The following is a 144,179-nucleotide window of genomic DNA, read 5'->3' on the forward strand; positions in this document are numbered from 1 at the left end:
GGGATTCTGGAGATGATTTTGGTTTAGGTGGATGAAAGATAAGAGAGTTGTGTCAGGGTTCCAAGTAACAGCCCATGGGAAATCAAAACTCCAAGTCAAGGTTCCTCAAAGTATAGATTTATTAGGCATGCCATATTGGCACAGCTGGTGAAAACCCGAATCTAAGTCCCTCAGGTTTTCCCCACCCAGTTCCAAATCCCAAGTTTTTCCTCTCATTACACACAACCATCACATGCCCCAATCAGGTCTCTCTCCCCAGCCTGGATGCCTCCCATCCATGGCCCTCCAGGTGCTGGTGAGAGGATTCCCACCAGAAATAATGTTTTTTTGCCTACATATTCCCCTCAGCTATCTCTACTCCCTTTCCCACAGCTTCAGCCAGCCTGACTTCAGGGTGGTAACCCTGAAGATGCTCAAAGGTGGCTTCAGGGTTGACAGGATGCTTGTTCAGATGAAAGAGTACTGCACTCCTCTACTCACAATAGAATTTCTTATGCCGAGGGGGTGTAGTGGTTAGAATGCAGTACTGCAGGCTATTTCAGCTGACTACTAGCTGCAGCTCAGCAGTTCAAATTTCACTGGCTCAAGGTTGACTCAGCCTTCCATCCTTCCAACCCAAGGTGGGTAAAATGAGGACCCAGATTATTGGGGGGGGGGACAATATGGTGACTCTGTAAACTGCTTAGAGAGGGCTGTAAAAGCACTATGAAGCAGTATATGTCTAAGTCAATGGGTCTCAACCTTCCTAATGCCATGACCCTTTAATACAGTTCCTCATGTTGTGGTGACCACCAACCATAAAATTGTTTTATGTGTTCAGTATTTTTTCAAAAATATATGTTTTCTGATGGTCTTAGGCGACCCCTGTGAAAGGGTTGTTCGACCCCCAAAGGGGTTCCGACCCACAAGTTGAGAACCACTGGTCTAAGTGCTATTGCTTGCTATTGCTATGCCACCAGGCTTGAAATTTTTGGGTTTGGTCTATCTGGAGCTGTGCCACTTGCGGTTCGATCTAAGCATAGTACACAGAATTGTCTGCTATAACATCTTGCCTGTCAACGATTTCTTCAGCTTTAACCACAATAACACACGGGCAAACAATCAGTACAAACTCAAGGTAAACTGCTTCAAGCTGGATTGCAGAAAATTCGACTTTAGCAGCAGAGTGGTCAATGCCTGGAATGGCCTTTCCAGCAAAAAGAAGAGAAGAGACCCAATCTCTTTCATATAGGCTGTTTCTCCTTGAAAAGTGGCTGCTGCCAACTGCCACTGATCGTAATCTTTACTGTTGCTAGGCAATCAACATAACAGAACCTCCCTTCTGATCTCCTTTCTATTGGGCCATGACAAGCCAACATTTCAAGAGTTAAGATAAACAATAATGGGGATAAAGGACAACCTTGTCTTGTCCTCTTCTAGATATCACATGGTTTAGTCAGATCACCATTAATCATAATTGGACCTTTCTGACTTTAAATTTCTTGAATAAAATTCTCAGCAAAATTCATATCTTCCAGAATGTTAAGCAAAAAAGGCCAATGCAAATTATCAAAGGTTTTGTTTTAAATATACTGTGATATCCAATACAGTTCTCACATTGTCATCTTTTGCCATTTAAGTTAAAACCCACATTGATCTTTCTGAATAAACTTGTCCCCAAAACTAGGCTCTTGCTTGGTGTCGAAGCCAATAAGTCACCGGACACAAGGTGTGATATAGAATTATACTTTTATTTTGGTACCAAGATATAAGGACCCTGGTTTGAAAAGCTAACCAAGGGCCCAGACTAAAATCTTGCCCCTGCGTGGCCCATGGGAGTTTGACAACCAATCAGAATACAGCCTCAAATTCAAAGCCCAACAGAGTGTATAAATCAATCTCTCTCTTTCTCTCCCTCTCCCTCCCTCTCCCTCTCTCCTTCCCCACTCTCTCCCCCTCCTTTTTGCCCAGGATTTCAAACCATGTTGTCCTGCCCACCACCATTAAACCTTTTTTCCAAGCAACTTTCATGAATTCAGTGTCTTTTTCCCCATTTGGAACTGAACCCAGATGGATATTTCTTCCATCACTATCTCTCCCACATAGCCTCCCATATGCCTGAAATCTGCATTTCTTAAAAATTCCCTAGGATTGGGTACGGCAAAGACAGTTTGTCTCTGGGTAGCTTCCAGAGAAGGTGGATTCTTCCTGTCATTTTCTACCTTTAGAAAATGGGACTATTTTCCCATTTACATAGCTGAATGCTGAAAGCTTCCGGCACTGTTTTGAAACAGGGTCACTACTTTTTGGACATGTCCAGAAAGGATGTTAGGATAGAGTCAACACAGAGTCACGGAATTCTGAGGTCCCATAACATCCGTAATTCACCTAACACCTACAGAAATAACTGATGTAGACATCCAGAGTGTTGGATGAGGAGTCATCTGCATAATCTTGATACCCACCTCCACTGTTCACACCTACTTTCAAGAGAAAGTCATATACAGTAGAGCGAAAGTGACCATGTTCAGGCAGATTTAGAGTTCAAGACACCTCAGGCAAAAGACTCTTTCCCTCTCACTTTGGGGAGTCTTGTTCCTTCTATTCAGCTGTCTTTACTTAATATAACTAATTTTTTTTTAGCTTGTTCATCTCTGGCTGCATGGCAATTTTAATTATTAATTGTTTATTTTATTGTTTGATGATAATGTTGGAATTTTATTTCATTAGTCTTACATTATTTATATATTTATTTCATTAAATAAGACATCTTGCAACAAGGGGGCAATTAAGTTTTAAATAACCTTAATTGTCACATTAATACAAAGGAAGAATACAAAATCCCAATAAGTGCAATGAAAAAATAAAATGTCACAAGCCTAAGAAACAATTTCACAGTCATTTCCCTACTTTTATCATGAGATGTTCCTTAGTGTTTAGATCTGGCCTCAGGATTATAATGTAACATTTGGGGAAGAAGATGCAACTCAACAGTCCTGAACTGGAGGCCAAGATGGAGAAGACCTGAACAATCACCATGGACTTTCCTTTGGTACTCAGGTAGGTGGGCAGGAAGGAGACCCAGACACTGCAGAAGACCAGCATACTGAAGGTGATCAGCTTGGCTTCATTGAAGGCCCCAGGCAGATTCCTGGCCAGGAAAGCTACAGTGAAACAAATGGCAGCTAGAAAACACATATAGCCAAGGACAACATAAAACATGGTGACAGAGCCTTCATTGCATTGCAGGATGATCTCTCCAGGCTGGGAGTGCAGGTCAGAGTCAGGGAACGGGGGTGACATTCCAAGCCATGAGGCACAGATTAAAATTTGTCCAGCAGAACCAGAAAGGATTATAGAGTTGGCCAAGCTCTTCCCCAACCATCTTCTCACTTTGTTCCCTGGTTTTGAGGCTAAGAATGCCAGCACCACTGTGATTGTTTTGGCCAACACAGATGACACAGCTATTGAGAAGACAATGCTGAACACTGTTTGCCGGAGAAGACAGGTGACTTTACTTGGTCGTCCAATGAAGAAAAAGGAGGACAAGAAACAAAGCAAGAGGCAGGCCAAGAGGATGAAGGAGAGGTCCCTGTTGTTGGCTTTTACAATGGGAGTCTCTAGGTATTTAAGGAATATAATTAAAATAAATCCTGTGGATAGGAATAAGAGCAGGGCAATTGATACCAGGATGATGCCCAGATGTTCTTCATAGGAGAAGAAGGTTATTCTTTTTGGGATACATTGGACTCTGCTCTCAATTGGATATTGATCATCTGGGCACTTGGTGCATTTTTCAATATCTGAGAAAGGAGAAAGTAATAGTTCTTTTATATCTCTTTTCATCTTTCAAGAAAGATCTTCTATGGATATCATAGCAGGTGCCAACCATAAGAGGTGCCAATACTGGGGTGGGGGGAGGGAGCTAATTGATGATACTGTGAATGTTGGAATAATAGTAACTGTGAATGTGGGAATATCCCACAAACATTATCTAATATTGTGATGGAATGCCCCCTCAGAAGACTCCCCGGATCCTTGCAAGAACTACATAAATCTCAAGGGCACTTTTTGTGATTTTTTTTGTGTGAATTTTATCTTAATGCTGAATTCTGTTACACCATAAAAAATGAATAATAACTGATACTGAGAGACAAGGAAGCCATAGTAAATAGTTAATATGACCGTGCATACATATCTCTCTGTCTAATCAACTTAAAGCAAACTTTGGACTGCTTACAGCCCAGAAAAAAAACCTTTAATATACACAAATTAGTGTATATATTACACTATCTCACTATTAGTGAGAATTAAGTCCAGTATGGCTGACTCTCTATTCCCTTATCTGCCTTTTGGGAGACAACATTATCTGCTAGGTTTTTCAAGAATCTGACTGATCTTCTACTAAGTGCAGATATCCTCAAGTCGAGGAAGTCCTGTAGATACCCTGATTTTATAACATGTAGGACTTTAATAGTGAATTGGAAAGCAGTTAGAGAGACATTGGTAGCCTGTGCAGCTCAAACCCTATGCATGAATATAGGTAAACCCAACACTGTGCATGTTATTGCATTCTGGACAATTTATATATCCCAAGTGCTGTTCCAACCAAGGAAACTATGATAATAGCAATGTTGAATCTGGGAAAGTTGAAATGGGCTATAAACAAAATTTGTGTTTTACCTTTTCATCCATAATACAAGGAAAATTAAAGCACTAAAATAAAAAGGCAAATTATAAAAAGGCATTATTACCCCTAATAATAATAAATTTAATTTACATTCCTGCTTTCACACAGAACTGCTCCATGTCTTTTATGATGAGTTTTTGTGTATATTTCTCTTGGCTCTTGAACCCAAACTCTCTCCCTCCATGGTCCCCTGGATTACATCTTTCTGCTTATGTGGTTCCATGATCTAAATAAAGACTGACTGATAAATTTATTGATTGATTTACATACAATATATTTTTGGCTGTAATATAAACTGGGTTTGGCAAGCAAAAGCCATTGACCTTAACACATCCCTCAATTTCAAAGAATGTTCCTAAGAAAGGTAAAAATGGGAGGACAGTTCCAAACCGGCAAGAAAATCTCACATAATCCACCATGTTCTTATTTCTCTTCCTACCTCATCTTTCAAGATCTTTTTCTTATTCCTCCTATTATGGAGGAAATTGGGCACCTTGAAAATGAAGAAGAACCAAAAAGTTGTCAATCTTAGATGTGTTTCTTTTAAAATGAATGTTGATCAAAATGCTTTGGTTTAATCCAATACCCTTTTCTGTGGGGTTACCCACCTTCCTGAGTGGAGATGGTCCCCTCTGGACAAGGAACACAGTCATAACAGCAAACTGGCTCTCCTTTTCGAGCCCTCTTGAAAAATCCAGGCTGACAATTTTCCCCACATTTGGACTGAGGCAGAGACTAAGAAGAAAAACAAGGAATGACAAGCATTTATGAACTCATCATTAATGAAAAATGGAGATAAACATGACCATTAGTCAAGTAGTTGCTGGACTTCCCTTAGGTAAATAAGAAATATTTAACTGCCAATAGTTGCAAGAGGTTTAGTTCCTCCCTTTTGCTTTTGTGTTATCACATTGCAAGAAAGGACATTTCTACTTAATAAATTCTGGAGAGAAGCAATGGAGAAAAGATTTAAGCATGAATAACTAGTGGTGCCTCCACATGGTATATATTAGCATACATTCCTCCTTTCTACATGTACCCATGAATTTAAATTAAAATGCTTTAGTTATATTAAAGTTTAGAATGAAATTCATTGTGAAAAGTGTATGAAATGTTTACTTCACTAAATTTATCTAAACAGAATAAAACTGTGATGAAGAAGAAACTTCTGAACAGTTGGATTTGAAAAAGTTTCTTCTGGACTACATGTATCATTGCAACACCAGTCCCATTTGAAAGTTAAAGTATACAGGAAAGTTTTCCAATTAAGATACAAAGGAAAATTTCATTACAGATTAGGGCTGTTAACCTTAATGCATCTGTTCTTTGTTTATTTATATGCTTATTTGCTAATTTTATATGGCCACCATGCTGGTGAACTAGGACTAAAACTGATTGCCTGGAATTGGAGTAAGATAAGATGGAGGTGAGTTGTGAGAATGTGTTCCTCAAAAATGAGAAGTCAGGCATTTTTTTTTGCTGTGTCACTTGGGATGTGAATATGAGCCCTAGGACAGCAAGAGTTGTTTCTAAAATCAATCCAAAAAAAGGTCCTTTCTGTTGAAAAACCACAATTAGGTGACACCAGTTGGCATGCTATTTATTATTGGTTAAATTTGGATCTTTTTCCCACAGACATTTATGGTAACTAACAATGAAAAAAAACCAAATTGCATTCAAGAATGTTCTATATGAAGTGATAAAACTAAAAACCTTTTTTTATTCAAATTGTCCCTCATTTGTTCCAATATGAGGAAGAGTTTTTCTTCGGATCAAACCTTGTTTCAGTGCTTTAGTGTTCTCACTCAGGGCACATCACAACAGTCATTATGATTTCATGTGAATGGAAAGCCTTGGACCTTCTCCCCAGGAGCAGAAGACCTATTCTTCTATCCCCTTGGCATGACAGACAGCTATGGATAACTCTGACTATGTATGTTCTATTTAAGAACATCACAGACTATAAACCTTCCCAACCATGGCAAGAAAATCCTGAATTCAAAGCAAATTTCCCAATGGTAACAACAAGAAGTATGTCCAGCCTTGATTAGACTTATTCTTGCCTCTTTCACCCACCGGGAATGTGGGCATTGATCAAAAGACTTATATTCTATTTTGCTAATCTTAGGCAAGGAAACAAGACAAGTTGATGTTATCAGCGCCAAATCCCCAAGACTTGATTTACCCTTTCACCAGTTTTATACAGATACCACATTGCATAGGGGAGACAAAATAGTCATGATCTGAGTCCTAAAGAATTGTCACTCAGCATCCCATGCTGGACATAGCTGAATCAATTTGAAACAGTGTTCCATATTACAGCATCTAAAGGACACCTTGCCAATCGTACTGAAGCCTCTCAAGCTATTTATGAAAACTATAAGTTCTACTCCTCAAATACAATTCTCATTGAAGATCATTATATTTGGTGAATAGGCTTAGCCAGTTGAAATATGTCCCAAGGCTTTGGAAAACAGAGAAATGATGCCAATATTTCACCCACCTTGTTGAGTAACTTTAGCTGTGAAAGAGCATCTTGATTGATAATAATTCTCTGTCTTTCCAAACGGCCTAGTTGTTTACTAATTGGATATTCCCCGGAAAAAACTAACATGCTTATGATGTTCAGATCTGCTGCTACATCACCATTTTGGTCCAAGTAAACTTTAAGCAGGGAAAGATTGCAAAATTCATTCTTCTTCAGAAAGGGATGAAGCTGGAATGAAACATCCAAGAATCTTAAAAGCAGAAATTTTGGCTTCTTATCCCACATGTTCTTTTCACAATTGAATCTTTCTGCTAAAGCTGTGTAACTTGCAAATATCCTGAGCTGAGAGAACAAGTGTTATCACTATCCTCAAAAGGGAAAAAGAAAGGTTTAGCAAATTTTGACAATGATATATTGGCAAACAATATATTGATAAAATAAATAATGGATAAAATTGATAAAGAATCACAAGGGTCACAAATAAATTGAACAAACAAACAAATGCAGATATTGTTCATAAAGCCATTGAAAACAACAGGGTAATTACGAGAAAGCATGGATTTGTCAGGAAAAAAGCTGTGAGGCTGATGTTGTTCCTGGTAGACCAGCCACGAAAGATGACCAGATAAGCTAATTCTACTATATTGTAATGCTACCTTAACATAATTCTGAAAGTACAAAGTGTTCCAGTATCTCAGGGATTGCCACAAAGAACAGTGAGTCAAGCTATTCTCCAAAGCACCTGAGGGTAGAACAAGAAGCAGTTGGTGGAAACTAACCAAGGAGAGAAGCAACCTAGAACTAAGGAGAAATTTCCTGACAATGAGATCAATTAATCAGTGGAACAACTTGCCTCCAAAATTTGTGAATACTTCAACACTTAAAGTTTTTACGAAGAGATTGGACAACCATTTTTCTGAAATGGTTTAGGGTTTCCTGCTTAAGCAGGGGTTTGGACTAGAAGATTTCCAAGATCCCTTCCAACTATTCTATTCTATTCTATTCTATTCTATTCTATTCTATTCTATTCTATTCTATTCTATTCTCATATTAACTTTTTTCAGCCTAAAGATTTAGGAGAATCCTTTCTCACTTTCTTTCTGTCATATTATACAGGTGTGGTTCATTGAAAACAACAGGGTAATTTCCAGAAAGCATAGATTTGTCTAGAAGAAAGTTACCAAGCTAATGTTCTACCAGGTAGAGCAAACATAAAATGCAACCATATGAGCTAATTCCACTGTATTGTAAAGTTATATTAACAGAATCGTGCAAGTCTGAAAGTCTAGATTATAACATTAATACTGCTTAGTATCAATATATCAATATCAATATCAATATCTGTCCATCTATCTATAGCTATCTAATCTATCATATCTATCTATCTATCTATCTATCTATCTATCTATCTATCTATCTATCTATCTATCATCTATCTATCTATCGAAAGACAGAAGCTCTGACCATACTTTACTCACACAAACCTAAAAACACCAGCCTGAAGAGGGTGAGTGAGACCTTGCTGAAGGAAAATTATCCAAAAGTGATTGGATTGGTCAAACTTATTGGCCTTTTGAGACACAAAAAGGTGAATTTTGTCTCCTTTGTATTCCTTATCCAAAGAAAGTAACTTTGATGGATCATTGTCAGGACCCCATACCTGCCATGGCTGCAGCCTTTGAGTCCCCAGCCTCTCTTCTCCCTCTTTCCTTCTCCTCTTGGATATGGAAGAATACGCAGCATTCAAAGCATGGGCCAGAGTATTAAACAAAGTGTAAACATGGTGGTTATATCGGTTCCAGATCTTATTTCTTTCCACTTTGGTCTTCAGTGGAGATTTCTGAGTGCATCTTCTCCGGCCTTTGACAGAAATGAAGTCTTTTGAAAAAGAACAGTGAAGTGACTGATCTCCAAACTGCAGTTGCACAATGAGATCTGGATTGAAGGAATTGTCATTTGGTCTTTTTTCCCACTGAAAACTGTAGGTCCAAACACTATGGACATATTTTAAAAATGCTTGTCTTCTTATTTGCAATTCTCCAAAGCCTGAAATTATCCAGACTTTCTCTTCAATAGGTTCTGGCAAACTGTTAAGTGTTGAATGGAAAAGTCGAATTCTGTCCCAAAGGGAAAAATAATCTATGAAGTGAACAAAGACATTTACTTGCCTCCACTTAGAGACGGGATCCCTAAGCATTGCTGTAGTTGTAGTGGTTGACAATAGTTGTGATATAAGAATACAAATTCCATGCCTGACAAGCATAGGAGTAAAGATCCTCATGAAATTCTCTCCAAACTCTGTGTCTGATGCAAAGAGACCAATCAAGGTCCATCTGAAATGGAGGAGGAGTTGGACAATTCCTGGGTAGAGAATCCCTAATTTGGGGAGCATCTGGTAGAAAAAAGGAAATTGACTTTTATCACTCAGAGCTTCTGAAGCAATTGAACAGATCTGAAAAACAGTGAAGTATGCTGTATTTAGGGTCAGTTATTAACTTTTGATACATTCAACTTGTTTTGTCATGCACATAGTAGAATACTGCTTTGTTGATTACCTGGTAGACCATATCAAAATACAGAATATTAAACACAGAACATTAGCAAGACCAGGAAAAATACAACACAAGAAACAAATTAAATAAGAATCAGAATAAAGAATGCAAATCATATTTCTACATCACCTCTACATTTTTTAACAATCAGACCCATATTTACAGATTTCAGCTGAACCGTTTTGTTCAAGTAAAGAGTTAATTTGTATGTAAGTTTTAAATTCTGTCCACAGAGGAAATATGTTGTTGTCTTGATATAAGCATTGCAATAGGACTTTCATTTAACCCATAACCACAGACCTGCAGTCATAGTGACTGCAACAGTTTTCCAAAATGTTCGGAACACCCCTATTTTTAGAAATGGACCATTTCAGTTGTGAATAGCTTTTATTTTCCCACCAGTAAGAGTGTATGTAGCATCACATTTGCACCAGTTATTTGGTGTTTTCTGTAGCGGCATTTGAATTTGAATTTCAGTCATTTTGGCCGCAGATCTTGTTAACATTTTTTAAAATAATGTCAGGTCCAGGTTTTCTGCCAAAAGTGTCGGATTTGGTGATCCAAACTTTGAAGAAACTGTTCTAAAATGGTATGGAGAGGCCGAGAGTGATCTGAGTGAAGTGGAATCAGATTGTGATGAAAATTTTGTAATGGATGATGAAGAACCCTCTGCTGCCGCTGATTCTGACATCAGCAATGAGGAAGCTCCCAATGAAATTGATGACCAGGTACAATCTACGTTGTGCAATAATTTATATGGCAAGAACAAATTCAAATGGTCTTCTGCACCTTTTAGAAACAATAGATCCAGAACCGCTAGTCACAATATTGTTGTGCAACTACCTGGACTACGGCCAGCAGCTAGAAATCTCAGAAATTCACCTACTTCTGCTCAATATCAGAGCACTGGCAAATCTTGGCTTTATATAATACAGTAAATGGGGCTAAATAAATAGGATAGCTACATTTTTTTTTAAAAAAAATATCTAATTGGTAATTTCCCTTATGCCCTGGATCTAAATGAGCTCCTTTGATGAGGAGGGAGCCAAGTTCCAGTCTCATAAAAAAATACAACTAGATAAGGAATGGGGTTACTTGCTCTATTGTCTTATACCATCAAATAGCCATGACTGGCTATCATGTTATTTTCCAAAGACCAGTTTGATTTATTAATAACTATTAATAAGGGATTTTATAGGGATAGTAAAACTTGGGTTTCCCCTGACTGATATATTGTGTCATTAGATGGTACATGACAAAGCAATTGTAAATAATGTATTGTCTGAGTTTAGAACCTTCTTATTCTTTGTACTTCTTTATAGATATACTCTGTATCTTTCCACTCTGAATTCTACTCAAGAGGAACAGGATATTGTTTTAGCCATATTAATCATTTGACTAATCAGGCTGAATTTTATCATCTTTCTCATTAATTTTTATGTATGCAAACTATGATGGCAGAGAGGGATATTTCTTGAATAGATCAGCCAGTAAAAAAATAATTTCCACAAGACTTTTATTATGAATTTGATCATAAACCTATTAGCAAAAGTAATAGTGACTTGACTAGACCAGACTAGACTAGACTAGACTAGACTAGACTAGACTACTTTATTGACCAAGTGTGATTGAACACACAAGGAATTTGTCTCTGGTACAGAAACTCTCAATTTATGTATAAACAACAAGATTTTCAATTTTTCAATTTAATAAAATTTGTATGCCGCCCACTCCCTTGGGACTCTGGGTGGCTTACAGACAGATAAAAAAGCATTTAAAAATTTAAAGTAAAAAATACAATTGTTAAAATTACACAACATCCATTCAGTATAAGTGGGGCTGGACATTGATCAACAGCCCCAGGCCTGCCGGAACAGCCAGGTCTTAGTGGCTTTAAGGAAGGCCGGGAGAGTGGTAAGGGTCCGGATCTCTACGGATAGATCATTCCACAGGGCCGGCACAGCTACAGAGAAGGTCCTTCTCTGGGGGGCCGCCAGCCGGCATTGTCCAGTCGACAGCACCCGGAGGAGGCCCAACCTGTGAGATCTTGTTGGTCATTGGGAGGTATGTGGCAGGAGGCAGTCTCTCAGGTAGCCAGGTCCTAAACCATGTAGCGCTTTAAAAGTAATGACTAGCACCTTGAAGCGCGTTTGGAGACCAATAGGGAGCCAGTGCAACTCACGGAGGATGGGTGTAACATGGGTGTATCTAGGTACACCCAGTATCGCTCGCGCGGATGCATTCTGGACCAACTGCAGTCTTTGAACACTCTTCAGGGGCAGCCCCATGTAGAGTGCATTACAGTAATCCAGACTTGAGGTGACGAGGGCATGAATGACCATTCGAAGTGCCTCCAGGTCCAGATAGGGCTGCAACTGGTGCACCAGGCGAACCTGGGCAAAAGCCCCCCTGGTCACAGCTGACAGATGGTGTTCTAATGTCAGCTGCGGGTCCAGGAGGACACCCAAATTGCGGGCCTTCTCTGAGGGGTGTATAATTTCACCCCCCAGGCTAAGAGGTGGAATGTCTGGACTATCCTTGGGAGGCAACATCAATAGCTACTCGGTCTTGTCTGGATTGAGTGCAAGCTTGTTTGCTTCCATCCAGACTCTGACAGCCTCCAGGCACTGGCACATCACTTCCACTGCTTCGCTGAGTTGGCACGGGGCGGACAGATACAATTGAGTATTGCCCACATACTGATGATATTTGATCACGTGCCAGTGTATGATCTCACCCAGCGGCTTCATGTAGATATTAAATAGGAGGGGGGACAGGACTGAACTCTGCGGCACTCCATATTTGAGGGCCTAGGGGTCGATCTCTGTCCTCCAACCAACACCGACTGCGACCGAGAGGTAGGAGGAGAACCACTGTAAGACGGTGCCGCCCACTCCCACTTCCCGTAACCGCCGCAGAAGGATACCATGATTGATGGTATCGAAGGCCGCTGAGAGGTCAAGAAGCACTAGGATAGAGGAATGTTCTCTATCCCTGGCCCGCCAGAGATCATCGATCAGCGCGACCAAAGCAGTTTTGGTGCTGTAACCAGGCCTGAAACCCGACTGAAAGGGATCCAGATAATCTGCTTCATAATAATATAATTCAAGATAATATAATCAATTTACATACAAATTACATGTACATACAAATAAGTGTACATACAAACATAAGATAATCATAAGATAGCAAAAGGAGAAGTTGGTAAGAAAGATGATGATGATGATGATGATGATGATAATAATAATAATAATAATAATAATAATAATAATAATAATAATAATAATAATAATAATAATAATAAACATCTTGCCAGTAGAGCAAAAAGGCAACAAAAGAAGGAGCAGGGGCACAAAAGATCAGCTTCTAATTGATAAAATAATATTAGAAAATTGTAAGAACAGAAAAACGAACTTGAATATGGTCTGGATTGATTACAAAAAGGCATTTGACTCACTGCCACATAGTTGGATCATAAAATGCTTAGAAACAACTGGCATTAGCAAAAATATTACATCCTTTACTGAAAAGGCGATGAAACAATGGAGAACTGACTTGGCAGTAGGGAATGAGATCTACGGAATGGTTAATATCAAGCGAGGAATTTTCCAGGGTGACTCACTTTCACCTCTTCTCTTCATCATCGCAATGATCCCACTATCAGTAATCTTAAAAAAAATGAAATTAGGCTACCAAACAGCCAAAGAAGCTGAAAAAATTTCACATTTACTATATATGGATGATTTGAAACTCTATGGAAAGTCAGAAATAGAAATCCAATCATTGACAAACACAGTCCGAGTATTCAGCACCGATATTTCAATGCAGTTTGGCATGGAAAAATGTGCCACTGTATCCATAAAAAGGGGCAAAATCACTGCATGTGAGGGAATTGAAATGCCCAATGGCCAATTAATTAAATGCAATGAAAATGAAGCCTACAAATACTTAGGCATTCTGCAATTGGATAACATCAAGCATGGAGGAGTAAAAACTATTGTCAGGCGAGAGTACACCAACAGAGTTAGGAAAATTTTTAAATCTAAATTGAATGGTGGAAATACAATCAAGGCCATAAATACCTGGGCAATACCAGTTATAAGATACACAGCTGGTATAGTTAACTGGACACAAGCTGATTTGGACCTTTTGGACCGAAAAACCAGGAAACTAATGACAATGCACTACAGTTTACATCCACGTGGTGATACTGATAGACTGTACCTGCCCCGAAAATCAGGTGGCAGAGGATTATTACAAGTGAAGCAAACAGTTGAAGAAGAAAAACATGGATTGGCTGATTATTTAAAAGAAAGTCAAGAACTTCTATTAATCGAAGTAAAGAACAAAAATCTACTGAAGGCCCAACAGACGAAACAAGAATACAGAAAAGATGTGATAAAATCAAGAATGGAGAGTTGGCAGAACAAAGCACTGCATGGCCAATTTCTGGAAAAAATAAAAGATAAAGTGGACAGTGAACAAACTTGGTTATGGTTAACAACAGGTACATTAAAGAAAGAAACAGAGTCACTAATCCTGGCTGCGCAAGAACAAGCTATCCGCACAAATGCCATTAAGGCCAAAATAGAAAAATCCTCTGATGATGCCAAATGCAGACTTTGCAAAGAAGCTGATGAAACTGTTGATCACATACTCAGCTGCTGTAAAAAAATTGCGCAGACTGATTATAAATTGCGGCACAATTCAGTAGCACAAATGATCCATTGGAATTTGTGCAAAAATTATAATATTAAAAGAGCAACAAACTGGTGGGAACATCAGCCTGAAAAAGTCACCGAAAATCAGATGGTCAAGATCTTGTGGGATTTCCGTATACAAACCGACAAAATACTCGTGCATAATACACCAGACATCACACTGGTTGAGAAAAATAAGGTCACAATCATAGACATCGCAATACCAGGTGATAGCAGGGTCGCCGAGAAGGAACATGAAAAAATAGCAAAATACCAGGACTTAAAAATCGAAATTCAACGACTATGGCACAAACCAGCAGTGATAATTCCAGTGGTAATTGGCACATTGGGTGCTATTCCAAAAGCACTGGAATTACATTTAAAACAGTTAAAAATTGACAAAATCACCATCAGTCAAATGCAAAAAGCCGCACTGCTTGGATCTGCACGCATATTACGAAAATACGTTACGACGTCCTAGGCCCCTGGGTGGGGCCCGACTAGTAACCAATGCCAAATCCGGCGAAACAACTGGCCGCTGTGATACAATTGTATAATAATAATGTCATACAACATGAGTAAATATTCTTAGACATAAGACAGTGCTGTGTTAATTAGGTATTCAAATAGAGTGATGGCATGAGGGGGGGAAACTGTATTGGCATTCAATGCCCTATAGCAGCATTCTGAGGGGAGGAATTTATGTCCAGGATATGAGGGGTCTGTAGATATTTTCTCAGCCCTTTTTCTCACTCATTGGAATCTGACTCAATCCTCAATGAAAGGCAGGGTGGTTGAAATTGTTTTTTCTGCAGTCATAACTATCCATTGGAATCTGTCCTGCCCTGTTTAGTTGCTGTACTGAACAGTTATAGATGTACAAATGACAGGCTTGATAAATCCTGTGTAAAATTATATCAGCAGCTCCTTAAACAATCTGAATTTCTGAGTTGATGCAGATTATAGAACCTGGAAACTAGAAGAACTCTGATGTTGATACTGTGTTGGCTAATATTGTAAGAGGTGGTAGAATAGGAGTGCTACTCCTAAAATAACTTTCATCTCTACAGTTTTAAGTGTGTTCAGCTCCAGATTGTTCCACCTGCACTACAGAGTGTATACCACCTCATAATGCTTTCCAGTACTCTCTGGATGGTTTATACAGTCAACCTATTGCCTCCAAAATCTGTGCTCTCATTTCACCAACCTTGAAAGGATGGAAGGTTGAATCAACATTGAGCTCTGTCAGGATCAAACTCTAGATTGTAGGCAGTTTGTCTTATATGTATTATATGTCTCACAAACTAAGGCATTGGGATTCTTTTCATGAATATGGTATTTGTATATCATTGAAAATATTATATGGCTAAGAAGATGTACAAACAAGAGCTTTCCATTAGTGCTTCTTTTGTACAGAATATTCTTTGATTGGACACAGTGCCTCTCCTTAGGTTCTCAAGTGTGCAGCAGAAGCTCCCAAAGCAATGGGGATTGTGTCATGAGATGATGTGATTGCTTTTATGTGTCCCCCTTCCCAATGTCAAACCCATCACTAGACAACATAACTAGAGTGATCATGGAGAAAACAACTCTTGAACTCCATTGAATAGATATGGTTGGATTTATTGCTTACATGTCTTACCAATCCACTCACTTTCCTAAATGGAGGGACACACATACAGACCTGTGGGACCTTGTAGGGGTCTACTATTCTTGACATCTGGATGGAGATGTCCCTGTTAGCTTCATCAATAAAAGCCAAAAGGTTGTCCTCCTTTCCACAGCTGTAGTTGGGAACATTGGCTTTGCCAGTAGAGAGCATGTCCATCAAGGCATCTGAAGTGCCAATGGAGTTCATATAGTTGTCATGGATGTTGTAGCCAAGTGTGAAATTGCGCAGGAGTTGGGAATTCTTATTGACCACTTGAATAGCAAAAATCAAGCGTACGAGTTTAGACTGATTAGAAGATATTTTACTGTAAAAAAATGTTCATTTTATCATCACCATCCTCATCAATAGCAAAATATATTTATACCATTTTATAATTTTTATTGATTAATGAAAATAAAGCATATCACTTTTGAATGTGCAGTAGATAAACTCCTATAAAATGATGTTGTAATTATCACCATCAACAAAATGAACTACATACTTTTTTTCAGTCTTATACACTTTGTCTCTTTTTTTAAAAAAAACATATTTTTATTTCCATTTTCATAACATACTCTGGTTTCTCTTCAGATCGTATAAATCTTTCGCCTTTTATACACTTTGTCTCTTGAAGCCTTCAAAGTCTTATGCCAATACTAAGAAATGATATTCACCCATCTCCATTTAATTTTAATGAGAGTTGATACAGTTCCTCAACTGGATTAAGAATCACAAATACACCATTCTTTGTGGCAGTGCTAATTTTCACCTGCCAATAACTAGAGTTTAAAATAATTGAATAATTAAAGTAGAACTGCCATAAAAGGGAGAGGATCTTTCCCAAAAGTCACTCAAAAAACAATTTTAAAAATAAAATGTATTTATATTAGGATCAGGAAGTAAATATCAATGAGTAGTTACATTTGAAATGAACTGGGCAGGGGAAAACTATAATAATGACTAATTTAAACAAAAGTCAATATTCAAGTCATGAATTCCAATTGAACAGGGAAAGGAAAATAATATGGAGTTCTCTCAGATTTTTTTTCTGTCCCATATTTGGATTTGAATCTATTCCCCAAAATAAGACAAAACAAGCATGGAAATAAAAATCAGGAAATTAGACAGGACAGATGTTGTGGTATAAAGAGACAATTTAATAAGGAGAACAAAATGAGAATGTTAGAATTATAACTGGAGGGAATGCAACTGCATTATCCTGAATGACTTACTAGTGAGACTGATTAGAAGGAGCTGTATTGAAAGGGAACATTATATGAGATATTTTTGTTGCAGTGATGACTACACTAATGAGATGGTCTCCTGGGCTGTAATAGCTCCATGATTTTTCTCCATCCTGGCATTCCAGAGTCAGTGGACATTTCATTCTAAGCTTCCCAGAAATTGGCTGGGACAGCAGGAGCAGCAGGAGCAGAAGCAGGAGATCCATAATTAATGGGATTTAATCAAATCCCTTTCTGTTTCAAAACAAGAGTTGAAAAATTAAAAACCTTCTCACAGTCGTTTTGCTGATTGAAACAGAGACAAACCAAGCTTCACCTGGAAAGAAAAGAGAGGTGCATTTAACAGCACAGCCCCTGCCTGTCCTAAACTTCATACATCACAGAGAGTGATCTGAAGTATTTATACTTTTCTGATGCAAGATCCCCTCCATGGAGCTTCAGTCTGATGTTTACAAGGCAGGAGAAATAGAAGGAGACATGTTAAAGAGCAGGATGTTGATAATTACAGTGAGGAGTAACTTTTTCTCTGGGGATCCTGAACTTCTTCCTTGGCTCCATTGGCAGAAAGAAAGCTGACATACAGCATGTTAGTGAAAAACTACAGATACACCCATGCAGACAATATTCTGTAGTGATTATGATCTATTCTGTCAGAAAATGATGCTGGAGGAAGACTTGTTGACTTCTGCTGTCCTTCAATATGGTATCTTTTCTCCAAAGACTGAGTAAAATCACCTAGAGCTATAAGTTTGATGCCACTCTAGACTGAGGACACTGAATATTTTTGGGTTCTATCATTGCATAAATATAGAAAAAGATATAGGACCAATAGATTTTATTTTTTTCTTTGACACAATTCCTTGAAACACCCACAAAAAACTGGTTTGAAGGGATGTCCCTTCTTCTGGTTGTGTGGATGCCCACCATGGTTGTGAGGCTCTTTGGCCTTCACATCTCTGAGATTGTGTATGATTCCCTTCCCAAGACTGCCAAGATCTTGAAAGGGGTGGTCTTTTAATTTAACCTCTGCTCAAGCAGGAGACCCTATATCAGTCTGGACAAATGGCTGTCCGATCAGGTGATGGAGCACCTACAACTTCTGAAGTTGTTCCATTGGTTAATTTTTCTCATTGTCAAAATATTTCTCCTTATTTCTAGGCTGCTTCTCTCCTTGATTACTTTCCATCCATTGCTTCTTATCCTGCCATCTGGTGCTTTGGAAAATGGGTTTTCTTTGTGGCACCCCTCAAATTTTGTAACACTGCTATGCTATACCTTAGCATGAAAATGAGAACTGGGGGATTGAGCTAGAGGGAATAGCTGGACCACCCTGATGATGATGCGCAGAGGATGAGCCATTCTTTTTGGAGCTTTTGAATCTATTCCTATTTTATGGATCTCGGTTTCTACTCTCAGTACCTGACTACAAGATCTTTTGTGGCTCTGAATTCTGGCTGTTGCTTTTGAATGCCAGGATGATGCATAAAAAGCCAAGCTCATCCATGATTTTTTTTTTCTTTTTTCCAATTGTTCTTTAGGTTTATATACATATACATATACATATACATATACATATACATATACATATACATATACATATACATATACATATACATATACATATACATATACATATACATATACATATACATATACATATACATATACATATACATATACATATACATATACATATACATATACATATACATATACACATACACATACACATACACATACACATACACATACACATACACATACACATACAAATACACATACACATACACATACACATACACATACACATACACATACACATACACATACACATACACATACACATACACATATGAAATAATTTTTATTCAACATTTTTTAAACATTAAAATCACACTTACAAATTGACTATTACATTCCCAGCTATTTTATTGGGTATCGGAGTCTGGGAAGAGACCTAAAGGTTGGCCACACAAGTGCTAGAAATACTCTGTAAAAGAAACCCAATACCACATGACATCCAGCCAAGGTATCAATCATCCCATTCATTCCCCTTGTGAAGAAAGACTCCTGGGCCATTGTTTTGCCAAGAATATACTTTGCTGGAGCTTAAATGATAAAAGAAGAAGAGCAAAGCTGGTTCTGGCATTTTCACACACACCATGTTTTTATGACATTCTTTCCCCACCATTGGCTGTGACAAAGACAGTTCTCCTCTAGGCAGCTTTTGAAGAAGGTGGGCTCTCCCTGTAGCTTCCTAGTTAAGTCTGGATAAGTGACATTTCAAGAATGTTTTCCCATCATAGATTATTTTACCATTCACATGGCGCAATACTGAAAGATTTCCATTTTGGGAATCAGAGTATCACGTGGTCTCTTTAGATAAGAGACCAATCTGATTTGAGGATAATCTCCTTTTTCTTCCCTGGATCAAGTTGCAGAGGTTGTTGAACCTTCCAAGTGCATTTTTGCAGTTGGATCATTCTTTTTATCTTATGTTCAGAAAAGGTGTTAGGAAAACAAAGTCCTGAAATTCTGAGGTCCCACAATTGTCACATGACACCTGCAGAAGTCACTGGTGTAGGCCATCCAGAGGGTTGCAACTGGAGTTCAAGTTCTTGACATACAGCTCTACTGCCTTCATCTACATTCAACAATAAGTCAGAATAAGTCAGAAAGACAGCCTATTCAAAGAGATTTAAATTTTGATACATATCTAACTTTCTTGCTTTCTTTTGGGAATCTTTTCTCCTCTGCATTTCTCTCATGTTGATATACTGGTGTTTTTTTCTTAGCATGTCCACTCTAGTTGTAGGGCAATTTTAATTATTAATTAATATATTCACTTTTGATAAGTATGTTGGATTATAATTTGATTGGTCTTAAACTCTTTGTATTTCTATTCCTTTTCTAAATAACTCTAATTGTCAAACTGATGCAAAGGAAGCATAGAAGTACAATAATAACGGCATGAAAAATGAAATGTTATGAGTCTAAAAATAGTTTCACTATTATTTCCCTACTTTTATCATTAAATGGTCCTTGGTATTTAGATTTGGCCTCAGGATGATAATATAGCATTTGGGGAGGAAGATGCAGCTCAAAAGCCCAGCAGTGGAGGCCAAGATGGAGAAGATCTGCACAACTACCATGGACTTTCCTTTGGTGCTTAGGTAGGTGGGCAGGAAGGAGACCCAAACACTACAGAAGACCAGCATGCTGAAGGTGATCATCTTGGCTTCATTAAAGGCTCCAGGCAGGTTCCTGGCTAGGAAAGCTACAGTGAAGCAAATGGCAGCTAAGAAACACATATAACCAAGAACAATATAAAACATGATAACAGAGCCTTCATTGCATTGAAGGATGATCTCTCCAGGCTGGGAGTGCATGTCAGAGTCAGGGAATGGGGGAGAAATTCCCAGCCAGAGGGCACAGATGAAAATTTGAACACCAGAGCCAGAAAGGATAATTGAGTTGGCCAAGCTCTTCCCCAGCCACCTTCTCATCTTGTTCCCTGGTTTTGAGGCCAGGAATGCCAATACCACTGTAATAGTTTTGGCCAATACAGAAGACACAGCTACTGAGAAGACAATGCTGAACACTGCTTGTCGGAGAAGGCAGGTGACTTTCCTTGGTTGACCAATGAAGAGTAAAGGAGACAAAAAACAAAGTTGGAGGGAGATCAGGAGGATGTAAGAGAGGTCCCGGTTGTTGGCTTTGACAATGGGAGTTTCTCGGTATTTAAGGAATATGGCTAAAACAAAGCCTGTGGTTAGGAACAAGAGTAGAGCAAAGGAGACAAGGATAATGTTCAGATGTTCTTTATAGGACAGGAAGGTTATTCTTTTGGGGAAACACTGGACTTTATTCTCACTTGGATATTGATCATCTGGACATTTGATGCACTTTTCAGTGTCTGAAAAAATAGAAAGTGATATTTCTTTTATAATCTCTCCTTTCACATTGCAAAAAAAGACCTTCCTGGATTAATAGCTTTTAACAAGAGATAGTAAAGCCTTAATAAATAGTATATACCCATATATGAGCTCCACAAAGCTATAAAAGGAGTCCCACAAAGATATAAAATGGATATTATGCAAGTATGTGTCAGGTATGCCTCCTTCAATATCCAAGAAAGAAAAACCTCAACTCCATTACTAGATATGAAGTGAAAGCAGCAAAAAGGAAAGCAAGGTCTGAGCCAGAAAGGCAGGAACATGTACATATCAAACGTTTACAGAGCCCCCCCAATCTCCCAACCCAGTGTCCAATCTGCAACTCCCTAAGGTGTCATGTGGGGTGCATATTCACACAGCCTCATCAAGTTGGTACACGAGACAGTTGGCCTTGACCAAGTCCAAACATCAGCCACCAGCATGCACAGAAGATGGTGAGAACAAGACTCCTCCAGTACAATATAATTCCCTTCCCCAATATCATGCCCCCACCCTCCCTGTTTCTATGGGAGCCGATAGTAAGTAAGCGTAGCAGAGGCTGACATCTGGCCCTCCTTCTGAAAGGACAATATCCTTGGGAAAAATAACAATAAAACAAAACAACAATAATAACCAATAACATATATCAACTTTAGGGCTTATCAGGATACTTGGTATAGAATTTCAGTAGAGGTCTGGGAGCTCTAACATCAGATTTGTTCACCCACTCAGCCTGGAAAGGGGGGAAATGTTTCCAAACATTGGATGCAACCTCTATGTTTCCTGGAATCCAAGATTTCTTTAACTTCAAAATGTTGCTCTTCTTCAATCAGGAGGGGAACAGGGGGTGAGGGTTGGGGTGGACACATAGCAGAAGTCTGTTCCAGTTTAAGTAAGTTTACATGAAACTCAGGATAAATCCTTCTAAGGCCCTTTGGGAGTTCCAATTTTACTGTTACAAGATTTATAATTTTGACAATGGGAAATGGATCCACATATTTCAGACCCAATTTCTTCGATTTCTGGGTGGTTTGCAGAAGTTTAGTGGACAAAAATACACTACCCCCAACCTGGTACTCTTTTGGTTTCGCTCTTTTTTGTCAGCTTTTTTTTGTGTGTTGGTGAGTGCATATAAGGCCTTGTGGGTCATCGGCCAAAACCATTGAAGTTGATCACTCCACTCGGACAAGGACAAAATTTGTAGTTTCTCTTGAGGCAATTCAGGAATGGGCAAAAAGCCTTGTCCAAACACAATTTTAAAAGGGGTCATTCTGTTACTGCTATGTACTGAATTATATGCCACCTCTGCATGTGGCAAAAGGTCAGCTCAATTATCCTGTTGATAATTGACATAACACCTAAGGTATTGCTCCAGAACAGAGTTAGTCCTCTCACAAGCCCCATTAGTCTGCGGATGGTGGGCAGAGCTTAGTCCCTGGGTGGAGCCTATAAATTTCAGGAACTCTTTCCAAAAGAGGGAGGTGAATTGAACCCCTCTGTCTGAAATAATGCGTTCAGGAACTCCATGTAACCTATACACATGTAAAATAAACAATTTAGCTAGCGACTTTGCTGATAGGATCTTGGAACAAGATACAAAGTGGACCTGTTTGGAGAACAGATCGATGATCACCCAAATCACGGTATTTCCAAAATTTTCTGGTAGCTCAACAATAAAATCTATTGATATGGGAAGGCAGGACTGATGTCGCTACAACACGAAATGCAATCTTGGGGCTCCAGGATTGCTGTTGATATCTCTGTTGCTGGACAGTCCTTTTGGACCTAAACCACCCCTAAGAGATGGTGATATAGAAGGGCACGTCCTGCTGATCTCAGGGACATCGCAAAGCCCCTGATCGATCCAGGAGAAGCTCTTTCCTCCGGGTGCAAGAGAAGCAGCCATTGAGGCTGCACAAGATTGGGACAGACCCCTGAAATGGAAGCATAGCAGGAGAGAGAGTGTGTCAAAATTGGTGAGATAAATTTTACTATTGGAGAAGAGAACACTCAAAAAGATTTAGAGAAAAAATTAAAATTGAAGACAGAAGAGAGTAAGTGGTGGATTAAGCCTGTATTAAAATTAGAGTGTTATCTTTTTTTCCTTAACTTCATTTTTCTTTTTTGGATGGAATTCTTACAAATGCCTCTTACTTTTTAAATTGGTCTCTTTCTTCCTTCTTCTTCTATTTTTCCTCACTTTTTGTATTTGTGGAGCAAGAATCTCTTTTTGGTAATATACGGATGGATTTTCCCTTTAAAAAATATTTCTCTGAAGCTTGGAACAAAGAAAAGGCTAAAAGCAGGACTAAAAGATGTAACACTGCCACCTAGAGGCTGGAGGCTTGGAAACACTAATTCCTAGGAACATTTGATTTATATTTTATATCTCAAAGTCCTTGAATTTGTTTACTGAAAGGAACAGTGGGAAGAGCATGATTTGTTTATACAGGTGCTGTTTTGGAGTATTATCAGTAGCTGGACTGGAGTAAAGAGAAAGCCTGGACTTGAAAGATTATAGTGAATTTGTTTGAAATTTAACAATAAGCCTTGGATGGTTAAGTGGCAGTGCTTACAACCTGGAAAAATTGCACAACATGAAGAAAAGGAATTAACTTTGCAAATAATTATGTTAGAAATTCAAAAAGTTCTAACAAGCACAGAGAAAATTGATAAGAGATTTGAGATTATAGAACAAGAAATAGAAAGAATGGAGTTAAGAGTTGAGAATATTTACAAAACAATGATGAAATTTGAGGACAGAGTTCAAAAAACTGCAGAAAAATATGAACATGTGATAAGAAAATTGTTGACATTGACAGCAAACTGAGAGTGGAGGGAAATGATATGTGAGAATTACTGAAAAGAGAGATCGATGAACTTGAACTCTATCCCAGACTTCAAAATATAGATAAACAAAGAAGAGAAAATTTGGCAGAAACAATGAGAGTAATTTTGGCAGAAGCACCAGTGATAACCAAAGGCAAGATGATAGAAGGAACAGATGGAGGGTTTCAAATCTCTAATTGAATCCTAACCCTAACTTCATCCTCCAAGATCTTTTTCCTACTTATCCCATAAAGAAATTTGACAAGTTAAAAATAATCAACAAAATAATCAAGCTTATATGTGCTTCCTGTAACAGGCACATTGATCAAAATGCTACATATGAATCTAGTACTCTTTTCTGTGGTGTCACTTACCTTCTTGATTGGAGATGGTCCCGTCCGGACAAGGAACACAGTCGTAACAGCAAACTGGCTCTCCTTCCCAAGTCTGTTTGAAAAAGCCAGGATGACAGTTTTCTACACATTTGGACCGAGGCAGAGACTAAGGAGAAAAACAACAAACACTGAAGAAAATTGTCAGAGTATATTTATAGATTGAAATAGGCATCAAGGTCAGCCAATGGGGACTGTTTGAAAACTAAAATATAATTTTCTGGAGATAACTAGGAGTCTGGGTGTGGTTTAGTACTATGAGTCTGTGCTAAGCTCAAAACTAGTCTGAGCTTTGAACTGAAACTGAAAACTGTTCTCTCCTCTGCCTCTGTTTACTCTCTACCACCTTGGAAGAACCTGCTGTTGGTATTGTATATATGACTTATGTGTTATTATGTATGTAAAGAGAAGTTAATCCTGCTGAATCAGTTACCTGTGTGTGCTTTCTGGATTTGATTGCTGCAACAAACTCTGACAAAAATATGTTAGCATCTATGAAAAATGGTCCTCAAAAGTAACATTAGCTAAGTAGGCTACTGGATTTCCTTTGCAATCTCTAACAAGTTCCAAATGGTTTCAGGATATATAACTACCAACAGATTTCTCATTTTTTTCTGCCCTTTTACTTCTGGCATATTTCATTGCAAGAAAGGAGTTTTCTACTTAATAAATTCTAAAAAGATGGAATTGAGAAAAGATTTAAGCATTAAGTGAAAACCAGTGGGCTTCTCCCTGTGGCTGTATTAACTCATTCATTCATTTATTCTTCATTCATCCACCGATTTGCCTGAAGTGGTGTAGAGATTCCTGCCTAGGCAGGGGGTTGGACTAGAAGACCTACAAGGTCCCTTCCAACTTTGTTATTCTATTCTATTCTATTTAAACTTTGATAATGATTGATCTATCCATTAGCTATATTCAATATATTCAATTTTAGAATATTTTTGTCTAAGATATATATTATATTTTTGTTCTATTAGATTTATTAAACTAGAATAAACCATGATGAAGAAAAAAACTTCTGATCAGTAGCATATGGAAATGTTGCTTCATGAATACATAAAACATTGGAAAACCACTCCCTTTTGAAAGTAGTCCAAAACTGTCTTAACATTTAAGATCCAATGACAGTGTCCTTACAACTAAGCACTGTCAATCTTGGGTCCTGGTGAACAGAATTGCCTTCTTCTTTGCTATTTGAAAAGAAGAAAGCCCACTAAATCCAAGGCTATCAGCACGACTGGACAGCCTCTCTTACCAATTTTATGGAGATACTTCGATGCAGAGGAGACAAAAAAGACCATGAGTTGTGTCCTAAAGAATAATCACCCATAATCTCATTTTAAATGTAGCTGAATCGGCTTAAAACAGTGTCCAAATGATAATATCTGAAAGACACCCTTGTGATCTCTAGGCTGGAATACTGCAATGTGCAATGTGCTCTACATGGGGCTGCCCTTGAAGAGCATCCGGCGACTTCAGCTAGTTCAGAACGCGGCCGCGCGAGTGATCATGGGCGCACCACGGTTCGCCCATATAACACCAATCCTCCGTGAGCTGCGCTGGCTACCTGTTGATCGTCGGGTGCACTTCAAGGTCTTACTTACCACCTATAAAGCGCTCCATGGTAGTGGATCTGACTATTTGAGAGACCGCCTTCTGCCAATTACCTCCCTGCGTCCCATCAGATCGCACAGAGTAGGCCTCCTCCGTATTCCATCCGCCAGTCAGTGCCGACTGGCGACTACGCGGAGGAGAGCCTTCTCAGTTGCAGCTCCGACATTATGGAACAACCTCCCCGTGGAGATCCGTACCCTCGCCACAGTCCAGGCCTTCCGCACAGCCCTCAAGATCTGGCTATCCCGTCAGGCCTGGGGATAGGATTACTCTCACCCCGCCCGAATGTTGAGTGAATGTTGTGTTTTATGGATAATTTTCTTTTATTCACGATTCTTTTTCTTTTTAAGTCTTGTCTTGCACTCCCTTCCCCTGATTGTTGTGAGCCGCCCTGAGTCCCCTCAGGGAAAAGGGCGGCATACAAATACTCAATAAATACAAATACAAATACAAATACACCTTGGACAATAGTACTCCAAGTCTCCCAAATAGTCTAAGAAAACTGTTAAGGGTTTTACTTCCCACATTCAAATCTCAGTGAAATTATCCTTCTTGATGACTAGGTTAAGCCTACTTGAAATGGGTCCTAACGCTTTGGAAAACATAGAAAAGACACCAATATTTTGCCCACCTTATTGTGTAATTTTAATTGTGAAAGAACACCTTGGTTGATAAAAAGTCTCGCTTTTTCAAAACTCCCCAGTTTGTAATTCTTCTTCAGGAGCAACATCAAGCTCCAAATGTTCACATCTGCTATTAGCTCTCCATTTCGGTCCAAATACATTTTCATCTCAGAAAGATTGCAAAATTTATTCTTCTGCAAAAAGGGATGAAGCTAGAATGGAAAAATCCAGGAAGATTAAATGCAGAAACCTTGCTTTTTTGTCCTGTATGGTTTTTTCACATTTGAATCTGCCTAATACAGTCATGTAACATTTTTTGTTGGGGAACAAGTGTTATCACTATAGTCCAAAAGGAAATAGAAAGGCTCAAAAATTTGTCAATTATTTAGTCAAAAATTTGAATAAATGTAGTGTGTATTGGAAAATATAATATAATTATATGGACCATTCTACCGCAGTACACAAATAATTTCAATAAACAACAACAACAAAAACACTTCTTAAATTCTTTGAAAATAACTGTCCCTAATTAAATCATGAGCCTTGAGCTAAGCTTCAAAAGAAATCGAGTCATTTATTAGGAGTTTCATGTTAGCATGTTCCCAAGTAAAGTCAGCTCTGACAGCATGTAATTTACAGTCCCAATCATGACCCTGTTTTCCCCCTCCCCCCAGGTTTGTCATCAATCACATTCATCAATGGGGCAATTTCATGGGTTATAGAGATCACTCCCCTCCAGCCACTGTAAGTAACCCTGGGATACAGCCTTGAGAGATAAGTATGGAATGTGCATCTGTCTTTTGCTGCCATGCCATTTCATCGGTTTCACATCTCTCCTTTCTTATGGCAACTTGAGAGCAGGTCAGGGATGCTTTGCAAGTTGACAATAACTATGTGAGTACCAGAAAGCAAAGAAAACAAACATTCAGCAAAATTTGTCAAGTTTGATAGATCCTTATTGGGACCCCACCTGCCATGGCTGAAGCCTTGGAGTCCCCAAACTCTCTTCACTCTCCTTCCTTCTCCTCCTGGATATGGAGGAGTATGCCTCATTCAAGACATAGGCCATAGTCTTAATCACACTGTAAGCACGAGGGTCAATTCCAAATCTGTGACTGTTCCCTTTGTCTTTAGTCTCCAGTGGTGCTTTCTGAATGCATCTTTTTCGGCCTTTGATGGAAAAGACATGCTTTGAAAAAGAACAGTGAAAACACTTATGTAGAGGTTTCACAAAGATTGATGATTGAAAAGTATTGTCATACGCTCTTCCCTGAACATCAAAGTTCCAAATACTATGGACATATTGGTAAACTCTGTGACTTCTCACTGGTAATGCTCCAAAGAGTGTGATGAGCCAGACTTTCCCTTCAATGGGTCCTGGCAAAACTTCAAGTGCAAAATGGACAGCTTGAAATCCATCCAACATGGTACTATAGTCTGTAAAGAAAACAAAGACATTGACTTGTCTCCACTTAGAGATGGCATCCTTGAAGGGTGCTGTAGGTGTAGTCATTGAGAATTGTTGTGATATAGCAACACAAATTCCATTCCTCACAAGCATAGGAGTAAAAGTCCTCATGAAATCTTCTCCCTTCTCTGTATCTGAAGCAAAGAGACCAATAAAGGTCCATTTGAAATGGAGGAGCAGTTGGAGAATTGCTGAGTATGGGATCCCATTTTTGGGGGCCATTCGGTAGAAATAGGGAAGCTGTCTTTTATCACTCAAAGCCTCTGAAAGAAATTTACAAGTGATCTGAAAAAGCAGTAAAGAATGATGTGTTATAACTGGGGTCAGGTTAAGTCCAAAATATTTGTTTATAAATTCAAATTTTTGGATAAACATAATAGAATAATTTGTGATTAGTCATGAGACAATATCAAGATACAAAATATAAAATACAGAACATTAATAGTATGTAAAAATGGAGTACAAGAATCATTAAGTAAAAAAAAAGAATAATAAAAATGAAATATTTCTGTATCACTCCTACAATTTATCACAATCAGACCCTTATGTGCAGATCTCAAAGGACATATTCTGTTGCAATAGAGTTCATGTTATACAAATATGTATATTAATTATGACTGCACAGGAAATGTGTTGTTTTAATATAAAGATCCTAAAAGGTTGATCGTTTAATGTGCAGTCCAAGATATTGATCTCTCTCTTTCTTATACAATGGACTTTCACATAATATATGTGCTACATATTCTATCTCTGGAGCTCTATCAAGTACACACATCTTCATTCTAAGGGACGTGGTTAAATTTTTCACATTTAATCACTGTTGGAAGAAATGTCTATCTGGGTTCAGTTCCAAGTGGGGAGAAAGACACTGGAAACATGGAAGTTGCTTAGAAAGATGTTTAATGGTGGACAGGACCACATGGTTTGAGATCCTGGGCGAAGAAAAAGCACATGGATGTTTGTGTGTGAGAGAGATTTTATACCCTTTCTTGGGCCCTGCCTTGGAGCTTTCTGTTCCTGTGTAAGAATTGTATTCTGATTGGTTGTCAGACTCCCGTGGGGCCATGCAGGGGTAACTTTGTAGTGTCTTGAGTCCCAAGCTTGGCTGAATCTTGCTGGGTGATCTAATGCCATGTGCCATGTTGTGAGTTCTGTTGCTAGAGGGGTAGAGGGGTAATCCTACCTTTGTTAGATATTGGGTGAGGGCATTTGCTTATGAATAGACCTAGCTATCTCTTTATCTCTTAAGTGCTGATATCTGCTGTGGGCTATTGAGAAGGGTGGGGGCTATTAAGAGTGAGTCTGTTTCCTGCCTAAAAAAAACATGGTTCTCCATTTCTCATCCAGAGAAATATAATATTCTGCCTTTTTAATATTTCCTAGAATAGTTCATTCTTCTAGGAGAGGGGTGGCTGCTAACTTCATACACCACTACATCCAGCTGCTCAAATCCTTCTCCAGTAAATACTGTCCTATGATTTTTAGTCATTTTTACATTGAAATACTCAGAATTTTGGAGGTATGTAGCAGCTCATCCATTTCAATGTGTCAAACTTAATTCCCCCATATCCCAGATGTTTTGTGAATAATCCTTTAATCTTGTTCTTCAATTGTACAAAAGGAGAGACAACACTCCTAAGATACTTTGTCAATGGTGCAATTCAAGAAGTCTTTAACTGAAATCCACAGTAAGTAAGTAAAGGGGTTATTTCGCTTCATTGGCTAACCATCTAAAAGCCATCTATGCAGTGGTGGGTTCAGAATCCGGTGGCAACTGGTATGCTGTGATGGGGCTGGGCATCCACCACAGGCATGAGCGCTGCACACGCATGCACACCCACTACCCTGTGATGCTCCCGCTGCTTGGGAGGTAAGGAACGAGGGTGGGTGAGCCCTCCAAAGCACCATTCCAGTAGTGTGGCCACTGCTCCCAGCAGCCAGTACCGGGGTGTACCGGCCAGAACCCACCACTGCATCTATGGCTATGAAGTCATTTTCAAAATAATTTTTGTATTCCTTATTTTGAATATAGGAACCACTATTGCCATTTTCCAACCAAATGGGAAATGCAGGTATTATTTATTTGTGTAAACGAGGTTGTCTGTACAGAGCCTCACATGTCAGGATATTTTTGAATAGTTCAACCTGTACATAGTACTATCCAGGGTCTTATTTCTCTTCAAGTCTTGATGAGTTTGCTCATGAACAGATTATAGTAAAAATAGTCAACATGTTGACTACTATTCCATTATTTTTTATGATAGTGGTTAATTAATGCTAGTAAGCCTTGTTTTACCAAATACAGGTAAAATAATCCATGTGTATTCTATTCACAAATCTGGGATATTTTCACCATTGAAAACATTACTTTAACTACGATCATATAGAAAATGTTAGAATCCCATCTCTACTGCAACTTCCTTTTCTACAAAGACCCTTTGATTAGATATAGAGTATTTCCTTGCCTTCGCAACTGGGCAGCGGAACAAGGGAGAGGTTGTCATGAAAGGATACGGCTGCTTCAATCCTTGCCCCTTCACCACTGTGGATCCCTAGCCATGACTCCTACAATGGCCTTGATGAAAAGCAGCTCTTGAATTCCATAGAGAAGATAACGGTTGGATCTACTTGTCACCCACCACTATCCCACTCATTTTACTTATGGAGGAAAGAAAAACCACACACACATACAAACCTGGGGGACTTTGTAGGTGCCTAATAAAGTTGACATCTGGATGGTGAAGTCTCTCTTGATTCCATCAAGAAGACCGAATAGATTATCCTTCCTTCCACAGCTGTAGTTGGGAACATTGGCTTCTCCAACAGAGAGCATGTCCAGCAAGGCATCTGAAGTATGAAGGGTGCTCAAATAGTTGTCATGGATGCTGTAGCCAAGTGTGAAATTGTACAGGAACCGGGAATTCTTGTTGACAATTTCAATGACAAAAATGTAGGGTAGTATTCCTAGCAGATTAGTATATCTAGTACTGTGCAAATATGTTTATGTTAGCCTTATCAACAACAGAAACAACAAAACAAGCCAATATTGATCAAAAAGATAAGATAAGCTTTATTGAATTTTTTTTACTGTGATCATTCTGGTACACATTAAAAATGAAATTATGTTGCCTGCTCAAAAAAAAAAGAATATATGTACCCATAAACATACATAACCCATATATGTGCATGATAGATTAGATGATAGATAGATAGATAGATAGATAGATAGATAGATAGATAGATAGAGAGAGAGAGAGAGAGAGAAAACACACACACACACACACACACACACACACACACACACACACACACACACACACACACATATATATATATAACTCCCTGCCTGGGAGGCAATAGAGCACAGGTTCGAATCCCAGTAAGGATATGGCTAGCTGATGAGAGCTAAATAGCTTGAAATAGATCTATACTAGTCTTCCTTTATTTATTTATCAGCACAAATAAAAACACAAATATAACAAAGGCAACAGTAAAAATATTGGGTTTCTGTCTGGATGGACTCTTGTGACGAGCCTAATGACAGAGAGTGGAAGTGTGACCTTCCTCCCACACTTGGGCATACCAGGGGTTGTGACTTTAAGTATATATATATATATATATATATATATATATATATATATATATATATATATATATATATATATATATATATATATATATATATATATATATATATATATATATATATATATATATATATATATATATATATATATATATATATATAGCATTGTCCATTTTAAATACATAGCAAAAAAGAGGAAACTTGAGAACAAGTTTAACAAAGTTAAACAAAGTTAACAAACTTAACAAAGTTGATGCTATGTTGAACACCATAAGTAAATGATAGTCACCCCATCACCATTTAATTTCAAAGATTGTTGAGAAGATGGGATGGATATAATCTTCAATCAGGTTTAGTCACAAATACATCATTATTTGTGCTAATGCTGATTTTCCTATGTCCAATTACAAAGACTCATAGTCATTAACTCAAGTAGAGCTATCCTAAAAGCAAGAACATGGATGAATGAGTGATCCAGCAAAGCAATTTTAGACAGAAGTCATCCTTATTTCTATAAAAAGTATGCAAATGGTCAGGCAGAGGCAACTACAATAATGAAATGAAAATCAATAGTTAAGGGATGAACTCAATACTGGAAGAGGATGAGAATATCTTCTGAATTCTGTGTCTCTTTCATAGGCTCTTTTTGATTTCCTTCTGCCCCATCCCTGCATCCGAATCTTGTACAAAATTATGCAAAAGAGGAGAGCCCTATACATCAAAATGATCCAAAAATGTACACATATTCTACAATTTAGAAATAAGTGGAAGGCAAAGAAGGGAAGAAGAGTATTGTAAATGTAAATGGAAGGAATGCAACTCCAACACACTGAGTGACTTACGGAGAAGAAATATAACGAGCCCCATTAAACTGTAACAGCTCGAGAGGAGGTTTTGTTGCTGTTTCAAACACAGTGATGATATGGTCTCCTGGCCCATAATAGTTCCATGGATTTCCTCTGTCCTGCTTCTTCAAAATTAGGGGGCATTTGGTTCTGAGAGTCCCAGACTTTTTCCAGTTCAGCATAAGCATCAGAAACATAAGCAGGAGGCCCATTTCTCCTTGGGCTGAATCAACCACTTCTCAGTTTCTAAATAACAAAGAAGACTTAGAAGAATTCAAAGCATACTCAAAACATGGAAAAGCAAGTGACTTTGCTGTATTCAGACAGAGACAAACTAAGTTTCACATGGAAAGGAGAGAAAGGCACATTCAGCTGTATGGTCTTTGCCAGTCCTATATCTTCTACACAACATTCAGTATGATGAGAGGATGATGTAGGATCTCTTCCATATTGCTTCAGTATGTGTTTTTTTTCATGAAAGGCAATGACTGGAGAAGTAGCAGAAGAGGTCCCAGACTGGGATGGTGATAATTATAGTGAGAAGCAACATCTATTTTGGGGATCCTAAAGTTCTTCCTTATGTTCTGTAAAGGAGCTGCGACAGGTGCCCTACTTCTTCCCTATAATTATGGAAGCACCGGAGATTCATTCTTCCCCTTTTTCTCTCCAGGGAGTTGCCCAGATAGTCACCCTGGAAATCACTTTCCTTGACTAGCAAATACAAGAAATAATGCAAAGTTACATCCTGGAGGGAGCCAGAACACACTAAATGTAGAGAATTCTTGCCTTGGCCCAAGATTTAAGCATTGTGTATCTGTGCGTAATGCCACACTCTGGCCTTTCTGGCTCTCATGCCCCTTCACTATTAGATATGTTTATTTCAGAATGAGATGAGTCAGTCCTTCGGGATTTATTTCAGCCCATTTCCAGATATACATTGTAAAAAAACAAACCTTATTTTTATCCATCCTAACTCAGGCAGCTTCATGGATATAGCCCAAATCTAAGGTTTCTGCTTCGGTCTCTCTAAGTTCTTAGATACATTTTTATCTTCTAAGTCTCTTTTCAGCAAAATACTTAATACACAAATGGGGTGAATACAAAACCCAGAGCAGAACTTCGTGACCAAATTAAATAATTCATGGTCTATGGCTGAGAAATGGTTGATGAACCCTCCTTGGGTCCACTTTCTCAATCAGGTTCATTACTACTGCAGCATATTACCTGCCACCACACCCTTGCTAATGAGAATATTGGTGTTTCTCTATGAAATGTTTATTACATGTAGAGTGTGTACCTATCTCAAGAAAGTTACCCAATTAAATTGGAACATCTACTGTTGGAAAAAAAATCTTGAGTTTGTTCCCAGCTGGGAAGCAGTCACCAAGAAGAAATGACACAACTCAGATGAGAAATATAAAATGGACTGGAGAAGATGGATCGATTATATTCAAAATAAATATGGGACTAAGAAATTCCAGATAGTTTATGACTAAAAAAGTGAGGAATGAGATAATCTGTTTAGAGTTAGCCTAACAAAAGAGGAGTTAAAGCACAAATGAAAGATGATAGTAACTTTCTTTTAGTTTATTGTAGAATATGGTTGTTAAAGATTTATACCCTGTATTTGCTCTGGGAAGGGGGGTTTGCGGGGTTTGGGTGGGGAGGGTGGGGGTGGGGAGGTAAATATTTGTAAAAGCTTTTTTTAACATTTTCAATTTTTAAAAAAAGAAATGACACAGAAGTGAGCTGCCAGAAAGCAGGATCCTTTAATTCAGGAAGGCAAGAACGTTAGCGACACAGCTGGAGTGTTCCTGGCTTGCAATCAGATTGGCATGATAAATTTATGGATTTTTATACCCATTTTCCCTTGAGGTTTATGTGGTTTAATGAGACTTTGTGTGTGCCTTTAGTTAAGGTGATTACTGTAAATTCTGTCTTCCTGCTTCAGTGGGTTAATTCTGTTCCTGGAGCTTTGTCTTTTCTATCCTGGGGGTTAATTCTGCCAGGAAAGAGGAAAAAGAGAGTTCCAGGTGAGTTATTTTTAGTTGGTTTGAGTACTTTCAGGATCTGCCTCATAGTCCAGTTTTTTTTATTCCTAGTACTAGCCTTTGACAGTAGCCCAGACTTTTAGTTTACTTTATGTAAACTAACCAGCATTAATGGCTTTTGGCAGCAGATCCAGACTTTCAATCAGCTCGGGCTGGGATTTTTGCTTTAGGCTTTCTTAAATGGGAAAGGCTGACTTAAATCTCTTGGCACTGTTTTCTGAGGTTTCTGGCACTGTCCTTTTTGGGGGGGAACTTTCCACACTACATTTCAGATAGCTGAACTAACAATGAGCTCTTCCCTTCTGGAATTATCTGGCATGACAACAGTTCTCCAGGTTTCCCAAATATTAAAAAAAAACCAGTCCATTTCATTCAAGATTCTGGAACTAAATTACCTCTCCATGGCCCTGTGATTTGAATGCATTGAAAGTAAAAATGGATCTCCTGAACCACATAGAGGATTTTCTTAATCTCAAGCAACAAGCCTGTCCTTTCTATGATTGCTAGTGGGACACAAATTCTTTCTTTCTTTCTTTCTTTCTTTCTTTCTTTCTTTCTTTCTTTCTTTCTTTCTTTCTTTCTTTCGTAGCTGAGGAATGCCTCTGAACCTCTTGATTTTAGCCTTTCAAAACACTTGCTCTCTTTAAAGTCTGGCTATTAATTCAGCCCATCTCACAATTGGATAAACCAGTTGATTGTTTGGTTGGTTTTAGGATCCTAAAGGAAATGGACTGGCTGATCTTTTATCTTTCAGAAATCAGGAGAACTGGTAACTGGCAGACTATTCAAGAAGGGCAAAGCTCATTGTGAAATTAGACCTTTGGAACTGTTACTAAGAAAGCATTACTTTAGATATTCTAACTGGACAACTTTATTAGGATGGGTATGGATGCTGTATATGTAATAAACATTTAATGGAAGAAAAGAGCCTTCTAATCTTTCAGAGCTCCAGCCTTGGAAGTTGATCAAGGAGGGGAAAATATCTTGCTGAAAGAAAACAAGATTGAGATCTGTGATCTTATTAAGTAGTGTCCATGTTTGCTACAATCCTGAAAGAGCTCCTGCAGATTTTGTATCTAAATGAAGTCATAAACTTTCAATCTGAGGCTGGGCTTCCTCTATACTTTTGTGGCTCTAGGGCAGACTTGACCTTTGGTATCAGGATCAAGGTATCGGTCAAGCCCAAAAATAAGTTAGTGTTGCTCTTTTCAATTTCAGCCATAATCCGACTAGAGAGGAAACTGGGCTCCAATCCTTTACACAGAAATAAAGAAGGATGCTTGGAATTCACATCCAAACCAAGCACATCTACTGATATTCAACAATCTGTTTCTATAATATAAAATAACAGATACCTGTCAGAATTTCCTTACATTTCATCAGATGTTCCTAATTTATTGAAGATTATGTGCAGTTTCAGCTAACATATCTTAATAAGGGTTGGGGATGCACTTGATTTGAGTTTTCTTGAAGCAAGATGGTTGGCAAACAAATGTAATAAACAAACAAACAAACAAACAAACAAACAAAATATCTATCTCTGAGTGTTTTTTTAAACATGCTAATGAACATTTTACCTCCAGACTTTGACCCAGATATTCTTGAGTGCAGCTAAGCTAAATGCCATGTTAACATCAGTCTCCATCAAGCTCTTCTCTCCTCCCTTCACTTTCTACCAGGGTGAGGACCCCACCCCCTAGGCTGCCCCACAAGATGCCTGATCCCACCAGGGCTGCCCCAAACCCCTTCTCCAGCTCTCTGCCCCCAGAGGAAAAGATGCAAGGAAAGACTAAAACAAAACACTTGGTTAGAAAGAACCAGAACCTTTCTCCATGGTGGATGGGCAGCACTGAGGTCCTGGGCCCATCAGACAGTGCCGTAGACAGCCCTCACTTGGCCGGGTCCTGAATTAACTGTCTTAATTTGACTACTGTAGTAAAGTCACCCACTGAATCTTGATTTAATATGTAAATATGTACAACTACAAACCTCATCCATATAGTACTCTAAGTCATAAAGGGATTTTTTTCGCTTGGCAACAAATTTGACTATTTTGAGCAAATCAATTATACAAACTATGACATGTTGCATGAACATGACATTAAACATATTCATTGATGCAAGTTCTAGATTGGGATCATACAACATACTAAGGCACAATAGGATTTGTGATGGGTTGTGTTTCTTCAGACAAGTTTAATGAAGCTGTTAACACAACTTGCCTAAGAGGGTCTTCTATGTGCTCAGCATGTTGCAGAAACTAAGCGTTTTGGTCATTGCCAAGTCAGAATATCAACAAAGAATATTAGGATCATAATTTACTCTGAAAAAAAGGAGGATGGATGAATTACTTCAGTTATCATCAATGACTCTGTGTAATTTGTAGAGTTAAAAGCAATTGTTGAATGTTGTTTTAATATACTACAAAACAAGCTAGAAATGAAGATACAAAAAATTCCCTCACACTCCACAAAGAAACCCAAGATATATTCTAAAGGTTCTAGCTCTCACAATTAAGACTCCTTTTGCCAAAAGGACTAATAAACACATTAGTTTTAATTGCTCTAGATTATCCCAAGTGCTGCAGGCCAGATAAATTGCTTCAGCCTGGGCGGCCTTAGTCTGAGGCCAGGGGTTCTAGGCAAGCGTGGGCAGCAAGTGTAGATTTCCTGGGGGGGGGGAATGCGTGCAACGGCCCCGGGGGTGGCTCACACCATGTAAAACAGCAACTTACTTAACTGAAACTAGGGAGAGGCAAAGGCTTGGGAGTGAGGAAACTGTAGAGCAGCTGTGCCATGTGGTCTAGGGTCTAGGTGAGCTGCGATGGCTGGGGACCCAAGAAAGTGGGCAAGAGAACTGGGGAGCAGCTTAGCTGCCAATATGAATCTAATCTACTGGGTACTGGTGAAGGTTGGCCAGCAAGGCAAGCAAATGACCAGAGCAGACAAGGTGAGAAAAAGAGTGGCTGTAAGAGGCATGGTGGATGTGGTGATGACAGACATGGTGGGCAGGGCAGGGCAGAGTGGGCAGGGCATGGGCAGCCAGTGGTGGTATTAGCTAGTTCGCTGAATTGTGCAGACTCTTAACAACCAGTTTGCCTGAACCAGTCCCAACTGGCTGAATCCCACTTCTGGATGAATTGCAAGTGAGCTTCATTAATGCTTGGGAGCCTCCCCTTCCCATAAACTAATGCAGGAGGTGCATTTGTCATTTCCTTGGCCCTGAGGTTTGCCATCCAGGCAATGATTAACAGAAATGCTATATCCCAGGATGTTGGTCTCCAATACTGGGAGGTTCAGAAGGGTAGTTCTTGTCCAGATTACTGTAGAAGGCTGATTCTTGGTTGTCTTTTATCCAAAAAATGATATTTCTACAACAGATGGGAAAAGAAATTTTACTTCTGACAAGAATTATAAACTAAGCTCCAATTTAGGATTATTATATGGAGATCTCATTGAAAAGAGCAGTAAAAAAAGATTAGGAAGCGTTCAAGGATACTGATTGCCTACTTTGCACTAGAAGATAGGAAGAAATAGAGTTGTGTCATCAATGTAGAGTTTACTCAAACTCAATAACTCTAGGTGACTTTCCACAGCAATCTCTGGAGATGAGACACTAAAATGGACAGCAGAAATCAGTTACCTGGATGTTGAACTACCGTATTTTTCGGAGTATAAGACACTCCGGAGTATAAGACGCACCTTAGTTTTTGGGGAAGAAAATAAGAAGAAAAATTCTGCCTCTGCCTACCAGCATCCATGGTATTCAGCTGACATATGGTAACAAGGTCAGCCAACGAATAGGCATAGCAACTAAGTCAGTCAATGAGGGCTATTTGGACTCTGAAATTTGCTGTGTGAGCAACAAGGAGACAAAAAGAGCCTTCCTTAGCCGAGAACTGAAAGTGAAACTCCTTTTGTTTTGCTTGCATTTACTGCTACCTTGGAAAACCTGCTTTTGATAATGTATTGTATATAATTATTATTTTGAATCCTGCAGAATCAGTTATTGTGCTTTCTGAATGTGATTACTGCTGTAAACTCTGACCAGCCAGGTCAGCTTCAGCACTTATTGCACTTTGATTCAGTACAGCTGATTGGTGGGTGGATCGGACTGCTGGAATACCCCCAATCAGCTGTTCCAGGCTGCAGGGATTGCCACAGACCATTGCTGCCTCCATGCCTCATGTTTTTGGCCTCTGGAGCAGTGGTGGGTTACGGCCAGTACGCCCTGGTATGGGCATACTGGTGCCTGCTGGAAGCAGCAGGCACCGTTCTGGTACGATGCTTTGGAGGGCCCACCCGCCTGCCGGTCCTCCTTACATGTATTTGACCCAACCAGGCCATTTGCACCTGTGCATGCAGCATACAGCACCTGCGGGATGCTCAACTGAGCAGCTGGAGAATTGCAAGGTGGTGCAGCACATGTGTGTGCAGCACATGTGCACATGGTGAATGCCCGGCCCCGTCGCAGCATACCTGTTCCGATGGGATCCAGAACCCACCACTGCTCTGGTGGAGGTGGGTGGGGCTACATTTGGTGTATAAAATGTTCACTCTCTTTTTTTGGGGGGGTATATCTTATAAAAATACAGTATTTTTCTCCAGCATCACTTTCTGGACATATCCTGACATCACATCCAGGGAGACATTTGTGACTTTTCACTTACATGATATTCTGCAGCTGACCCTCTTCACATGGAGTCTTGGAAGAACTTCAGGTCCCCAGAGGAAATGTTGCTTGTCACTGTAATTGTCATCATCCTGTTTTTTGAGATCTCATCTGCTACTTCTCCATTGACTGTCTTACATGTAAATATCAGACTGAAGAAATATGAAATTATCTTGCATCAGAAAAAGAATAAATGCCTCAGGTCACACTCTGTGGGGTACAGGTTTAGCGATAGCCAGAGATTGTGCTCTTGCTTGTACCTTTCTCTCCTTTCCAAGTGTAGATTGATTTGTCTCTGTTTGAATCAGGAAAATGAGAGTGCTTTGAATTCTAATCCTTCTTGTTGCTTTTGTTTAGAAACAGGAAGGGGATTGATACAGCCTTATAAATTATGGATCTTCTGCTTCTGATGATGCTGGTGACTCAGGGAGTCTCTGCGAAGCTTAGAATGAAATGCCCAATGAATGTTGAGATCCATGATGGGGAAAAGCCATGGAACTATTATAGGCCAGGAGACCATCTCATTGGCATAGTCCTCTCTATGACAAGAATATTGCATAAAATGTTGCCTTTCAACGTGGCACCTACTAGTCACTCTCATTCGTAAGTTATTGTGATGAAGTTGTATTCCTCCATTTGCAGTTCTAATACTCTTATTTTTTTATTTCACTTATTCCTATATTGTCTAATTTATTAAAATGTTTTGATTTCTAAGCTTTCTTCCTTTGTAGAATAGACTCAAATCCAAGGATGAGGCAAATAAAACTTGAAAGTTCACATTATCAAGCAATTCTATGCAACAATGAGCTCATCTCTTGAATTCTGAGTTTGGTTTAAAGTAGTGACTGAAAGGGTTGTAGATGCCTCTGCCCAGCCCTTTCCCATATTTATTTAACTGCTGATGCTGATCTTAAATGTCTGATCTTTAGAGTTGCTTTTCTGGGTCACTTATGAAACATTCTCTTCATTTTATGGTTTAAACTTTAATGATTGAAAGACTTTGCATACAGGTTACTGAGCAAATGAAAATTAAGACTGCTACAAATAATGAAGCGATTCTTCACCATGGTTAGAGGACTATCTCTTTCCCGTCTTCTCAATGTTTTAAATTAAAATTTAAAATTATATGCTCATGCCTTTGGCTGTTGATTTGTATTGCATTAACATTCAGTAAGTTTGTGGAGACAAAAAATGGTGTTCCTGTTGATGATGATAATAACATGAACATTCTTTATAGTACAGTAAATAATTTTAAACTGCGAACCATGATTTTTGCCATTCAAATGGTCAACAAGAATCCCCAGTTGCTTTGCAATCTCTCCCTTGGCTACAACATCCATAACAACTATGTCAATGCCCTTGGCACTTCAGATGCCTTGATGAATATGCTCTCTACTGGAGAAGCCAATGTTCCAAACTACAGCTGTGGAATGAAGGACAACCTTTTGGCTCTTGTTGATGGAGCTAAGAGGGACATCTCCATTCAGATGTCAACTTTAGTAGGCTCCCACAAAGTCCCGCAGGTTGGTGTATGTGTTTCTGTATATGGCACAGTGAGTGGGGTTGCAGTGAATGAGTCCTTGTTGCTCTCTAAGCTTGGTTGTTTTCTTGCAGACATTTCAATACCAAAGTAAATAACATCTTCAGTTCTAGTAGGCAAATAAGTTTTGTTGCCCTTTTACATTCTTTTGGTTTGCTCTGTCAGTGTCAGTGGTGGGCAAGACAAGATCTAGAGGCAGGGGATGAGAGCTCACCCCCATCTCACAGTGCTACCAGGGAGTGAACCACAAGACTGTTGACGATTTCTGGTTAGCAGATCATGGGTCCTTAAGGCACTGAGCAACTATGCCTCCCAATGAAATCAATAAGCTGCTACAGATGGATCCACCAAATTAGCAATAATTGAAGTGCAAAAATTTACAAACTTGGTAAAATGGTATTTCAGCAAGATTTGCCCAGTTGAATACAATAGTTAATAATTGAATACATATACATGTACATGTACATGTCATGTACATATACATACATACATACATACATACATACATACATACATACATACATACATACATATATATATATATATATATATATATATATATATATATATATATATATGAATTTAGTTAAACAAAACAGTTCAGTTGAGATCTGCATATGTGGGTCTCATTATGGTTAATTGGTGGAGTGATACAGAAATATTATTTGCATTATTTATTCTTATTCTTTTTAACTTAAATTGCTTTTATTTTCTTTTTATGTAGTCTTGTTCATGTTCTGTACTTTATATTATGTATATTGATATGAAGAGCCAAGGTGGCGCAGTGGTTAAATGCAGCACTGCAGGCTACTGCTAGATCAGCAGGTCAGCGGTTCAAATCTCACCGGCTCAGGGTTGACTCAGCCTTCCATCCTTCCGAGGTGGGTAAAATGAGGACCCAGATTGTTGGGGGCAATATGCTGACTCTCTGTAAACCGCTTAGAGAGGCCTGAAGGCCTATGAAGCGGTATATAAGTCTACTGCTACTGCTATTGCTATTTAATGAGTAATCAACAATAGACCATTCTAATATGTTCACGAGAAGCAAATTGGATTTAAGCTAACATTTTGGACTTGGTAGGACACCAAATATAACAAAGCATTCTTCATTGCTTTTCCAGATCAGTGACAGAATTATTTCAGAGGCTGTGAGTGATAAAATTCATCTCCCTTTTTTTCACCCGATACTCCCCAAAGAAGGGATAATGTACAAAGCAATTGTCCAACTGCTCGTCCATTTCAGATGGACCTTGATTTTTCTCTTTACTTCAGACACAGAAAATGGAGAGATTTTCATGAGGATTATTACTCCTATGCTTGTCAGGAGTGGAATTTGTGTTGTTGTATCACAACGATTCTTAGAGACTGGAGAAACAGCACCCCTCAGAGATGCCATCAGTAAGTGGGGACAAGTCAATGTCTTTGTTCACTACATAGAATATACTAACATTTGGGACAGAGTTCTTTTTTTCCATTTAACACTTAGGCATTTGCTAGGACCCATTGAAGGGAAAGTCTGGATCATGGGAACCATTGAGCATTTGATAAGGAGACAAGAGAGACTTTATAAATATGTCCATAGTATTTGGACATTTGCTTTTCAGGAGAAAAAAAAGCAACACAGAATGCTTTTGGAACCAAACTCCTTGGAAAATTTGAACATCGGTGTTTTCACTGTTCTTTTTCAAAGCACATTTTTTCTGTCAAAGGCCAGAAAAGATGCACCCAGAAAGCACCACTTGAGTCTGAAGAAGAATGGAGGAGGATATGGATCCCTCTTCACCTCCATTTGCACAGTGTTATTAAGACTCTGGCCTATGCCTTGAAAGCTGCATATTCCTCCAGATCCAGGAGGGAAAGCAAGAAGGGTGAAGAGAGGTTGGGGGCATCAAGGCTGCAGCCATGGCAGGTTTGTAATACCTAACAGGATCCATGAAGCACCACAGAAGACAGAAAAAAGCCAATGCAGGGAATAATGTTGCAGGGATGGGGGACAAGAGGTTTTGGCTGAACCCTTCATTGGTTTTCAGAATTCCATAATTTAACATATTTAATTTTGGACGGGGTTGCACTACCCCTGAAAGACCTGGTCCACAAATTTGGGGTTCTCCTGGACTTGCAATTCCTGCTCAAGGAGCAGGTGACAGTCACAGTTAGGATAGCCTTTGCACAACTTTATGTTCTGCATCAGTTGGGCCTTTTCTTGGATCACGAGTCTTTATGTTCAGGCACTCAAACCCTGGTCATCTCCCATTCGGACTGTTGAATGAATTCTACATGAGGTTACCCTTGAAGAGCACTTGCATTCTATACAACTGGTGCAGAAGGCAGTGGCACATGAAGTTTCTGGGGCCTTTAGAGTGAGTTCTCCCAACTCACAATGCTTGAGATTTAGACTACTGTAGAAGGAAGACTCAAGTGTGAAATAACCAAGATTTCTGATTTTAAAATTCCTCTATATTTCTATTCTAGTTCCATCCCTTTCTGGAGAAAAATGTATTTTCCAATATTTGCCATCAGAAATTGCATTTGGATCAACATGGAGATGTAGCAGCAGATTTGAATGTCATAAGCTGGGTGCTTCTTCCAAGAAGGAATCCCATCGACAAACACATGGGGAGTTTTGAAAGGCAGACATTTGTTACCAATAAAGCTACTCTGTTATGGATAAACTTGTACAACAAGGTAGGGGAAATATTGGTCTACTTCCTAAAGCCTGAGGAGTCATTTCAAGTCAGCTATGGAGAGAATAAATTTTCTCAACAAAGGGCTGAAGATGTTTGACTTTTTGAGGGACATGTTCTCATGACTTTATCTCTATGTCATCAAACTATGGTTCTAAAAAGGAGTCAATCAGTTTTAATTTCATTTGACTAAGATGACAGCCATATAAATTAAAGAAAAGCAATACAACTAAATAAAGAACAACTCCTTTAAGGTGGACAGCCTTGGTTTGTAAGGAATTTTCTCCTATGTATCTTACCTGAGAGACTATTTTAAACTACTTTCCAAGGGGAGCAGCTTTGCAATGTTTTATGTAGTCTTTAAAAAACCTTTGTAGATCCTACTAGTACCAAATTCTTTTTCATCACAGTTTTAGTCTATTTTCACAAATCTAATACAATAAAACTTTAACCTATTTTTTAGAATTTAATGTTGTTTAAAATCATGGATATATGAAGAACAAAAGAATTAATGTTCATAGAGCCATGAGAAGGAACCCACTGGTTGTCAATTAATGCTTAAATATTTTCTTAAACCGATCCCTCCAGATTTTCCATCTCTCTATCCCTCCAGAAAACTCTCTTATTGAAATGAAATATTCCAAAAGCAAAATGGATGGACAAAATGAAGAACCTGTCAGTAGTTGTATCTCCTGAAACTCTCTGGAAGTAGTAAGAGAGTTCATCCTTATCTAATTGAAAGCCAGCAGCTCTTTGGTTAATGTTCATCTTGAGCTTTATTTTCTATAGATGGTTGGTCCTAACAAATTATCTTTGTCATTACTTTTTTTTCTTTAGTCTCTACCTGAATCAAAATGTGTGGAAAAATGCCATCCTGGATTTGTCAAAAAGGCTCGAGAAGGAGAGCCAATTTGCTGCTATGATTGTGTTCCTTGTCCAGAGGAGACAATCTCCACTCAAGAAGGTGGGTGACACCAAAGAAAAGAACAGGACTTGGGGAAGTTAGATTCATCCACAGCATTTTTATGGAAGTGCATGTTAAGAAAAAGTTTGTAGCTCAAGTGTTTTCTTCTTTATTTTGAAAATGCACAATTTCTTATCTAGAAACAGCAAAATGACCTTGAAAGAGGGGCTGCAAAGTCATGAGGGGGTTTCCATATTGGGCAAACTGTATGAACTGCCAGATAAAATATCTCTTCTGTTTTTAGTTTGGATGTTTCCTTCTATATTTTGACTTCTAGGAAAATCAAATTTCTTTGAAACTTGAGGAAATACATTAGTATAATTATTGCAAGGATTCTTGCAATGTATTCTATATGGGCCTCTCTGTGAGTATCACTAGGAAGGTATTGCTGGTCCATAATGGCATGCTGTGGATAGTTATGGGGACATCATATTCCACCCATATTTTCACTGCTCCTGTTAGCCATTCTAGATTATTTCCATGACTAGCTTTCTCTGCCACCTTGTTAGATTTCACAAAATAGACATTCTCTGAGTCCAGTATATTAAGATGTGCCTTTTGCAAGACTCAGGAGGTGTATCTAGAAAGATTAACTAATTCATTATTAACCTCTAATGCTTTAGGTTCTGCACATTAGCATGAAATTCTTCAGGTCCTAAGACGACCTCAAATTCTTGAAGAAATTAATTCATCCACAGCATTTTCATGGAAGTGCAAGTTCCAAGAGGGCATGAGAACATCTGATTTATTTGAAACTTGAGGAATTGTATTAGGATAATTATGGGAAGGATTATTGCTATGTATGGGCCTCCCTATGAGGATCACTAGGAAGGCATCACTCATGAGGTGTTGTAGACAGTTATAGGGACACCTCATTGCACCCATATTACCATTGCTCTCATTAGCCATTCCAGATTATTTCCATGACCAGCTTTTTCTGGCAGCTTAATAGAATTCATAAGATGCGCACCATCTAAGTCCATTATATTAGGAAGTGTGTGGAGCTGACAAGGCAACGCTTTGCGTGCCCTCAGAAATGGCCCCACGTGTCACCTGTGGCATATGTGCCATAGATTTGCCATCAGGGATATAGACAATTATACTTTTTAAATTTCAAATATTAATCAATACTTTTTTGAAAATACTTGTGATATCAGATGTTGTACCAAGAATTCTTGAAATGTAAAAGGACAGAATGTTGAAGAAATGTTGCTTTGTGGTTTTCTGAGATACGTTAGTCTCTTTTGCCCTCCTCTTGTGTTAATTAACACAGAATTTGTGTTAATCATATTGCTTCAATACAAGGAAACACTTATTGTGAAAGCCATTCTGCCCATATTTCCATTGCTCCTGTTAGCCATTCTAGATTATTTCCATGACCAGCTTTCTCTGCCACATGCATTTGGGAAGATGATCTTGGTATCCAATGTCCTAAGAAACTACTTCTTAAAATGTGAATGGAGAGGTTGTTAAAAAATAATCCTTTTGGTATTCTCAGATATGGAAAAATGTAGCAAGTGTTCACCTGATCAATATCCAAATGAGGATCGAAGACAATGTATCCCCAAAATTATAACCTTTCTGTTTTACGAAGAAAATCTGGGCATCATCCTGGTCTCTTTTGCCCTAATATTGTTCCAAATCACAGGCCTTGCTTTAATCATATTCATTAAATACATGGAAACTCCCATTGTCAAAGCCAACAACCGGGACCTCTCCTACATCCTCCTGGTCTCCCTCCTGCTTTGCTTTTTGTCTTCTTTTCTCTTCATTGGTCAACCAAGGAAAGTCACCTGCCTTCTCCAACAAGCAGTTTTCAGCATCATCTTCTCCATTGCAATTTCTTCTCTCTTAGCCAAAACAATTACGGTGGTGCTGGCTTTTCTGGCCACAAAACCAGGAAATCGAGCGAAGAGATGGTTGGGGAAGACCTTGGCCAACTCCATCATCCTTTCTTGTTCTGCTGTCCAAGTTATCATCTGCTTCATCTGGTTGGGAATTTCTCCACCATTCCCTGATTCTGACTTTCACTCCCAGCCTGGAGTGATCATCCTGCAATGCAATGAAGGGTCTGTTGTCATGTTCTACCTTACCCTCAGCTATCTGGGCTTCCTGGCTACCATCTGCTTCACTGTGGCTTTCGTGGCCAGGAATCTTCCTGGGGCCTTTAATGAAGCCAAGCTGATCACCTTCAGCATGCTTGTCTTCTGCAGTGTCTGGATAACATTTGTCCCCACCTACTTGAGCACCAAAGGGAAATACATGGTGGCTGTTCAGGTCTTCTCCATCTTGTCCTCTAGTGCTGCTCTGCTGGGCTGCATCTTCATCCCCAAGTGCTACATTATCATTCTGAGGCCAGATCTTAACACAAAGGAGCAGCTTCAGAAGAAATGTAGAAATGTGAGCCAGAAGAAGTTTAAGACTTAACTTTTTCAACAGTCTACACCAAGAAAATGGTCGAAGCTGCTCTCCATACATAAGTAAACCAATGTCTTAGATAATTGTTTGGAAGATTATGTCCCCAACTGTATAAAGTAAAATTCAAAGTTGTCCACTGAGCTTTTTTGAGTCCTTAAGGCAGAAGATCTGCCAACGTTCTTATTCTACTTGTGGCCTGAGATGCCACACCCAGATTTTGAAATCATGATACCTGTGCAATGGGAATCTTGTTATCATGCCAGAAATATATAATGGGGGAGAGGTTTAGAAATCAATTAGTTTGATTGTGGTTTTTAGTATAAGAGGATATTGAGGAGATAAGTGATCACCATACCAGGAATATGGGATTTTCTTTTGGATTTCTACCTGGATTTTGCTATCCTTGCAATCTTCCTCATATTATAATGATTCTTGTTTTCAATGTCTGAATTTGTAAAGTATGTAGAGTCATTGGGTAAAGGGCAGCATCTAACATTATAATTATAAAAATGATAATAATTCTGATAAAAAAAAGTCCCTACCTGAACTGGGAGGCTCTCACAACAGTTACTCGTGCCCTTGTGACCTCTAGACTGGATTACTGCAACATGCTCTACATGGGGCTGCCCTTGAAGAGTATCCGGCGACTTCAGCTTGTCCAGAATGCAGCCGTGCGAGCGATCGTGGGTGCGCCTCGGTTCACCCACGTAACACCTATCCTCCGCGAGCTGCACTGGCTGCCTGTTGATCTCCGGGTGCATTTCAAGGTGCTAGTTGTCACCTACAAAGCCCTTCATGGTATTGGACCTGGGTACTTGAGAGACCGCCTACTGCCAATTACCTCCACTAGACCAATTAGATCCCACAGACTAGGCCTCCTCAGAATTCCATCAGCCGGCCAGTGTCGACTGGCGACTACCCAGAGGAGAGCCTTCTCTGTGGCTGCTCCGACCCTCTGGAACGAACTCCCCATGGAGATTCGTACCCTCACCACCCTCCAGGCCTTCCGCATAGCCCTTAAAACCTGGCTGTTCCGACAGGCCTGGGGCTAAAGACTCGCTGCCCCACTACAAATGGTATGATTGTTGTGCTTTTAACTATGTATGGTTTTTATGTTTTTGTTACTCTGTCTGTATTCCCCTTCCCTTTTTGAGTTGTGAGCCGCCCTGAGTCCTTTCGGGGAAAAGGGCGGCATACAAATAAATTAAACCTAACAAATAAATTAAACCTAACCTAATTTTATGGTAATACGCAGCCTATATTCCTGATATAATTTGCAAAGAAAAGAACAGTGGATATCTATTTTTTTTAAAAAAAAAAAAAACTCCACAATGCTGGAAAGAGCCATAGTATAAAGAAGGGTTCAGATCCCTTCTAATGCAATGTCTGGGGATACCGTCACAATTTAAATGGTCTTTTAAAGAAGGTCAGAATTGGAGCTCAGCAAGTCTCAGGGAGGATGCTATTTTGTGGGGCAGGTGCTGTGACAGAGAAGGGCTGTTTCCAAGGTTCTCAGTTTTCAGAACTGGGCAGGGGGATATAAATAGCAGAAATAAAACAGGAAATTTAAAATGTGTGGTCTCCCACTTGAAACACCTTGAAGAATCCTCCTGGGCAATTCAATACTCCTGGATTTGGGAAAGGGCTAAATAGGAAGATTAAAAGCACCGAGGGCCAAATGCAGTGCACAAAACACAGGTAAGGAACACCGAGAACTAAATGCATAGAAGATAAATTGATAACCCTTGATAATAAATTGTAGCAACCCAACAGATCTGAACCTCATCATATCTAACTGAAACAAAGTGAATAAGAGACCTACTAATCATGATTTGTTCCTGGATCCTTACTGGTTCTGGTCCAGATTTTGGGGAAGAATTGATAGAAAGGCTAAAAGCCCCCTTCCCCTAATATCTTTATATTGAGAAGCTAAGATCTAAAAGCAGGTGGGCATGGATACTTAGTAACTTGGGAGACTGCAAGGGTGGTCAAGAATGCAGAAAAGTCATCAAGAATGGTTGCTGAAGTGAAACCTCAGACATATTATAAGGGATAAGAGCAATAGTTTAGGAAAAGAGGAACTTGTACTAATTATGGCGTAATGTACTAATTGCCACTGGAAATTAGGGACAAATCAAATGAGCTGATTGCTGCTAGAAAATGCTGATGCTAGTTAAGCAATATTGGTTGAACTCAGGTAATATGGATGGGGTCATAGGTTGACCTAAAAGGGTTGGCTCAAAGTGAGCTTATGGAGAAGTAACCATCAAAACTGTGCTATTGAAGAGGTGGCCTTTACACAGACATAGTGGAAGTGATCTCCTTGTGTCCTTTCTTTATTCTGTCCAGAATAAAGTCTTTGCAATCTCAGTGTGTTTCATTGAGCATAGTTCACCAAGTGTGAAGCCAACTTATTGGGACAACACAACTGAAATGGTCTCCTGCCCTGTAATGGTTCAGTGGCTCTACTCCATCATGCCTCAGAGTCAAGGTGTTGCTCCAAAGTCAGATATCCTGAATTTGATTTGGAGCGGATAAGAAAGTGATGCCTGAATTTTATATAGAGACTTTTAGCTTTGCAAATGGGCTTCTTTCGCCAGGTCAACATGTGAATCAATAAGACATTAAAGCAAAGCAAAAAACATTCATAATAGAGGATTTTCAAGTGTTTTATAGAGTGTAGAAACAAATGATACATACATTTGATATTTGGTGTTTTTTTTCAAAGATGTTTTTTAATTTTTTGTTACATATTTTTTTTTGTAAACAGAGTGTTATCCGATTTTCCCCTTTAACATTTTCACATATACATAATTCATTTTACATTATACTTCCATTTCCATTTCCAATTTTAGCTGTATTTCTTTTCTTCACTTTTGCCAACTTTTAAGTGGAACAGTGTCATTTTTCTTCCCTTTAGAGATAAACCAAATTTATCATTTCCTTTCCATCTATTATCTATAAGTAACATGTGTCTCCAAATTCAATTTTTTATGTAGTAAACATTTAACATAATTAATTTGCACATTTAAAACTATTTGTATAGTTCACTCAATTCTTAATAAGATACATACTATTTCCATGATTAATGTATTTCATTTCATTTTACTACTCCCCTGTTCCTAGATCCCCCCCCTCTTTTTCTTTTTTTTATACGTCTTATATCTGAAGAAGGAACAGGAGGGGAGTTCCATGTGGGGCTTTTCCAACAGCTGAACTACCCTCCTGTTCCTTCTTTGCCTGTTTGAAGAAGCCACATGGGGTGTGTTCCCTTATCTTGCACAGCTGCCTCATTTCCAATTGGGGGGGATCCATGCAGATGATTTTTTTTTGCCCCACCCCAATTGGAAATGAGGTGATTCCAGCAGCTGCATTTTGCCTTGAAACTTGCTGTCCTGGCAACCCAAAGTGGACATTCTCCCAGCGGCATCTCAGGCACTCCCACCCTTAGCTGGGAGGGAGTAAGGATGGCTGAGCACAGTTTGGCTCCTCCCAGCTCCCCTCAGATCATGGGGAGGGCTTCGCGCACCTGCTTGCTTGCATGGCCTGCGTGCTTCTAGCAGGAATGAGAAGCATGGGGATCTTAATCTAGTAGGGCAAGGAAGTGAAGTCTAAAAGTCTGAAATTCTCCCATGACAAGTTTTCCCTAAAACCAACTTCTCAACCAGGGAACTTCTGGGTCAGTGTGAGAAATAAGCTGCACCTGATTCCAAGTGTCTTCCAAATGTCTCCTCTGGAAGATTCTGCTAAAGAGCAGAGCTGGAACTTTTATCATTTTCTTTGTCAGGGGTGATTCCTGACTAACTCAAGTAGTTTTTGGACTCAGGGACTGTTAGGCATTACTCTGGAGAGAAATGAAAGGGAAATAATAGAGGATTCCTGGCTCGGCCTACAATTTAGTCATTGTATGTGCTGCAGAATTTCAGACTGTGGCCTTCCTCCTCTCATGCCTCTTCTAGAAATGTATTTCAAAATGTGATAAATCAGTCCTTCAAGTCTCATTTCAATCTATTTCCAGATGGACATTGAAACACCCTTATTTTAATCCATCTTGATTCAGGCAGTCTCCTGGACACACCCAAAATCCAAGGTCTTAAAGGTCCCTTTGGTCTTCCTTGGTATTAAAACTTTGGGATTCCCTCTCTCATTTCATCTAAGTCATGAATTCAAATATTGGTGAATCCAATATCCAGAATAGAACATTGTGGCCAAATTTAATAGATCATGTTAGTTATAAGGAGAATTATAGATTAGCATTATTGGGTGCAATTTCTTAGCCAGCTTGATAACCACTACATTTTATTGCCCTTCATCCCATATTTATCAATTAGGATATTGGGACTGCCCCATTAAAAGTTTATTAATTATATCCTTAAAAATGTTACCTGATTGGAATATCTGCTATAATATTTTCTTAGTGGTGGTTTTGGATGGCTGGATTAACAATGAGCCTTGCTTGCCATGAATAGTAGTTCTTCGGGTTTCTTAAAGGTCAGTCAATTTCCTTCAAGATCCCACAACTGAATTCATTTCTCCTTAGCTCTGATATTTGTATGAGTTGAAAGTAAAAAATGTATCACATGAACTACATACAGGATTTTTCTCAATCTCAGGGTATAGGTTGTTTTTATTTTCTTTCTCCACCTTCATAAACTGTTGGTGGACTCTCTCAGAGGAGAAAACTGGGATCAACCAGAATAAAGTAGTTCTGTCTTTTGTTTGTCCTCTATGAGCAGTTTGCCATATTTGTTGATTCTTTTTTTAATCTTTCATTTTGAATATATTGAAAAGAGATCCATACAGGAAAAATATATAAAAAATGAGTGGATTATGGAAAGACCTGAAGCAAGGAAAAGATCTCTTAATCCATATAAAAGGTTCTGAAAAACATTTTGATGTGAAATTTGAAATGACATCTGGCCATCATTATGAGAAGAATTACAGAACTGAAAAAGAATTCAGGATAACCTTTTTTACTGTGTTTCCCCCAAAATTAGACAGGGTCTTATTTTCTTTTGAGACCCCAAATAACTGTTTGGCCTTATTTTCATGGAGGTCTTATTATTTTTGAGGTGCAGGAGACAGTGAGTGTGGTCACCTCATGGCTGCTGGTGTGTTGCAATAATTTTGGGAAGGGCTTATTTTCAGGGAAGGGCTTATTTTAGCACATGCACTCAAAAGCCCAATTGGGCTTATTATCCAGAGAGGTCTTACTTTTGGGGAAACAGAGTAGGTATAACCTTAGTTTCTTTTTTCTCTGTGCTAACTTTCAAGGTTAGAGCTTGACAATCATTTGCACTTTTGGCTATACAAATTGTCTTTAACAGATTAACAGAGTTGGAAGGAACCCTATAGGTTATCTAGTCCAACCCTCTGGTCAAGCAGGAGACCCTACACCATTTCTGACTAATGGCAGTCCAATCTCTTCTTGAAAATCTCAAGTGATGAAGCTCCCACAACTTCCGAAGGCAAGCTGTTCCATTGGTTGATCGCTCTCACTGTCAGAAAGTTCCTTCTTATTTCTAGGTTGAATCTCTCAGTCAGTTTCCATCCATTATTTCCTGTCTAGCCTTCAGGTGTTTTGGTAAATAGCTTGACCTCCTCCTCTTTGTGACAGCCCCTCAAATATTGGAAGACTACTATCATGTCTCCACTGGTCCTTCTCTTCACTAGACTAGCCATGCCAGTTCCTGTAATCGTTCTTCATATACAATACAATACAATACAATACAATAGCAGAGTTGGAAGGGATCTTGGAAGTCTTCTAGTCCAACCCCCTACCTAGGCAGGAAACCCTATACCATTGGCTCCATGTGCTCTTTGAGTCAGCTGCTGCTTCTCTCCACTGCAGTACTTTATGGATGGGACAGGAACCTTACCCAAACCACTTCAGCTCACCTATGCCCATGCCACACACATACACAGCCCTTCAGCCGAACGTGGCAGGCTGCAGGCCAGGTAAATTTCTTTGGTGGGGAGGAGGGTGTAATTTGAGGCCATGGCATAGATTGCCTTGCAGCCCAAAGGACCTACAGGCATCTTCTCCAGCACCATAGCTCAAAGGCCTCAATTCTTTGGCAGTCCTTATGGTAGAGTAAGTACTAATTTTCAACTACCCAATAATCAGGATTAAAATATTTCAGTCCTGAGCCTCGGCAAAAGCAGCTGGGAAATCGCAGCTCAGCTGAGCTCTGTGAAATCCAGCTGGTAACTGCTGCTGGGAAACCCTTTGGGGTGAGGGGAGGTAAAGGAAGGTGGGGTGCTTTGCTGACCACAAGGAAACTGTAAATTCCTTGTTTGGTCTGGAGCAAGCTCACCTGAATGGCAGCAAGCATGACTGCCATTTCTGAGTCACAAAGCTGGGACAACAAGGAACCAAGATTGTGCAGGAGTGGTATATGGACAGACCACTGAGATAATTAACAACTTTTACTCTAATAGCTTGCAGTAACAAAATGAGTATGAAAAGAACACTCCTAAGCTTAAATTAGTTGCGTACCAATCACACAGAGAAAAGAGGAAGAGAAGAGGCGGAAAAAGCCCAAAAGAAACTATATAGTACAGAAAGATTTTTTTTTGGGGGGGGGGAACTCAAATATTTTGGAAGTGACTTCAGGGAGAAATTATTTGTTCTCTGTTTATTTGCATTATTAAAGACCTCGGACCTACCGACAATTAACTATTTTAAACAGACTTCTTAATATTGGATTTGAGAATAAGAGAGGCATCTATTGGTGAAAGAGAAGTATTGCAAAACTAAAGCAGTAGTATATTTAAATGAAGTTAATTTAATACCGTGTTTCCCTGAAAATAAGACAGGGTCTTATTTTCTTTTGATGCAAGTTTTGCTTGGGCCTTATTATTGGGGGAGGGTTATTGGTTTGGTATTGCTGGATGGCTGCTCTCTTGCGAGTGGGCGCCCGAAGAGCCGGGCACAACCTCAGAGGCAAATGGCTGTGTTGCGCTGTTGCAGCAGTGCAACAAAGCCACCATGAGGTCACCACACTCATGAGCAGCCACCCATCAATGCCACTCACCGACCCAGTAATATCCCAAAGGTGCTAAGACATGTGGCGCTATGCCCAGCTGGAAAGAGAGGTTGTGCGAGCACTTGTTCTGCCTCCAACTCGTGTGCTCCCTGCCTCACCATGCCCAACTCTCCCTGCAGGGCTGGGCCAGGGCGCTGGGACCGCTGGCCCGCTGCCGCCACCATGCTCTGAGCATAACCGGCTTCCAAACTCCGGAGACCCACTGCTGAGTCTTCCGGCAGCTGCCACTCTGGGACTACGCTCTATGGTTGTTGGCTGGCTGCAGGAAGACTCTTCCAACAGCCAGCCCACAACCATAAAGCGTAGTACCAGAGTGGCATGGAAGGTGGTTATGTTCGAGGCATGGCGGCGGTAGTGGGGGGGCAGTAGCGGCGCCCTGACCCAGCCCTGCAGGGAGAGTTGGCCATGGTGAGGTAGGGATTCATGCGAGCTGAAGGCAGAACAAGTGCTCACGCAACCTCTCTTTCCAGCCGGGCAGAGCACCACATGGCTTAGCACATTTGGAATATTACTGGGTTGGTGAGTAGCACTCTGCCCGGCTGGAAAGGGGCGTTGCCAGGCAACCCCCCACTCCAAGTGGGCCCAGCACCACCCACCAACCTAGCGGTATCCCAAAGGTGTCAAGCAATGTGAGCGCCTTTGCCCCCCTCCCCCGGCTCCTGTGGCTTTGCACCTTCAGGATATTGCTAGGTTGGTGAGTGTCACTCTGCCTGGCTGGAGGGGGGGTTGTCCAGGGGACTTATTAGTGGGGGAGGACGTGTAGTTTTGCCCACAGGAAAAATATGGCATGGTCTTATTATCATGACATGTCATAATTTCGGGGAAACACGATATATACAAAGAGTAAACATAGAATAGAAACAACATCTGGAGTATGGGCCGACCTTGACTGTGAGAAGATGAATGGGAAAACAGCGAACTTTACTAAAATTGGCTACTGGACTAAGGATTGGAAAGATTGGAAGAATTTAGTGGATTAATGTGGACTAATTTGGATTTGGACAATTTAAAAGAAGGAAAGGGCCAGAAGAAAAGAGAGAAGAAGGAAAATAAGATTTTAAAACTTGGATAATTGAGAGATACATATTTGGAGAACTATAAGATGAAAAATTTTAAATACTGAAATATTGGAACAATAGAAATATACTTTTTATAATTGGTATCAAATCACTATAAAATTGATCCACAAGAGACATTAGAAATATTGTTGATGTTAAAAACTTTGCGTGAATTTATAAGAGAGAGTAAAAAGACAAAGAGATACAGAAGAGAACGTAGAAGCTACTCAACAATTGGGGTGGGGGGAGGAACATAATATTCAAGAAATGGATGAGAAATTAGAAAAAGCAGGGGAAGAGAAAAATAGAAATAAGAAACAAGAAGTCCCCCAATGTATAAAAATACAGAGAGAAAAGAGAAAAAAAACTTGCTAAAAGAACAACAAAAGGAAGAGATGGGTGTTCAAATAACACAACAAAACAATATAAAAGATACTCAGGAGGGAAAGATTAGTAGATATTTTTTTATAAAAAAAGATATAAGAGCTTAAGAGAGAGATAAAAGGTTGACCAAAAAAAAATCAATAAATGATGGAATTCTAGAAAGATTAAGAGATGATGGATAAAGAGAAAATATATATTTAAAATGGGAAAGTACTATAATCCCAATAAATACAGATTAGTAGATGGTAATCTAAGATTAGGTAATGTAATTATATTATTAACATTAATAGTTTGTTAAAATATATTGTACTCCCATGATGGATTGAATATTGTTAATAATTAGTGCTATTTGTAATCCCACACATTTAGAACATTGAAGCTATGGTGGAATAATTAGTGATTTTCATAATATTGAAAGGATAACAAATATAGGGTGCAAAGAAATATTATTCATGTTTAAATGAATAAATGGGGAAATATAAAAGAAATATGAAATTAGATAAATATTGTCAAAGTTGGAAGATAAGAATTTTCACATACTATTTGTATTATTATTGTTAATGTTGTCCAAAAAAGATTTGACCCAGTGAATGATGTGTCCACAAATTATGTATGTTTATTACTGTAAAATAAAATAAAAACTATGTTTTAAAAAAATATTCCAGTCCTTAAAGTAAAACTATCATAAAATATGAGAATGTTTCATGAGCGAGCCATAACAGGTATCCTAAAAACAAGACATCCTCTATTCCCCCCCCCCCCAAAAAAAAGGAATTGAGTATCATTGATCTGTCATAAATATATGGAAATAGGCTGGCAGGGGAGAAGAAAATAATCTCTATTTTTTGGGGAGATTTTTTGGGGGGCCATTTTTGGATTTGAGTCTCTTCCACAAAATAAGGCAAAGGAGAAAAGCCGCAGAAATAATTATGATCCAACAAATTAGACAGGTCCTGTAATATAGGAGTAAGTGAAAAAGAAGAAAAGAAGGAGAATGTTAGGGCTGCACTAATGGCAATGCAACTGAATGATTTACAAGTCAGAGTTACTATAAGGAGCGCTGTGAAAAGGGCATATTGTATGTAATATTGTGGTTGCAGAGGTGACTATACTAATGATATGGTCTCCTGCCCCATAATAACTCCACAGTTGTTTTTTCTTTCATTCTACTGCTCCAAATTCAGTGGGCATTTCATTCCAACCTTCCCAGAGACTGTGATATTAGCAAGCAGAAAGTCCATAATTCATAGGGCTGAATCTATCCCCTTCCCATTTCTAAACAAGAACAAATATTTTTTAAAAAAATGCAAAACTCTTTCACAACATAGAAATGCAAGCAGATTTCTTGATTCAGACAGCGATAAAGTGAGCCTCAAATGGAAAGAAGAGAAAGATACATTAAAGAGCATAATCACTGCCTGTTCCAAAACATGAAGCACCCAGAGAGTGATCTGTGGCATTTACCCTTTCCTGATACAAGATCTTTTTAATGTAGCTTTAGGCTGATGTTTAAGACTAAGGTGGTGATAATTACAGGGAGAAACAACTTTATCTGGGGCAACCTATGCAGAAGGGTAGTTGGAGAAAAACATAATCACAGTTACACCCTAGGACCACAGTTTTGTAGTGATTGTGGTCCTTCCTTTCAGGAACTATTCAGAAAGTGATGCTGGAGAAAAAAATGTTCAACCTCTAGGAGATTGACTTCTGCTGTCCTTCAACCTATTCCCTTGTCTCTAGAGACTGCTGGGGAAAGTCTGACAGAGCTATGGAGTTTGGGGCCACCAAACTTTGTTACCACCTATATAACATTTTATACACACACACACACACACACACACACACACACACACACGTCTGTTTCTTATACAGTATGGGTACTATTAATACTATTGTCTCTGCTTTTTAACCCTAATCAAGACCTTGATCATATTAGACTAAGGGACAAACACAATATGATATAACATGGTGTTAAAAATAATTAAAGTGATGAAGTGACTAAGTTAGTGGATAAGAGAAATGTTGTAGATGTAGTTTATTTAGATATAGTTTCAGTAAGGCATTTGACAAAGTAGGCCGCATCCTACTTCTTGTTAAGGTTGGACAATGTGGGACAGACAGAGCCACAGATGGATTTAAAGTTGGCTGAGCAATTCCACAAATGGAACCACATCTAAATGGAGGGAAGTTTGCTCTGGGATAGCTCAAGGTTCTCTCTTGGGTCCTGGGCTCTATAACATTTTCATAAATGATCTGTATGCTTACATTGTAAACCACTCAGAATGTGCCGTAAAGCTTCCAAGCAGTATAGAGGTACTATTGCTATTGTTAATGCTACGTGACAGGATAGAAGGAGAACTGATGAAAACTTTCCTCCTCCTATTTTCAACAACAGCAACCATGTGAGAGGATTTGGGCTGGGAGAGGGGGATTGGTCCAAGGTCCCACAGCTGACTTCCATGCTAAAGTGGGACTTGAATTCAAAGTCTCCCACTTTCTATCTGGTGCCTCAACCACTGTCAAGGTTAAGGAATTGGTGGTGTTTGTTTGTTTGCTTGCTTGTTTGTTTGTTTGTCTGTATACATTTCTTTGTATATGTGTATAAAACAAAATGTCCAGTTGAAAAACTGTTGTTATACAGAAAAATTTGGAAATTAGAAGTTTCTCCCTTTAAAAAGCTAAATGTCTTTCTGTGGGGAATGTGGGTATTGGCCACAACTACATTCACCATTATTCTTTATGTTGAATTCTGTGTTAATTTTGTGATACATCCGGAATGTTTCTGTTACTTTCCTGTTATTTACTTTTCATTGTTTGAAGTGTAGAAGAGTTTTTTTCTTATTCTTATTTGCTTAACCATTACCTATCTCAAATCCCCCTCTTTCATATTCTGTAAGATTTGCTATTCCTGTTGAGAGTTGAAATTCATCTGTGTTACATTTACACATTTCCTCTGGTTGTAAGCTGCTTCTTTGTATTCAGATCTGGCCTCAAAATGATAATAAAGCACTTGGGGATGAAGATGCAGCCCAATAGACCAGCATTGGAGGACAAGATGGAGAAGGCCTGAACAGCCACCATGTATTTTCCTTTGGTGCTTAAGTAGGAGGGGATAAATGTCACCCAGACACTGCAAAAGACCAGCATGCTGAAGGTGATCAATTTGGCTTCATTGAAGGCTGCAGGGAGATTCCTGGCCAGGAAAGCCACTGTGAAGCAGATGGCAGCCAGGAAGCCCAGGTAGCTAAGAGTGATGTAGAACATGACAACAGAGCCTTCGTTGCATTGCAGGATTATCATTCCAGGCTGGGAGTGGAAGTCAGACTCAGGGAATGGGGGTGAAACTGCCAGCCAGATGGAGCAGATGATAATTTGGACAGCAGAACAAGAAAGGATGATGGAGTTGGCCAAACTCTTCCCCAACCATCTCTTCGCTCGGTTTCCTGGTTTTGTGGCTAAGAAAGCCAGCACCACTGTGGTTGTCTTAGCCAAGAGAGAAGAAATGGCAACTGAGAAGATGATGCTGAAAACCATTTGTCGGAGTAAGCAAGTGGCTTTCCTTGGTTGTCCAATGAAGAGAAGAGGAGACAAGAAGCAAAGCAGGAGGGAGACCAAGAGAATGTAAGAGAGGTCCCGGTTGTTGGCTTTGACAATGGGAGTTTCTCTGTATATAATGAATATGATTAAAACAAGGCCTGCAATTAGGAACAAGATTAGTACAAAAGAGGCCAGGATGATGCCTAGATGTTCTTCATAGGACAGGAAGGATATAACTTTGAGGAAACATTGGACTTGGTTCTTAGTTGAATATTTATCATCTGGACACTTGGTACATTTTTCTGCATCTGAGAAAACCAAAAACCAGTATTTATTTAATAGTCTGTCTTTTTGCCTTTCAAGGAATACTTTTTGAGACAACAGCTGACACCAGGAGCATTTTCCAAGATGAATTTCTTCACATCTCCAACAGAAAGAAAATAAATGGAAGATCCTTTTCTGAACCATATAGAGCTAAGGCCAGATTGGGGAAAGTCAAAAACCCAAAGAATTCCCTGTGTAATGTGCACAGTCTCCATAGGAACTACATTAATAGAGGTAAATAATTAATCAGTTAATCTTTCTAAACAAACTAACTGGGATCTTCCAAATAGCATTCTTAACATACTAGATTCAAAAGATGTGTATTTTATGAAATCTAAATGGCTGTCACAGAAAGCTAGTCCTGAAAATAATCTGGAATAGGTACTGGGAATAGTGATAATTTCTGTGTAATGAGGTGCACCCATAACTGCCCACATTATCTTATTGTGGACCAGTGACACCTTCTCAGTGACCCTCAGGGAATGACCTATGTTGAGTGCATTGCAACAATCCTTCCAGACCTAAGACAATTCCTCAGGTTTCAAAAGACCTCAAATGTTCCTAGAAATGTAAATATAGAAGGATAGCCTAATGCTGGGAAAGATTGAGGGCAAAAGAAGAATGGGATGACAGAGAATGAGGTGGCTGGATGGAGTCACCGAAGCAGTAGGTGTGAGCTTAAATGGAGGATAGTAGAGGGCAGGAAGGCCTGGAGCAACATTGTCCATGAGGTCGCGATGTGTCGGACATGACTTCGCAAATAATAACAAAAAGATCCAAAATAAAAAGTAGAAGAATTTTTTTCATCCTGAAGTAGTAGTGCTTGCCTAATCTGCTACACCTTCATATCTGTTTCCAGCTTCTCCTTCAAGGCTTTTTTCCCCCTATTCTTACCTTTAGAAAAGAAATTGTGTAGTTTGAAAATAAACAAGAAAGCAGCTAACATCAATGTGTCTTTCAACATATAGTTTCAGAAAAATATTCCAGATGGATTCACCACCAGAAGAATTTCCAATTCCTTGAGTGTCACCCACCTTCCTGAGTGGAGATGGTCCCCTCCGGACAAGGAACACAGTCATAGCAGCAAACTGGCTCTCCTTCTCGAGCCCTCTTGACAAATCCAGGGCGACAATTTTCCACACATCTGGATTGCGGCAGTGACTAAGAAGAAAAAGAAGGAATGCCAAAGAAAATATTTGAGAGCTCACTATCCATGGAAATTGGAGATAGACAGGAAAATTAGCCAAGTAATTTCTGGGTTTCACTAACTCATTCCAAATAGTTGTAGGAAATATAACTAATGACCGATTTATGGTTATTCCAAAAAAATAACTATCAAAAGTTACTCCCTTTTTCTTTTGGCATCTAAGATTACAATAAAGGAATGTTTTACTTAATAACATCTGAAGGGAAGGAATTGCGAAAAATTTAAGCATTAAGTGAAAACCTCCTCATCGATGAATTCCTTCATTCCTCATAAAGCGAAGATTTTTTCAATTAATTTGAGAATAAACATTATTGTACATTATTGTAAAAGATTTATTAAACTCTGATTCTTCTTCAGCTATTAAAATAGAATAAACTGTGTTGAAGAAAGAAACCCCTGACTAAGCAGATCCAAAAAAGTTTTTTCCCCCTGAACTACATAAAACATTGCAAAACTGCTCTCCTTTGAAAGTATTGTGTTTCCCCATAAATAAGACAGGGTCTTATTTTCTTTTGACCCCAGAAATAAGCTTTAGGCCTTATTTTTAGGAAGGTCTTATTATTTTTGAGGTGCAGGAGGCAATGAGCATGGTCACCTCATGGCTGCTGCTGTGTTGCAATATTTTTAGGGAGAGCTTATTTTAGTGCATGCACCAGTGGTGGGTTCCGGATCCGATGCAACCGGTATCGGTTGCAACGGGGCCCGGAATCCTCCACATGAATGCATGCAGTGCTCACACACCCACATGCCCCACACACCCACATGTGTCTTACTGTCCAGCGACGCCTCTGTAAGCCTTCACGATGCTCCAGCTGCTTGGCGGAGCATTGCACAGGCGTTATATGCGTCATGTGCATGCGCGGAAGTGCTGAAGACTTTAAAGACAGGTAAGGAGCATGGGCAGGTGGGTGGGCCCTCCGGAGCACCGTACTAGAATGGTACCCTGTGCTCCGGGCAGGCTCCAGTATGCCTGTACCGAAGCATACCGCCTGCAACCCACCACTGGCACCCACCCAAAAGCGAGATTGGGCTTGTTATCTGGGGAGGTCTCATTTTCAGGGAAACAGGGTAGACCAAAATTGTCTCAGAGTTAATAAAGATTAAGAAAAATTCCTTGAAAGTAGCACAGTCAACTTTAAAAGAGATGTTCTTTCTTTATTTGTATATTTTTTTCTTCAATGTATATGGCTGCCATGCTGGTGAAATAAGATCACAACTAAGTGTCCAGTTTTTAGAACTGGAGTGAAATAAGATGGAGGTGATGACATGAGAAAGTGGCCCTCAAACAGAGTAAGTCAGACATCTTTTCTTGCAGAAGGTGGGACATGAGAATGAATTCTGTGTCAGAAAAAGATATTTCTAAGGCCCAGCTAGGTATAAAAAACAAAGTGCTTTCTTTTGAAGAACTACAATTAAATGCCACCAACTGACATGGAAAGGAAGACATAATTTATTCTTAGTTAAATTTGGAGACTTCTTTTGTCCCAGAGAGACTAAAGTTAGGCAACACTCAAGATAAACAATTACTTTCAAGGACTTTTCAGATGAGGTGCCCTCTAAATTAATCAGTGGAACAACTTGCCTCCAGAATTTTTAAATACTCCAACATTGGAAGTTTTTAAGAAGAGATTGGATAACCATTTGTCTGAAATGGTGTAGGGTTTCCTCCCTAAGCAGGGGATTGAACTATAAGACCTTCAAGGTCCCCTCCAACTCAACTCCTCTTCTCTTCTTTTCTCTTCCTTCCTTCTCTTCTCTTCCTTCCCTTCTGTCCCATCCCATCCCATCCTATCCTATATAGCCAAAGGCCAAATCCAAGTAGCATTTTCTTTCAAATTCTCTCTCTCTCTCCTTTGATCAAAGACTTGTTTTAATTCAGTTATTTCAGTTTTCTGGGATATCAGAACATTCATTGTGATTTCATGTGAACCTTGGACCTCTAGGAGCACAAGGACTACTTCTGTATCCCAGTGGGGTGAAAGAGAGGTAGTGTTAAAACTCACCAGATCTGGTTTGTTTAGGAACATCACTGATTATGATCCTGCCTATTCGGGAAACACTTTTCCCAACCAGGACAAGATGAAGATTATTTTCCAATGGAACCAAGAGGACCTCCTTCCAATTATGATTCACTTTAATCTGATTCAATCCTGAAACCAGGCATTGGTCAGAAGAATTGCCTTCTTCTTTGCTATTTGATGCAAAGAAACCTGAAGATTTACCAACACATTCTACATCACTTGTGTTTTTCCAGATTGATTGAGATACTAAATTGTAGATTGTGTACAAAATGGAATAGCACTGAACCTTCCCAAGAAGTCTAAAAAAACCTATAAGGTGTCTATGTCTTACATTCAATTCTCAGTATAGGTCAACTACTTTGATGACTAGGCTTAGATCACTTGAAATGGGCCTTCAGGCCTTGGAAAACTTAGAAAAGAAAGACATTAAAACTTCAACTACCTTGTTCAACAACTTAAGCCGTAAAATATCATTTTGGTCGATAAGAAGTCTCTGCCTTTCAAAACTCCCCAGAAACTCTTCCATGGGGCCCTCCTTGGATTGAACCAGCAAGCTCACAATGCCTAGATCTGCTGCTATATTTCCATTTTGGTCAATGTAGAGCTCAGAGTTGGAGAGATTGCAAAAGTCATTCTTCTCCAGAAAGGGATGAAACTAGAATTGAAACATCCAGAAATTTTAGAAGCAGAAAGTTTTATTTCTTATTCTATGTGGTCTTTTCACATTTGAATCTTTTCGTTATCTAAATGTGCTTAATTAGCAGAACAGGTGTCACCATTATTATCATAAGTAAACAGAACAAAATCTGTCAATCCTATGCTGACAAATATTTATGTTGAGAAAATATCATTGACAAAATTTGTCAATTGTAGGGAACATTCCAGAGGAGATGACAAACAAATTGAAGAGCAGAAAAAGTATAAACTTCTTGATTACCAGAAAGCATGGATTTGTCAAGAATAAAGTTCTAGGCTAATCTTCTTCCTATTACACCAGACAGGAAACATGACCAGATGAGCTAATTCAACTCAATTTTATATATCTGAAAGTAGAAATCTCCCATTAACTTTATTTTCAATCTCAAAATTTAGGGAGGATCATAGGTGGTTTTCTGCTGGTTTGGACTGGTTCACCTGAACTGGTAGTGGAAATCATGGGTGGGCCTGGGTAAGCCTGCCCCCGCCCACCCACCCCGGCTCTATGCCACCCCATTTAGGCACATTTTCAAGCCAAAGCGCATGCGCAGAAGGCTGAACACATGCACAGACGTGTATGCGCTCACATTTGCAACCTGGTAGGGAAGGTAAGTGAACACCACCCCTGAGGAGGATAGTTTCTAAGTTTCTTTGTCTTCTATTATGCAGCTTCAGGTTTCTCTTCTCTTATTTGATCCTTCCCTAGTAGATAGCATTTCCTCTCCCTGTCCCAAAAGTCATTCTCACATCTCATTACACTTCCTAAATAGGCTGTGGGAATGCCTGTAGTACAACCTGATTTCCGTAAAGTACTGACAATTTTATGCTGTGATTAGAAGCCTAGCTGGGGGCGTGGGGTGGATTGTATCATAATTAAGTGTACAAAACTGTCTTAAAATGGTACTCAAGTAATTTTTATTACTTAGTTTTTCTCATAAAAATGAGTAATTTTGAATAATAATGTCTCCTTAGTCATCAATTTTTGTATTAATACAGTAGAGTTGATACAACTCCGTGATTCAAATTTATAACATATTTATACAACAACAAAGATAATTTGATCTGATGTAAACAATCCAGAAATATATTTATGATTTCCTTTCCTCATAGAGAGAAGTGCCTGAGTAAAATGCTGTAGGTGTCAACTCCTATATATACAGTATATATTTGACATTTAGCAACTAGGACTTGACAAACTATAGTATCTCATTTAAAAAAGTGTTTGAAAAAGGATGAGATGGATTTTTCTTCCCACAAATATATACAGAATATATTCAAAAATGCACATATCCTTTTAAAATCAGCACTGTTTAATTTCAAAGTTTATCTGTCATTATATAAGCTCTTTGGAAAATTATTCCCTGATCAATTAGATTGGCCCAAATTGTTGGCCTTTTATGTCATAAGTGGGTTGAGATAATTCCCCTTCTTTGGATTCCTTCTCAAAAGGAACAAATTTTGACGGTTCCTTCTCAAGACCCACACCTGCCATGGCTGCAGCTTTAGAGCCTCCAACCTCTCTTCACCCTCTTTCCTTGTCCTCTTGGATCTGGAGGAATATGCAGCATTCAAGGCATGAGCCACAGTCTTAATGAAATTGTAAAGATCATATGCAATTGTGAGCCGGATCCTGTTCTTTTTATTTTGGGTCTCCAGTGGTGCTTTCTGGCTGCATCTCCTCCGACCTTTGACAGAAGAGACATGCTTGGAAAAAGAACAGCGAAAAGACTGATCTGCAAACCGGGGATCTACAAAGAAATACGGTTCAAAGGCATCGTCCAGTAGCTTTTCTTTTGCCAGGAAAACGAAGTTCCAAATACTATGGACGTATTTGAGAAGTTTGTTCTTTTTTATTGAATACAATCCCAAAGTTGTGGTGATCCACACTTTCCCTTCAATAGGTCCCGGCAAACTTTCAAGAGTTAAATGGAAAGGACGAATTCTTTCAAAAATGATAACATATTCTATGAAGTGGATAAAGACATTGACTTGTCTCCATTTAGAGAAGGCATCCTTGAGTAGTGCTGTATGTCCAGTTTTTGAGAGTTGCTGTGATATAACAACACAAATTCCATTCCTGACAAGCATAGAAGTGAAAGTCCTCATGAAATTCTCTCCCTTCTCTGTGTCTGAAGCAAAGAGGCCAATCAAGGTCCATCTGAAGTGGAGGAGCAATTGGACAATTGCTGGGTAGTGGATCCCTTCTTTGGGGAGTATCCGATGGAAAAAAGGAAATTGGTTTTTATCACTTAGAGCATCTAAGCCAATTTTATCACTGATCTGAAAAGGAATGAAGAATGCTGTGTTGTATTTGGGGTCAGTTCATATCCAAAACATAACATTTTAATAAATCCAACTATGGTTCTGATGAATAGATTAAAATAGATGGCTGATCAGACATTGTTTAATACGTTAAAAACATACTATTAGCATATAATAATGTAATACTAGGAACAAATTAAGTCAAAAATATAATAAAAATGGAAATCATCTTTCTGTCTCACTCTACATTTTAATACAATTGAATTTGCATGTATAGATGTCAACGGAAAAATTGTGTTCCAATAAAGGGCCATATTATATGTAATTTTTGAGGATTGCTATATCTTTTCTTGCTTATAGAGCCCAAATATATCCCTTTGTAAAACGATCTTTTCACCTTATTCTCCAGTTGTACAAGAGATTGGGATATTACAGCTCCTAATATAATTTGTCAGCTCTACAATCCAAGAGATTTTTTTTAAAAAAGTTCCACCTTTAACACAATTTTGGAACTCTCCCAATTTTCCATAGCTTTAATTTTGTACCAGTGAGTGTATGTCTTGATTTTAGACAAAGAATAAATCATGCAAATCTCTAATTAAGCCTTTGGGGCAGCAGCAGGCTTCCTTTCATCCACCCCCAAGAAACTTTTCAGCTGCTCCAATAGATGCTAATGGTTACTATGAGTCTATAAGACATATGTGTTATCAATGATAGGTGAGTTAATCTATTAGGACTCATTTCATGACTATAGAATTTGTTCAGAGGTGGAAATATTATTTTGGCTAAGATCATGTACAAAATGTGAGCTTTCCATCACTGTGGAACCTTCCTATTGTACAGAAGATGTTTTGATTAAATACAGAGCCTCTGCTCACATTCACAAGTGGATATTTTTGCTTTGATCCTTGCTCCCGCTCACTGTTAACTCAATTCCCAGCCATGAAAGCAACAGTGACTATAATGAAAAGCCGCTCTTGAATTCTATAGAAAAGTATCATTAGATCTATTGCTCAAACACTACCACCCTGCTCACTTTACCAGATAGGGTGACACAAACCTGTGAAACTTTGTAGGTGCCTACTAATGTTGACATTTGAATGGAGATATCCCTGTCAGCTCCATCAGCAAGTGCCAATAGGTTGTCCTTCCTTCCACAGCTGTTGTTGGGAACATTGGCTTCTCCGGATGACAGAATGTCCAGCAAGGCTTCTGAAGTGCCAAGTTCACTCAAATAGTTGTCATGGATGTTGTAACCAAGTGTGAGATTGTGCAGGAGCTGGTGATTTTTGTTGACCACTTGAATAATGAAAATAAAGCGTAGTATTCTTGCCTTATTATGAGGTAAGCTAACATAAAAATATTTCATGTTAATTTCAGCATCATCAACATCAATAAGAATACTTTTTAAAGTTTAATTTTCTTTTTCTGCAGAAGCCTACTGAGTCATAATCAGAGGCAAATGTTAATCACCCATCACATTTAATATTTGTGTTTGTTGAGAATATACGATGCAAATAGTCCCTCCATCAGAGTAAAAAAAAAAAAATAGAAATACACTATAATATGTAGCAATGTTAACTTTGATCAGCCCAGTAATTTGGTCCCAAAATAATTCATTCAGTAAAGAAGAACTAGCATAAGAAAGATATTTCATAAGTGACCCCACAAAGCCATTTATCAAATTAGTCACTCTCCATTCCTATAAGAGCAAACATCAAACATTAATGAGCAGCAATTAAAAAATATGGAAATTAGTGGGGCAGGGGAAATGACAACAATCACCATTGTAAATAAAAGTCATGAATTCGGGATTGGATGAAGAGAAGAAAGAAATGTGGAATTCTCTCAAATATTTTTTTCTGCCCCATCTTTGGATTTGAGTCTGTTCCACAAAATAAAACAAAAGAGAGAATCCATGGAAATTAAAATGATTCAAGATTTGTCAGATCATGGAAGAACAATAAGAAGTGCAAATGGAGAGAATGGAACTCCTCCTTGCTGAATAACTTACATGTGAGACTGACTAGCAGGAGTCATGTTAAAGCTGAACTTTCTATGTGATATTGTTGATGCCCTAGTGATTATACTAATGTGATGGTCCCCTGGCTTGTAATAACTCCATGGTTTTTGTCTATCCTGGTGCTTGAAATTCAATGGACACTTTGATCGAAGGTTCCCAGAGACTGTCTGTGACACTAGCAACATCAGAGTCAGAAGCAGCAATTCCATAATTCATGGGATTAAATCAATCCCCTTCCCGTTACCAAAGAAGAATGAGAAGAAATCAAAGCACTCTCACAAGATATAAATTCTAGTAGCCTTCCTTGAGACAGAGACAAACTGAACTTCATCTAGAAATTAGAGGAAGGTTCATTCAAGAACAGAGTCCCTGCCTGTCTCAAAATGTGTGCCACAAAGTGGGTGATCAGTGGCATTTATCCTTTTCTGATAGAAGATCTCTTTAATGTTGCTTCAGTCTGATATTTACATCCAAAGGCACTCATGAGAGAAGTAGCAGAAGATGTTTCAATGGGATGATAGGGATGGGAATAATTAGAGTAAGAGGCAAATTGTCCTGTGGGTTTTTCTTCCAAGGCTTTATGTTCAAAGGGATAACTGAATAAAAGCATGTCAAAGAGAGATCACAGATAAACTCCCTGGGTACACTCTTCTATAGTGGTTGCCACCCTTTTTGTCAGGACATGTTCAGAAAGTGATGCTCAAGGAAGATACTTCAACACCTAGGAAATGGACTTCCGCTGTCTTCCATTGTGGTATATTGACTCCAGAGACCACTGGGGAAAGTCATTCAGAACTATGGAGTTTGGTGCCAGTCTAGGTTGTTGACACTTAAGTTTAAGTTTAAGTTTTAATAACATTTGTATGCCGCCCAATCCCGTGGGACTCCAGGCAGCTAACAATACAGTAAATCAAAAAAAGAAGAAGAGGAGAGAAAAATAGATTTAAAAAACACATCATGCACTCCATTCTAAGTGGTGCTGGACCATATTTTGCGGTCAACAGCCCCAGGCTTGCTGGAACAGCCAGGTTTTAATGGCTTTACGGAAGGCCAGGAGAGTGGGAAGGGTCCGGATCTCTGCTGGAAGATGGTTCCACAGGGCTGGAGCAGCTACAGAGAAAGACCTCCCTCGGGTTGTCGCCAACCGGCATTGTCCGGTCGACGGTACCCTAAGGAGGCCCAATCTGTGCAATCTTATAGGTCATTGGAAGGTGTGTGGCAGGAGGCGGTCCCATAGGTATCCATGTCCCAAGCCATGTAGAGCTTTAAAGATAATGACCAGCACCTTGAAGCGTGTTCAGAGACCGATGAGAAGCCAGTGCAGCTCACAGAGGATAGGTGTAACATGGGTGTACCTAGGTACACACGATATGGCTCACGTGGCTGCATTCTGGACCAATTGTAGTCTTCGAACACTCTTCAGGGGCAGCCCCAAGTAAAGCACATTACAATAATCAAGCCTAGAGGTGACGAGAGCATGAGTGACCATTTGAAGTGCCTCCCAGTCCAGGTAGGGTCGCAACTAGTGCACCAGGCGAACATGGGTAAAAGCCCCCATGGTCACAGCTGACAGGTGGTATTCTAATGTCACCTGAGGATCCAGGAGGACACCCAAGTTGCGGACCCTCTCTGAGGGGCGAAGAGTTTCGTCCCCCCAGGGTAAGAGGTGGAATATCTGGTCCATTCTTGGGGGGCAACTTCAATAGCCACTCGGTCTTGTCTGGATTGAGAGCCAGCTTGTTTACTCCCATCCAGACCCTAACAGCCTCCAGGCACTGGCACATCACTTCTACCGCTTCGCTGAGTTGGCACGGGGCGGACAAATACAACTGGGTATCGTCCGTGTATTGATGATATTTGATCCCATGCCAACGAATGATCTCACCCAGCGGCTTCATGTAGATGTTAAATAGGAGGGGGGACAGGACCGAGCCCTGAGGCACCACATATTTTAGGGGCCTAGGAGTCGACCTCTGTCCTCCAACCAACACCGACTGCGACCTATCCGAGAGGTAAGAGGAGAACCACCGTAACACGGTGCCTCCCATTCCCACCTCTCCCAGTCGTCGCAGAAGGATACCATGGTCAATGGTAACTCTAGTGGTAACTCTAGCACTTAACTCTAGTGCTCCTTGTCCTCTAACACCAAGGAAGCTATCTGTACTCTTGAACCTTGCCAAATATTAGGAGAAGGTCCTCTTTGGGATTTTCCATTCTATGAGGTCTCCATATATTAATCCTAAATTGGAGCTGATTTTAAAATTCCTGCTGGGGAGAGTCACCCACAACTATAGACTGTGGTGACATTCTACTTTGGTGACAATTAACCCTAGGGCTTCCTTTTTTTCCTAATCCCATGGAAGCAATCAGCACACTTGAACCCTGCCTAAAGTTTAGAGTAGGGCTTGTTTGTGATTTTCTTTTCTATGAAATCTCTGGATGTTAATCCTAAATTGGCACTGATTTTAAAATTTCTTGTGTCCAAAGCAGAATTTCCTTTCCCATCTGTTCTAGAAATGTAAACTTTTGCATGAGAGCTGACTAAGAAAGTGACAGTATTGTGGTTAAATAGGGAAAAAGTTAGAGAGTAGAGATATTTTTTTATCTTTACACGCTGTGTCTTTCGGTAATAATGTAGGTAATTAAAAAGCATATAATTATTTTCCTTAGCATTCCATACTTTCCATATTCATATAAGAGCCTTTAAAATTTGATGTTTCTTAGAAAGTCATCTGCAGAAACTGAAAATGGGGTGCATGGAGGCCAATATGGGGTGCATGGAGGCCAAAACAGGACACATGAAAGTCAAAAATGGGATGTGTGGAGACCAAAAATAGGATATGTGGAGGCGAAAAACAGGATACACAGAGGCCAAAAATGGCCAATGGGTGGGGGTCAGCGAGTGGGTGTGGCTTCGGCAATATTTACTCCATAAGATGCACAGACATTTCCTTCCACTTTTGGAGAGAAAAAAGTGTGTCTTATGGAGCAGAAAATAAGGTAGTTCTTGTTTTCTCCTTAGATCCCAATATGTGGGGGGAGAACTCCTTTTGCACACTTCCCTTCCCAGCTATTTCAGATGGTCAGTTTGTTTGACTTTGGCCTCTCTTTGAGACAATAAGAGAATGAGTTACCCCCAGAAACTTTCTTCCCCCAAGGCTTCCATCTCCGTTATTAGAATAACAACAACAAAAAAAAAACCTGGCAGAGATTTTTGGATAATTATGATAAACTGACCAGAATGGGGACGTATGATTGTTACAATCTAAAAGATTTTTTTTGTGACTCCCTGTCTACGACACTGTAATCCATTAATCCAGGGTAGAGTTGTGGCAACTGGATGGAGCTGAGAATTTACTGGCCAGTTGTCCATCCTGATGTCTTTGTGGAGTTTGTACCAGATATGTTTTGTTGTGCTCCAGGAGAGAAACATCTCCTGATACTCAGGATTGAGCTCTCAATAACCCCACCATGCTGTTCAAAGGAAGAGATACATGTAATACTATAAAACTGGGCTACTGGCATTGTTGGATGCAACTTTCAAATTTCAGCAGCCAATTGTACCATTATTTCAAGATCTTTTTCATGTACTTTATTTATTTAAAGCAAATAATTAGCTCATGTATGAAGAACAGCTTGGACAATTTTCTAGATTTAGTCTGTTGGGACACACTGAGAGTTAAATTTGCTCTCTCTCACATTTCTATATTTCTTCTAGTCGTAAGCTGCTCCTTGGCATTCGGGTCTGGCCTCGGGATGATAATGTACCACTTGGGGATGAAGATGCAGCACAGCCATCCAGCATTGGGGGCCAAGATGGAGAAGACCTGAACAGTCTCCATATATTTCCCTTTGGTGCTCAGGTAGGTGGGCAGGAAGGAGACCCAGATACTGCAGAAGACTAGCATGCTGAAGATGACCAGCTTGCCTTCATTGAAGGCTCCAGGCAGGTTCCTGGCTAGGAAAGCTACAGTGAAGAAAATGGCAGCTAAGAACCCCAAGTAGCTGAGGGTTATGTAGATCATGGCAACAGACCCTTTGTTGCACTGCAGGATTATGTCAAGGCTGGGAAAGTAGATCAGAGTAAATTGAGGAAATGGGTGAGAAACTCCCAACCAGATGGAGGAGATGATAATTTGGACAACAGAGCAAGAAAGGATGATCATATTGGACAAGCTTTTCTTTAGCCATCTTTTTCACTCAGTTTCCTGGTTTTGTGGCCAGAAAAGCCAGCATCACCGTGATTGTTTTGGCCAAGAGAGAAAAAATGGCAACTGAGAAGATGATGCTGAAAACTGTTTGTCGGAGGAGGCAAGTGCCTTTCTTTGGCTGACCAATGAAAAGAAAAGGAGACAAGAAGCAAAGCAGGAGGAAGACTATGAGGATGTAAGAGAGGTCCCAGTTGTTGGTTTTCAAAATGGAAGTTTTTCTGTATTTGAGGAATATGAGTAAAATAAGGCCTGTGGTTAGGAACAAGAGTAGGGCAAAAGAGATCATGATGATGCCTGGTTGTTCTTCATAAGACAGGAATGATGTAACTTTGGGGATGCATTGTACTCTGTCCACATTTGGATATTGATCATCCTGACACTAAGTACATTTTTCTGTATTTGAAAAAAAAAAACCAGAAATCAATATTTCTTTAATATTCTGTCCTTTTACATTAAAAAAACTTTATTGGGAGAACAGTTGATATCACAAGTATTTTCAAAGAAGGAACAGAAGAACTAGCTCAGAGTTCAAGCAAATTGGCCAAGTGAAGGAATTCATACAGAGGCATAGGGGATAGTTGGTAGCTGTGCAGTCTCTGTAGTCCATTCTGTAGTCTGTAGTCCACTAAAAGTCCACTCTAAAGGAAGGAAGAAATAAAAATGATTAGGGGACTAGAGGCTAAAATGTATGAAGACTGGTTATATGAACTGCACATGTCTAACCTAATGAAAAAAAAGGATTAGGGGTGACAGGATAGGACAGTTCCAATATTTGAGGGGCTCCTACAAAGATGAGAGGATTAAACTGTTTTCCAAAGCACCCAAAAGGTAGGACAAGAAACAATGGTTGGAAATTAACCAAGGAGAGAACTAAGAAGAAATTGGTGAGAACAATTGACTAGTGGAACAGCTTGCCTCCAGAAGTTGTAGGTGCTTTGGAGGTTTTTAAGAAAGACTGGACAGCCAGTTATCTGAAATGGTGTCCTGCTTGAGCATGGGGTTGAATTAGAAGACCTCCAATGGAATAGCTTGCCTTAAGAAGTTATGAGTGCTCCATCGCTGAAGATTTTCAAAAAGAGACTGGACAACTATTTGTCTGAAATGGTATAGGATCTCCTGCTCAGAGGATTGGACTAGAAGATCTTTGAGGTCCTTTCCAACCTTATTATTCTAGGTTCTATGACAAATGCCATAGACCTCTTGATTCCCTAGAGAAGAAATACCCTTTCCAGATGATCCAAGTTAACTTTGTCCAGATGTCCCCATGTAAACAGAAGACACACCTACTGATTATCACATGCACTTCTAGTAATTATGTGGAAGCTTTTGCTACTAAAAAAGCAGATGCCAGTGCAGTAGTAAAAGAATTTTTAAAAAAACCTAATCCACCCAAGACATACACAAATACACAGGGAACACATGGACTCCAAACTGCATCATTGAAACACTTGGTGGTCTTGGAGGGGGGGAGGTTCAAACATAGCTTCAGAGATGGGAAGGCCAAATGGGCTCCATCCCATCAAAGCCATCCATACACGCAGAATGAGGGACGGGGGTCCCACTTAACCAGTGGGAAGACATCAGGTCACACCAACCATTATGCTATGGACATTGCCTCTATCATAGGTACAGAGTGCATGGCACTCTGTTTATTTATTAAACTAATAAAATTCAAAATAAAAAGTGTCTAAGTGTTAATATAGAAGGATAAGATATACAGTGTCAAGGGAAATAAAAAAAAATCCATTCTATCACTTTCTCTTGCTTCCACCATTCTGTAGGCACTTCCACCTTCTCAGCTGCAGAGCTCACCATCCAATGTTTATTTTTTAAAGAAACTAAGAATCTTCAAAATATAAAAGTTCTCTGTGTTTTACATCAATAAGGAAAGAAAGCACAGTGACAAGAGAAAAAAAATTCTATCCACTCTAGAGATCAGGACAAAGGACACAAAAGTCATTAGCTGGGTATTCTCCAATATCCCTTTCTTCACATGTACTGGCAGAAAGTACAACAATTCTACAGAACATTGCTCCCAGGGGTATATCTATATCTATATCGGTATTTATATCTATATAAAATGTGTTCCGCTGCACATGAAGGCCTGGAATAACTTCTGAATCCTAGGGGAATAATTTGCTTCTCACTGTAATTATCACAATCCCAGTCTCTGCTACCTCTTTTGCTACTCGTCCAATGGACTACCTTTGGTGGAAACATCAGACTGAAGCAACAGGGCAGGAATCTTGCATGAGAAAAGAATAAATGTAGTGAGTGACACTCTTGGTGCCACATGTTCTGAGAAAATCAGTGTCTGTGCTCTTGAGTGGATCTTTCTCTTCTTTCCAAATGAAGCTTGGTTTATCTATGTCAGAATCAGAATAACACTGCTATCTCCATCTTTCCATCTCCATAAAAGTGAAATGCTTTTAATCTTTCTAACTATTCTTGCTGCTCATCTTCCAAAACAGGAAAGGAATTGATTCAGCTTCATGAATTATGGACCTCCTTCATCTATTTCTGATACTGCTAATGTCGCAGCTAGTCTATGGGAAGCTTAGAGTGAAGTGCCCACTCAGTTTGGAGAGCAAAGTTGGGAAGAAACCATGGAGCTACTATAGGCCAGGAGACCATCTCGTTAGTATGATCATCAGTGCAACAAGACTATTGCATGTAACATTGCCTTTCAATACAGCTCCTTCTAGTCTGTCTCAGTCGTAAGTCATTCAATGGGATACAATTGCATTCCATTCATTTGCAGTTCTAACATTCTTCTTTCTTTTTAATTTATTTCTATGTTTCAGATATATTTCTAATTTTTGAATCTTCCCTTTTTTGGTCTTATTTTGTGGAAAGGGACTCAAATCCAAATATGTGGCATTAAAAAAGCTGAAAAAGTTCAGATTTTTCTTCTTCTTGTCTAACGCAGAAGTTCATCAATTGATTCCTGATTTTTGTTTCCACATATTTATAACTACTCTTTTATATTCAATGTCCAATCCTCATAGGAATTGATGACATTTTTTAGAATTGCTTCACTGAGTCACTTATCAAAATTTATCTTCCTATTATGATAGTTCTCCCAGAATAATTGAATTATTTTACAAGCTACTTACTGGGCTGATGTAAATTAGTACTGCTACAAATAATGATATATTTCTGATTCTTAAAAATGCTGAAGGACTATCTAATCTTCCCAATACTCATGAATATTCAGTGTTGATAGGTGACTATTATTTGCTTCTGTTTTTCAATCAGTATTGGATAAGCACTTAATAGGCTTTGGAGACAAGTGGAAATAAAATTAAATATTTTGTTGTTGTTGTTGTTGTTGATGATGATGATGATAATGATAATGATAAAATTAATATTTTTTACAGTACTTTACCTTTTGATCAGTCAAGAATCATACGCTTCATTTTCAACATTCAAGAGGTCAATAAAAATCACAAGCTCCTACACAATCTCACACTTGGCTACAACATCCATGACAACTCTTTGAGCACCATTAGCACTTCAGAGGCCTTGCTGGACATTCTCTCTGCTGGGGAAGCCAATGTTCCCAACTACAGCTGTGGAAGGAAAGACAATCTTTTGGCTCTTCTAGATGTAGCTGATAGTGATGTCTCCATCCAGATGTCAACAGTAATAGCTATCTACAAAGTTCCACAAGTTTGTTCTGTGTTTTTCTATCTATTCATATGTGCATCTGGTAGTAGTAAATTGTAGGGGTAATACAGAAATATGATTTGCATTTTTCTTTTTCTTCCTTAATTTGATCCTTTTATTCTTTTTTATATGTGGTCTTGTTAATATTTATATTTTGTATGGCTAATGATTATTTAAAGATAAATTACTCTAGAATGATCTGAAGAAGCTATATTTATTTATAATAATAAGTTTTTGATTTTGATCTAACCCCCAATTTAACCAAATATTCTTCATTACATTTTCAGATAAGCAGTAGAATGTCTTCAGCAGATCTGAGTGATAAAAGTCAATTTCCCTTTTTCTATCGTATGTTCACCAAATTAGGGTTCCATTACCCAAGAATTATCCAACTGCTCCTCCATTTCAGATGGACCTTGATTGGTCTCTTTGCTTCAGACACAGAGGAGGGAGAGCATTTCTTGAGGACATTTACTCCTACGCTTTTCAGAAATGGAATTTGTGTTGTTATATCACAACGATTCTCAGTGACTGTACATACAGAACCCATCAGGAATGCCATCTCTAAGTGGAGACAAGTCAACATCTTTGTTCACTACATGGAATATGTTCCCTTTTTGGACAAAATTATCCCTTTCAATTTAATAATTGAATGTTTCTCAGGACACATTAAAGGGAAAGTCTGGATCATCGCAGTCTTGGGAGAATATCAGATGGAAAAGCATGAACTTTTCAAATATGTCCATAGTGTTTGGACCTTTAATTTTCAGGGGAAGAAAAGGCCAAAAGATTATGACTTTGAACCTGAACTCTTTGTGGAACGCCACTTGGAATACAAGACCTTCAAGTGTTCTTTTTCAAAGCAGGTCTTTTCTGTCAAAGGCCGGAGAAGATGCACCCAGAAAGCACCACTGGAGACCCAAAAGAAAAGGAAGAGGAGATTGATCCCAAATGAGCACCATGTTTACGCTCTCATTAAGACTCTGGTCCATGCCTTGAATGTTGCATATTCCTCCAGATCCAAGTGGAGAAGGAAGGAAATGAAAAAGATATTGGGAGCTCCAATGCTGCAGCCATGGCAGGTATGGTGTTCCAATAAGGATCCATCAAATTTAGTTCTGTTTGAGAAGGTATCTACAGGAGAAGGAGGAGAACCATCTGATCTACAGTAGAGGATCAGATTGTTAGATAACGTCATCAATGCAATGAACATGAAATAGAAAAAACTTGGGAGGAGGTGGGGCGACTGGCATGTTTTTGTCAATGTAGTCACAACTTAGCAACTGAACAACAAAAACATATATTTTGTCAATATATGATTGAAAATTTTTGCTATACTTTTATTTTTCACTTTTAAAGATAGTGGAAAAACTTGTTCTCTCATCTTCAAGTTGGACAACTGAAGAAGAAAGATTCAAATTTGAAAAGAGATAAGAAACTAAGGTTTCTTTTTTAAAAAAATATATTTCTGAATACTTCCATTCCAGTTTCATCCATTCCTGGAGAAGAATGAATTTCATAATTTTTCATGGAAGGATCTCTACTTGGACAAAAATGGAGATATTACAGCAGACCCGAACATCATGAGCTGGGTGGTTCTCCCCAACAAAGGTCCTATCAGAGAGCAACTGGGCAATTTTGAAAGAGAGAGACTCATTATCAATCAAGATGCCCTTTCACGGCTAAAGCTGCTAAACAAGGTGGGCAAAATATTGGTGAGGTCTTGCTGTTTTCAAAAGACTTAGGGTCTATTTCAAATGATCCAAGCCTAGTCATCATGTTGGATGACCTTCCCTGAGAATTGTGTGTGGCAAATAGAACCCTCATAGCTTTTTTAGATAGCTTGAGAGGCTTCACTACTATTGAACATAGTAGCCTTCCGATGCCATAATATGGAACACTATTTTAAAATAATTCAGCCTTGTTCATCATGGTATGCTGGATTGTAATATTTTCAAATACAGATATATGAAGAATAGGGAAATGCAAGTTAATACGGTTATGAGGAGGAACCCACTGGTTGTCACTTTATACTTAAATCTTTTCTCAGCTTCATCCCCCTAGAAAATAGAATAGAAAATCCATTATTGCAATGTGATACACCAAAAGCAAAAGGGACGTGGTAAATGAAGAATGTGCAACTGTTTGCATCTCTTACAATCTGGAATGAGTTAGAGATTTCATATCTACTAAGTGAAGACCAGAAACTACTTGGCTTATGTTTATATTGACTTCCATTTTCTATGGATGGTGAGTCCTAACATATTTTCTTTGTCATTCTGTTTAGTCTCTGCCCCGGTCTAAATGTGTGGAAAATTGTCCTCCTGGATTTGTCAAACGTGCTCGGGAAGAAGAACCAGTTTGCTGCTATGACTGCGTCCCTTGTCCGGAAGGGACCATCTCTACTCAGGAAGGTGGGTACCTCTGTAGAGAAGGATACTGGATTTGATCAATGTGCATAATATTAATAATACCTTTATGCTTGATTATTTTTAACATGTCCAATTTCTTCCATAATTTGAGATTTAAGAAAAATATCTTGAATGATGAGGTAGGAAGTGGCAAAAAAGAATGGTGAATTGGACAAAATGACTCTTGCCGGAGGAAATCTCTCTTTTCCTTGTCAGTTTGGAAGTGTCACTCATGTTTGCTTTCTTAGAAACATCTGAATTTTTTGATTGTTGAGAAATGGTATTGGGTCAATCAATTTTGGTCACCCAAGCCATTTTTACATCACAGACCAAAAGATAGAATAGAATACTTTCTTGGCCAAGTTTGCTTGGACACACAAGGAATTTGTCTCTGGTGCAAAAGCTCTCAGTGTGCTTCACTTGATATTGTTCCACATGGGATTGCTCTTTAAGATCAGCAGGAATAGTCCAGAATGCAATAGCATGCAAATATTTGGTTTTCCTATATTTTATCATATTGTACTTCTGAGTTGTGAGCTGGACAGACTCCCAGATTCTTTCCAATTGTAGTGTAATTCACCCCTAAAGCCCGACTTTGCATAGGGCTAAGGTATCATTCAGTGGTAGGATTCAAAACACCAGTTCTGTGGACATGGCTTTGTGGGCATGGCATGGCTTTGTAGGTGTCACTTTGTGGGCGAGGCAGGGGAAAGATACTGCAAAATCCCCATTTCCTCCCTACCCCACTAATCTGCTTTCCAGTTCCATTCTCCTGTTCAGGGCAACAAAAGAAGATCAGCTGGGAGTCTGGGAGGCAGCAGAGGTGGGGCCAGCCTACTTGCTGATTCTCCAAACTACTCAAAATTTCTGCTACCAGTTCTCCAGAACCTGTCAGAACTGGCTGAATACCACTTCTGGTATCAGTTGGACGTCCTCTCCCTCAAGTTATCTGCTTTTCCCACCAGAGCAGATATAATGGACATGTTCCAGATGTTGTAGATATTTTCCTTGAAGCCTGCCTTTTTTGTTGAAACTCCTGTCCTGTTTAACACCCTGCCTCTTAAATTTCAACAAGCCCTTCTAAAATCCTGGACATCTAGTTCCTCTTCCTCCAAGCATTGGGATTAGGTGAGATCAGTGCAGGAGGAAAATGTGGTGGTTTTCATTGGTGAAGGTTCATTGGTGAATTGTGGCACCAGTTATTTCACTTTTGTCCTTCCTTTTGGGAGCCTTGTTTTTATAGTTGTATATATTGAGGGCTTTTCCTGGGACATAAGGTACCCAAAGTTTGCTTTAAGATGCTCAGTGACAAAAATTGTTTTACTTGTGTATTCAGGCTGCTATTTACCATTTACTATGGCTTACCCATCTCTTCTTATAAGCTGCCATCCAAAGGTATTTTATGAAATGTGAGAGACTATAAAATAAATATTACTTTGTTTTTTTTTCAGATACTGAAAAATGCACTAGGTGCCCAGATGATCAATATCCAACTGAGAACAGAATCCAATGTATCCCAAAAAGAATAACCTTCCTGTCCTATGAAGAACATCTGGGCATCACCTTGGTCTCCTTTGCCCTATTCCTGTTCTTAATCACAGGATTCATTTTAATTATATTCATTAAATACCTAGAAACTCCCATTGTCAAAGCCAACAACCAGAATCTCTCCTACATTCTCCTGGTCTCCCTCATGCTCTGCTTTTTGTCCTCCTTTCTCTTCATTGGCCGACCAAGGAAAGCCACCTGCCTTCTCCGACAAACAGTGTTTAGCATTGTGTTCTCAATAGCCGTGTCTTCTGTGTTGGCCAAAACAATAACAGTAGTGCTGGCATTTCTGGCATTAAAACCAGAGAATAAAGTCAGAAAATTGTTGGGAAAGAGCTTGGCCAACTCCATCATCCTTTGTGGTTGTTCTGGTCAAATTTTTATCTCTGCCACGTGGTTAGTCATTTCTCCTCCATTCCCTGACTTTGACCTGCACTCCCAGCCTGGAGAGATCACTCTTCAATGCAACGAAAATTCTGTCACCATGTTTTATGTTGTCTTTGGCTACATGGGCTTTTTGGCTGCCATTTGTTTCACTGTAGCTTTTCTGGCCAGGAACCTTCCTGGGGCCTTCAATGAAGCCAAGCTAATCACCTTCAGCATGCTGGTCTTTTGCAGTGTCTGGATCTCCTTCCTGCCCACTTACCTGAGCACCAAAGGAAAGTCCATGGTGGTTGTCCAAGTCTTCTCCATTTTGACCTCCAGTGCTGGACTGCTGGGCTGCATCTTCTTCCCGAAGTGCTACATTATTATCCTGAGACCAGACCTAAACAGAAAGGAACATCTCGTGGTTAAAGTGGGGAAGTTAAAGTAAATTTGTTTCTTAGGCTCATAATTAATTTTTCATTGCATTTATTATTGGGCATGTATGCTACCTTTGCATCCGTTTGACAATTAAGTTTTTTTTAAAACCAAAGGAAATAATAAATATTAAGAGTTTAAGTTTAATGACATTAAATTCCAAGAAAACAACCAAGACTTAAATAAATCAATTAATAAATAAAGATGTCATGGTAGGAGAAGAGCAAGGAGAACTGGGGGAAAAGTTAAATATTTCATCAGATTAGAGCAGTGTTTCTCAACCTTGGTGACTTTAAGTCCTGTGGACTTCAACTCCCAGAATTCTGGGAATTGAAGTCCACAGGACTTAAAGTCTCCAAGGTTGAGAAACACTGGCTTAGAGTCTCTATGTTGCCACAAATTGTGCATGTGCAACCCCACTTGAATTCTGTTGGCCCTTATCTGGTGCAAATTTAGTACTGAAATTTAGTTGACTAGATCAGTGGTAGTCAACCTGGTCCCTACTGCCCATTAGTGGGTGTTCGAGCTTTCATGGTGGGTGGTAGGGGTTTGCTGTAACTCTGCTTTATAAATTTTATAAAGTGAAGTTACTTCCCTACTTTATAAATCACCGTTAGTGTGGAACCGGTGAGCAGTTAGAAAATTTTACTACTAACAGAGATACAGAAGTGGGCAGTAGGCATAAAAAGGTTGACTACCCCTGGACTAGATTAACATCAGTCACAAAGGATTAGGTGCTACTGTGGCATGGTGGTTAGAATGCAGGATTGCAGGCTAATCCTGCCAACTTCCTGCAGTTTGACTCTGAGTGGCTGAAAGTTTACTCAGCCTTCTATCTTTCCAAGGTTGATAAGATGAGGGCTCAGATTGTTGGGGAAAATATGCTGACTCTGTAAACCACTTAGAGAGAGCTGTAAATCAAGGTGGTATTTGACCGGTTTAGACCAGTTTGTGCATACCGGTAGAGGGAAATTCTCTGAATAGGTAAATACGACCTTTTGATGGCCCCACCCACCCAGTCACATGGCCACCCAGTCACATTACAACACATCTATGCTCACCTAGTCACATGATCACCATCCATGCCTACCCAGTCACATGGCCAACCAGTCATATGACTACCAAACCACACCCACCCAGTCACATGAACACCAAGCCACACCCACCAAGCCACACCCACAGAACCAATAGTAAAAAAAATTGAATCCCACCACTGATTGTAAAGTAGCGTGCAGTGGTATATAAATCTAAGTGCTATTTCTATTGCTATTAGGACCATACGGGAAATTGCGGTTGAGAAGATTTATTGCTGAAGCCGATACACCTTCTGAACTGCAAGTTATGTGGAGTTCCTATTAACTGAAATGGGCAAAATTTCAGCTGTGAACCATTCAAATTGAGGGAGTTTCCAGTCATCCAATTAAAAGTTATTGTCCTGAGCATAGAACTAAATTATTTAATATAAAAAATACTATACATATTCTAGAATATTTAGAACAGAAACATGAATGTTAGACATAAAAATCCAATGCAATCCACAGCCCTGCCAGCAATGACCATCACTGAACATCTATACTGGACACGTTCAAGCAGAGGAAGGGAGGAAGGAAGGAAGGAAGGAAGGAAGGAAGGAAGGAAGGAAGGAAGGCAGGCAGGCAGGCAGGCAGGAAGGAAGGAAGGAAGGAAGGAAGGAAGGAAGGAAGGAAGGAAGGAAGTTATTTTAGTTATTCTAGTTATGTTAGTTATTTATACCTTTCCCGTGTTTGCCCACTGATACAGTTCTGTCCCTTGGTCAACTCTCATCACAGAGAAATTGGTATTTTTAGAATAGAAGAGAAAGGAGATATTAATTTCAATTTAGGCACAAGAAATGTTAAAATAAGCTAAACTATAAGATGAAGAAAAAAAGGAAGAGAAACCATGAATGAGCCAAAATTTTAATATGTGTCAAAGTTCAAAGATACTGTTGCTTATTGGGATTAGAAAACATGCCTCATCACGTTGCCATCGGATGACATTTGTTTCCCAATGTTTTTCCCCTTTGCAGAGCTGGGGTGGGCATGGCCTGCATGTGACACATCTTGCCCATGGGCTGCCAGTTTGACACCCCTGGATTAGAAGGTAGGGAGAATTAGAAATAGGTCATATCAACTGAGGGGCATCAAATTCAAATGGGTCTGGGTTATCCTCCCCAGAAGTCTCCATGGATGCTGAAAAGCAGAGGGACATCAGAAGTCAAATCACCTCCCATTTTCCATCATCATTTTTTGGACATGTCCCAACCGATAAGACCATAACTGCAGCAGAACTCTGCTCCCACAGATGTGTCTGGCCTTTTCATGAAGAGCTTTTTCTCCAGATACATCTTTAATTATGGAATCCCAGTAGAAATTCAGCATCCCTCAGAGAATATGTTATTTTTCGTTGTAATTATCATCATCTTTGTCTTTGAGGCCTCTTCTGCTGCTTCTCCAGTGCTTGCCTTTGATGTAAACAGACTGAAACAATGTGGAAGGGATCTAGCATCAGAAAAAAGATAAATACTTTTGTTCAGGCTGAAGGTTTGGCATAAGTTTTAGGACAAGCAGGGACTATATGTTGAACATAACTTTTTCCACCATTTATATGTGAAGACTTATTGAGCTTTGTCTGCATCAGGAAAAACACCGGTTTTCCATGTTGAGGGAATCCTTTGAATTTGTCTGTCTTCTTGACATCTGAAGACAGCGAGGTGACTGATTCAGCTCAGAGAGGAATGGACCTCCTATTTCTGCTCCTAACACTACGACTGCTGCTTCAGGCAAATACTGAGAAACTGAGAATCAAATGTTCCATGATTTTGGAGCAGCAGAGAGGGGTGAAGCCATGGAATTATTACAATCCAGGAGACCATTTGATTAGTGTGATTCTTACTGCAATAAATGCTATGTATAAGCCATTCCACTTCAGTGAGACACCTTTTCTTCAACCTATGGTGTAAGCAATTCAGCCTGTAATGCACATGTATTTCTTTTTTTAATATTTTTTTTTTATTTAAAACAAACACAACATCCTTCTTTACATGCTGTAGAAAGTGTATCAGTTGGTTACAAAAAGACTTTTGTGCATCTCTTCCGCAGTCAACAAACATAATTCATATTAACTCAAGCATTTTAACTCAAATATTTATACATGTTACCCTTATACCTCCATTTTTATTTGACTATAATTATTTAAACGTCCTTCATCATAAAATATACCAAAATTTAATACATAACCACATACTAGCCTTTCAATTACTATTTCTAAAATCCTCCACTAACACTAAATCCTTATGTGCTATTCTAGCTAAACATCATAAAAACATAAAAAAGTTTTCTAATCCTCCTTTCCAAATCACTGTTTAAAATTTACATCCAGTTTCCTTATGTTATACCCATATCTATTTATATGTTGTTATTCTTATCCCTCCATTATTTGACTATATCCTGTATCATAACATTTTCCCCCTAATAATCAAAACTTTATCTGTATCTAACTTGGCTCTTTTTTATTAATCTTTACATATAATCCAAAGGGATTTGTAATCTTCCTTACATGGGTACCATTTAATATTCATATCCAATTATACTCATTATAACACTACACATTGTATACATTAGTAACATTATCAATTATTTATTTAAACTATATCCATTGTCCATAAATTTCACTAAGTTTAACTAGTTTTAAATTATATTCTCCCACCTATCAACCTGTATCTTTCCAATAGCAAAACAGTGTCATATTTTCTGCCATTTGTGGTGCCGGTCCTCTAATCGTCTCCTTGATCAACTTTGTATGGACTCCTCTTAGCAACTCCTTGCTTATAAGATCTCTCATGTAATCTTGATGCCCTTCTTCTGTTTCTTTAGTCAGCTTATCTTTGATTGTCAGTAGTGTTATCAATGCTATTGATAATGAAATTTTAAATCCATAGATGCTTTGGATTTTTTTTCTTCTCCTGTATTTTGCCCTCTGGGATAAATTTCTCCTCCACTTAATTCCTCTTTCAGTATTTCACTCTTTCCATTTTCAGAGAGAAACCAATCACCATAAATATCAACAAATTTTATATTCATTTTCCAATTTTTTGGGTTTTAACCACCACATTTTCCATTTGATAAGCATCCTCAACTTCTTCATCATATTTTGCTGTTATATGCTCTAAGTCTTCCAACTTCTCTATCCTCTCATATGTATTTGATATTTTTTGTATTTATAAAAATATCTTTTGCAAGCTTACGATTTCTGTTTGCTTTTGAAATTGTGCCATTCTCTCCAGCTAACAAACACAGCTGCACAGCTGCTTAAGCATAGATTCACAAAGACATTTTGTTTTCACTTTTCTCTGGTTAAAGATATACTTCAAATGGAGATCTGTATGCTTCCCTTCTTATCATTCTCTATAACCAAGCAGTGAGACCTTGTAATCCAAGCCAAAACATTCAGTGAAGAAGAAAAAAGTCTTCCGTTTCCAATACACAAACCTTCCAGCCTCTGAGTAGCAGTGTTATTGTTGCAAATTTCCTTATTTCTTTTTGTATCTTTTTTGTATTTTAAGTTAGAAAAAAAGAGTCCAATTTTTAAATGGGTTAGAAGAATACCCATGAAAGAGGAAAATTTTAGACCATAGGTTACAGAGAAAATAAAAGAAAAAATAGAAGAAGAAAACTTAATCCATTAAAAGGCTTTCATAAATTTCATCCATGAAAATTGCATTTAAAAACTAAGATAACCACTGTCCAAAACCATTCCAAATTTAATTCCACTGCTTGATTCTTCTGTTCTCCAATTTAAATTAATTTTATTTTTTTATAGGCAGTCTCTTTTTAAAACAGTAAAAGTTCCTTACCAGCTAGAAACACTTTCTCTTTCCGTATCCTTCCATTTTGGAGCCGCTCCGACTTCATCAGTCATGGCTGGATTTTTTGTCACCGGCTTGAAGACCTTCTCTTGCATCAATCAGGGACTTTGTGATGTCCCTAAAGTCAGCAAGATGTATTCTTCCTGTTCACAATTCCTTTGCTCATTTTGATTCCCAGAACTCCCCTGTTTTGTCTTGAAGGCCTGAGACAGAGACTCAGAACTCCAAATCCAAATGATATTCCTTCCTCTTGCAGTGTTGATTTGATCACTTGCTTATGTTCTCATTTAGCAGAAGCAAATCAACTTTTCCCATCACTTTTTTAATTATGTAAAAAGGATGACTTTTAGACCAGGCATTTTATATTCATACATCCATTCATCCATACATTATTTATTGAAACTCTGTAGTCACCTATTTCCAGTCCAGTTCTGTACTTTTAAAGTAGCTTATTAAATGCCTGCTCCTTATAGGAACAGGGGAAGATTTATTTTTACCATTGGTTTTCTGGATCACATATGAAGCCACGCTCTTGCTTAATGAGTTTTAATAGATTAACAGAAAGGACCTTAAAATCATCTAGTCCAACCCCCTGCTCAAGCAGGACACCATACACCATTTATGATAAATGGCAGTCCAATCTCTTCTTGAAAGTCTCAAGTGATGAAGTTCCCACAACTTCTGAAGGCAACTTCTGTTCCATTGGCTGATTGTTCTCACTGTCAAAAAGTTCTTCCTTATTTCTAGGTTGAAACTCTCCTTGGTCAGTGTCCATCCATTATTCTTTTTCTGGCCTTTGGATGCCTTTGGAAAATAGCTTGACCCTCTCCTGTGACAGCTCCTCAAATATTGGAACACTGCTATCATGTCTCCTCTGGTCCTTCTCTTCACTAGACTAGCCATGCCCAGTTCCTGAAACCATTCTTCATAAGTTTTAGTCTCCAGTCCCCTAATCATCCTGGTTGCTCTCCTCTGCACTTTTTCTAGAGTCTCAACATCTTGGCCTGGTCACTTGTGGCTCAAATGAAAACTCTTGGTTGATTTGATTGATGATCCATTAGGTTTTTTCCCTCCAAAGCACCAGAAGGCAGAAGAAGAAGCAATGAATGAAAACTAATCAAGGAGAGAACCAACCAGGAACTAAGGAGAAATTTCCTGACAATTAGAACAATTAATGAGTTGCCTCCAGAAGTTTTGAGTGCTCCAACAGTGGAGGTTTTTAAAAAGAGATTAGACAACCATATGTCTGAAATGTTATAGGGTTTCCTGCTTGAGCAGGGGATTGGACTAGAAGACCTCCAAGGTTCCTTCCAATTGTGTTACTTTTTTATTCTCTCCTGCCCATATTCATTGGAATCTTCTCTCATACCAAAGTTCAAAAGCATCAATGCTCTTTCTAATTTGCTACTTCAAGTCCAACTTGCATTTTCATAGATTGTCACTGAGATTATCATAATATTCATGGTTTTGATCTTAGTGAGTATAGACACATCCCAACATTTGTGTATCTTTTCCAAGACTTTCATGACTGTCCTTCCAAATGCTTGTCTGCAGTGCATTTCTTGACTGCTTGTTCCTTTACTACTGATGGTTGATCCTACAAGGAAGAAGCTCTCCATCACTTTGCTATCTTCATTGCCAATTCTAAGACTGGCTGTTCTTCCTATTATCATGATTTTGTCTTCTTAATATTTAATTTTAATCCATTTTTGCTGTGTTCCTTGACTTTTATTATTACAGCTTACTGATCCTTTGCATTTTGAGAACACGTTATTGATGTTTCTTCCTGCAAGCTTAAAATCATACTCATCTTCTTCAAATCCAACTTTTTTTCATATAGAGATTCAACATACAGATTGAATAAATAGGGGGAAAATATCCAGCGTTGTTGCACTCCTTTGCCATCCTGGAGTTAATTTGTTTCATCATCTTCTGTCCATAGAGTGGCATCCAGAATTGTTCAGGAAGACAAGAAGATGTTTTGGGATTCCCACTTTTATGACTATACCCCAAAACTTGATGTGATTGACAAAATAAAAGCCATTTCTTTTTTCGTGTAGGTCTTCAGGGTGCATTGGATGATTCTAAGTATCATTTTGCTTGCAGGCTATTATTTTTGCTATTGGGGAAACAGAATACTTTTTAAGCACTGTGGACCTCACACATTTCCTAAGAGGTCCCTAAGGAGGTGTGCATAAGCACACCAGTGTGTCTACCATAACTGTCCTACTGTCCCCTTTGATACGTGTTCATGGCTATGTATACTTATTTATATTCATTTATTTGTATCAATTTCATGTGATCATGTCCATGTCTATACTAATACCTATTACTGTGCACTTGCTTGACAAATAAATAAATTCAAAATACAGATACAAACTTACAAATTCAACTTGACCAATTGGATAAAAAGCTTGATAAAGTTTTAAACTAACTTGAAGATGATAACCAGCTATAAGTAATAGCAGTATAATAAGACTTACAATCTGATGGATTGGAATATAATTTGCTGCTAGCAGAACTGAACAATGAGCTAGACTTGGAAAATGCAAGGTGGCTAGAGGACTCTGGGAAATCTTTGGATTTTAAAGACATTAAGTTAATAGAATTGACCAGTCATGAACTCAACTTTTTCAAGAAGATTGAGAAAGATTGAGGAATTGATTTATCATACCTAATTGGAAAACAATTGTTAAGAGATGCTATATTACAATTTACAAATGCTGTGGAGATATACATAAAAGGAATTTATAATTTGGGGGAAGAAAATCCAACAGTTAGGAAAGATCCTGAGTCATATCTTAAGTCTCATTATTAAGACTCAGTGGAGAAGATTTGATGCTAGATGGACAAAAGACAATGACTATGGTGACGTATGGTGGACCAGAAGTCATTGTGGACTTTCTCTCTGTGAAATACAATAAATATTAATATAGGGTTTTGAAATTTAATTTAGCTGTTGGTTTTACCTGTTGGCTATATTTTCATATAGTAGATGGATTTCAGGCTAAGTGAGTTTGGTAATACTTTTTAGAAATTTATAAATTGTGTGATGGCTTTGCAAAGTTGGAGGAGAATTACCTTTGTAATATATCAGAATTCAACTGGGGGGGGGATTTATGTTTATGCCTGTTTTGTCTTTTTTAATCTATGCACTCTTTTTTGTGTAGTCTTGTTTAGTCATCTTTTGTTTTTGCTTTCTTTGGGGGGGGGAGTTTGCATTTTAATGTTTTGAATAAAAATGCAAATTGATAATAAAAAGGAGTTTAGATTAATATCTTCCCATCAGTTTTCTGCTGTGTTTTTCTCAATATTTGCTGGCATAGCATGGTTAGAACCTTGACTTCTTCTGTAGCTTATCCTATTTCTCTGGGTATTCCATCAGTTTCTGTAGCCTTCGGAGTTGGTAGTGACTGCAATACTGATATGATGACTTCTTTGTTTGGTCTTCTTTGAATCAGTTACTACAGTACCTGTCCATTGGTGTCCTTTAGCATACCAGATCAAAACTGAAAGCTACTCACTTTAGAGATATTTAGGCAAATAAAATTAGTATTAATTATATTACTTAATGCAACTAACAATACAAATCTATTTATGATTATTAACAGGTGGAAGTATATTTTCATACCATCTTCTCAATGATAATAAAAATTAAATGTTGATGGGATAGTACAATTTGCCTTTGGGTTTGGAACAATCCTGGTTTAAAACTAAAAAGGCGGATAGAATCAAACAAGAACATATTCAATATACATTATTAGGGTCAATGGTGATGATGTGCACATTTATTTACAGTAAAACAGGAACTGAATATTCCAATATTCTATCCTTCATTTTGGCCATTCAAAAAATCAGAAGGGAAATCCAGCTCCTGAACAATCTGACACTTGGCTACAATATCCATGACAACCATATGAGCATCATTGTAACTTCAGATGCCTTGCTGGACATCGTCTCTACTGGAGAAGCTAATATTCCTAACTACAGCTGTGGAAAAAAGGACAACCTCTTGTCTCTAATTGATGGAAGTAATAATGACATCTCCGTGCAGATATCCATTGTGTTGAGCACCTACAAAATCCAACAGGTTTTTCTGACAATGTATCCATCCTTCTGAATGTGCAGGAAATGAAAAGAAGAGTAGAGAGATAAATATGACACAGATTAAATCGTATTATAAATGGTTATATTGTATAATACCAATTATAAACAAATATAGGATTCCTGGAAACAATTGTAAAACCAAGTTTGATTTATTAAAATCTAATAATTTAATCTTGATCTGATAATGCCACACTTGGATTATTGCATCCAGTTTTGGTTACCACAATATACAAAGAGGTTGAGACTCTAGAAAGAGTGCAGAGAAGACCAACAAAGGGGATTAGGGGATTGGAGGATAAAACATGAAAAACAGTTGCAGGAACTGGGTATACAGGAATTTAATCAAAAGAAGGGCTAGGGGTGACATGATAGCAGTGTTCCAATATCTAAGAGGCTGCCACAAAGAAGAGGGAGTCAAACTATTCTCTGAAACACCTAAAGGCAGGACAAGAAGAAATGGATGGTAACTGATCAGGGAGAGATTGAACATATTCCCAACAGTTAGAACAATTAATCAGTGGAACAACTTTCCTCCAAAAGTTTTGGGTACACCAACACTGGATATTTTTATGAAGATCGAGAACCATTTGTCTGAAATGGTATAGGATTTCCTAGCTTGAACAGGGGGTTGGACTAGAAGACCCCCGAGGTCCCTTCTAACTCTGTTATTCTGTTATTATTCTAGTTCCAGATAAAACAAAATATTATTTCTTTTCCAGATCACTTATAAACGTGTTTCAAACACACTGAGTGACAAAACTCATTTCCCCTTTTTCCATCAAATGTTCCCCAAAGAAGGAATCCAGTACCCAGCAATAGTCAAACTTCTGCTCTATTTCAAATGGACCATGGCTGGTCTTGTTGCTTCAGACACAGACAATGCAGAGAGTTTTGTCAATACGTTGACTCCTATGCTAATCAGAAATGGCATTTGTGTGGTCTTTTCACAAAGATTCTCAATACCTATAGGTACAAGATTCAGTACTGCTTCCCTCATTACCTAGAAACAAGTTAATGTTTTCATTTACTTTATGGAAATTAATTGGGTGCAACAAGGAATGCTGATTGTACAGGAAATACTTAAAGTCTTGCCAGGACTCATTGAAAAGAAAGTCTGGATTACCACAGCCTTAGAAGAATTTTATCATATATTTGAACGTTCCAGGATATATTTAAATTACATCCATAGCATTTGGTCCTTTCGTATTGGTAGAAATATAGGGCACAAATCTGATTACTTTGGACCCTTTGCCTATCTTAATAGTGATTTCAAACAAAAAGCTTTTAATTTTTCTTTTTCTGAGCATGTCTTTTCTGTCAAAGTCCGGAGAAGATGCACTGAGAAAACACCATTGTTAATGCTACAGAAAAGTAATGGAATACTGATTTTTACTGAACAAAACATCTACAGTGTTGTTAAGACTGTGGCACATGCCTTGAATGCTGCCTATTCCTCCAGATCCAAGAGAGGAAGGATGAATGGCAAAAGTATGCTGGGGGCTGTAAGGCTGCAGCCGTGGCAGGTATGGGGTCCTGACAAGGATTAATTCCTTCTGAGCAAGAATGGAAGAGTCTCATCCTCCTTCTGCTCCTCCACCACCTTCTGCTCCTTCTTTTTATCCATTCTAGGGGTGGGAAGAAGACCACCGAGGATCTCTTTGGTTTTTGCTGATTATTTTCACATTGTGCCACTGTTTTCAACAACTGCAGGTAGTTTTGCTTGTCTGTGTCAAGTGGACAGGGTCTAGGACAATTGGACAGAGCTGCTCATACCAGCCTCCTCACTCTGGTCACTCTGCACCATTGCGGATGCCCTTCTATATCCCTCCTGCATCCACTCCTCTCCAGCCATTCCTCTCCATCCTGCCCTAGAGGGAAGCAGTATTGGGTGCTTCACTTCACTTCCAGGGGAGTTGAATGAGAAGGAGTCACACAGCGCCATTTTGCTCCTCTACTGTGCATTGTCAACCTGAATAAAGTTCCATTACTTTCAAGGGATTTACTCAAGCACAAGCCTCAGTCAGTGTGCTCAGAGCTTCTACCCCATGCTAGTCTGGTTGCTGAGTGCCAAATCCTGCTGATCTACCTGGAGGGTGACAGAGTCTTTTGGTAGTCCAAGATAGCACCCTGGCACATGCCAGCAGTAGAATACCACTGGGGCCAGCCCTATCAACCCTCCTTTGAACTGGGCTGTCTGCTGGATAGCCCCATTCATCTCTGAAGGGTATCCTACTGTGAAACTAGCTCAGGGTAATTATAACCCAAGGGGTATGTATGACATGTGTTGGGGCTAATGTAGCTGAGCTTGCCTGGGCCCTTGCTCAGACAAGCTGGGATATATTGCAAGGAGACAGGTGGGGCAGTCAGGTTCAGTGAATAGAACTGATGCTTCAGAGGCCACTGCTACCCATTCCAGTGGAATGGATCAGAGCTTCCCTGGCTGTCACTCTCTGTGGTAGGTCATGACCAATTGCCTGTCTGCAGTGGCTTCTATCCCCATGCTCCTGCTTCCCCAGTGCCTCCAAGCTTTCTGTGAGGTCCCCAGAGGGGCCCCAACCAAAGGCTTCAAGCTGCGTGCCTGCCTAGATCCAACTTTCTCCCTCCAGCTCTTGAGCATTTGAGGAATCTCCAATCTTGTATTGTCATGAGATCTTTTCAGGAGAGAGGAACCGCCTTCAGTATGTCCACAACCAGACCAAGTCCAGAAAGAGGTCCCTGAAGAACTGCAAATCCCCACTCCCATGCACAGCCAGCCAGCCTTTCGGATACAGTCATCTATCTGGTTCCAAAGCCTGCCAGTCTTCTCCTAGTACCTAAGGCTGCTACCCGCCCCACCCAGAGCCCTCATTGTGTGCTGCATCCAATGGGAAGGCAGAGGCCTATTCAGCATGTGCATTGCCTGCCAGAACTTGGCACTTGGCAAGTTGTCCCATGATGAATCACCCAGGATGAGGCAGCCATAGAGGGGTGACTGGGAAGGGGTGGCAGAAGGGTGGCTACGGCTGGTCAACTGGGGCTGGGAGGGCAAGGTAAAGTGTTCAGTATGAGGTGGCTGTGGCAATCTATGGTAGACCTATATTATGATACTAAATACCGTGATTTTAAAAAAAATATATATCCAGTTTTAAAAATATTGGATGTATGAAATTTCATCCTACAATTTTAAAGTCATTTTGCATTAATAAAATTGATAGAGCTCCTTATAGCTTTAGTCTCACCCTCACTACTCTGCAGGAATCCCAGTTAAAGCCTTGTTGGCTAAGAGCTTCCGGGTCTTTCATGAAGACCTTCCATAAAGGGGAGACTGAATGTCTCTGGTTCACCATCAAGCTGCTCTTCCTTCTGATATGTTTTTCCTATTGTTTATTTAGAAATTGTTTTCTTTTAATTAAGCACATTTTCCCATATCCTGCACTCTGTTTTTATTGTTAACCCTAACCCTATCATCATCTATCATCTATCATCTATCATCTATCATCTATCATCTATCATCTATCATCTATCATCTATCATCTATCATCTATCATCTATCATCTATCATCTATCATCTATCATCTATCATCTATCATCTATCATCTATCATCTATCATCTATCATCTATCATCTATCATCTATCATCTATCATCTATCATCTATCATCTATCATCTATCATCTATCATCTATCATCTATCATCTATCATCTATATCATCTTATCCCATTTTAAACATTATGTCAACTCTGAAGCTGGCCTGACGAGGCCATCTTTGAGGCATCAGTGTTGCCACAATGGAGATGAGGGAGGGGGGAATAGAGATAGCTGGAGTTTTTGTAGCCAAAATAAAACATCTTTCCCCTGGGAACCAAGGACATTCCAACAGGTGGCTGAAGAGGAGTGATGTTACCAAGCAACTGGACAGCACCCTGATTGGACCTTGTGACTGCTTGTTTGGGAAAAGGGGAAAACATTTACTTTTAATTAAGTGAAAAGCATGGGAACCTCTAGAGCCATGATGGAGCCATTTCTGAGGGCATGCAAGGCATTGCCCTGTCAGCGCCAGCATGCATGCATGCTGGCCAAATGATTTTTGGCCTTCCTGAAACCTCCGGAGGGCAAAAAACAGCTCAACTTGCAAATCAGAAATGAGGAAAGGAGCTGCCATCATTAGGGAAAGACAAGCAGCAGGCAAGAAGAAAAAGCAGCTTTCTTCCCTCGTGCTGGCTGCTCTGTCGTTGTCAGGTGCTCCTTCGTTTAATAATCAAGAAAGAAACCACTCAACTCCATGCTTAGAATTAAGTGTACTTTTACTAATTACAAACGATAAGTAGCAAAGCAAAGCTGAGTCTGAGTAAATTGGCGCGAAAGCAATAGATATCATGTATAATTCAATCCCCTCCCCTTGGCACCCCATTTCATAGTCCAATAATAATTCACCCAACCATCAGGTGGTAGATGTTTTCAAAAAGCATCATCAGGGTGGAATGCTGGACAGTTGGCCTTGGTGGGAAACTCCCTTCTTCCACATGCGCAGATAGATAGTCAGGACAGCTCCTAATAACAATCCTCCAGTACATAATGATTCCCCTCCCAAATACCATGCCCCCCTCCCCGTTTCAATGGCAGCCGAAAAAGCAGCAGCGAAGCAGAGGCTGACAGTCGTCCCCGTCCCCCCCACTCTATCAAATAGGATCCTGCCTGGGCACTGCATTCCACAGGGAAATGAGGAAGGGAGCTGCTGGCATGAGGGAAAGACAAGCAGCAAAGGAAAAAGAAAAGCGGCTTCCTTCCCTTGTGCTGGCCCACCATCGCCAGGCCCTTGCTTTCCCCAAGCATTTCTTTGCCTACCTGATTTCCCCTCTGTCGCATTTTTCCATCATGTTTCTTGCTGTTTTGGGCAGGGAAACAAGTTTGTGGAACTAAAAAACCCCTTCAATCAATCAATCAATTCAACTTCACGAGATCTCCCCCCCCCCGAAGTTGGGATTGATTGATTGAAGTTTTTTCAGTCCCACAAACATTGTTTCCCTGCACATGTTGGCAAGAAACGCGATGGAGTTGGAAATCTGGTAGGCAAAGAAATGCTTGGGGGAAGAGAGGGCCTGGGCGATGGTGGGTGTTATATTCTATTCTACTCTCTTCTATATGTAAAAAAAAGCAAGTTTTTTGATAACCAAAATCCAAGTAAGAAACCCAGTTGTCTCATTTGGGATTCCTGCATTTTTTCATTCTAGTTTCATCACTTTCTAGACAAGAATGTGTTTTTCAATATTACAAATGAGAAACTGTACTAAGACTCAAATGGAGATATAACAGCTGACCTGAATATTTGGAGCATGGTGGTAATCCCCAATCAGCCCTTCTTTACAAAGAAATTTGGGAGTTTTGAAAGGCAGAATCTTACTATCAGCGAAGCTATTCTATCAGAACTGAAATTACTGAACAAGGTATGGAAAGTACTAATTTCTTTTCTTGTTTTGACAAATCTTAAGACTAGCGGACTGAGACTAATCAGTGTGGAAGGCCTACACATAGAAGAGTGGGGTCATGTTATTTTCCAAAGCACTAGAAGGAAAGAGAAGAAACCATGGATGGAAACTAATCTAGGGGTGAAGGAACCTGGAATTGAGGAGAAACTTCCTAACAGTAAGAAAAATTAACCAGTGGAATAGTTTGCCTTCAGAAAATGTGGGTGCTCCATCACTGGAGATTTTTAAGAAAAGACTGGAAAGTCTCCCTGTCTGAAATGGTATGGGGCCTCCTGCTTGAGCAGGGGGTTGGACTAGAAGACCTCCATGGTCCCTTCCAACTTTATTCTGATTGATTGATTGATCTATAGTAATATCAGACAAGGCACTTATATATAAACAGGCCATGCCACTTTTATAGAAACAGAGGGCAAAACCCATTCCTTTTTAGCGCGGACAATATTACCAGTTGGGTAAGCAAAATTCTGCAAGAAAACAACTAAGCTCCAAGAACACCAAGGATCCAATAATGTCAAACAATTTGAAAGGATAAATAATTTGATTTGACCTTTGATTTGTAAGAGGAACTTCATTTGAAGCCTACTTGAATTAAAGTGCCCCTCCAAAGGATTCAATTGGCCTAATTTGATTAGATTTTTTAAAATTGAGTTTCTCTGTATTTTTCATTTCCTTAAATCTCTTCTGGGCAAAAAGAGGCTCTGATTTTAACAAACAATAGATGTTAGATTGTTTTTCTATGGACGTTGGTGTCACTTAATTGTAGTCACTGATGAGAAAGGACCTTTTCTGGTTGTCTAACTCTTCTGGAGATTGGGTAGCCATGTTTAATCTCAATTATCTTACCAAGATGCAGTCAGTTGAACTGGAAAAATAAAATAAGACAAAATGGGTTGTGTTATACTGTTTGAAAAGAGGAGGATATTTGCAATCTGTTTATGTAATCTGAACCTTGTCCAAATCAGAAGATACCTTCTGACTCACAGATCACTGCACTACAAGATTTTAAAATATAGCAGTTTAAATTTCAATTAGTAGCAATAGATATTTTAACTTTAAGGATATATTAAGAATGTAGGAATGCATATAGAATTTGACCTCAGAAGGAACCCACAGGTTGTTGCTAAATACATATGTATTTTCTCATTACATCCCTGATGACTTACAAAGTATAAAAGTGTTTCATTTCATTTCTGGGGGTGGGTGGAACTTGACATCACAATGACACAACAGGCAATCTTGGGGCTCCAGGATTGCTGTCGAATCTCTGTTCTTGGCTGGGCGTTTTGGACCTAAACCATTCTGAAGGAACAGTGATAGAGAAGAGCATGTCCTGTTAATCTCAGGGACATTGCAAAGTCCCTGATTGATCCAGGAGAAAGCTCTTTCTGCCGGTTACAAGAGAAAGCAGTCAAAATGGCTGCAGTAGGTCAGGACAAGCCTCTGAAACAGAAGCAGTACAGGAGAGACAGTGTGTCGAAATGGTGAGAAAAATCTTTATTATTAGAGAAGAGAAAACCAAAAAGACTAGGAGTTAAAATAAAATTGAAGACAGAAGATAGTTAGTGGTGAATTAACCCTGGTTTAAAACTATTGTGTTATCTTTTCTACTTTAATTTTGTTTGTTTTCTATGGATGGACATTTTACAAATGCTTCTTACTTTTAAACTGGACTGGTCTTTTTCCCCCTTCTTCCTCTATACTTTTCCCATTTTTCTCATTCATGGATTAAATGTTTCTTTCCTAGTAAGACTGGTCGGATCGTAATCTTTAAACATTTTTTTTCTCTTCCGGAGTTCGGAAATTACAGAGAAAGGCAAAAACAGAGGGAAAAGATGTAACACTGCCATGTAGATGCTAAAGGCTTGGCAAAATCTGATATTATAAAGCTATAGGCTTTGTTTACTGAAAGAGTCAGGGGAAAACTTTTGTTTATACAGATGTTCCTTTGAAGGAAAGATAAAGCTTTGAGCTGAAAATTTTCACTGAACTTGTCTGAAGCCTAGCAAAAGCCATGGATGTTTTGGCAGTGTTTATAATATGGAAAAATGGTGCAATATGAAAAAGAAAAGGAACTAACTTTACAAAGAATTTTGTTAGAAATCCAAAAAGTTTTAATAATCACAGAGAGAATTGAAAAGATACTTGAAATTATAGATCAAAATACAGAAAGTAAAGAGACAATGATGAAGTTGAGCACAGAGCTCAAAAAACCACAGACAGCAAAGTGAGAATGGAGGGAAATGACAAGTGTGAAATACGGAAAGGAGAGATCAATAAACTGTCAAAACATAGATGAAGAAAGGAGAGAAAATTTGGCAGAAATAATGAGAGTAATTTCAGCAGAAGCACTAATGATAACAAAAGTTAAGGTGATAAAAGGAGCAGATGAAGGGTTTCAAATCCTTATAAGACATGCAATGAACAACAAGTTCTTAAGAGAAGTCCACATCATTATCTTATCAAGAAAACACTTAGAATACAGACTTTACAAATGGCAAGAGGTATTAGACTACACTATTTCTGGAAGGATGCAGTGCTATGTACAAAGTAAAAGTAGCTAGAGTCAAATAAATGATCAATAATGATAATAAAGCATTTATATATACTAGATTGATAATATGAACTTTTATACAAACTGTAAGTGAGGATTATGGAGATGATGTTGAAAAGCCTTTTTATAAAAGATAAATAATTCTATATAGAATAGAATATAAAGATGTAATATCATTGGATGATTTCAGGATGAATGTAATGAAATGCTATAATATAAAATTACTTCAAATTTAATATGTTTTATGTTGAAAGGATGTAATAACAGCTAGGCTTAATGGATTAATAATTATAACAATTTGTATACATGTATATTAGATAGATGATACTAGTAATGGAAGAAAATGAAGCTGAAAATTAATAGAGAATGTTATCAATGCTAAAATAATAGAATGACTTAGAACAGGATATAAAAAATAATAACTTTTTATTATTGGATATATTGAAGATGATATAATGAATCATTATAATATAAATGGTTATATTTAGAATACTTTGTTTAAAATGGAGAAACAATAGTGATAATCAAACAAAGGAAGCATAATAACAATGTATACAAAGATATTTGATTGACAATATGTGAATTTTGATATGTGAGTTCAAGCGATGACTATGGAAAGGACGCAGAAGGACCTTGTAACCAATTGACATACTGTGTGTAGTTGATGTGGTTTTTATGTTATATGTGTTGTGTGTTTGTGTTTGTTTGAAAATAAAAAATTTATTATAAAAAAAGTCTTTCATTTCTTTGTGCAATATGAGATATATGCAGAACGTACAACTATTTGTATTACTTACAAGTTTTTGGAATTGGTTAGGTTATACTCACATCTGTGAAGCCCTTGTGTACTTTTTAGCAGCTAGAGATACTTGCCATGTGTTAGGAAAATGTCCTAATGCATTTTCTTTCCCAATCTTCTTTTGCTGCTTAGTCTCTGCCTCAGTCCAAATGTGTGGAAAGTTGTCATCCTGGATTTGTCAAGAGAGCTCGAAAAGGAGAACCAGTTTGCTGCTATGACTGTGTTCCTTGTCCAGAGAGGACCATCTCCACTCAGGAAGGTGGGTGACATTGGAGCAAAGGGTGGGGTAGGATGCAGTGGTGGGATTCAAATAATTTAACAACCAGTTCTCTGTCCAAATGATTTCTTCCAACAACCAGTTTACCAAACTGCTCACAAAGTTATCAGCCTGTTCTCTGGCTGAGTCCCACTACTGGTGGAGTATCTTGCTGAAATAGATTAATCCAAAGAATTTTATTGAATGGTAAAGACACATTGCAACTCAGCAGTTGTCTTGTTTATTTTCAAAATACAATGTTTGCTATCTGAATGGATAAATAGCAAAACTTGAAGAAAGGAGAAGAAATAGGTGTGGCAGATGGAACAAGGTTTACTACTGCTAGAGAAAACATCTCTTACTTTTTACTTTAGATCTGTCCTTTCTGGGAGAATCTTCAAAACTTAAGGAATTGTCTTAAATCCATTGCTTTTTCTCACCTGAAGCAAACCTATATTATGTTGTGCCTAAAAAGTGTTGCATGAAAAGATATAGCAATCAATCAATCCTTATTAAGGTCATCAACCACCATAAGCAGAAATCCCTTATTTGAAGGGTCATGTTGGGTTGAACAGGACGAAAAGAAACAAAACAAAATAAAATATGCGGGTCATAAAATCCAAGAAGAGAAGTGTGATAAACTAAATGTACAATTATTGGGGATAAAATGGGCTTACTTTTCTCCAATGTTATAATTGTCTGTGTTATGGATTAAAAGGTGGGTAACAACAGTTGGAATGATAGTGGATTTATTCCGAGCAGTTTGATAAATGTGCTTTTAAAAGCTTGGTATCAATTATCATCCTAAGAAAGTAATGCTTGAAAGGTAAAAGGATATAATATGAAAGAAATATTCCTTTTTTGTATTTCTCAGATATGGAAAAATGCACCAAGTGTCCAGATGATCAATATCCAAATAAGGACCGAGTCCAATGTATCCCCAAAGTTCCAACCTTTCTTTGTTATAAAGAATACCTGGGCATAATCTTGGTCTCTTTTGCCCTATTTCTGTTCCTAACCACAGACCTTGTTTTATTCATATTCATTAAATACCGAAAAACTCCCATTGTCAAAGCCAACAACCGGGATCTCTCCTACATCCTCCTAGGGTCCCTCCTGCTTTGCTTCTTGTCCTCTTTTCTCTTCATTGGACAACCAAGCAAAGTGTCCTGTCTTCTCCGACAAACAGTGTTCAGCATCATCTTCTCAGTTGCCATTTCTTCTCTCTTGGCAAAAACAATCACAGTGGTGTTGGCTTTCTTGGCCACAAAACCAGGCAACCAAGTGAAGAGATGGTTGGGAAAGATCTTGGCCAACTCCATCATTCTTTCTTGTACTGCTGTCCAAATTATCATCTGCTCCATCTGGTTAGGAATTTATCCCCCATTCCCTGACTCTGACTCCCACTCCCAGCCTGGAGAGATCATCCTGCAATGCAATGAAGGGTCTGTTATCCTGTTTTACATCACCCTTAGCTACATGGGCTTCCTTGCTGCCATCTGCTTCACAATGGCTTTCCTGGCTAGGAATCTTCCTGGGGCCTTCAATGAAGCCAAGCTAATCACCTTCAGTATGCTGGTCTTCTGCAGTGTCTGGGTGAGTTTTCTGCCCACCTATCTGAGTACCAAAGGGAAATACATGGTGGCTGTTCAGGTCTTCTCCATCTTGGCCTCTAGTGCTGGTCTTCAGGGCTGCATCTTCATCCCTAAGTGCTACATTATCATTCTGAGGCCAGACCTGAATACAAAAGAGCAGCTTACTACCAGAAGAAATGTTGAAATGTGAAACAGACTAATTTTTGACTATCTATATTTTCCAACAGGCCAAACCTAGAAAATGGTTCAAGTTCTTATCAATATGCGAGTTGGCCAATGATTTTGCTTGAAAAAAATTAAAGGGTGGTCAGACAATGTATCCTCCATACTTACCCAGTTGAATTGCAAGACAGCCCCCATTCTCTTTTGAACAGTTGAGGTATGATATCTGTCCTCTGCCCTTAGATTACATGAGCCCTGAAATGCCACATCAAAATATTTTTAAAATGACACTGGTGCAATGGGAATGTTATTCACATGCCAGAAAAAAATAGCACAGGAAAGTCCTTTTAAAATGTCAGTATTTTAGTTATATCATGGCTTATTTACAATTTTATCTAGCTGAGTGATATAATTTTGTCTGTCTGTCTGTCTATCCATCTTACCATAGGGCAACTTTGGACACCTTGTAGTTACAAACACATTTAAAACATAAAAAGTTTAAATCAGACATTAAAACCAAGGACACATGAGGAAAGTGGGGTTCATAGTGGCAGAGTGGTGGTATCTGTTATTACTCAATCAACCACCTCCATTGTTCTGTTCCCCCACTAGGGCTCCAAGCCTAGTGAGATGTTAATCTTTAGGCCATTATGAAAAGGTAGCAGGGTTGGGGGAAGGGGAAATCTCACATCAATAGCCAAGTTCCTAAGTAAAGCTGTGGAAGGGAAAAGGACCTTTTCATTATCCTCAAAGGGACTGAGACTGACATCTTCTCTCAGATTACAACCACATTGGCTACCTACAAAATCGACAAATATGTCCATAATGTTCTGCAACTTTTTTCTCACAGTGTAGCAGTAAATAGGAAGAGGTGTGCAATGACCAAGCATAATGAGCAGATAGCCACTTCCTTTGCCCATGTTTGTGTCTGCAAGAGGAGAAATGATCTGTTTCTTCCTTACTTACTTTTCTTTTGTTCTCAATAAAAATAATCACAGAAATACAAATTGTTCGTGCCATTTCTTCATTCTTTTTCACATCAGTTCTGTCTTGAATAAAGAAAATCTGGTGTCATTCAAGCCCTTTATACACCTACAATTTTTAGATAACCCTGCTTTTTCCTATTGTAAAGATCAAATTTTAGTGGATAGCTGGATAAAATAGCTAAATTTGAAAATGTCTTATGGGTTCAGGATGACATATCTTAGGAAACCTCCATTTTAAGAAGATAAAAAAGGCTTCTGGATAAGGAAATTGTCCACCTGCATCTCCCAGTGAAGTGTCCACAAGAAAAATGTGTAGATATATGTGTTATTCCAACCTCTCACTGGGAGTTTATGCCAAATTGATCCCTCACATCACATCTGTGTGATCCTAAATCATCTAATTTTGTAAGAATTATTTTCTAGAAATCTTATTTTAGTTCATGTCTTCTTTATCTATTATATTTTAGATGAACAGTTGGATGATCATCCTTCTTGAGTCCAATATTACAAAGAACCCTGTCTTCAGATAATGGCATGTTTAGAGAGTATCCCCTAAATAGGTTTCTCTTTAGTTACATTTACATTTTATTCAAATGATTATAATCCAAAATCCCAAAGAAAAAAATTAAACAGAGACAAAACTAGACAATACATTTAAAAAAACGAATAAAAATACCAAAAGACATTCCTCTGGTTGAACACTGACAAATCCATTGGAACAATACTAACTCCTCCCCACCCATTCCAAGGCAGGTCCAAAATGTATAAGCTTGTACATCTATTTGCAATCCAACTGACCTGTCATATATTACATGCATGGATATGACTAGAGGCAGTTTGGTGTAGTGGTTAAGGCACCAGTCTAAAAATTGGGAGACTATGAGTTCTAGTCCTGCCCTGGGCTTAAAACCAACTGGGTGACAATAGGACAGCCCTTCTCTCAGCACTCTAAGAAAAAGACAATGGCAAATGACTTCAAAAAAAAAACATTGCTAATATCTCTGGAAGAGCTCCACCTGTGTTATTTCTGATAAATGTCTGCAGTAAATAAGTACTTAAGTACTTAAATGAATGAAATCACACAACATAATGTGTTCAAAAGTGTGTCCTTTGCCTTTCAAATGCAGATGGACTGCTGAATCTTTTCCTGATGCGCTTGCTCTCCTATGTTGTGCCATGTGTTGATGAAGTGATTTTTTTTCTCACGAAGAAACAGATCTACACATGTCTCACTGAATTATACTGCATATGTCACATTGTTTATTTTGTGCCTGGGTGTTTTATCCTTGGGATGGACAAGCGTCTGCCTTAATGTATTCTTGGGAATTAAAGTGTGTATGTAGGAGAATGAAAAGGTCCTTCTGCCTTCTACAGCTACATTTAGGAATATTAGCTTCCACAGCTGATCCAGCACAGAAGTCTAGGTTTCAATTAATTGTCATGGAGAATCTAACCCAGCTGGACATTTGGAAGGAACTGGAAATGCTGATTGATCTCTTGAATGGCAAAAACGTAGAGGTCTTTATAGCAGTTGATTGACACTCTCCTAATAAACAAGAATATAAATTATTTAGTATAAGAAAAGCCACAAAAAAAGGGCAGAGAAGTAACAGAAAAAGCTAAAAGTACAAGAAAATAAAATAGAGATTTTAAAAAACAGAATGATATAAATGAAGCTATAGAAATATAAAAAGTAACCCCCAATATTTTTCACAGCAATTGTAAGTACAATTATATTTCAATCCCTCTCTTTAAACTCTCTTTTTTCTATAATCTATCCTGTCCAATCATTAAAAGAATGAACCACAAGTTGATTTTTGTAGACTTTTTACACAAAAAGACACTAAGGATGTTTCAGTCATCAATAAAGGCAGATATTACCCTTTCTCTGATAAGAAATCAGTTTGTCCATTTTGTTAAGTTCTGTCAATTTCACCAGCCATTCCTCCTTGATAGGTAGTGCTGAATTTATCTTTGTGCATATACTGTAGTAATTAATTGCTACATTAATAATAAATTGAAGTAGTCTTCCATATCTTTTTCTATATTTTCCATCAATCCTAAAAGGAAATGTTCTGTCTTAAATTGAATATTTATCTTTTAAATCCTCTCTTTAAATGGAGGTATTTGAAACTAATTTTAAAGCTTTTTTATATGTCCACCAAGCATAATAAAATGTCCTTTCATCTTTTCCTATTTCCCCCTCTAGAAAGCTTTCTAAAAAAAAGCCCATGACATAATCCAAGGAAGTCTGTTTTAATTGAGTTGGCTTGATAATCAAAACTAGAAGCATCCTAAGCCTTCTTTCCTTGTGTCCCCATCATCTCACCTCCACCAAGGTTCTTGAGACACAGAGAGGTGCTCAATAGAAGTGCCAATCTCTCTCTCTCTCTCTCTCTCTCTCTCGCTCTCTCTCTCTCTCTCTCTCTCTCTCTGTGTCTGTGTGTGTGTGGAGAGAGAGTTTGACAACTTTTGTCGAACCCATAAAATTGTTTCTTCCTCTCCTTCTCATCTTAATTATTGGGAGAATATCTCCAAGGCACTTTGATGCTTACAATGTACTAAATCTTACTTTGCCTGAGACAGCACTGAATCAAATTACAATTTCTATGTTTTCCATCATTCCTAAGTGTGGCCAATGAACAGCAGAACCCAGGCTCATTTTCCTCACTAGGAATTGCACAGAAACCACTAAGTATTTTGATGGAGTGGGTGGTGTTTGGCTTGCCTTGCCAGAACCTGACCCTGATTAGGATACCACCTAGACCTGAACCATTTCCCAACAGGCTAGGGCTGGTTTTCTGGGCAAGGAACATTGCTACTATATGTCCCTGGCCACCACAATAAAAGTAAAGACCTTTTCTCCATCTCAGTGTTTTCTCAGCATCTTTCAAATGAGGCCATGTACCCAAATTCTTCATGGGTTCCACAGGGGAGGTTTTCTCATACTATACATGGGTGAGGTATGGCAAGCATAACGAGTTTGTTATGGACTCTGGCCTTTTGCTATTATAAGTGCCTATTTATATGCAAGGACAGGTGAGTTATTCCTTGCATTGTGCCTAGACATGTAGTTTTTTTAATTTGTGAAGAATCTCATATGCCAACTTTTCTTTAAATTAGTCATTCAGAGCAACTTCATTCTGCAAATGATGTTTTCCAAAGTAGGAATGTGCAAAAGAGCTCCAAGGCTCAAGAGCTCTAAGCCATCACAAGAGTGAAATTCATACACAGGGATCACACCTGAGTAAATGGCATTCCCAGCAAAGAGAAGAGAGGAAACCAACAGTATCTTCTATAGGCTAACACTCCCACAAAATTTGCTGCAGCCAACTGTCACTGATCGGAATCTTGACCCTGTTGCCCTGGCAACTAACCTAACAGAAACTCAGAGCTTTAAGCAAAAAAGGCCAATGCAAATTATCAATGGCTTTCTCTGCATCTGTTTTTAGTCATGTTCTTTTAAATATATATGACTGGGATGGTGAATGCACGACGCATGTGCTATAGGTGGCATGTGGAACCCTCTCTGCAGGGACATGAGCCGTTGCCCAGTTCACCTCCACTTTGATTAGGTAATGGGAGATGGAAAAGCTGGAAGCTTTTTTCTCCTCACACTTGGATTGGGCAGAAATATAGGCCCACAATTTTAAAATTGCAGATTTCAGGCAAAAGGTCCTGTATCAATTGAATCCATGGCCCTGGGAAGTAACAAAGCCTCTCTGGTTTATTTGGCCACTTTATCTCAAATCTCAAGACATTTTGAATTGATCTTGGAACTAATAAAAAAACATGGAAAAATAAACGAAAAGAGATGCCTTCCATTAAACATCTGAATTCACAGAGAAACTTTATTCCAAATACAGCTCCAGCTATGATTAAGGTGGTAGAGAGAGAGGGCCTAGATAGATAGATAGATAGATAGATAGATAGATAGATAGATAGATAGATAGATAGATAGATAGATAGATAGATAGACAGACAGACAGACAGACAGACAGACAGACAGACAGACTGACTGACTGACTGACTGACTGACTGACTGACTGACTGACTGACTGACTGACTGACTGACTGACTGACTAAGGGAAGGGAGACCAGAGAATGGACCTCTAGCTTTCCTTCCTTCCCTGTTGGTTATTATCTCCCATCCTTTCCCTAGATTTGGGTGTGGCAAAGACAGTTGCTCTCTAGGTACTTCCAGAAAATGTGCACCTCCTGCAGCTTGCTAGACAGTGAAGACTCTGGGATTCCCTCCTGCCACTTTCTATCTTGGATTATTTTTCCATTCACACAGCAGAATGCTGAAAGCTTCCCATCTAGGGACAAGAGGATCAAATGGCTTCTTTGGATAAGAGACAAATCTGATTCATGGCTGTTTTCCATTTCATTATGGTGATCAAGTCCTTGCATACAGTGTTAAGCCTTCCAGATGCTGTCTTGTAGCAGGGTCACTACAGTTTGGACATGTCCAGAAAGAATGATAGGATAGTTATGACTCAATACAGAGTAATGGAATTCTGAGGTCCCATAAGGACTATGAAGTCACCTAATACCTCCAGAAAAAATGGTATACAGTATATATCCAAAGTGTTGCAAGTTTGGGTCATCAGTATGATCTTGACACCAAGCTCCACTGCTCAAACCTACTTTCAAGAAAAAAGTCATAGAGGGAGAAAATAACTACATTCACATAGATTTAGAGTTTAGAGTCTTATTCCTGAATGTATAACAATTTCAATTATTAATTGGTTTATTTTACTGATAATGTTTGAATTTAATTTGATTAATGTTATACTTTTCCTATGTTTATTTCCTTCACTTTTAAATAGCAATTGTCACATTGATTCAAAGGAAGAATACAAAACACCCGTAACTGCAATAAAGAAGGTAATAACTATCAGCCTAAGAAACAATTTTACAGTCATTTCTCTACTTTTATCATGAGATGTTCCTTAGTGTTTAGATCTGGCCTCAGGATGATAATGTAGCACTTTGTGAAGAAGATGCAACCCAGCAGTCCAGCACTGGAGGTCAAGATGGAGAAGACTTGGACAATCACCATGGACTTTCCTTTGGTGCTCAGATAAGTGGGCAGGAAGGAGACCCAAACACTGCAGAAGACCAGCATGCTGAAGGTGATCAGTTTGGCTTCATTGAAAGTCCCAGGCAGGTTCCTGGCCAGGAAAGCCACAGTGAAGCAAATGGCAGCTAGGAAACACATATAGCCAAGGACAACATAAAACATGGTGACAGAGCCTTCATTGCATTGCAGGATGATCTCTCCAGGCTGGGAGTGGAGGTCCGAATCAGGGAAAGGGGGAGAAATTCCCAGCCATAAGACACAGATGAAAATTTGGCCAGCAGAACCAGAAAGAACGATGGAGTTGGCCAAGCTCTTCCCCAACCATCTTCTCACACTGTTCCCAGGGTTTGAGGCCAGGAAAGCCAGCACTACTGTGATTGTTTTAGCCAACACAGAAGATACAGCTATTGAGAATACAATGCTGAACACTATTTGTCGGAGAAGACAGGTGACTTTCCTTGGTCGTCCAATGAAGAAAAAGGAGGACAAGAAGCAAAGCAAGAGGGATATCAGGAGGATGAAAGAGAGGTCTCGGTTGTTGGCTTTGACAATGGGGGTTTCAAGGTATTTAATGAATATGAATAAAATGAATCCTGTAGTTAGGAACAAGAGTAGGGCAAAGGAGACCAGGATGATGCCCAGATTATCTTTATAAGACAGAAAGGTTATCCTTTTCTGTATACATTGGACTCTGTTCTGGGTAGGATATTGATCATCTGGGCACTTGGTGCATTTTTCAGTATCTGAGAAAAAAAGAAAGTAATATTTATTTTATACCTCTTTTCACCTTCCAAGAAAGATCTTCTTTGGATGTCAGGTGATACTGACCAACCATGGCAGGTGCCAATATTGAAAAAACCAATAGGGGCAGGTTGACAATACTAACTGTGACTATGGGATCATCCCACAAACTTTCTAACATGTTCCAATGGAAGTGCTCCCTCAGAATGTTCCCTGGATCTCTGCTTGAAATACATCAACTCAAGAGCATTGCTGCCCAATGGTTAAATGGTCCAGATATCCAGCCATAGACTCATCCATTCTAGTAGCTGTTCATACATAATTTTATTCATAATTGTACCCATCATTCCCATTATTCATTTTTAAAATAATCAACTATTCTGATGTTTTATATTTTGATACACATTTTTATATGCTGTTTCTGACAATTTTATTATATTAATGCTGCAATCTGTTACACCACATGAAATATGTATAATAGCCTACTTGGTTCTCTTCCCCCCTCTGATTTCTGTTATATTGGTTTCCTTTTAATCCCAACAGTTAATAGTCCCTTTTAGAACCACAACCATATCCCTTTTTTATTGCTGCTGTATTTCATTATTTATTATCCAAGAAAATTGGAAAGATCAGAAGAAGAGGGAAGATTCAGTAAGAATCCAACCAAGGAAACTATGATGGAGTCTATGCTGAATCTGGGAATGTTGAACTGGGCTATCAACAATATTTGTGTTTTATCTCTTAACCCATAATATGGAAAATTGAAGCACTGAAAAAAACCCTCTAATAATGGTAAATATAATTTATGTCCCTTCTTCCACCTCTTTTATGGCAAATCTTGGTGAGCAAAAACCATTGATCTGAAATCATTTCTCAATTTCAAAGAATGCAGATATTCCTAAGAAGAATAAATATGGGAGGACAGCTCCAAACTGGCAAAAAAAGAAAATTTTCTTCTGATGCAAATAATATTGCACAATCCACCATGTTCTTCTATCTCTTCCTATATTCTCAAAATCTTTTTTATTCCTCCCATTATAGAAGAAATTGGGCACTTTGCAAATTGAGAAGTGCAAAATTGTGAAACACAGATGTCTCTTTGAAAGTGCACATTGATCAAAATGCTCTGGTAGAATCCAGTACCCTTTTTCCTGGTAACACCCACCTTCCTGAGTGGAGATGGTCCCCTCTGGACAAGGAACACAGTCATAGCAGCAAACTGGCTCTCCTTGCCGAGCTTGCTTGAAAAATCCAGGATGACAATTTTCCACACATTTGGACTGAGGCAGAGACTAAGAAGAAGAACAAGGAATGATAAATGAAGTATGTTAAAATTAACCCTCAATGAAAAATGAAGGTAGACATGAACAATAGTCAAGTAGTTGCTGGACTTCATTTAGGCAAATTAGAACTTTTCAAGTAACTCTCAAAGTTGCAGGGGATACAACTACTGACAGATTCTTCATTTAGTTTCTCCCTTTTGCTTCTAGAATATCTCATTGCAGTACAGAACATTTCTGCTTAATAAATTCTGGACTGAGCAATTGAGAAAAGATTTAGCATGAAGTGATAATTAGTGTCACATACATACATACACACAAACAAATACCTACATATACACATACACAAATACATACACACATACAAACACAACCACATGGTTGTATTATCATGCAGTCCTCCTTTCTTCATTTACCCATGAATTTAAAGTGGGATGCTGTATTCATATTAAAGTTTAGAACGAAATTTATTCTAAAACGTTTTTGATTTTTTTTTACAAGATTTATTAAAATTGAATAAAACTGTGGTGAAAAAAACCTGTGACCGGTTGGATCCGGGGAGGTTTCTTCTAGACTATATGTATCATTGCAAGGCCATGGTGGTCCAGAACCATAAAGGAAAAGTTCATTACAAATTTAGGCTGTCAACCTTAATGCATCTGTTTTTTGTTTATTTGTATATTTATTTGCTAATTTTATATGGCCACCATGCTGGCAAACTAAGAGTAAAACTGACTGCCTAGTTTCCAAAACTAGAGAGAGATGAAATGGAGGTGAGTCAATAGAACATGACCCTCAAAAATGGTAAGTCAGGCATTTTTTGCTGTATCACATGTGATTTGAACCCTGTGACAGAAAGATGTTTCTAAGATCAAGCAAGGTTTCCACAAAAAGGTTTTTTTCTGTTGAACAACCACAATTAGGAGACACCAATTAGCATGAAAAGACAGAGCTACATTTATTGTTGGTTAAATATGGACTCTCCTCTTTCCCAGAGAGGTAGCTGACAATCAAGATAAACAATTGCATTCAATGATGTTTCCATATGAAGTGATAAACCAAAGACCAAATCGAAGTAACTTTTTTTCCCTTCTTCCTTATTTCTTCCCTTAATGAGTAAAGGGGTTTTTTGGGGGGATCAATCCTGGTTTCAGTGCTTCAGTTTTCTGGTCAGGGAACATCAGAAAAGTTATTATGATTTCTTGTGAATGGAAAGCCTTGGACCTTCTCCCTAAGGAGCAGAAGGCTATTCTTCTATCCCTAAGGCATGAAAGACAAGTATGAAAAATTCTGACCAGTATGGTCTATTTAAGAATATAAACTTGCCCAGGCATGACAAACTACACCTGAATTCCAAAGCATATTTCCCAAGGAAGCATTATCCAGAAGTCATCCTTGTGTCTGGCTTCTTCCCCCTTTCACTTCACCTGGAACCTGAGCTAATCTTAGGCAAGGAAACAAGACAGATTGATACTATCAGCACGAAAATCCCCAGCAAATATACATATAATATACATATAAATATAGAGCCGAGGTGGCGCAGTGGTTAAATGCAGCACTGCAGGCTACTTCAGCTGACTGCAGTTCTGCAGTTTGGCTGTTCAAATCTCACCGGCTCAGGGTTGACTCAGCCTTCCATCCTTCCGAGGTGGGTAAAATGAGGACCCGGATTGTTGTTGGGGGCAATATGCTGACTCTGTAAACCGCTTAGAGAGGGCTGAAAGCCCTATGAAGCGGTATATAAGTCTAACTGCTATTGCTATTGCTATTGCTATTACATAATCTGTATATCTTTTTTATACAAATACCAGTTGCACAGAGAATACAAAATAGCAGTGATTTATGTCCTAAAGAATTATCACCTAGCATCCCACATAGGACATGGCTGAATCAATTTGAAACAGTGTTCTATATTACAGCATGTGAAACAGATTGGATTCAGCTGGTTCAGACTGGTTCGGGTGAACCGGCTGGCCCTGCCCACCACACACCTCCAAGGAGTTTCCACGTGGCCTGTTCATCATGCCAGGTAAGTACAGGGCCACGTGGAAACTCTGGGAGGGAGAAAAACGGGCCTACCTGAAGTTTTGGAAGTCCAGAAATGGGCTTGTTTCCCGCTTCCGGAGGGCCTCCGGAGCCAAGGGGAGGACATTTCTGCATGCCTGAATGCTCAGGAAAAGCCTCCGGAGCCTGGGGAAAGTGAAAAATGGGCCTACTGGAAGTTCCTGAAGTCCAGAAATGGGCCCGTATCCAACTTCTGGAGGACCTCCGGAGGGCATGGGACACTGTTTTTGCCGGTTCCACCACAAAACCGTGAAGCCCTTATCCGCGCCGAGATAAATGTGGAGGCAAATCCGCTGCATCCGAAGCGCTAAGAAAAACACGACCCTACCGCCGCGACAACAGTGCGGCGACAGAAGGGCGTTCTACATGCTTCGTTCTTTGCCTCCAAAGGTAGCCCTCCTCCTCCAGCTGACAGCGGCAGCGGGCATGGGGCAAAGCGGGCTGCCCAGCAGCAGCAGCCCACGGGAAGGGTCCACCTCAGCCGCGGGGGGCCCGGCAGCGGCGGCGGCTGAGGCTCTCCCGGGGCCGGCGAAGCGGGCTTGCCCAGCGGAGGCAGGCCGCCCTCTTCTTCCTCAACAACATCTCCTTGGCCGGGCGGCTGCCGCCACCGGGCAAGCCCACTTCGCCGGCCCTGGGAGAGCCTCAGCCGCCGCCGCTGCCGCGTCCTCCTCTGCCGCCAGCGCCTCCCCCTGTGCAGCCTCTGGAGCCTGGGGAGGGTGAACCCCCCTGTGAGGAGGCCACATAGGCCATAACCCCCATGGCCATACCCACCCAGCAACCAGACAGACAACTGGTTGCCAATTTTTTTTCAATCCTACCCCTAATCTGAAGGAGACCTTGCCAATTGTACTGAAGTGTCCCAAGCCATTTAAGAAAACTATAAGGGTTCTATTCCCCACATTCAATTCTCACTGTATTGGTGACTAGGCTTAGCCACTTGAAAAATGTCTTAAGGCTTTGGAAAACAGAAATAAAGACACCAATGTTTCACCCACCTTATTGAGCAACTTAAACTGTGAAAGAGCATCTTGGTTGATAATAAGTCTCTGCTGTTCAAAACTCCCCAGTTGCTCTGTAATGGGATCATCCCTGGTGAGAACTATCAAGCTTAGGATATTCAGATCTGCTGCCACATCACCATTTTGGTCCAAATACACTTTCATGTTGGAAAGGTTGCAAAACTCATTTTTCTTCAGAAAGGGATGAAACTAGAACAGAAATATCCAGGATGTTAAAAGCAGAAACCTTGGTTTTTCTATCCCACATTGTTTTTTTTCAGACTTGAGTCTTTCTGCTACAGTTGTCTCACTTGCAAATATCCTGAGTTGCGAGAACAAATGTTATCACTGTCCTCAAAAGAAAGGTTCAGCAAAATTTGTCAGGCATATAAATATTGATAAAATAAATAATTGATGGAATTGGTAAAGTATATGGAACATTCTAGACTGGATATACAAAAATGTAGAATAAACGAACAAAGATTATTCACAAAGTCCTTGAAAGCAAAAGGGCAATTACCATAAAACATGGATTTTTCAGGAAGGAAGTTGCCAGTGTAATGTTGTCCTGGGTAAAGCAGGTGCAAAAGATGGCTGGATGAGCTAATTCTACTTTATTGTGATGCTGCAATAACAGAATTTTACAATTCTGAAAATGCAAATCTCCTACCAACATTTTTTCACTCTGAAAATTTAGGAGAATCCTTTATCGGTTTCTTTATCTTATAACTTAGCTGTGGCTTCTCTTATCTGAACTCTATGCAGAAGTATGGCAGCTTTAATATAGGTGTGTGTGTGCGTGTGTGTGTGTGTTGTTCACTGATTATAATAAATTAATAATATTTTAATGGTTGGATAATAATCATATAGATAATTGGATATTAATGTCATTAATGATGTGCTTGAGAATGGATGATGGAAAGGCTAAAAATAATAAATATATAATCGAGCAATACATCTGTGAACACCTAGAAGCAAACCAAGTTAAAACAAAAACCAACATGGCTTTGTCAAAAACAAATCATGCCAACCAAATCTTATTTCATTCTTCAACAATATGACTAAATTAGTGGATCAGCAAAATGTTCTAAAAACAGTATACAGATTTCAGTAAAACATTTGTTGAAGTAAATCACAACCTATTTCTTGTCAAGCTATAAAAATGTGGAATAGGCAGCCCCACCACATGGTGGCTTTGCACCTGGCTGCCAAATTGTACTCAATTTGTAATCCTCAATGGAAATGAATTCACATGGATGGAAGTCAGCAGTGGGGTATCCCAATGTTCCTTTTTAGGCCCAGTACTCTTCAATATCTCCATAAACAATCTAGACAATGGAAGCCAAGGGGGACTCATCAAATCTGCAGACAACACTAATTTGGCAGTAATAGCCAACACACAGAGGACAAGCTCAAGATCCAAAAAGATCTTGACAGACTTGAACACTGAGCCTTATCTAACAAAATGAAATTCAAAGTTGATTAAAGTAAAGTTTTACATTTCGGCAAGAAAAGACTTGATGAAACTTGGCTTAATGTCCATAACTGTGAAAGAGATCTTAGGAGTCTTAGTAGATAATCATTTAAATGGCTAAAGGGTTAGTGTCACCCCAAAAAATAGACCATAGTTTGCACTACCTCCATGATGGGCTTTTGGCAAAATATGGGCTGCACCTCACAAAGACTGGGAAGAATATTTTCAGAAAATGACTGGTTGAACTTATCAGGAGGGCTTTAAAGTAAAATTGAGGGGGGGGTGACCAGTCTTTGGGATCTCCAGGACCTAATTCAAAACAAAAAACCCAAGAAAGCAAGTCAAATAAAGAGGTAAGGAAAGATGGGAAGGAAGACAAACTCAAACACCACATAGGAGTCATACCCAGAATCAGATATAAAGATCTCAAATGTCTATATACAAATGCACAAAGTTTGGGGAACAAAGAGGGTCAACTTCAATTATTAATACATGAAGGTAGATATGATATACTTGGAATTACAGAAACTTGATGGGATGAAACCCATGACTAGAACATAGTAATAGAAGGATACAAACTATTCAAAAAAAAACAAACAAAAAAACCACCCAGATCTCATAAAAGAGGAGGTGGAGTTCCACTGTATGTAAAGGACCACTATACTGGTACAGAAATGCATGAAGTCAAATGAAAAAAAAATGTCCTAGAATGCATATGGATCAATATAACAGAAAAAAAGAATGACATTGCCATAGGTGTATACTACAAGCCACTCAACCAGGAAGAAAAAATAGATGTACTTTTTGCTAACCAATCAACAGATAAATGTAGGAAACACACTATCAAAATAATGGGGTATTTCAATTACCCTGACATCAATTGAAAAAAACTAATTCTACATCAAGTGAAAGATTGAATAGGTTACTGACCAACCTAGCTGACAAGTTTATTGTCCAAACGGGAACTAGAGGGACAGCCATACTGGATTTAATTCTTACAAACAGAGAAGAAGTAATAGAGGGTTGCAGAGTATAAAAACTTTTTTTTCTTGGGTCACCATGTCATACTAAAATTCATCATAACACAAACACAAGCAATATAATTTAATTCTATTACATTTTAATAACCTCAGAGAGAACTTGGGAAAGATTCCTTAGGATGAAAACCCTAAAGGGGAAAAGAAATCAAGAAGCTTGGGAAACTGTGAAAAAAATGCTTATAAAAACCCAGTCCAGCACAATACTGAAAAAGAAAAATAAGAAATCCAAGAAGAAACCAACATGGCTGAACAAAGATCTCTCTGACAAATTGAAAGAGAAAAAGGACAAGTACAAAAAATGGAAAGAGGAACACATACCCATATTTTTTGGAATATAAGACGCACCGGAGTATAAGATGCACCAAGGTTTTAAAGAAGCCAATTTTAAAAAAAGTAAGTAGGTAGGGATAGAGAAGGAGAGAAAGAGAGAAAAATACAGTAGGAAAGTAGGGAGAGAGTAGTTAGGTAGGTAGATAAAGGGAGGAGAGAGAGAGAGAGAGAGAGAGAGAGAGAGAGAGAGAGAGAGAGAGAGAGAGAGAGAGAGAGTAGGTAGGTAGATAGGTAGAAGGATAGAGAGAGAGAAATGCAGTAAATAGGTAGTTGTTTCTGCTGGCTCAGCACTTGATCAATGTCATTCTCATCAATCTGTTAAAGAGCTTTCTGAAAAGAAAAAAACGTTTTTACATTCTGCAAACCACCCAAAAACAGCCCATTTTTCATGAAAAAGGGCCTGTTTTTTGTCAAAAAAAATTGCATGCAGTTATTTATTTATTTATTAGACTTATATACCGCTTCATAGGGCTTTCAGCCCTCTCTAAGCGGTTTACAATTTTTTTAGCAAATTTTTTAGCATACCCTTATGGAGGCTTATGCTGGGGGTTGGAGGGGGGAAATGGCCCATTTTTTTTCCTCATTTCTGTCCTCCCCAGCCCCCAGGAGCTCTCTGAAAGCCTCCATAAGGGCATGCACAGCCATTTTGGTGAAGGGGCAGGCCTTCAGGAGGCAAAAAATGCTATATTTGGTGTATAAAACACACCCAGAGTTTCAGCCCCTTTTTTGAGGGAAAATGGTGCATCTTATATTCCAAAAAATATGGTAACTAAGGCAGAATATCCGCAGATAGCCAGAATCTGCAAAGTTGAAGTCAGGGAAGCAAAGCCTCAGAATGAACAAAGACTTGCAACAAAAATCAAGGACAATAAAAAAGGTTTATTCTAACAATTACCTCCACTAGACCAATAAGATCGCATAGATTAGGCCTCCTCCGAATTCCATCAGCCAGCCAGTGTAGACTGGCAACTACCCGGAGGAGAGCCTTCTCAGTGGCTGCTCTGACCCTCTGGAATGAACTCCCCGTGGAGATTCGGACCCTCACCTCCCTCCAGACCTTCCGCGCCGCCCTTAAAATCTGGCTGTCCCGGCTGGCCTGGGGTTAAGACTCTAACCCACACTCGAATTGTATGACTGTTGAGTTTTAAATGATGTAGTGTCTTTATGTTGTAAATTGTTTGTCTTTCCCCTCCCCTTTTGAACTGTGAGCTGCCCTGAAAAGGGTGGCATACAAATAAAGTGACTAAATAACTAAATGACTAAAACATGTAAATAACAAGAAAAAAAAATAAGGAAACAGTCGGTCCCCAAAATAGATGATAAGGAAGTAACAGGCAGCAGAGAGAAAGCAGAGCTGCTTAACTCATTCTTTTCATTAGTCTTCATGGAAAAAGAAGTTATAGTCCAACCTATCAAAATATAATCATAAAAGACAGAAATAAAAGTTAAAATAAGGAAAAAAATGATAAGAGAACACCTGTTTTATCTTGAGGAATACAAATCTATGGGACCTGATGAATTACATCAAAGAGTTCTAAAGGAGCTAGGAGATGCCATCTTAGAACCGCTGTACCACATCTTTAAAAAATTCTGGAACACTAGGGAACTATAAGAGGACTGGAAAAGAGTAGATGTGGTTCCCATCCTGAAAAAAGGAAGGGAAGAAACAGACCTTGGAAACTACAGACCAATTAGCCTAACATCAATACCTGGGAAGATACTGAAAAAGAGAAGAAAAAAACAAGATCTGCCAACATCTTGAAATGAGTAAAATAATGTAGCAGTCAGCAAGGGTTTGCTAAAAACAGATCAAGCCAAACCAATCTTATTTTATTTTTCAATATAGTGACTAAATTAGCAGACCAGCGAAATACTGTGGACATAATATACTTAGATTTCAGTAAGCCATTCGACAAAGTAAACCACAATCTACTTCTATGTAAGCTAGAAAAAAGTGGGACAGATAGCATCACCAAGACATGCATTCATAACTGGCTGACAAACCATACTCAATGAGTAGTCTTTAATGGGTCTACGTCTACATGGTGGGAAGTAAGCAGGGGATGCTACAAGGTTCCATTTTAGGCCCAGTACTCTTCAATATTTTCAATAATGGTTTAGATGAGGGGATAGATGGGAAACTTACCAAATTTATGGATGATAGTAAGTGGCAGGAATAGCTAACACCTTAGAAGATAGGGTTAAGATCCAGATGGGTATTGACAGACTTGAACACTGGGCCCTATTTAACAAAATGAAATTCAATGTAGAGAAAAGTAAAGTCTTAGGCAAGAAAAACCAAAAGAACAGACATATACTGGGTGAAACCAGGCTTAATAGCAATAACTGCGAGATGGCTCTTGGGAGTCTTAGTGAACAACCTGTTAAATATGAGCCAGCAGCATGCTGTGGCAGCCAAAAAAGCCAATGCAAATGTAAATTGTATTAACAGAGGGATTCAATCAAGATCAAGTAAGATATTAATACCACTATAAAGCCTTGGTAAGACCACACCTAGAATAATGCATCCAGTTATGGTCACCACACTATAAAAAAATGTTGAGACTCTAGAAAAAATGCAGACAAGAGCAACTAAGGTGAATAGGGGATTGAAGGCTAAAATATATGGAGAATGGTTGCAAAATCTTGGCATGGCTAGTCTAGTGAAGAGGAAGACCAGTGGTGACATGATATCAGTCTTCCAATATTTGAGGGGCTGCCACAGAGATGAAGGGGTCAAGCTATTTTCCAAGGGGCTCAAAGGCCAGACGAGGAATAATAGATGGAAACTGATCAAGGAGAGATTCGACCTGGAAATAAGGATTTATTTATTAGACTTATATATCGCTTCATAGGGCTTTCAGCCCTCTTTAAGCGGTTTACAAATTTTTTAGCAAATTGAGTCAGCAACTTGCCCCCACAGTCCGGGTCCTCATTTCACCCACCTTGGAAGGATGGAAAGCTGAGTCGACCTTGAGCCGGTGAGATTTGAACTGCTGAACTGCGGAACACAGTCAGCTAAAGTGGCCTGCAGTACTGCACCCTAACCACTGCGCCACCTCGGCTCATGGATACTTTTTTGACAGTGAGAACAATCAACCAATGGAACAGCTTGTCTTCAGAAGTTATGGGAGCTTCATTACTGGAAGCTTTCAAGAAGAGATTTGACTGTCATTTGTCAGAAATGGTGTAGGTTCTCCTGCTTCGGCAGGGGATTCCACTAGATGATCTACAAGATTCCTTCCAATTCTGTTAATTTGTTAAAATATGAGCCAACAATGTGTGTCAGCAGCCAAAATAAAGAATGAGATACAAAACAATAGCAGAGTTGGAAGGGACCTTGGAAGTCTTCTAGTCCAACCCCCTGCCTAGGCAGGAAACCCTATACCGTTTCAGACAAATGGCTATACAACATCTTCTTAAAGACTTCCAGTGTTGGGGCATTCACAACTTCTGGAGGCAAGCGATTCCACTGATTAATTGTTCTAACTGTCAGGAAATTTCTCCTCACTTCTAAGTTGCTTCTCCCCTTGATTAGTTTCCACCCATTGCTTCTTGTTCTACCAAGGCTTCATTAATAGGGGGTAGAATCAAGATCACATGAAGTAAAGTTCTTAGTAAAGGTTTTGGAATACCGCATCCAGTTCTGGTCATGACAATATTAAAAAGACCCTGAAAAGAATGCAGAGAAGAGCAACAAGAATGATTAGGAGGCTGGAGGCTAAAACATACAAACTATGGTTAAAGAATTTGTATGTCCAGTCTAATGTAAAGAAAATGATAGCAGTATTCCAATTTTTGAGGATCTCCAACACAGATGAAAGGAGTCAAACTATTTTTTTGAAAGCACCAAAAGGGAAGGCAAGTAACAATGGATGGACACCGATAAAAGAGAGAACCAACGTAGAACGAAGGAGAAATGTCCTAAGGGTGAGAGCAATCAACCAGTGGAATAGCTTGTCTTCAGAGGTTCTGGATGCTCCATCACTGGAGCTTTCAAAAAGAGACTGGACAGGCATATATCTGAAATGATATAGTGTTTCCTGCTTGTACAGGGATATGAACTAGAAGACCTCCAAATTTCTCCCAACTCTATTATTCTGTGTGTCATAGTTCCCTGTAATGAACTCTGGGAAGTCATGACTGACACATTGTTCAGGTTCAAGAAACCCTTTCATGAGTACATCATATCGGCACTTAGAAAGTTGAAGCTAGCCCTGCATTATTCCTGTACATAAAGATAGGTAAAAAAATAGGATTCCCCCCCCCCTCTGGTCTTTACTTCATGTGGGCCAATCAGCCAAGTCGTAGGTTCCCGCCAGGCTTCAACATATGTACATTGACATGACCTTAGTTCACTGGCTGGCTGGTGTTATGTTATGACTAGAGACACCACATTCCTAAATTTTCCTCTCCCCCTTGAATGGCAACCAAGAAATGAATAGCAATAGCAGTTAGACTTATATACCGCTTCATAGGGCTTTCAGCCCTCTCTAAGCGGTTTACAGAGTCAGCATATCGTCCCCAACAACAATCCGAGTCCTAATTTTACCCACCTCGGAAGGATGGAAGGCTGAGTCAACCCTGAGCCAGTGAGATTTGAACAGCCGAACTGCAGTCAGCTGAAGTGGCCTGCAGTACTGCACTCTACCCACTGTGCCACCTCCCAGAAGTTCATCTCATTTTACAGGTGGACACTATGTCTACGTCTATGTCTAACTACACCTGATAAGAATATTTGAGAAACTTTAACTGGGATTGTTGCAGTCAGCGTGGGTTATGCTAGATAGTCTCAGGGTCTCCTTCAAATTTATGAACATACAATTCTAAAATGCTAATAACAAATGTATAAGGAGTTTATTTAAAATGCATATGTATTTTATAAAATTAACACTGTTTAATATCAAAATATACATGTCGTGGTACTCGCTCTTTGAAAAATTATTCAGAAGTGATTACATGGAGCAAACTTGGCCTTTTGAAGCACAAAAAGGTTGAGATAGTTTCCTTTCCTCCTTTGTATTATTTCTCCAAAGAAAATAAGTTTGATGAGTCATTGTCAGGACCCCATACCTGCCATGGCTGCAGCCTTTGAGTCCCCAGTCTCTCTTCTCCGTCTTTCCTCTTGGATGTGGAGGAATATGCAGCATTCAAGCTATGGCCCAGAGTATTAAACAAAGTATAAATATGGTGGTTATATTCGTTCCAGACCCTATTTCTTTCCAATTTGGTCTTCAGAGGGGATTTCTGAGTGCATCTTTTCCGGCCTTTCACAGAAAGGAGGTCTTCTGAAAAAGAACAGAGAAAAGATTGATCACCAAACTGTGGTTGCACACAGAGATCAGGTTTGAAGGAACTATCGTTTTGTCCTTTTCTCAATTGAAAGATATAGGTCCAAACACTATGGACATATTTCAGAAATGTGTGTCTTTTTATAGGCAATTTGCCAGAGGCTGTCATTATCCAGATTTTCCCTTCAATGGGTTCTGGCAAACTTGTAAGTATTGAATGGAAAGAAAGAAGTCTGTCCCAAATGGAAAAAAATTTTATGAGGTGAACAAAGACATTGACTTGTCTCCACTTGGAAATGGCATCCCTGAGAGGTGCTGTATGTCCAGCTGATGAAAATTGTTGTGATATAACAACACAAATTCCATTTTTGACAAGCATAGGAGTCAATGTCCTCATGGAATTCTCTCCATTCTCTGTGTCTGAAGCAAAGAGACCAATCAAGGTCCATCTGAAATGGAGAAGCAGTTGGACAATTGCTGGGTACTGAAAGCTTTCTTTGGGGAGCATCCGGTAAAAAAATGGGAATTGACTTTTGTCACTCAGAGCCTCTGAAACAATTTTATAACTGATCTGAAAAAGCAATGAAGAATGCTGTATTTAAGATCTGTTATTAACTTTCAATAAATCCAGCTTTTTTTGTCCTGAACATATTAGAATAGTGTATTATTGATTAGCTGATATTACAGATATTAGCAAGACCGGATAAAAAATACAATAAAAGAAATGAAATAATACAAAAAAAATCAGAATAAAGAATGCAAATGACTCTTTTTTTCTGAAATCAGACCCACATTTGCAGATTCAACTGAATTGTTTTATTCAAATAAAGAGCCATATGTAAGGTTTTAAAATTCTGTCCACAAAGTTATTTTATTGTTGTTTTAATATAAGGATTTTGATTTCGACACAGATCTTCTCATCACTTTCACAAGTATGCAGTAGAAGGCCCCAAAGTAATAGGGATAGTGTCATGAGATGACAGGGCTGCTTTGCTGTTTTCCCTCTCCCCAGTGTCAATCCCATCACTAGACAATATACAGTACCTACACTGGCCATGGAGGAAAGCAACTCTTGAAAGCCATAGAGTGGATATGGTTGAATTTATTGCTTACCTATCCTACCGATTCACTCTTTTTACTAGATAAAGCAGGACACCACAAACCTGTGGGACTTTGTAGGTGTCTGCTAATATTGACATCTGGATGGAGATATCCTTGTCAGCTCCATCAATAAGAGCCAAAAGGTTGTCCTTCCTTCCACAGCTGTAGTTGGGAACATTGGCTTCTCCAGTAGAGAGCATGTCCAGCAAGGAATCTGAAGTGCCAATAGTGTTCAAAGAGTTGTCATGCATGTTGTAGCCAAGTGTGAGATTTTTCAGGAGCTTGGAATTCTTATTGACCACTTGAACAGCAAAAATAAAGCGTAGGAATTTAGACTGATCAGAAGATATTAGACTGTAAAAAAAAAAGTTCATTTTTATCATCACCATTAGCATCATCAAGAATAGCAAACTATATTTTATATTTTAATATATTTTTGCTTGACTAATCAAAATAAAGCATAGCACTTTTCAATGAGCAGTAGATAAACTCCTGTAAAAATGGAAAAAAAAACCAGCTGTAAATATGATCATATTACTATCATCAACAACAGAACCAACAACATTTTTTTTCAATTTAATCTGCCTTGTCTTTTGAAGCCTACAGAGTCTTAATCCAATACTGACTCCAAACCCAGAGACAAATGATACTCACCCATCTCCATTCAATTTTAATGAATGTTGGGAAGATGGAATTGATACAATCCTCTACATGGGTTAAGAAGTGCAAATACACTATTCATTGTGACAGTACTAATTTTCATTTGCCCAGTAATCAGGGTTCAAAATAAGTGAATAAAGTAGAACCACCATAAAGGGAAGAGGATGTTTCAAAAGTGATCCAGAAACCAATCCTAAAAATAAGTTATCCTGTATTTCTATAAGGATCTGAAAGTAAATATCAATGAAGGGTTGTATTTGAAATGACCTGGGCAGGGGAAAACTACAATAATCACTATTTTAAACAAAAGTCAGTATTCAAGTCATAAATTCAAGATTGAACACAGAGAGGAAAATAATATGGACTTGTTTCATATTCTTTTTCTGTTCCATCTTTGGATTTGAATCTTTTCCTGAAAATAAGACACAGAAAGCATGGAAATCAAAATGATACAGGAAATTAGACAGGAGAGGTGCTGCTATATCCATCTGAAATAAGTGGAACAAGGAGAACAAAATGAGGTGTTAGAATTATAAGTAGAGGGAATGCAATAGAGGGAATATAACTCCATTACCCCGAATTACTTACGAGTTGGACTGACTAGAAGGAGCGCCATTGAAAGGGAACATCATAGGAGATATTTTTGTTGCGGTGATGACTATACCAATGATTTGGTCTCCTGATCTGTAATAGGTCCATGGTTTTTTCCCTTCCTGATGCTCCAAGGTCAGTGGACATTTCATTGTAACATTCCCAGAGACTGGCAGGGATAACAGTAGCATCAGAAACAGAAGCAGGAGGTTCATAATTCCTGGGGATTAATCAATGTGCTTCCTGCTTTTAAACAAGAACAGGAAGAAGAGTTGAAGAATTAAAAGTCCTCACACAAGAGCCAGTGGCTTTCCTAATTAAGACAGACAAAGCAAACTTCACCTGGAAAGGAGAGAAAGGTGCATTTAACAGCACAGTATGATGTTTACATTGCTTCAGTCTGATGTTTACATTGGTCATTGGAGAAGTAGGAAAGCTCAAGGAGTAGGATGCTGATAATTATAGTGAGAAGCAACATTTTCTCTGGTGAATCTGAACTTCTTCATTGGCTCGATTTGCAGAAAGGTAGCTGGAGTACAGCATATTAGTGAAAAATTACAGATATACCCCCGAGGGCAGTGTTTTTTAGTGGTTGTAATCTTTCCTGTCAGGACCTGTCCAGAAAATGATGCTGGAGGAAAATGCAGCATTTCAAAACCTATGTTGTTAACTTCGGCTATCCTTCAACATGGAATCTTTTCTCCAGAGTGTAGTGAGTAAGGTCACCCAGAACTATGGAGTTTGGTGCCACACTAGGTTGAGGACACTGAATATTTTTTGATTATATCATTGTGTAAATATGAAGAAAGATATAGGCCCAATAGATTTTTTTTCCATTGACACCAATTTGCTGCCACACCCAACTAAAAAAATTGTTTGAAGGGACATGAACTTCCTTCCTTCTTCTGGTTGTGTGGATGAACTACATGAGAGTGGAGCTCTTTGGTCCTTCACATCTCTGATGCTGTGTGTGACCCCCCCTCCCAAGACTTCCAAGGTCTTGAAGGAGGTGGTTGAGTATCCCTGTGTTCAGTTGTCAGAAAGATTATGTTTCTTGTTTGGAGAGATGCAAATTGACATGTACAATTTGACTTAGAAGGAAGAAAGGAAATTGAGTTAGAGGGGGCAGCAACCACCCTTAGGTAATACACCAAGGTTTAAGGTTTTAGGTTTAAGGTTTTAATGGATTTGTATGCCACCCAATCCCGAAGGACTCCAGACGGCTTACATAAAAACAATTTAAAAAATATTAAAAGAATTTAAAATATAAGACAAAGCGAATTAAAAACACAACATGCACTCAATCTTAGTGGGGCTGGAGATCAATCAAGGATCAGCAGCCCCAGGCCTGCCGGAACAGCCAGGTTTTAATAGACTTTCAGAAGGCCGAGAGAGTGGGGAGGGTCTGGATCTCAGGGAGTAGATCGTTCCATAGGGCCAGGACAGCTACAGAGAAGGCTCTCCCCCGAGGAGCCACCAGGCGATATTGTGTCATCGACGGCACCTGGAGAAGGCCCATCTTGTGAGATCTTATTGGGTGCTGGGAGGTATGTGGCAGGAGGTGGTCATGGAGATATCCAGGTCCTAGGCCATGTAGGGCTTCAAAGGTGATGACCAGCACCTTGAAGCGCGTTCGGAGACCAATAGGGAGCCAGTGCAGTTCATGGAGGATAGGTGTAACATGGGTGTATCTAGGTAAACCCAGTATCGCTTGTGCAGCTGCATTCTGGACCAATTGTAGTCTCCGAACACTTTTTAAGGGCAGCCCCATGTAGATCGCGTTACAGTAGTCGAGTCTTGAGGTGACGAGGGCGTGAGTGACCATTTGGAGTGCCTCCCGGTCCAGGTAGGGCCGCAACTGGTGCACCAGATGAACTGGGAAAAAGCTTCCCTGGTCACAGCTGACAAATGATGTTCAAGTGTCAGCTGTGGATCCAGGAGAACACCCAAGTTGCGGGCCCTTTCTGAGGGGTGTAAGCTTTCACCCCCAAGGTTTAAAGGTGGGATGTCTGGACTATCTTTGGGGGGCAGCATCCAAAGCCACTCGGTCTTGTCAGGGTTGAGTGCAAGCTTGTTCATTCCCATCCAGTCCCTGACAGCTTCCACGCAGTGGCACATCACTTCCACCGCTTCACTGAGTTGGCATGGGGCAGACAGATACAGCTGGGTATCAGCCGCATACTGGTGGTATTTAATCCCGTACCAGCGAATGATCTCACCCAGTGGCTTCATGTAGATGTTAAATAGGAGGGGGACAGGACCGAGCCCTGTGGCACCCCTTATTTAAGGGGCCTAGGGGTCGACCTCTGTCCTCCGACCAACACCGACTGCGACCTGCCAGAGAGGTAAGAGGAGAACCACCGTAAAACAGTGCCTCCCATTCCCACCTCTTCCAGCCGACACAGAAGGATACCATGGTCGATGGTATCGAAGGCCACTGAGAGGTCAATAAGCACCAGGATAGAGGAATGTCCTCTATCCCTGGCTCGACAGAGATCATCAGTCAGTGCGACCAAAGCGGTTTTGGTGCAGTAACCAGGCCTGAAACCAGACTGAAAGGGATCTAGATAATCTGCTTCATTCAAGGTCCGCCAGAGTTGGAGGGCCACCACCTTCTCAACAACCTTCCCTAAGAATGGGAGGTTGGAGACTGGACGATAGTTTTTAAGGGCAGCTGGGTCCAGAGAAGGCTTCTTAAGGAGGGGTCTCACCACCGCTTCCTTCAAAGGTTGCGGGAAAGAACCCTCCCGAAGAGAGGTGTTTACAATCCTCTGGATCCAGCCCCGTGTCAAGGATGGGCAATCCCTGAGGACATCTGATTTTTAAAAAAATTATTCCCATGTTACAGATCTCAACTTCTTTTCTCAGTGCCTGACTACAAGAGGTTTGGCAATTCTGATTTCTGGTTGTTGCTTTTGGTTGAGGCGTAACAAGGGTGATTCATTCATGATATTTTCTGACATGTCTCAGGGAAGCCTGGTTGATCTTCTTTTTTTTTTCTTTGAAGAAGAAGCATCTGTTTTCTTTGACATCCTCTCAGTAGAGTTGGACTATGGATGGACAAGAGAGGATGGTTCTTCTTTTCTACCACTCTCATGCCAAATAAGGTTACCAGCACGGGTAGAAAAATACAGATTTTTTTTACTTTTTCTCTGAAGTAAAAATGATATAAGCTCCATAATTTTATTCTGCACCACCAATTTAATGAAAGGATTCCAGTTCAGAATTGACTTTTCTTAAATGTCTAAATCTCATTTGAATCGATGCCAGCGTCCTAATCATCAAAAGAGTTAAAAAATCAGCTGTCTCTATTGTGGGTATATGGGCCATATAAACACCTCCAGAAATGGGAGACTTGGTCCATTTGTTAACAGTCATAGTTGTACATTTTATGTGTAGGTGTGGGTATCTCCTTCTGTGTCTATCCTTTAATGATTCTATATTTCATGTGGTATCACTTCCAATTATTAATTATTGCAGAAGATAAATAAGCAAAGGGACAGAAAGAGATTGAAAGTCCGTCTGAAATCTTAATACAACAGCAAGAAGAATGACAATATGAAGAATAAGCCAAAACTGAATTTGAAACTGAATTATGTACAAATAATGAACATGCAATAACAAAAATGTATAAAGTTTAAGCATTTGAAACAGAAGCTGAACAAATTGAATTTGCATTACTAAATGAACTATTAAATTTGGATATCGAATAAAGATGGAATTTATATCTCATAATTTAAAAGATTGGGGTATTTTTTAGAAATATAATGATCTATTCTTGGTATATGACACCAGAGAATTTATCAAAAATATGTAAAACATATTTCAAACAATGCAGGAATTATGAAAATTATGGGAGAACATTCAATCACGTGGGGCAAACTTGTGAGAAAACTAAGACACTTTAGATACACTTTACATTATTGACACAATAATGTAAAAAATTAGAAAGGCTAAAATTGTGAAGAAACCAGATTTTTTTTTTATTGGGACTTCTGAACAATGAATTAAAAAGCATTCATAGGAGACGGATTTTACATATGGTAACTACAAGTATATTACTGTATACTCAAGATGGAAGTATCGTGGAATTACCACAGTGAAGGACTAGATTGTGGGAAATGTAGAATTTAAAGAAATGGGGAAAACATCTGTTGAAAAGACGGTTGGAAATGTGCTTTTTTTCTTTTTCATTCCTTTTGTATTTATTTATTTTTTCTTTTAATTAATATTTTGTTTTCTGGAAAAGTTCTTGATAAATACACATTTAAAAAGAATTAGGGAAAGCTAATAATAACTAGATAAACTCAGACATAATATACATTCAGTATCCAAAAATAAAAGAAAAATGGAAAGAATCCCAGAGTTCCATTCAGATAGGTGAGATATTTCTTGGAGATTTGAAAATGCTTCCAAATCTCTTAGCCTTTGGTGGATTAAAAATACAATTGTTGAAAGAATATTTAAATAACATGTCACTATACTTTTTCTAGAGTGTGAACATCTTTTTTATATCATGGCAACCAAAACTGGATGCAGTATTCCAAGGTAAGGCCACACTTGGAATATTGCATCCAGTTTTGGTCGCATGATTAAAAAGATGTTGAAACTCTAAAAACAATGCAGAGAAGATCAACAAAGATGATTAGGGCACTGAGGGCTAAAACATATAAAGAACAGTTGCTGGAACTGGGTATGTCTAGTCTGATGAAAAGAAGGAATAGGGGTAGATATGATAGCAGTTTTCCAATGTCTCAGGGGTTGCCACAAAGAAGAGGGATCAAACTATTCTCCAAAGCACCTCAGGGCAGGACAAGAAGCATGGATGGAAACTAATCAAGGAGAGAAGCAACCTAGAATTAAGGAAAAATTTCCTGACAGTTAGAACAATTAATGAGTGGAACAACTTGCCTCCAGAAGTTGGGAATGCTCCAACACTGGAAGTTTTTAAGAAGACATTACATAACCATTTGTCTGAAGTGGTGTAGGGTATTCTGCCTAAGCAGAGGGTTGAATTAGAAGACCTTCAACGTCCTTTCTAACTCTGTTATTCTATGTTCTACTTCCATTGATTATATCCTGATATATTCATACTTTCAGGAAAGCATTAACAGAGTACTGAAAAATGCTATCATTCCTTTTTGCAATCCAAATGACCAAAAAGAATCCCAACATTTCATTCAATATCACCCTGAAATACAATATCCATGACAATTATTTCAGTGCACACATGACTTCAGAGGCTTTGCTGGACCTGCTTTCGGAGGGGGAGGCCAATGTTCCCAACTACAGCTGTGGAAGGCAGAAAAACCACCGTTGCTATTCTTGAAGGAGCTGATACTGACATCTCCATCCATTTTTCAACCATGTTGAGAACCTACAAAATCCCACAGGTGTGTCTTCATTGGGAAGACCATTTTTAGACATGCAACTTACAGCCAGACATCTTCTGTTGTAAATGGAAATTAAAGTTTGATTGCGGGAATTGCATGAAGTAAGCATGAAGGTTATATCAAATGGAAGAGAAGGATCTGAGCATACAATCCTCTCCCTGGCACATTCATAAGGAGGCAATATAAGAGCAGAATGACCTCCCTACAAAAAGATTATTCATTGCAAGGAGTGGAACAATTCCTCCATTAGTGCTAGAATTTGTTTTTATGGTTTCCAAAAAATAAAGTTAACAAATGATTTTCCTTTTCAGATCAGCCATGGTTTTGATTCCCAGGGTTCTTAGTGTTGAAAATCCTTTCTTCTACCCAATGCTCCCTGCTGAAGGAGTTTAGTACCCAGGGATGGTGAAGCTGACCCTACATTTCAAGTGGACCTTGGTGGGTCTCCTTGCACCAGACACTGAGAATGGACAAAGGTTCATGAGGACGTTGACCTCTATTCTGATAAGGAATAGCATTTGTCCAGTTTTATCACAAACCTTTCCCCAGATCTTTTAGCAGTGGACATACTGGGATTTATACCACAATTGGAGAAAGGTGAATATCTTTATGGTGCAGACTTGACTTCATTCAATTTAGGTGTTACACAAGTGGGTCAGGTATTCGATATTCTTACTGAACCTCCTAAAGGAAAAGTTGTGATCACCACAATCTCCTGGGACTTAACTAATTATTTGTAAAAAACAAAACAAAAAAACATTTCCTGTGTTGGAAGAAATGTCATTCTGGGTTTGGCTCCAAGTGAGGAAAAAGACATTGGAGACATGGAGGCTGCTTGGAAAGATGGTTTATTGGTGGACAGGATCACATGGCTTGAGTCTTGAACAGAAAAGGTGATCACATGATTCAATGTTGGTGGAGAAAAGAGAAGGGAAGAGAGGAAGAGAAGCTGACTCCCTAGTTTTATGCCCTCTCTGGCCTTTGATCTTGATCTTGTATTCTGATTGGTTGACAGATTCCCATAGGCCCATGCAGGGGCAGCTCTCTAGGCTGCGTTTTGAATCCAGGTTTGGTTGAGTTCTCAGATGCCATGTGGCGAGTGCCAATATTATTATGCCTTATATTATCCCATCACTCTAGAGCTGAAGGGAATAACTCTTTATTATGTAAAGTAGACTAGCTCAGGCTTTAATGGCTCATTGACAAAGGAGGATGGGCAGGAAGCTGCTGGCAACTATTCTGTCTTTTAGAACATGTTTCTTCCATTTCACATCCAGAGAAATATTCTGCCTTTTCAATATGTCCTAGGATATTTCATTTTTTCTGGGAGAGGGCTGGGTGATAACTTCTTACAATCCCTCCTTTTTTTTCCAAAACATGTGAGTGGAATGCACATGTTCTTGACAAAAGATTAAAATTGGTCAGATCAGGGACACTTAATTCTTCTGATGGAAAGGCATTGAGAGAGACGGCAGAAGGATCCCTTCAGTGGCTCCCAGAGAGCTTTCAACCATAAAGGTCCAGCAACTAGGGCACAATTTCTGGAAAGAAATTTACAGTATCCAATTTTCCATGCCAATTAATATCAGATATCACTTCTGTGAGCTTCTAGACAGATTTCAAGCAAACAGAAGTCCCAAAATTCTTCACAGCCATGCTTTTCCTTTAAGTTACAGGCTGCCCATTTGGAAGGGATGGTTCTTGAACCTGCCCTAGCTCTTATTTTAGTGAGGCCAAATTGAGTTTAACTAGTGTGCAGTCCAGGCTATTACAACCACATTGGCTACCTACAAAATCGACAAATATGTCCATAATGTTCTGCAACCTCTTTGTCACACTGTAGCAGTAAATAGGAAGAGATGCAATGACCAAGCATAATGAGCAGATACCCACTTCCTGTGCCCACATTTCTGTCTGCAAGAGGAGAAATTACCTGCTTCTTCCTGACAACTGACATCTTTATCATGAGTTTACTTTTCTTTTGTTCTCAAAAAAATAATCACAGAAATACAATTTTTTGTGCCATTTCCTCATTCTTTTTCACATCAGTTCTGCCTTGAATGAACAAAATCTTGTGTCATTCAAGCCCTTTATACTCCTCTTCTACAATTTCTAGATAAACCTCCTTTTTCCTATTGTAAACATCAAATTTTAGTGGATAGCTGGATAAAATAGCTAAATTTGAAAATAAATCTTATGGGCTCAGAATGACATATCTTAGGAAACCTCCATTTTAAGAAGATAAAAAAGGCTTCTGGATAAGGAGATTGTCCACCTTCATCTCTCAGTGATCACTCCAAAGCTTTTGAAGTGTCCACAAGAAAAATGTGTAGATATATGTGTTATTCCAGCCTGTGACTGGGAGTTTATGCAAAATCGATCCCTCACATCACATCTGTATGATCCGAAATCATCTAATTTTGTAAGAATTCTCCAAACATCTTTTTGAACGAGTCCATACAAAGAAATCTTTGCACCTTCTTGTTTGTGGTATCTCTCATATAATGTTGACGCCCTCTTTTTGTTTCCTTTATCAGCTTGTCTTTAATTCTCAGCAGTGGTATCAAATGTTTTACAAATAGTATTTCATAGTCCCTAAATTCTTTGATATTTTCTTCTCCTTCTATGCCCTGTCCTTTGAAGTAAATTTTCTCTCCATTTAACTCCTCTTCAAATATTCCATTCTTTCCTCCCTCAGAAATAAACCAATTGTCACGAATATCAACAAGCTTAAATTCTTTATCTCTGTTTTCCATTTCAATTTTTTGAATTTCCACCCTGTTTTGTGTTTGATCCTCAGAATTTGTTGCCAAAAACACCAAATAATCCAATTTTCTCTGAATTCTGTCCTCTGTATCAAACACCCTCTTCAAAGCTGAAAGAATCGCTTGGAGAGACGCTTGGAGAGACGCCATGTTTATACGCAGTTGTATTTTTTCTTAAAAGCTCTGAAACATTTGCAAGTGAAAGCAGACTACAAAGGGAACAGCTGTACAATCTTATCAGATCTTAAGCCAGAACAGCCAAGCAATAAAAGTGTCAAGTAGGGCACCAAGGTTCTTGAGACACAGAGAGGTTCTCAATAGAAGTGCCAATCTCTCTCCCTCTCCCTCCCTCCCTCCCTCCCTCCCCCCTCTCTCTCTGTGTATGTAGAGAGAGTGTTTCACAACTATTATCGAACCCATAAAATTGTTTCTCCCACCTCCTTCTCATCTTAATTATTGGGAGAATATCTCCAAGGCACTTAGATGCTTACAATGTACTATAGCTCACTTTGCCTGAGACAGCACTGAATCAAATTACAATTTCTATGTTTTCCATCATTCCTAAGGGTGTCCAATGAGCAGCAGAACCCAGACTCATTTTCCTCACTAGGAATTGCACAGAAACCATTAGGTATTTTGAGGGAGTGGGATGGTGTTTGGCTTGCCTTGTCAGAACCTGACCCTGATTTAGGATACCACCTAGACCTGAACCATTTCCCAACATGTCAGGGCCGGTTTTCTGGGCAAGGAATGTTGCTACTATATGTCCCTGGCCACCACAATAGAAGTAAAGACCTTGTCTCCATATCAGTGTTTTCTCAGCATCTTTCAAATGAGGCCATGCACCCAAATTCTTCATCGGTTCTACAGGGGAAGTTTTCTCATACTACACATGAGTGAGGTATGGCAGGCATAACAATGAATTTGTTATGGCGTCTGGACTTTTGCTATTATAGGTGCCTGTTCCTCCATCCAGGAATGAAAGTCAAAACAAACATAAAAGAGAATGTTTTTTAATCAGTCCATACTCTCGTTTGCTGCAAGCCCAAAATAAACAAAGAGATAAGCACTCTGGCAGAAAGTCCTACAAACTTAGGCCAATGCAAACATGCTTTCACAGCAAACCAATTCTCCAAGTTGGTTTCTCTTAATTGTGAACGTTGACTTCTGCAAAAGGGCGTGGCACAAGCAGTCTCTTTTATAATCAGGAGAGGATCTTAATAAGCATAAGCTGAGCGTAATCATCTTCTTTAATGACACAGTTGTTCTTGCTGCCAAGTAGCCCTTCGATGGCGTGCATCCCGAAAAAACTAACAAGTGTTTTCCAGATCACTCCCTCTGATCCAAGGTTCCGGCGCCACCTGGTGGCCAACCAGTCTCTCCTCACCCTGCTAAGAGTGGGCACCCTGTCCAGGGTCCTCCCCCTCCTCCAGGGCCGACTCATAAGACCCCACTGTCAGAGTCTGGCGGCAGCTCCAATGGCTCCTGCCAGGCCACAACAGGTACCTATCTATATGCAAGCACAGGTAAGTTATTCCTTCCATCGTGCCCAGACATTTAATTTTTGTTAATTTGTGAAGAATTTCATATGCCAACTTTTCCTTAAATTAGTCATTCAGTGCAACTTCATTCTGCAAATGATGTTTTCCAAAGTAGGAGTGTGCAAAAGAGCTCCAAGGCTCAAGAGCATGGCCATGGTTCTAAGCCATCACAAGAGTGAAATTCATACACAGGGATCACACCTGAGTAAATGGCATTCCCAGCAAAGAGAAGAGAGGAAACCAACAATATCTTCTATAGGTTAACACTCCTCCAAAATTTTCTGCAGCCAACTGTCACTGATTGGAATCTTGACCCTGTTGCTAGGCAACTAACCTAACAGAAACTCCCCTTCTGCTCTCCTTTCTCCTGGGCCATGACAAGCCAACACCTCAAGAGCCAAAATAGACAGCAAAGAGGACAAAGGAAAACCTTGAGTTGTCCACTTCTAGATATCATATGGTTTAGTTAGATCACCATTAACCATAATTTCAGCCTTCTGACTAGTATCAGATTTCTCAGCAAGGCTGAGGAATTTCTCAGCAAGGTTCATATCTTCCAGAACTTTAAGCAAAAAATGCCAATGCAAATTATCAATGGCTTTCTCTGCATGTTTTTTGTTATGTTGTTTTAAATATATATGACCGGGATTGCAAACATATGACACATGTGCCACAGGTGGCATGTGGAACCCTCTCTGCAGACACATGAGCCATTGCCCAGCTCAGCTCCACTGCGCATGTGCATGTGCTGCCCGCTGGCCAGCATTACATTATGGGTGTGGGCATGCACATGCTTGAGCCCCCTGCGCTACCTCCACTTGTGGCACATGACAAGAAGGTTAACCATCACTGTACTATGACATCCAATACAATTCTCACATTGTCATCTTTTGTCATTTCATTTAACTAAACAGCCACATTGATCTTTGTCTAAGGTGACCAGACATCCAGATTTTGGTGTGATAGTCACGATTTTTAATAATTTGTCCCGTCGCGTATTGAAAAACTCCTGATTTTCCAAAAGAAAGAAAATCAATTTTAAAAAGGACACCGTTAAAAAAAAAGTTTTTATTTCTCTAAAGTGTCGTTCCCTATGTGGCCTTTAGAGGGCAGTGGTTTCCCTCCCTACCCTTTTGCGCGTGCATGCGCTGAGGCATGCCGTTTTTCTGCAGGGAGAGTGATGGTAAGGAGGAGGCTTGGTCCTGGGCCAAGCAGCTCAGCCTTCAGAAGTTTTTGGGCACCGCTCTTCCTGCAGCCATGCCGTGCAAGCCGCTGTCAACCTGGTCTGGGTGAGCCAAGGGGAGGCAGGCGTGGATCTGGTTGGGAGAGGTTGGTGATGGGGGTGGCTTTTGAAAGGGTTGGGAGGCGTGGGGGAAGGCAATCGGGGGAAGGCTGCTTTGCAACTGCCAGCGAAGTCCCATCCCCCCTCCTGCTCTTGCCTTATCTTCTGCTTGCTCCATCCCAGCGGAGGCTGAGCCCGCCTCTTATTTGGACCTCCTGCATCCCCCCCAAACGGAGCACCCCATTTCAAGCAATGAGGGGCGCCAAGCAGGGCAGGGTTGCAAACACCCCTCCCCCCAAGGCTGTAGGCGAAAGCTGCTCTCCAGCATCCCTCCCTGCCCTGCCTTCCCAGACCCAGAGCCATCTCTGTGGAGGTCCTTTTTGGCTTTAACACGAAGCCTTGAGGGGGGAACAGGGCGTGCCCAGGCACCTCTGCCCCTGAATCAGGAACGCTGGAGAAGCGGGCGCAGATCACTGGCTTTTTAAATCAACTTTTTGGAAGGAGAATGGGAGGACAGATGGGGCGAGTACTAAAGGCATCCCTGCTGAAATCGCTTTAAAAAAAGTCATTTTAAAAAAATCCCACTTTTAAGGCGGTGAGCAGATCTAATGCTCCTTCCAACTCCCCACAATAGAGAAAGGGAGGGGGGAAGAAAGTTAGGGAAGGAAGGAAAGAAGGAAGGAAAGGAAAGAAAGAGAGAAGGAAACAAGGAAGGAAGGAAAAGAATGAAGGAAAGGAGGAAGGAAGAAAGGAAGGGAAAAAAAGAGTGACTGGCCTCATTTCATCCAAGCAGGTTTTCATGCCCAAAATGGGACTAGAAACTCCTGATTTCTTGTCTGGTGCCTGAACCACTAATGAAAAGAAGGGCTAGGAGAGACATGATAGCAGTGTTCCAATATCTCAGGGGTTGCCACAAAGAAGAGGGAGTCAAACTATTCTTCAAGGTACGTGAGGGTAGAACAAGAAGCAATGGGTGGAAACTAATCAAGGAGAGAAGTTGTGAATGTTGCAACACTGGAAGTTTTTTAAAAGATGTTGGATAACCATTTTTCTGAAATGGTGTAGGGTTTCCTTCCTAAGCAGGGGTTTGGACTAGAAGATCTCCAAGGTGCCTTCCAACTCTGTTATTCTATTCTAACATATACTGTTTTAAAGAAGCACAGAGGGAACAATCCTCCAGGCTTTAGTGACCATCACTAAGTGTTGTAGCTTATGATTCTTGATGAATGTATTCTATTTTATTTTTCTTTATGTACACTGAGAGCATATTCACCAAAGACAAATTCCTTGTGTGTTTAGGAGTTTAGCTTCTCTCTCTTGAAAATGTAAGCTACCATAAGGCATTATAATGCAAGCTAGCCTTAGCTTTCAAACAGTTCATTTAGTGACCAAAGTTGCAATGGCATTGAAAAAAGTGACTGGTGACCATTTTTCACACTTAGCGACCATTTTCACACTTAGTGACCGTTGCAGCATCCTCATGGTCACGTGATCAAAATGTTGATGTTTGGCAACAGTTACAATTTATATTTGTAAATTGTAGTTATGTTGAAATAAAAAAAAATATTACAATACTATTTTTGCGTTGTATGAAAAATTTTGTTGCTCCGTATAAAAATTTTAATCAACACCCCCCCCCTCCATTAAATGTGTCCCTCTTTACCAATCTGAAAATCTGGTCACCTTATCTTTGTCTTATTTTCAGGGAAATACTATAGGTGAATGGTGATTATAAATATGCAATTGGCCTCTCCCTGGAAGGAATTCTCTAGGACTCTCAGGAAGATGCATCCTGAGTGTCCCCCATTGGTCCATTGCTCCCACTTGCCCCAAAGGCTCCACTTGGGGAAAATCTCGTCGTGGCAGCCATTTTTAGGTGGGGGAAACTCTTTTAGGACTTCAGCATCCCATCTGTCTGCATTTCTGGAAGTTTTTGTCTCTTTATCATCAGTAAAAAAAAAAAAACATTTTAATTTTATCCTTATTTGATACCCTCCTTCCCCCCACCCCATATTTATTATTCAAATCTCTTCTCTATGAGGCTGATTGATGGCTGAGTTTCCAGGCAACCATTGTTATCTTCCCTCCTGTTTGATTGGCTGATGCTGGGCTGCCATGATGATGAGGCAGGCCAGGAATAGAGGCAGCCACTAGAAAGAGAGAAAGAGATGGGTCTCTTGCCTTTTCTTAAAACTGTATGAGTTACGATATGATACGATATGATACGATACGATACGATACGATACGATACGATACGATACGATACAATACAATACAATACAATACAATACAATACAATACAATATAATACAATGACAGAGTTGGAAGGGACCTTGGAGGTCTTCTAGTCCAACCCCCTGCCTAGGCAGGAAACCCTATACCATTTCAGACAAATGGCTATCCAACATCTTCTTAAAGACTTCCAGTGTTGGGGCATTCACAATTTCTGGAGGCAAGTTGTTCCACTGATTAATTGTTCTAACTGTCAGGAAATTTCTTCTCAGTTCTAAGTTGCTTCTCTCCTTGATTAGTTTCCACCCATTGCTTCTTGTTCTACCCTCAGGCACTTTGGAGAATAGTTTGACTCCCTCTTCTTTGTGGCAACCCCTGAGATATTGGAACACTGCTATCATGTTTCCCCTAGTCCTTCTTTCTATTAAACTAGACATACCTAGTTCCTGTAACTGTTCTTCATATGTTTTAGTCTCCAGTCCCCTAATCATCTTTGTTGCTCTTCTCTGCACTCTTTCTAGATTCTCCACATCTTTTCTACATCGTGATGACCAAAACTGAATGCAGCATTCCAAGTGTGGCCTTACCAAGACATTATAAAGTGGTATTAACACTTCACGTGATCTTGATTCTATCCCTCTAGCCCAGAAGCAGAAGTAGAGTAGGGAAAAAATAAAATAATGTCTAAAAATATTTTAAAACTTAAGGAAAATTTCAAGACTTTGACAGAAAGAAAATAGAAAACAGAAACTAAAAACAGATAAAAAGAAGCAAGTTACAATGAAAATGGACATTAAACTGTGAAAAAATAAGTACAGCCTCTTTGAATTCCATGGATTTACAAATCAGGACACAGTAAAAGTCATCTGGTCCTCAACATCTGGTCCTCAACAGTTCTTAAAAATAGGTAAATACAAGCTCAGATGAATAACAGCACCTGATATATTACAACCATGCCATCATTTATTTTACAAAAAGAAAGCCAAAAGGAGAAGCCAGGGGTGAAGAGAACTCCAAAGAGGGTATACTTTCTTTTTCATATGGCTGTAGTGTGGATAATGAGCTTATAAAAAACAGAGAGCTGAAATAGAAAACAGTTTTCATATTAAGATTAATGTTGTCATGTGTAAGCATTCCTCTTGTGAAATAAAAATCTCTCCTGAGCCACTGCAGACGGAAAACTCAAATCACCTGTTCAAGTTTCCAGTGATTTTGAAAAATTGAGTCTGTATCAATCTACTTTTTTTTTACTTATTTACCTTTCAGCAATTGGTGGCAGAGATGGGATTGCCTCAGACTCCGAGACCGCTAAGTGCCATCAGTGAAGAAGAAGAATGAATTGTTTGTTAGAAAGAGGGAATTTAGTCCAGGAAGATCTCCAACCCTCCAGGCACTGGCCTCAGAAATGACCTGAGCTTTGATTAGGTAATGGGAGATGGATAAGCTGGAAGCTTTTTTCTCCTCACACTTGGATTGGGCAGAAATAGAGGCCCACAATTTTAAAATTGCAGATTTCAGGCAAAAGGTCCTGTATCAATTGAATCCATGGCCCTGGGAAGTAACAAAGCCTCTCTGGTTTATTTGGCCACTTTATCTCAAATCTCAAGACATTTTGAATTGATCTTGGAACTAATAAAAAACATGGAAAAATAAACGAAAAGAGATGCCTTCCATTAAACATCTGAATTCACAGAGAAATTTTATTCCAAATACAGCTCCAGCTATGATTAAGGTGGTAGAGAGAGAGGGCCTAGATAGATAGATAGATAGATAGATAGATAGATAGATAGATAGATAGATAGATAGATAGATAGATAGATAGATAGACAGACAGACAGACAGACAGACAGACAGACAGACAGACAGACAGACAGACAGACAGACAGACAGACTGACTGACTGACTGACTGACTGACTGACTGACTGACTGACTTGACTGACTGACTGACTGACTGACTGACTGACTGACTGACTGACTAAGGGAAGGGAGACCAGAGAATGGACCTCTATCTTTCCTTCCTTCCCTGTTGGTTATTATCTCCCATCCTTTCCCTAGATTTGGGTGTGGCAAAGACAGTTGCTCTCTAGGTACTTCCAGAAAATGTGCACTTCCTGCAGCTCGCTAGACAGTGAAGACTCTGGGATTCCCTCCTGCCACTTTCTATCTTGGATTATTTTCCCATTCACGCAGCAGAATGCTGAAAGCTTCCCATCTAGGGACAAGAGGATCATATGGCTTCTTTGAATAAGAGACCAATATGATCCTTGTGTGGATCAAGTCTTCGCACACAGTGTTAAGCCTTCCAGATGCTGTCTTGTAGCAGGGTCACTACATTTTGTCCAGAAAGGATGATAGGATAGTTATGACTCAATACAGAGTAATGGAATTCTGATGTCCCATAAGGACTATGAAGTCACCTAATACCTCCAGAAAAACATGTATATATCCAGAGTGTTGCAAGTTTGGGTCATCAGTATGATCTTGACACCAAGCTCCACTGCTCATACCTACTTTCAAGAAAAAAGTCATAGAGGGAGAAAATGACTATATTCACACAAATTTAGAGTTTAGAGTCTTATTCCTGAATGTATAACAATTTCAATTATTAATTGGTTTATTTTACTGATAATGTTTGAATTTAATTTGATTAATGTTATACTTTTCCTATGTTTATTTCCTTCACCTTTAAATAGCAATTGTCACATTGATTCAAAGGAAGAATACAAAACATCAGTAACTGCAATAGAGAAGGTAATAGCTATCAGCCTAAGAAACAATTTTACAGTCATTTCTCCACTTTTATCATTAGATGTTCCTTAGTGTTTAGATCTGGCCTCAGGATGATAATGTAGCACTTTGTGAAGAAGATGCAACCCAGAAGTCCAGCACTGGAGGTCAAGATGGAGAAGACTTGGACAATCACCATGGACTTTCCTTTGGTGCTCAGATAAGTGGGCAGGAAGGAGACCCAAACACTGCAGAACACCAGCATGCTAAAGGTGATCAGTTTGGCTTCATTGAAGGCCCCAGGCAGGTTCCTGGCCAGGAAAGCCACAGTGAAGCAAATGGCAGCTAGGAAACACATATATCCAAGGACAACATAAAACATGGTGACGGAGCCTTCATTGCATTGCAGAATGATCTCTCCAGGCTGGGAGTGTAGGTCAGAGTCAGGGAAAGGGGGAGAAATTCCCAGCCATAAGACACAGATGAAAATTTGGCCAGCAGAACCAGAAAGAATGATGGAGTTGGCCAAGCTCTTCCCCAACCATCTTCTCACACTGTTCCCAGGTTTTGAGGCCAGGAATGCCAGCACTACTGTGATTGTTTTGGCCAACACAGAAGATACGGCTATTGAGAATACAATGCTGAACACTATTTGTCGGAGAAGACAGGTGACTTTCCTTGGTCGTCCAATGAAGAAAAAGGAGGACAAGAAGCAAAGCAAGAGGGATATCAGGAGGATGAAAGAGAGGTCTCGGTTGTTGGCTTTGACAATGGGGGTTTCAAGGTATTTAATAAATATGAATAAAATGAATCCTGTAGTTAGGAACAAGAGTAGAGCAAAGGAGACCAGGATGATACCCAGATGTTCTTTATAAGACAGAAAGGTTATTCTTTTATGTATACATTGGACTCTGTTCTGAGTTGGATATTGATCATCTGGGCACTTGGTGCATTTTTCAGTATCTGAGAAAAAAGAAAGTAATATTTATTTTATATCTCTTTTCACCTTCCAAGAAAGAGCTTCTTTGGATGTCAGATGATATTTATCAACCATGGCAGGTGCCAATATTGAAAAAACCAATAGGGGCAGGTTGACAATACTGTGACTGTGTGATCATCCCACAAACTTTATAACATGTTCTAATGGAAATGCTCCCTCAGAATGTTCCCTGGATCTCTGCTTGAAATACATCAACTCAAGAGGATTGCTGCCCAATCGCTAGATGGTCCAGATATCCAGCCATAGACTTAGCCACACTAGTAAATGTTCATACATAATTTTATTTATAATTGTACCTGTTAGGAATGTAATCCAAATTGTTGGGTTGGCAATATATAAACCATAATAGTAATACTGTATCTTTAATTACTGCTGTAAATGTGATTGGTTGCTGTTTCCTCAGGCGGACATAAGATGGAGACAGTCTGATTGTTAGATGCTGATTGTTGGATGACGGTTGTAGATGTGTCGTGTATTGATCGGCGTGAATTACTGTGAGTTTGCAACTGTTAGCGATTTTCGTGTACTGAACTGTTTATATAATTCTGGACTGTGTTTTTTGGATCACCCCTTAACTGCAGATGTTGATGACTGACTGTCTTAACCTTGTATGAATTGGACTCTGCATACCTCTATTTCCACAGAAGTACAACACTATCTGTTTTACAATTCAGTGTCTCCGTATGCTGGTTTATGTGTTCTACACCACTCTCACTACACTTCTCTGCATGTACTCGTTCTCCTAATGGGGAGCTTACTTAACAGCACTGATCATTCCCATTATTCATTTTTAAAATAATCAACTGTTCTGATGTTTTATCAACCTCCCTGAAGCCTTCATGAGTATTTGAAATCCACGGTTAAAATTGGAGCTTTCCTGCTGCTTCTACAGAGACCAACCTGCCTGGGTTTAGCGATTTGGAGCCCACTTGGCTGGTCTTGCAAGACTGAGGAAGGTCAGAGCCTCAGTCACCTGTGTGTGAAAGTTGTCAGAAATGCCATAGATGATAAGGACTTTCAGAAGTGGTTTGCCATTGCCTCTTTCCTAGGGCATGAGAGATTGGCTGGCCCTGGTTCACCCAGCTGGCTTTGTGCCCAAGGGAGGAGTAGAATTCATGGTCTCCTGGTTACTATCCTGAAGTCTTTACCATAGACAAACTCTGATCATAGCCATACAACCCATGTAACGTAGTCAATTCACCAATGGTTACATTCACACTTTTAACTCTGGTTTATTTTCTGAGGTTGAACCTGTTGGCCAATGGGTTAGTGAATCATGTGTATTAATTCGCAGGGACTAGCTGAACATTAATTTACAATAGAAATAAGCTGAAGACGCTTTTTCCCATAAGGACCACATTCACACAACATACTTCACCAGACTGAGGAAATGTTCTTGCAGCCACCCTGGGACAAAAGACAGCTCTAGGTTCAGCCTTCTGAAAGGCTATAATAAACCATGAATGACCACAGCTATTCCCCCCTCCACTTCCCTGGGTTCTCACCAGATGCAAACCCACAAATTAGGTGGCCACATTTCCAACTGAGGAGTTTTCCTCCCCTCTGGACTAGGCTTCAGTGAGACATGACAGTAACATGATGGACAGGAGAAGCCATGTTGCACATCAACCTGGCGCTCCAATTCACAGACCACAACTGGAACCTGGAGCCACCAGCAGACACTGAGAGTGGAAGCTTAGGACTCTACAGTAGGACAACTTTCAAATAATGTACCTGGGATATTGGTCATCCTTTGCTCCTCATTGTAAGGATGGACCTGCCTATTATTTCTGCTTCTCCTCTCACTCAACTTTATTGATACACATTTTTATATGCTGTTTCTGGCAATTTTATTATATTAATGCTGCATTCTGTTACACCATATGAAATAAGTATAATAGCTTACTTGGTTCTCTTTCCCCTCTGATTTCTGTTACATTGGTTTCCTTTCAATACCAATAGTTAATAGTCCCTTTTAGAACCGGAACTATATCTCTTTTTTAGTTGCTGTTGCATTTCATTATTTAATATCCAAGAAAATTGGAAAGATCAGAAGAAGAGGGAAGATTCAGTAACGACCAAACCAAGGAAACTATGATGGAGTCTATGCTGAATCTGGGAATGTTGAACTGGGCTACCAACAATATTTGTTTTTTTATCCCTTAATCCATAATATGGAAAATTAAAGCACTAAAAATAAAAAAAATCTCTAATAATGGTAAATATATGTCTCTTCTTCCACATATGGCAAGTCTTGATGAGCAAAAACCATTAATCTGAAACCACTTCTCAATTTCAAAGAATGCAGATGTCCTAAGAACAATAAACATGGGAGGACAGCTCCAAATTGGCAAGAAAAGAAAAAATTCCTTGGATGCAAATAATCTTGTACAATCCATGCTGTTCTTCTATCTCTTCCTACCTCATCCCTCAAATTCTATTCCTTATTCCTCCCATTATGGAAGAAATTTGGCATTTTGAAAATTGAGAACCACAAAATTATGAACAATAGATGTCTCTTTGAAAGTGCACATTGATCAAAATGTTCTGGTTGAATCCAGTACCCTTTTCTCTGATAACACCCACCTTCCTGAGTGGAGATGGTCCCCTCTGGACAAGGAACACAGTCATAGCAGCAAACTGGCTCTCCTTGCCGAGCTTGCTTGAAAAATCCAGGCTGACAATTTTCCACACATTTGGACTGAGGCAGAGACTAAGAAAACAAGGAATGACAAATGAAGTATGTTAGAACTAACCCTCAATGAAAAATTGAGGTAGACATGAACATTAGTCAAGTAGTTGCTGAACTTCACTTACCATATTTTTCAGACCATTTTTTTTAAAAAAGTTTTTGCACTCTGCAAACCTCCCAAAAACGGCTTGTTTTTTATAAAACAGGCCTGTCCCCCCCCCCAAAAAATGGCATGGATATCACTTAGTTGTAGTTGTAGTTGTAGTTGAGTTTATTTATAGGCCGCCCTTTTCCCTGAGGGGACTCAGGGCGGCTAACAACTTGTATGGGAAGGGAAGACATACAATAACATAAAAACACAATGTAAAATTAAAATCAAGCAACATTCATTCAACATTCGGGTGGGGGCAGATTATAGTCTTACCCCCAGGCCTGGCGGGATAGCCAGATCTTGAGGGCTGTGCGGAAGGTCTGAAGGGTGGTGAGGGTATGAATCTCCACGGGGAGATCGTTCCAGAGGGTCGGAGCTGCTACTGAAAAGGCTCTCCTCCGCGTAGTTGCCAGCCAGCACTGGCTGGCAGATGGCACTCGGAGGAGGCCTAATCTGTGAGATCTTATGGGTCGAGAGGAGGTGATTGGCAGGAGGCGGTCTCCCAAGTATGCAGATCCACTACCATGAAGGGCTTTGTAGGTAGTAAGAAGCACCTTGAAGCGCACACGGAGATCAACAGGTAGCCAGTGCAGCTCGCGGAGGATAGGTGTTATGTGGGTGAACCGAGGTGCACCCACAATCACTCGCGCGGCCGCATTCTGGACTAGCTGAAGCCGCCGGATGCTCTTCAAGGGCAGCCCCATGTAGAGCACGTTGCAGTATTCCAGCCTAGAGGTCACGAGGGCGCGAGTGACTGTTGTGAGAGCCTCCCGATTCAGGTAGGGTCACAACTGGCGCACCAGGCGAACCTGGGCAAATGCCCCCCTGGTCACAGCCGACAGGTGGTGATCAAAGGTCAGCTGTGGATCCAGGAGGACTCCCAAGTTGCGAACCCTGTCTGAGGGGTGTAAAATTTGGCCCCCCAGCCTGAGCGATGGAACACTAACCAAATTTTTGGGAGGGAAACACAACAGCCACTCGGTCTTTTCTGGGTTGAGTACAAGCTTGTTAGCCTTCATCCACTTAGGAGACTTGTAGTGTTTCTGGAGGGGTCGGGGGGGAAGTGAGCAAAAACTGGCCCATTTTTCACAAAAATGGGCCCGTTGTGTGTCAAAAAATAGGACATCAGAAAGGTTATAGAGTGCTCATGGTGGCTGGGGGGGGGCAAAATTGAGCAAAAATCAGGCCGTTTTTTGCTCATTTCTGCCCTCCCCAGCCCCCATGAACTCTCTAAAAGCGTCCTACAAGATATGCATGGCCATTTTGGGGATGGAGGTGGGGTTTGGGGAGGCAAAAAATACCGTATTCAGTGTATGACGCACCCAGATTTTCACCCTCTTTTTTGAGGGAAAGGGGTGCATCTTATACTCTGAAAAATATGGTAGGGAAATAATAATTTTTTAAGTAACTCTCAATGTTGCAGGGGATACAACAACTGACAGATTCTTCATTTAGTTTCTCCCTTTGCTTCCAGAATATCTGATTGCAATACAGAACATTTCTACTTAATAAATTCTGAACTGAGCAATTGAGAAAAGAATTAGCATGAAGTAACAAATAGTGGTCCTCCACATGTTTGTATTACCATGCACTCCTCCTTTCTTCATTTACCCATGAATTTAAAGTAAGATGTTGTTTTCATATTAAAGGTTAGAATGAAATTTATTCTAAAAAGTTTATGATTTTTTCTAGTTTACAAGATTTATTAAAATTGAATAAAACTGTGGTGAAGAAACCTGTGACCGGTTGGGTCTGGAAAGGTTTCTTCTGAGCTACATGTTACATTGCAAGGCTATCCCCATTTGAAAGTGGTCCAGACCATCTTCAATAAAGGAAAACTTCATTACAAAGTTAGGATGTCAACTCTTCTTTGTTCATTTGTATATTTATTTACTAAGTTTATATGGACACCATGCTGGCGAACTAAGAGTAAAACTGACTGCCTAGTTTCCAAAACTAGAGAGAGATGAAATGGGGGTGAGTCATGAGAACATAACCCTCAAAAATGCTACATCATGAATTTTTATCTGTATCACATGTGATGGGAATATGAACCCTTTGACAGAAAGAGATGTTTCTAAGATCAAGCAAGATCTTAGAAACAGATCTTGTGTCCACAAAAAGGGTTTTTTTTTTCTGTTGAACAACCATCATTAGGAGACACCAATTAGCATGAAAAGACAGAGCTACATTTATTATTGGTTAAATATGGAATCTCCTTTTCCCTAGAGAGACTTAGGGTAGCTGACAGTCAAGATAAACAATTGCATTCAAGGATGTTCCGTATGAAGTGAAAAACCAAAGATCAAATCTGAGTAAATTCTTTTTCAAATTGTCCCTCATTTCTTCCAGTATGAGGAAGGGCTTTTCTTTGGCTCAAGGGCTTGTTTCTGGCTTCCAGAGGGTCTCCAGAGCCAAGGGGAGGGCGTATATGGCTGCATGAAGCAATAGCAATAGCAATAGCAGTAGACTTATATACCGCTTCATAGGCCTTTCAGGCCTCTCTAAGCGGTTTACAGAGAGTCAGCATATTGCCCCCAACAATCTGGGTTCTCATTTTACCCACCTCGGAAGGATGGAAGGCTGAGTCAACCCTGAGCCGGTGAGATTTGAACCGCTGACCTGCTGATCTAGCAGTAGCCTGCAGTGCTGCATTTAACCACTGCGCCACCTTGGCTCTCTTTCCTGAAGGCTCAGGAAAAGTCTCCGGAACTCGGGGAGGGCAAAAAATGGGCCTACTGGAAGTTCCAGAGGTCCAGAAATGGGCCTGTTTCCAGTTTCTGGAGGACCTCAGGAGGCCAGGGG

The 144,179-nt window shown here is 39.4% G+C and overlaps 1 protein-coding gene across 1 annotated transcript; it reads left to right on the forward strand.

The window, feature by feature from the left end:
* The first annotated feature begins 6,089 nt into the window (after positions 1-6,089).
* Positions 6,090-99,976, forward strand: LOC148047061 (vomeronasal type-2 receptor 26-like). The gene is made up of 6 exons (XM_087707715.1): positions 6,090-6,095; positions 6,619-6,700; positions 6,992-7,097; positions 10,239-10,437; positions 98,068-98,194; positions 99,066-99,976. The coding sequence occupies exons 1-6, from the start codon at positions 6,090-6,092 to the stop codon at positions 99,974-99,976; spliced, it is 1,431 nt and encodes a 476-aa protein (XP_087563841.1).
* The last annotated feature ends 44,203 nt before the right edge of the window (positions 99,977-144,179 follow it).

The sequence above is a fragment of the Thamnophis sirtalis genome, unplaced genomic scaffold (assembly GCF_051295495.1).
Source record: "Thamnophis sirtalis isolate CommonGarterSnake01/CBP01778 unplaced genomic scaffold, rThaSir2_p1.2 scaffold_3, whole genome shotgun sequence".
Lineage (NCBI taxonomy): Eukaryota > Metazoa > Chordata > Lepidosauria > Squamata > Natricidae > Thamnophis > Thamnophis sirtalis.

What these genes read in the sequence shown, in the direction of transcription:
- LOC148047061 (XM_087707715.1), top strand. An exon ending in CCCAATGGTAACAACAAGAA is followed by an intron (nt 6,701 to 6,991) that starts GTATGTCCAGCC and finishes TCCATATTACAG; the next exon opens with CATCTAAAGGACACCTTGCC. An exon ending in GACCATCTCCACTCAGGAAG is followed by an intron (nt 98,195 to 99,065) that starts GTGGGTGACATT and finishes TGTATTTCTCAG; the next exon opens with ATATGGAAAAATGCACCAAG.